Genomic DNA, 144,179 nt, shown 5'->3' with positions numbered 1-144,179 from the left:
AGCAACAACAGGTCCAACTGGTACATAAGATCACCAGCCAACACCAGCTCCAGATGACACAGCACCAGGAGAGGCAACAGCAACTGTTCCGAGAAGTGGCCACCCAACACCAGACCCGACAGGAACACCTGATCCAACAGGTAGCAATGCTGTTACAGCCAGCAGTGCTGTCAAGACTAGTCTTTGTAGGCTGGGGGATGCCTTGGCGGGACTGCCGGTGATACTCACCAAAATGAGGGCTGGTGACAAACCTCAGGCGTTCCTTGTCACCTTTGAATGGGTCGCAACAATGGCCCACTGGCCTCCCGAATGCTGAGCCACTTTACAAGCACCTTAACTGACCAGCCAGGCGCAGACTGCCTACCATAACCTTGACCTTCACAAGGTCTTGGACTACACCCGAGTGAAAGCTAACATATTAGATCAAACAGGTCTCTGTGATGAAGCCTATCGACAGCGGTTCTGCGAAGAATGGTACCCACCTGAAGATCAGCTAGGACCGTGGCCCAGTGCTCATGGGACCATTGTTGGAAGTGGCTAGCCCCTGAGAACTTAACAGGACTACAAATGGCAGAGGTGATGTCCTAGAACAATTCATGCAGATACTGCCAGTCAGTGGAAAAGAATGGGTGCAGTGCCACCACCCCACAACTTTGTCCAAAGCAGCCTTGCTAATGGAAGATTACCAGGCCATTGCCTACTCAGAGCAACCCAAACCCAATGATGGGGCGAAGTTGGAACTTTGATCACAGGCAATTGAGACCACTCAGGGGAGCCGGGCAACACATCCGACCCTGTGATTGGGGGTTTCACGCTGGCTGGATTGGGGGGTGTGCATTTATTATGTTGTTTAACATCAATATGTTAAAATCATAGTAATTCATGTGAGAGATGCCACATCAGGTAACATTAGAAAGGCTGTGATGTGCTAAGTAAGATGATAATGTTTATGTTCATGTGTTATATGTGTAATGGAAGTTATGGATATGTTTGTATCTATATTTCATATTGTACTGTGCTTCTGGGCGACACCCCAGACAGGATGGCTGCAGCACAAGCACCTGCTTAATGGCCCATTAAGGAAACTCACAGGTACAATGGGCCAGGGGAAGAAGCCAGGGATATACCTGATGAGTCACCAGTCACTCATGTGACCCTGGACTCCATCTTATTCCCGTAAATGTCCACAAGCAGCATGGCACCACATCCATTTTGACAGCTGCACCACATCCATTTTGTCTTTGGTCTTCAGTCTCAGCCTACCTCTGGATCAACTCATCTACAACTGAACTGAAGCTGTGAAACAAAGAACTGAGACCCATCCAGGTACTGGATGTATACCAGAGGGACTATACAAGCCTGCAAATTCCACAATTCTATTAGAAACCTGATATATATGGACTTTCAAATCAATTGTATGTGTCTGATTGCTTTAATTATTTAACGTTTATCTTATTATTTGTTTCTTTCCTTTTATAATAAACCTTTAGTTTTATTTACTAAAGGATTGGCTGGCAGTGTGGTATTTTGGGTAAGATCCAGACTTATATTGATCTGGTACTGTGGCTGACCCTTTGGAGTCAGGAGAAACCTTTTTGGTAAAGAGCATAGAGTTTTAAATAACTGGTCTCTTTACTGGACCTAGTGGCTGATTGGGAGCCAGAGACTGAAATGCAGTAAAGGGGGCTGTGTATATTTTTATTTTGGCTTCTTGATAACCAGTGTGGGGAATCAGAAGTACTGTTTGTGACTAGTTGGGAAGTCTGACTTCAGTGTCACACACCAGTGCTGGGAGGATCTGCTCTCCTTTTACAGCCTGCCCTGACCTTGGCATTTTCAGGTGGCTACCCTAGGCATGGATGGGTCACAGGGGCAAAGAAGTTTCCCTGCACACATCAGGTGTTCCCAGACCCATCCCATGGACCAGAGCATCTAAGAGCTGCTGCTCTGAGTGTGGGCAGGAGGGGCACTTTTGAAGAGACTGTCCCTTCATGGACTGTGCCAGTGGGCAAGTGTGGACAGTGGACCACTAGGCACAAAGAAGGGGTCATGCTAAGCTACTGGTACCTGTAGGAGTAGATGGTACCCCGCAGACAGCCCTCATCGATTTGGGCTGCAACCAGATATTGATCTGGGCCAGCCTGATGGGTCCCTCAGATCCCATGGGAGAACCCATATGCAATACATCCATGGAGAGGTACAACTGTACCCCACTGCCACAGTATGGCTGGTAGCTGGGAACTATGAGGAAGAGTGCTGAGTGGGCTTAGCTCCGGCCTTTGCATACCCTGTGGTACTAGGACGGGACTGGCCCTGGTTCCAGGAGATTCTGTGGGATTCCAGCAACCAGCATAGAGAAGAGGAGACACCTGAACCAGTGAAGAGGGAGCTCCTGGGCCATGAACAACCGGATGACCCAGATGAGGGTCCCTCTAACCATGTCAGGAGTCCCTTGCAACTGTGGGTGGGGGTTGTCCCCAAGGAGGATAACGACCAGGAATGGTTAGCGGTGAATGGGGCCTTCCTACAGGAGCAGAGGAAAGACCTGACCCTTAGCCAGGCATGGGAGCAAATCCAGAACGAGGAACTACCAACTGACCCAGGCCCACGATGTTTCCAAGGACCATATTTTGAGGTCCACCAAGACCACTTTTATCGGGTGACCTGGGTGCCCCAGACAAGAGGAGCTCCACCAGCAGTTGGTCTCCCGCCAGTTCCAATGGGGTGTGTTGTGATTAGCCCACTCTGTACACTGGGCTGGACATAGGGGGCATGAGAAGACTTTGCAACAGGTGGTGTGGAGGTTCTTCTGGCCCAGGTATGCCAGGAGGTGTGGGACTTTTGCACCTCCTGCCCCAAATGTCAGCAGCCCAGCATGAAGGGGATACAGAAGGTGCCTCTGATCCCACTCTCATTGGTTGGGGTCCCCTTTGAGAGAATCATCCTAGACTTGGTGGGACCCTTGGAGAAGAACGCATCGGGGTTCCAATACATCCTGGTGGTGGTCGGCTCTGACTCGCTACCTGGAGGCAGTTCCACTATGAACTATCATGGCCCCCACCATAGCTGTAGAGCTCCTCAAGATTTTTGCCAGGATAGGCATACCTGTAGAACTCTTAACCAACCATGAGCAAACTCCCCTAGCTTCTGGAGACAGGGGAGGAAGTAGCCCATGGGACTTGAACGGTGCCACGATAGCGAAGTCTGGCACAAACTGTAGATAGTATCCTGCTAAGCCAAGGAACTGCCTCACCTTCCTTTTTGTCATAGGGGCAGGTTAGTCTCTCAGGGCCTGCACCTTGTCCACCAAGGGACGGAATCATATTTTCCCCATGGTATGCCCTAAGTCACTTCCTTCCACCCGAGGTGGCACTTCATGGGGTTGGCTGTTTTCTTTTTGCTTCAGGGCTCGTAGTAATGTGGTGAGTTGTTGTAGATGGTTTCTCCCAAGTAGAGCTATAAACCACTATGTTGTTGATATGCATGGCCGCATATTGCAAGCGTGGCTGCAATAGCCGATCCATCAATTGCTGAAACATAGCTGGGGCCCCAGATAGCCCAAGGGGCATGCTGATAAAATGATATAAGCCAAATGGTGTAGGGAAGGCTGTCTTCTCCCTGGATGACAGGGTAAGAGGTATTTGCCAATACCCCTTAGTGAGGTGTATTGTTAATAAAAATTTGGCATTACCCAGATGAGCAGTTCATTGATCCCACGGCATTGGGTAGGCATCAAAGTGAGAAATGGCATTGATGCCCCTGTAGTTTCTATAGAACCTCATAGTTCATTGGGCTTTTGAACCAGGATGATGAGGCTTCACCAGTCACTCTGGGACTCTTCCACCAGTCCCAGGGCCCGCATCACCTCGAGTTTGCCCGGATAGGCATACCCAGAGAAATCTTAACCGACCATGAGTCAAATGTCTTGTCTAAACTGATGGTCGAATTCTGTCATCTATTAAACATCTGAGCTCTCAGGACATTGGTCTCTCACCTCAGACTAATGGGTTAGTTGAAAGGTTCAACAGTGACCTGAAAGCTATGCTTCAGAAATTCATGAACGATGATCCCTGATACAAGTTACTGTCCACACTGCTGTTTGTAGAGTGCCAAGTGCCCCAAGCCTCTACTGGGTTCTGTCCTTTTGAGCTCCTTTATGGGAGACAATTTAGGGGGATCCTGGACCTGCTTCATGAAACCCAGGAAGAACAGGAATCTAGGGTCATGGGATCAGTCCCCTACATCCTGCAACTGTGAGAACATCTCCAGAAGCTAGGAAAATCTGAGGCAGGTACAGCATGCTCAAGAGCTCCAATACAATCGGGGGGAAGCTATGGACGTTTGAACCCGGGGACAGGGTTCTACTCCTATTGCCATCCTCCGAGTCAAAACTACTTGCCAAATGGCAGGGGCCATTTGAAATCTTTTGACATGTGGACTATGAAGACCGACTCCCTGGATGACACAAAGATCTTCAAATTTACCATGTAAACCTCTTAAAAGCATGGAAGCTGCTTAAAAGCATGGAAGTTTTCCCCTACACCCCAGAATCCAAATTGGGGCCACTGGCTGGTGGATCCCTGACCCAGTGCCAGTCACAGTGGGGCAGAATGTAAGCCCTGGAACAACAAGCAAGGTTACAACAGTTGGTCCAGGACTTCCCCCTCCATTTTTTCATCTCACCTCGGAAGAACAAACATTACTAACCATCATGTAGACAACATTCTTGGGCAAAAGGTCCACAACCAACATCGTCCACTTCCCAGGAAGATGTGGGAAGTGGCCCAGAAAGAACAGGTTGGCTGAGCTGGAAAATGAAGAAGGGGCACAGCAGGCAATAACAGAAGGTTGGGAGGGAAAGGGAAAAGAGAAGAGTGGCTAGCCCTGCAAGAAAAATGGAAGACAATGGAGATAGCCAGAGTTCAGAGCCCCAGGAGCAGACAGGATGTCTCACAGAAGATTCCAAGAGTGAATAAAAGACAAGAGGACTTGCAGCTAGAAAGAACAGGAGGAAGGCCAGAGAATCATACCAACAGCAGGAAGAGGCAGGTCTATGTGAAAGGGGATTCTCTACTAAGAAGAACAAATAGGCCTGTCCCCAGAGCTGATCGGAGAACAGAAGGGTACGCTGTCTACTGTGGGCTAAGATACAGGAGGTGGACCTGAGGCTGAAGAGGATCCTATGGGAGCAGGAAAGAATCCACTGATTGTCCTTCACATGGAAATGAATGATACTGCTAGATTCTTGCTGGAATGCATAAAAGGTGACTATGCCCAACTGGGGAAGCTGTTTAAAGAAATGAAGGCTCAGGTGATCTTCGGTGGGATTCTACCTGTCCTTAGAGGAGGAGAACAAAGATGAGACAAGATTATGATGATCAACAAATGGCTCAGGCAATGGTGCTATAAGCAGGTCCTTGGGATATTTGAACACTAGAAGGCATTCATGGACAGGGGACTGTTATCATGGGATGGATTCCACTTGAGCAGGGAGGGAAATAGACTTCTGTGATGGAGGATGGCATAAGTGATTTAAAGAGCTTTAAACTAGGAACTCAGCTTAGGGTTGGAAAGGACCTCAGGAGGTCATCTAGTCCAACCCCCTGCTCAAAACGGGACCAACCCCAATTAAATCATCCCAGCCAGGGCCTCCTTAAAAACCTCTAAGGATGGAGATTCCACCACCTCCCCTAGGTAATCCATTCCAGTGCTTCACCACCCTCCTAGTGAAAAAGTTTTTCCTAATATCCAACCTAGACCTCCCTCCCTGCAACTTGAGACCATTGCTCCTTGTTCTGCCATCTGCCACCACTGAGAACAGCTTAGCTCCATCCTCCCTGGAATTCCTTTCCAGGTAGTTAAAGGCTGCTATCAAATCCCCCCTCATTCTTCTCTTCTGTGGTCTAAACAAGCCTAGTTCCCTCATCCTTTCCTCATAAATCATGTGCTCCAGCCCGCTAATCATTTTTGTTGCCCTTCTCTGGACTCTCTACAATTTTCCCACATCCTTTCTGTAGTGGGGGGCCCAAAACTGGGCACAATACTCCAAATATAGGCTCACCAGTGCTGAATAGAAGGGAATAATCACTTCCTTCAATCTGCTGGCAATGCTCCTACTAATGCAGCCCAATATGCCGTTAACCTTCTTGGCTATAAAGTTGCACTGTTGACTCATATCCAGCTTCTTGTCCACTGTCACCCCTAGGTCCTTTTCTGCAGAACTGCTGCCTAGCCTGTTGATCCCCAGTCTGTAGCAGTGCATGGGATTCTTCCATCCTAAGTGCAGGACTCTGTACTTGTCCTTGTTGAATCTCATCCTGTAATCTCCATTCCTGATTCTAATATTGATTGGGAGGCAAATCAAGAAAGAGAGAATACAGCAATGGAAAAAGGAACAGCCAGGGAAAGGAGAATGGACATTCAGAAGAAAGACAGCATCACCATTGTTGGCACTAACAGGTAGGCGATACTGGCAATAGAATGACCAATCAGGTGAGGAATCTGAGTGAAGTCAAGCAGAAACAACTAAGATGTTTGTACACCAATTCAAGGATCCTGGGTAACAAATTGGAGGAACTAGAACTACTGGTGCAGAAAGTGAAACCAGATATTATAGGTGTGACCCTTCCATGCCTAGGGCAGCCACCTGAAAATGCCAAGGTCAAAGCAGGCTGTAAAAGGAGAGCAGATTCTCCCAGTACTGGTGGGTGGCACTGAAGCCAGACTTCCCAAGCCACAAACTGTGCTTCTGATTTACCACACCAGTTATCAAGAAGCCAGTACACAAATACACACAGCCCCCTTTACTGCATTTCAGTCTCTGGCTCCCAATCAGCCACTAGGTCCAGTAAAGAGACCAGTTATTTAAACTCTATGCTCTTTACTAAAAAGGTTCCCTCTGACCCCAAAGGGTCAGCCATAGTACCAGATCAAATAAAAGTTTGGATCTTACCCAAAATACCACGCTGTCGGCCAATCCTTTAGTAACTAAAACTAAAGGTTTATTATAAAAGAAAGAAACAAACCATAAGAGAAGTGTTAAAGGATTAAAGCCATCAGATACATACAAATGATTTGAAAGTCCATCTACATCAGGTTTCTGGAAGAATTGTGGACTTTGCAGGCTTGTATAGTCCCTCTGGCATACATCCAGTAATTGGATGGGTCTCAGTCTTTTGTTGCATAGTCTCAGTTGCAGATGCCTTGATCCACAGGTAGATAGGTGCTGAAAGCTGAACAGGCATGACAACAAAATGGATTCCAGGGTTTGCCTTATATATCCCCTGGTCCTTTCCATGCTGTTTGTGGAATTTCACAGGAACCCAAATGGAGTCTAGAGTCACATGAGCACGTCCTGGTGACTCATAAGGTATATCCCTGGCTTCTCCCCCTGGGCCCCTTGCATCTGTGGATGTCTCAATGGGCCATTAAGCTGGCTATTGTCCTGCCGCCACCCTGTCTAGGGTGTGTCTAAGATAGCACAATTTGAAATACAGATATATCAAATATATCCATAACTTCCATTACACATATAACACATGAACATATGTATTATCATCTTACTTAGCATATCATAGCCTTTCTAACAGCACCTGACATGGCATATCTTACATGGATTATGATTTTGACATACTGATGTCACATAATATAATAAATGCTCCCCCCCAATACAGCCAGCATGACACACCCAGCGCAAGGCTCGTGTAGAAGGGAGTAATCACAGCTCTGAATACACCTCATGGGTCCCCCCTGATCCAGCCAGCATGACAATAGGAATAGCAGAAACCTGATGGAATAGTAGCCATGGTTGGAATAAAGGTATTGAAAGGTATGTGCTGTTCAGGAAAGACAGAAATAAAGATATTGGTGGAGTAGCATTGTATATTAATGACGAGGTAGACAGTAAAGAAACTAGAAGTGATGGAATGGATAAAACAGTGTCTGCTTTGGTTAAAATCACTTTGGGGAAGAAAGCTAACAGATGCCACCCCTGGGCTAGTGTTTGGGGTATGTTACAGTCCCCCAAGATCCAATTTGGACTTGACTAGAGACCTCTTTAATGTTTTTAATGAAATAAATACTATTGGGAATTATGTGATTATAGGAGACTTTAACTTACCAGATGTAGATAGGAGGACAAGTGCTACTAATAATAGTAGGGCCCAGGTTTTCCTGGATGTGATAACTGACAGATTATTCACCAAATAGTCACTGAACCAACAAGAGGTGATGCCATTTTAGATTTGGTGTTGGTGAGTGGTGAGGACCACACAGAAGAACTAATTGTAGGGGACAACCTTGGTTCAAGTGAACATGAGCTAATTCAGTTTAAACTAAATGGCAGGATAAACAAAAATAGATCCAAAACAGGGTCCTCAATTTCAATAGGGCAAACTTTTTTTAAAAAAGGGAACTAGTTAGGGAAGTGGACTGGACTGAACAATTTAAGGATCTGAATGTGAAGGAGGCTTGGAATTACTTCAAGTCAAAGTTGCAGAAAGTATCTGAAGCCTGCATCCCAAACAAGGGGAAAAATTAATAGGGAAGGATTGCAGACCAAGCTAGATGAACAAGTATCTCAAACAGGTTATTAAAAGAAAGCAGAAAGCCTACAAGGAATGGAAAGTGGGATGGATCAGCAAGGAATATTAAAGGAACTGGCACATGAATTGCAAGCCCAATAGCAAGGATTTCTAATCAATCTGTAAACTCAGGGGTCGTACTCTATGACTAGAGAATTGCTAACGTAGGTCCTATTTTTAAGAAAAAGGAAAAAAGTTGTCAGGGAAATTACAGGCCAATTAGTTTGACCTCAATTGTATGCAAGGTTTTGGAACAAATTTTGAAAGAGAAAGTAGTCAATGACATAGAGGTAATGGTAATTGGGATATCATGCCAGACCAACCTGACCTCTTTCTTTGAGAAGATAACTGATTTTTTTAGACAAAGGACATGTAGTACATAATCTACCTGGATTTCAGTAAGGCATTTGATACACTCCCACGTGGGAAATTATTAGTGAAATTAGAGAAGATGGGGGTTAATATGAGAATTGAAAAGTGGATAGGGAACTGGTTAAAGGGGGGGACTACAATGGGTTATACTGAAAGGTGAATTGTCAGGCTGGAGAGAGGCTTCTAGTGGCGTTCCTCTTGGGACCAATCTTATTTAACATTTTTATTAATGACCTTGGCAAAAAAAGTGGGTGTGGGCTAATAATGAGAGGTATTGCCAATATAGAGGAGGACCAGAATACCACACAAGCAGATCTGGATGACCTTGAACACTGGAGTAATAGAAATGGGATGAAATTTAATAGTGCAAAGTGCAAGGATATGCACTTAGGGACTAAAAAGAAGAATTTTTGTTATAAACTGGGGATTCATCAGTTGGAAGTGACAGAAGAGGAGAAAAGACCTGGGAGTATTGCTGGATCACAGGATGACTATGTAGCCCTGAAAAAGGCACAAAAGCTTAATGCAGTCCTAGGTTGCATCAGGCAAGGAGTGACCTGTCCATGCCTAGAGTAGCCCACCTGAAAATGCCAAGGTCAGGGCAGGTTGCAAAGAGAGCAGATTCTCCCAAACTGGTGGCTAACGCTGCAGTTAGATTCCCCAACCAGTCACAAATAGTGATCCTGATTCCCTACACTGGTTATCAAGAAGCCCCAAAAAAGAAATACACAGCCCCCTTTATAGCACTTGCTTGTGGCTCATGGAGAGCTGTCTGGTCTCATGGTGCTGGCTCCTCCTTATTTTCAACTGGTAAATTGCATTAAAAGAAGCTAAAACTACATTCAATCCTTTTCTAATATTACTTTGTCATATCAGTAACTTCTCTTTTACAGGGATGCTATCTGAGTGGAACTGGTGATAAGCCACATGGGCAGGAATGGGCTGAGGCATGATCTATGTAACCGCTATCTTACACTGTGGGCATGCTGTTCATCAGGCGGCACCTCCCAAACCACCTTTGCTGAGGCTGTCAGACACATCACTGAGTACACAAGGCACACATTATTCAAACACCTTTTCTGGAACATATATTTACTTTGCAAATCTACTTGAACACTCATCCACCTCCTTAAACATGGCCAGGCTTGATATGAGACACTCTGTGTGCAAGGGTCTGATTCAGTCTCTGCAGGCCATAAATGACTTACACTGAAGTCAATAGGGAGGGAATCAGGCTGCTGACGTTTAACATTGTCAAAAGTCCAGCTTGTTGTATGCTTTGTCTGAGCCTACTCTAGAAAGTCATAGGCGTGAAAAGACCATTACCGTCAGTGCTTGCAGAGCACAGAGTAGAGAAGTGCTCTGTACACACGAGTACACTTCTCTTTTTCCATGCACCGGGGGCTGGCGGAGGGTCGGGGCAGTGCCCCAGCCTGGGAGAGGGATGCACAGCAGGCGGCAGGTGCGGTGGAGCCAGGCCGGGCGTAGCGCGCCCAACACACACACACAGTACACTGCGCGCGCGCACACACACACACACACACACACACACCGGCCAAGTTTCGCTCCGGGAAAGGAAACCGAAACCGCGTCCTTCGCCGGCGCCTGTCACATGCTCCCCGCTAATAAATGCAGCCGTGCGCCTGCCCTGCGCCCCAGAGCTCTGCAGCCCCGCGCCACGATGCACCTGGCCGAGCTGCGCACCCTGCCCCAGGCGCTGGCGATGCTGCTCCAGGTCCTCAAGGCGCAGCTGAGCGTCCTCTGGCTCGGACTCCCGCCCTTCTGGCGGCTCTGGGGGGCGCTGCTGCCGGGCAGGAGCCCCCCGCCGCTGGAGCAGGGTGCTGGGGTGCCGCCTGGTGCCACGGTCCCCACCAGCGTCAACTATCACTTCACCCGCCAGTGCAACTACCGCTGCGGCTTCTGCTTCCACACGGCCAAGACCTCTTTCGTGCTGCCCCTCGAGGAGGCCAAGAGGGGGCTGGCCATGCTCAAGGAGGCGGGTGAGTCTGCCCCCCTGCCACCCCTGGGACTTGCGGGGTGACTAAGCTCCGCTGCTGGGACCGGAGGGCATCTCCCCCCGGCTGGCTGGGTTGTCCGATTCGAGCAGCAAATACTCTGAAGTGATTGATCGTTATTATTATGATTATTTTACATTTGTTATCCGAATGTTGAATTTAATGGGGTGGAATTGACAAAATCCTGCCCCCCCCCCCCCCCCGCCCCGCTTTGATCAAGAGTTTCCCCAATTCCCTCCCCTCCCACCTTTCTCCACTAGTCCTGATTTAAAGCTGTGGCCAGAGCATAAGAAGCTCCGCAGAGTAGGTTCAGGCTCCCACTCCCTTCTTATTCCGTCGTGTAAATCAGTGTTTCTCAACCTTTTAAGTAGGAAGCACCCCCTAACTTCTGAAAATTTTAATAAGTACCCCAACACTCAGTTTTCCCCTCTGGGAAATACAATCTTTTCCCCCTTTACTGTTGGGCGACTGTATTTCTCTAAAGCAGGAGAGTTCTGATTTCTGCAATGCTGTGTGGCTGTGGCAGATCACAACCCCCCCTGCTGTTTCTCCCCTCCTTCTTCCTCCCCTTCATCCATATAGGAGCAAAGATCAATGCCAGCCAATCACTATGGCCTGATGGCAGGGTCACCTGGTGTTCTCCTAACACAGGTGGGAACTTGTGAGGTATGAGCAGGCACTAGCAGCCCACCAGAGTGGATAGCAGCGCTCCCCATGGCCGTCCCTAGGGGGATGCGGGTCTGGGGCAAATCACACTGTGTGGGCCCCTCTTAACATTTTTATACTGGTAAAATCTGGGGCTGTCATAGTTGTCAATTTCACTGCTCACCTAGAGCAATAAAACTGACAATTAAGCCTGGTGGTAGAGCCCAGCTCCAGGAATGGGCATGCCGCTGGGCTCTCCACCTGGGCACCAGGCTTTGAGCCAAGGAGGGGAGCTGCCACCTGGGCAAGTTGCAGTCGGCTGCCGTCTGGCTGCCAGCCCTGGAGGTGGGCAACTGCCACCTGCTCCGAGCTGGGGCAGAGGAGGCTTCCGTGCAGGCTGGGACCTGGGGATGTAGGCAGGTAGCAGGCAGCTGCTGCCCATCTTCAAACTGGGGCACGGGAGGCTGTCTCTCGGCTCAGAGCCAGGGCACGGGTGGCAGCCACCCACCTACGAACCCAGTTCGCAAGGTGCAGGAGGCTGCCACTGGGCTCCCACCTGGAAGCTGGGACCAGGCAGGACCAGGAGGCTGCCGCCCGGCTTCCCAAAAAGCCAGTGGCTGCTGCCCAAACCTCCAGCTGTCGCCGGGCATCCCAAAAAGCCAGCAGCTGCCGCTTAGCTTCCCAGGACTGCGGACAGCTGTCCCAGCTGGGACTGGGTGGGAAGCAGGCGTCTGCAACCTGGCTGCCCCAGAAATTGGCGGCTGCTACTCACCTCCCTTCACTGGATTTTTCACTGCGTACCTCCAGGGGTACATGTACCACAGGTTGAGAAACTATGATGTAAAGCATTGGAAACATAAGGGGCTTGTTTGGAGCAGTGCCACCATGTGGCATCTTTGTAAAATGTAGCTAAAAGTTCTCCCTGGTGATAAAACAAAACAAAACTCCTTTGCCATTTCAGACCAATTGGTTTAGTTTTGGTTCACCTACACGGAGTTCAAACTGTGCCTGAAAGTTAAAATCTAATCGCTGCCTTAAATGTGAAAAGATTTAAAAAAAAAAACTGCAATAGAGGCTGGTATTATCTAAAAGTGGGGAGGGAAATCTGACTAGAAAAGGTCCAATTTACAAATAAAGGGGATTGATTATTATATTACTAGCCCAAATTTTCAAAACTTGAGTGCCTGAAGTTAGCCTGCTAAGTCCATACTGAGATGTCTAAATAAATGTATTCAAAGGTGGATTTAGGAGTCTATTTTCAGATACCCAGGTCTGAAAATGGCGGACGTATAATTTTAATGATTTGTATATAATCTTCTATACAATAATGTTCATGGTACTTTACATCTTTAATAGAGATGAGGGGTGAAATCGTGGCTCCATTGAGGGTTTCATATTTTTATGAAAATCACTGCAAAACTTTTGCAGAAAAAGGGGTTTCCCCTCTTCATACATTTTGAAAGTTTATTGAACTCAATGGGAGTTTTATCTGGAAGAAGTTAGTAGGAGCTGGCTCTATGGATTGTGGTTCACCATGAGTATGTCTGTGCAAATCATCTGTATTCTTCTGTGCATATGTTGTGAGAGAAAGTTTCCAAAAGTTTCATTTATCCAATCTAAACATTATTTCTCCTTTTTAAAAATAAAACTAGGTATGGAGAAAATAAACTTTTCAGGAGGAGAGCCATTTCTGCATGAGAGAGGAGAATTTGTAGGCAAATTGGTCCAGTTTTGCAAGCAGGAACTAAAACTGCCAAGTGTCAGCATTGTGAGCAATGGCAGCATGATTAGAGAACGATGGTTCAAGTGTTACGGTAAGAAAGAATGATGTATACGTTTAAAAGATACAGGGGTTTCAGGAGCCTTCTCAATTCAACTTCCTAGTTGAATTGTCTATTATTTTAATTTGTGGATATTTTTGTTAATAATACATTTATGGCTAAACCAAAACCAAAGAGTCTTGTGTACTTTTAAATCAGATGCATTTAGATTGACTTTAAATACATTAGTCCAGGGTTTCCCTAGGTCTGTATAAAAGAGGGGTGTGTCACCTCTGAGATGCTATCCAGTCCTCTTGCTACTATGTGGAGTCCTCTTTGATAGGGCTCCTCATGATGGGTTTTAAGGGTGTACTTGGAGATGGAAGGGGGCAGAGCTGGGCACTTGATGACTCTTTTCTAGAGACCTTGAATATTCTTTAATGTTTTGTCTATTTCAGGCAAATATCTAGACATTCTTGCCATTTCCTGTGATAGTTTCAATGAGGAAGTCAATGTTGTAATTGGCCGTGGGCAAGGAAACAAGAACCACGTTGAGAATCTCCAAAAACTGAGAAAGTGGTGCCGAGATTATGCTGTGGCTTTTAAAATAAATTCAGTAGTTAATAGATTTAATGTTGACGAAGATATGAATGAACAGATTAAGGCATTAAATCCTGTCCGCTGGAAGGTAAGCAAGAAATACAGAGCTATGAGTTCTCTTCTCAGGGAAAGGCGAGAAGCAGGAAGGGGGCATGGTGGAGCAGAGCTCTACTATGCCTGGTCTTCCAACTGGGAGAGTTGGAGCTGTGCCTATAATTTATGCAGGCACTTAGTATCAGGAATCTCTAATCAATTCCCAGACAAGCCCCTTCCCTCACTGCATTTGAGTGGTGCTCACACAGTCGTGAATTTTCCCCTTTGTGTTATTTACAGGAAAATATCTTTTCATCATAGAGAAGCCAGGTGATTTTGTAATGGCAACATATAGGGAAAGTCATGTTTTTTTACATTAAAAAATATAAATGTCATATTACTTAGAAAAAAGGAACAAGGCTGAACACACAATGTTAATTATTACTAAGTGTATTTTTCATTTGTTAAATTCTGTCCTTATTAGTTTAAAATCTTGTAAAGCTAGCATGCTTTTAAATGTGCAAAGACTCATAGAAGAGTTTTCTCAGTAGCTAGAGACTGATCCTCCACTCCATTACACTAGTTTCAGAGTATTACAATTCCATTGAAATAAATGTAATTGCACCAGAATAAAACTGGTGTAACATTAAGGTGGGGGGAGGGGGTCAAGCTGTTTGATTTCTAGGAAAAAACCTACGAGTGAAATCTTGGCCCCACTGAAGTCAATGGCAAATGTCCATTGACTAACGGACAGTGGTTCCAGGATTTCACCCTGTTGACGTCTCTCATTTACGCTGGTTTTACACTCCATGGTATGCTGGTGTGACTCTGTTGACTTCACTGAAGAGTCAGTCAGTCGAAACCATTGTGAAAAGAGAGATCCAGGCCCTCTCAGTCATGATGGGGTTTTTGTTTTGTGTTTTCCCATGATAATTGTGACAGATATACAACTTTCATCATATACTTTCTGTCATCCAGGTATTCCAATGCCTGCTTATCGAAGGAGAGAATGCAGGTGAAGATGCACTGAGAGAAGCAGAGAGATTTATTATCAGCGATGAAGAGTTTGAACAATTCCTAGATCGCCATAGAGAGGTCTCATGTTTAGTACCAGAATCTAATCAGAAGGTAAAATGAAACTATTCTTTGATAATTCTTTATTATCAGAAACTAGAAATCAGCATGATAACTAACTCTTTGCCTAGTAATACTTCCTTAGAAGTTAGACAATATAATTCCTTTAGCAGCTGTTTTCTTTTCTATTTGGAGACAATTTTTTTTTTAAATCTACTTCATATGGAGTGTGAACCATGTAACACTGGGATACTTACAGTTATGGAACCCAGTTCTGCCCCCATTGAAATCAGTGGGAATTTTGCAATTGATTTCAGTGGTAGCTTCACTGGGCAATGTCAGTGGCACTAAGGTGGATGGGGGCATTAAAAATAATGGTAGAGTAGAAGTAAAAGGTTAGGTTTTCTAAGTGAAAACCTGTGTGGTGAATTTAAAACAAAACAAAACAAAACAGACAGAATCCAGAGGAATTCAGTGCCAGATCACAACATTTAAGGATGGTCACATTTTAATAGATGACAATAGTTTTTTAAAATTCTGAGCCCAGTTTTTAAATGTGGATGCCTTAATAGGCCACATTCTTCCTTTGGAAGTTCATATCATCATTTAAAGTTCATATCATCATGGGTATTCACTGTACATATCTAAATGCTGATGTGAACATCCAAGTAAGTGATTTGGATATAGTTTAAAAGCGACTGTATCCATTTGAGCACCCATATTTCAATCTGATCCTTAAACCAAACAAAAAATGGTTGCCAAGCAATAACTTGTTCTTTCATAAAAGAGCACCGTGAAGGTGGCTTATCTGCTACTCATTAAGGGCCTCATCCAAATTCATTGAAGTGAGCAGAAAGGCTCCAGCTGATTTCAAAGGGCTTTGGATTAGGCCCTAAGGGAATGGATAATTATTACGCCTATACCTTACTTCTCTCCTTTCACTAAAAACATAGATTTTAGTTTGTCTAATAATTTATAATATTTTTTCTGTGCTTTTACAGATGAAAGACTCGTACCTTATTCTGGATGAATATGTAAGCTTTTGTTTGTTACTTAATGAGTTAATATTTGTCTATCAGTTAACACAGGCTATACTATTATTCATGCTTTAGCAGGCTAAATTACAATTTTTTCAGTTTAATATTTACCCCTATACAGTACTTCCCATGTGTTTCTGAAAGAACAGTGTGCTACATGTGGATTCAAGGAAATTGTATTCATCGTTGAGGATATGACTCTGTCACGGAGATAACACAAGTCATGGATTCCGTGACTTTCTGAATCCTCCATGACTACTTCTGGAGTGGGGATGGAGCAGCTGTCAACCCACGGCTGCCAGAGCGTGGCTGCCCTGAGGCCACCAAACAGCTGATGGGCAGCAGCCAGCTTTGGGGGCCCTGGACAGCTGACTGGCAGCCAGTCCCCCCCTTCCTCCCAAGCCTCCTCTGAACAGCTGAGTGAGGGCCTGCCTCCCCACCCCGGGCCACTGCCGAACAGCTGATCAGTGGCCAGACCCTGGTCCTGCCAGACCCTAGAGCAGTGGCTAGGTTGGGTCAGCCCCCCGTGGCTAGAGCAGCAGTGGGGCTGGAGTAGCTGCAAGCCACAGCAGAGCTCTGTTTGTCCCCTCCTCCCCAAGGGTATTTTTAGTAAAAGCCAGGGACAGGTTGTGGACGTCTGTGAATTTTTGTTTATTACCCGCGATCTGTTCCTGACTTTTACTAAAAATACCTATGATAGAATCTTAACCTTAATCATCATAAACATTTAGAGAAGTCAAACATAGGACCTGAACCTGTAAATGGACCCGAGTGAGCAGCTTGACAGGTGCACAGGGGTCCATGTGCACGTAATCAATTGCAGCATCAGGATCATAGCTTACACATCTATGACGTTTGATTCTCTCTGTGAAGTTCAGAACTAATTAGTACAGGAATGTGTATTCTTTACCCATGTCTAAACTAAGCAGCATACAGTAGAACCTCAGAGTCATGAACTGACCAGTCAACCACACACCTCATTTGGAACCGGAAGTACACAATCAGGCAGCAGCAGAGACAAAAATAAAAAAAGAAGCAAATACAGTACAGTGCTGTGTTAAACATAAACTACTAAAAAAAAGGGAAAGCAGCATTTTTCTTCTGCATAGAAATGTTTCAGTGCTGTATTAAGTCAATGTTCAGTTATAAACTTTTGAAAGAACCATAACATTTTGTTCAGAGTTATGAACAATGCCATTCACGAGGTGTTCATAACTTTGAGGTTCTACTGTATTTTCTAATGCTCTTTGTATCATCTTTTAGGAGAAAAAAAATCTTGATTGACTCGTGCTTAACTTTACACTTGTGAGTAGTTTCATTGGCTTCAGTGGAATTACTCACATGCGTAGTGCTAACCATGTGCATAAGCCTTTGCAGGGTTGGGGCTTAAGTTATTTAATTTTGTAGAAATATTACACTTTTTCACCACTTTCTAATTTTTTTAATCTATGGATTTTCTAGATGCGTTTTCTGAACTGTAGAAATGGACGGAAAGAACCTTCCAAATCTATCCTGGATGTAGGCGTAGAACATGCTATAAAGTTCAGTGGATTTGATGAGAAGATGTTTCTGAAGCGAGGAGGAAAATATGTGTGGAGTAAATCAGATATGAAGCTGGAATGGTGACTCAAAGTATTTTTTCATTGCATATGCACTTTGTAGTATTATAATATTAAGTATTATTATTTTTGACATAAGTATTATGTTTTTTATTTTAATACTTCATTTTAATTAAAACGGTGTATTGTGTATATCTATATAATGTTAATTGCAGAGAAAATAGTACGTGTCACTTTAAATGTTAATGCTTAAAATTAATCTTTTTGAAATTTAGATTGTTTTTATCGGGATATTCAAAGGATTACTAAATAATGATTGAATTTAGATATAAAATGATCTCCCAAATCTAGTCTCTTAAAGTTCTATACCGTCCACTCTTGTAAAATATTCTGTAAAAATATGTCATATAGGAAGTAGTTTTAAAATAATAAATCAGTGTCCCAGAAAAACAAAAACCACAAATGCAACATCATAATATATATTTCTTTAATAACCAGTTTGGTAGATTTCTTACCATGAAACTTGGTCTTCCTAGTTCTTAAGAAATTACAAGTTACAATTCCTGTCTAGATCACAAGGGGGCAAGTGTTTTGAAGACAATGCTGACTTTTTCTTGAGTAAGAACTGTTGATTCAGGCTCTGATTACCATAATATATGGCAGAGGCATAGGCTAAATGAAGTTAAATGGAAACAAGATCCAAATAAAACCTCCAATTTTCACTTTGCAACCATTTATTTGTGAGAGTGGATATTTCCCCCAGTATTTGTAAATGTGATGCAGAGTGCAATTTTCTCTTGTTTACTAGAGAACACTACTTTTTGCATTTTAACAGAAACTGACACTAATCTTACATTTTAAATGATTTTCCCCACATCCGGCTCTCTTGGGGGAGTTCTGTTAGAGTGAGTGGACAGAATTCTGGAATGGCTGCCTTATGTTAAAGAAATACTAGAACCATTCACTTTATATTTTGCTAAGCCCGGAAGTCAAAAACCACAAAGTTCACATACCATGTGTACTTTCATTTAGAAGCCAGCTTGACTTAGTAGCTTAGTAGCTGTACCAATGACATGCAAGCTATAAGTGAAACCAATTAAATTTAATAACAGCCACTTTTGATTTAAAGGGAGAACATCAGCTTGAAATATACGAAACTCAAAAAACACAAGTTAGATGTAATTTCAGTTACTACACTTGTTCCTAAGCCCCCCTGCCATTTGTTATGGTTTTACAGTTATGTTTTCCTACTTTTAAAAATGTTTTTTCTTTCCCTTATTTTTTTGTGTGAAAAACCCTCACATACAGGGGCAACTCACTGGGGACCAATCCTACAGACACTTATGTGTGAGTGACTTCACTCCTTCAGATAATCCCATTGAATTTAGACCTGGATCCTCAAAAGTATTTTGACTCCTAACTTCCTCTGAGAGTTAGGTGCCTAAATATCTTTCAGGATATGGATCTCAATGCTTAAAGTTACTAACATGCATAGGTATTTGCAGCTTCTTGACCAACAGCGTGTGTCAAATGCCAGTTAGGTAAACAATAGAGAAATAAACATTTTTTTTTCTCCAATTCTTTTCAGTAATAGTAATTTTACTTCTTGTTTTAGCAATGATAGGTAAATAATAATAGATAAAGTATTTTCAGAGAGAAATGAAACTTTTACATTGACTTTTTAAAGCTGCAGGTCTAGATGATCACAATTAGGGTGACCAGATGTCCTAATTCTATAGGGACAGTCCCGATATTCAGGGCCTTTTCTTATATGGGCGCCTATTACCCCGCACCTCCTGTCCCGATTTTTCATGCTTGCTATCTGGTCTCTCTAATCACAAGGGTCCCTTCTGGCCTTGGAATCTATGAAAGGGAGAAGTCAGCTTTTAGACAGAAATATATGGTATTACACCCTGCTGAAAAAATCGGGAAATACTTTTAAATAACAATTCCTTCAGTCTGTATTTTTATTGCCATAAAATCATAATGACATATAGCCCTTAAAGAACAAAAGAGCAGCCAGAAAATTCTGCAATAATTTACATTCTCTGTACATGGATTTTTATTTTCAATTTTTTTTCTCAAGGCTGTTAGAAATAATCAAACAGGTTGTCCTGGGGGTGGATTGGGGAGACGGAACCCTTTATTGCCTGCTTATTCCACCTCGACGCCGCGAGTGAGCAACGAGGGGGTTACTTTACAATTCTTTTATCCATAACAGTATATAAATGTATACGTTTTCAGCAACTCCCCATAGACCCTTATTTGGTTACACTGACACCTATAAAATGAATATTAACAACTACGTAATTAATATAATTATACCCGCCCCTGTTTGTTGTTTACAGGATTACCATACAGAGGTCAGACACATCACCTTAAAACCTATACATTTTACACTAACATTCTTTAAAGTAAAGGCATGCCAGAGGGAGAAGGAAGATAATACTTTATTCTACCAAGGCCTTACTCAAAAATGGTGATAGTGCCTCATTCCCAGCACAGATGGCCAGAAAAGGAGGAGAAGAGATGATAGACTCTAACTAAAATTCACAGAAACAAGATTTGCCTTTATTTTGACCCCGTTCCCTGTAATTTAGGCCTGACTACTTGTCCAGCTTTTAACTCTTTACTCTCCTGCAAAGGCATTTTAAATGCTCCAGATAGAATTAAAAAGCTTGAGCCCTACAATCATTAGGCAAAATTTCCCATGACTTCAGTTGGAGTTTTGCCTACATAAAGACTGTGGGACAACACCCAAAGTATACACTTGTGTCCTTAAATATGATTTTTTTCTCCTGGCTAAAATCTTGGATCCAACATATATTCTCTGCAGTCAGACTATGAGCTGAGGGGTAGGAATTCTCTGTGGTTGCTGGTCCAGCCCCAGCTTGAGGGATGACTAGTGTATCCTTGTATCATTAAATCCACCAGTCTACTATTCCCCGAAATGCCTGCTGCATAGCAGCATGCAGGGGCCTTCTCAGGTCTGAGGCACACAAAGCAGTATACAACATTCAGGCTCTTTTAATCTTGCCCCTCTACCATTTGGACAAAAGAAATGCAAGAGTTTTGCTGCGGGAAAAAAAGAGTTAGAGAGAAGAAGCTAAAAAGTGAATAGAAAAGCAACAAAAAAGTCTTGCATTTAGAAACATTTGAAAAAAAATGATAAAGAACCAAAACTTTCAGAGAGTGCTGTGAAGAGAGTTCTGATTCGTGTTCTTACTTTTCACATGGAATTCAGTCCTATGGTCTTTTTTACAATATGTAATAAAAAGACCCAAATGTGGTATTGGTGTATGTGGTATTGCTTCAAAGGAGATGATTAATATTATCTGCACCAAATACATCACGATGAGAATTTGCTTTAGTTTTGAACATACTTCGCAATCAATAGACACTTTTTATACGTTTTACAATTTAAGGTGCTTCTGTTTGAAAAATTCCTTTTTATTTAAAGTTTTAGGGTGTTGACTGTAACAAAATGAAGGTTTTTATCTATAGCTATGAGTTTCAGTATTAATCTAGAATGATGTGTGCTATTTTTACATCTATACAATATATGGATATGCTTCCAATTAGAACAAATAGTATATTTTTAGGCCCTGATCCTACAAAGATTTATACATATGCTTAACTCTAAACATATGACTTTAGGTCTCAATCCTGTGAACACGTGTGCTTAACTTTACTAGCTTGAGTAGTCTCGTGGTAGTAGTTAAACACATGAATAAGTGTTTGCAGGATCAGAGCATTAGTTTACACAGTAATTTGTTAGCACTTTTATTGCTTTCTAAATTAGAAAAAGTGGCAGATAATAAGAACTCATTGCACTTGAAGTCATTGAGAAGTTTTCCTGAGTAAGGAATATAGCGTATGCCATATTTGATGTGCTTAGCTTTCATTATAAAGTGTGACTGTAATATTTTAGTGTGTTGCAGAAATATGATGTTGAATTTATCTGTTAGTAATTATTACTGAAAATTTTAAAAAATGTTTTGTAAAAAGTTTATATTAATATATTGTGCATTGTAATAAAGTGTTTCTACTTTCTTAAATGTACCTATAGTTTATTTTTGTAACATATAATACAGACCCATATAATCTATCCTATTCATAAGGAGTGTATAGCTTTGGTATCTAAGGCCCTAGTCCAGTAAGAATGCCTGAATCTGCCCAGGCAGAGCTCATTGCAGGATCTGGGACTAAATGTAGATTCTTTTCTAACTGCAGTGCATTGGTTATGTGGGACTGGGATGCAAAAGATTTGGGTTCTATTCCCAGTTTTGCCATCTTGGGCAAGTCAGAGCCCCTCTGTACCTCAGTTTCCCCATCTATAAAATGGGGATAATGATACCAACTTCCGCTGTAAGCACTTTGCGATCTACTGACAAAAAGTTCCATATAAGAGCTAGATATTATTATTATATCATTGAGTTGATCACTTCATGTTATGAGCACAATTGTGAGACGTACTGTCAACCTGACAGGCTGTGTGGGAAACACAACTGACTACACATATTTGAAAGGTGCAAAAGGGGTAGATCATCTCTTTGCCTTTACAGATAGATGTGACAAAATCAGGTAGATTGAGAGTGGGAGTATATGTAAGTGACACCTCTACTGTATCACCCACCCATCTTTTGAATATGGTGTAAGCTCCTGCATGGGAGGTTCAAAAGACTGAGGCTTCACAGTTCTTTGGGTAGGCCTGCAGGGCTGGCCTTGCATTTTTTGCCAGGCCTGTAAAATGTTTTGCAGTACTAACATCTTCCCTCTCAGTGACAGGGGCGCAGTCTAGTTCAGCAGTTCTCAACTGGGGGTCCAGGGGCTATGAGCTGGTTTTAGGGGATATGCAAACCCCGGTCCCTGTCACCCCATGGGGCAGAAGCCCTGAACCCATAGACAGAACTGGGGGAAGGCACAGGAGGGACATTGCCCTCCAAACTGCAGTGCCTTGCCCCTGGGACTGCCCACTTCTGGTTAGCTCCATACATGCCCCCGAGTCTCCTCCTCTCCCCCCTCCCATCCTCCCCAGGTCCTGGCCCCTGGCAGGGGGACCATCTCCAGGCCCAGCAGAGCCCTCATGGAGCAGCAACTACAGAGGGAAGGAGGAGGAGGGCCCCCCCACCCCAGAACACAGCCGCTAGCTACCCTCCCCCTGCAACCTGAGCTCCCCCTCCCTGCACACAGCTCCTAGCTACCCCCTGCCTGCACCTTGAACTACACCCCTCCCTGCACACAGCCCTTGCCTGTACCCTGAGCAGTTTTCAAACTTTTTGAGCTGACCCGAGCCTCCCCCCCCCACTTGAGTTATAATTTTTGATTGTCTCCCCCGGGGCCAACCCAGACAGGCTGGCCTGCTGAGGTGAGTCAGGAGGTGGAGATGGCACTCGGTCCCCGGATCCCACCGTGCGGAACTAGCCTGAGTCCCACCAGGCCCTAACACCCCCCCCCTCCAACAGAAATCAAACTATGCCGATGTCCAAGCTTCCTCCCCCCCCCCCCACCTGGTGGCTGAAGCCCAGAGCCCTGAAGTGCCCCTCCCCAGCTGGGCCCTGGAGTTTTTATGGCATGTTGGGGGAGGCAGAGAGGGGCTCAGAAAGAAAAAGGTTGAGAACTCCTGCTCTAGCTGCTGTAATGGGCTGTTCTCTGAGCTCTGATCTTCTGCTCCGGCTGCTATTCCTCTCTTGATGCCTTTTTTCTTTTCTCTTGTGCACCGAGACAGACACTGGCTTTTGTTCCAGGTCTCTTCTACAAACCCGCTCAGCTCCTCAAGAACCTTTTCCTCCTCCTGCTGCTTCTCCAGCAGGAGCGTCTAGTCCTTCTCCTGCACCTGCTCCCCCGCCTCGCCTCCTCCCTGTTCCGCCGCCGAATGAGCCGATGGGCCAGGAGGGGAGAACTGGTGCAGAGCAGAAACCAGGCGACCGGGTGCCCAGGCAAAGGGCAAAGCCGGGCCCCGCTGAATTCGGCCCCTTTTACAACGTGGGAGACAGTGACTGCCCCCGCCCGGCCAGCACGCAGAAGGGAAACACTTTCCCAGCTGCCTCCAAAGCGAAGGATGGCAGGGAGGGAGCAGGGAGGCGCCGGTCGCCTCCCCAAGAGCGAGCCCGGGGCGCTGCAGGGGCCGAGGCTCAGCAGCGGGCAGGGCAGGATTGCAAAGCGGCTGGCTACTCGCAGTTGGAGCCCGGGGCCGGCAGGGGGCACCGACGCGCGCGCGCGGGAATAGAAACCTAGCGGCTGCTTCAAAGGTCGCCCAGAGCCGGTCTGCGCGCGGCGGCGGCTGCTGCTGCAAAACCACCGAAGCTTCATGGCGTCTTTGTGCTCAGATTAGCTGCTCCCCTCCCCCCACCTTCTTCTCCCAGCCCCGAGCCGTGCCGTGCAACCTTGGTGTGCGCTGCTTCCTCCCTCCCGGGGCAGGGGACCGGAGCAATGCCCGCCGCGCGGCCGCCGCCCTGCCCAGGCTGCTGCTAGCCCGCCTGCCTGCCTGGTCCATGCGAGCGGCCGCAGGAGCCGCGCAGGCTGCAGCCGGGCGCGGCGGGCGCCCAATGAGAGAAGGCAGGCGGCTCAGGCACGGCGGCGGCGGTAGCATCTCTTCTTCCCCGCGGAGGCTGCAGCAGCAGCAGACGGGTAAGGGGCGGGCAGCAGCAGTAGCATCCCCCGCCCTGTCGCTGCAAACTTGGGGAGGTGGCGTTGCACGTAGGCCACTGGTCCCGCGCGGACCCAGCCGCGCTCCTGGCGGCTGGCTTACCGGGGCGGGGGGTGGGGGGAGCGTCCCAGCCCTCGACCCACGGTGCAGTTGTAGATCAGGCCACTGGGATCTCGTGGCCCAGCCCCCCTCCCGCTGGTACACGGTGGAGCTGGGTCCGGCCCCTCTTGCTCCACACCCGCGCTGAATGAATTACAGCGAGTCACGGAGCGTTTGCGCGATTTCGTGCGCCGGCTAGCGGCGGTCTCGGGGAAGGAGGGCGGCAGGAGTGTGCGGTTGCATTCATGCATGGGGGGGTGTGACTGTGACTTCATCATTGCAGTCTCCTGGCCCAGCAGCACTAGCACCCACCCTTCTTTTGACTGAGCTGAATTGCTGCTACGGGAGGTCCTTTTTCCTCCCGGCTCCCCCACTGCAGTTCTTGCCCCAGAAGCAGGAGCTGGGCTGCCAACGGTCCTTGCTTTTTCATCTCTCTGCAGCAAGACAGGGAGCTGCTGAGCGCTGCAAAACAGCAGCAAGAAATACCCCTGGCGAATGTAGGTGAGTCGCGCTTATTAGCAGTGCTGTGCGAGACACTGGGGATAATAATAACGGGCGGCGGGGGTGCGAAGAAAACAGCCCTTTCTTTTTGCAATACCGTGTTGGCATGGCCAGCGGCAGGATGGAGATGCCAGCCAGGCACTGCCGTCTCTGTTACTTTCCTATCCTGATTCCACTGGGCTTGTTAGCAGGGAAGAAACAGTCAGACAATCTCTTGGGTTAATCCTTTCAAGTGACCGATTTTCTGCAGGGGAAAAAAGGCACGAGCTGCCAATCCTTGGCCCTGCCTGGTGTTGTGAAGTGTGGTGGGGGAGGGGTGGCTGTCTGGCGTCCTAGGGGCTTTTTTGGTGTGGGGAGGAGGCTGAGTGGTGACCCCTCCTCCGTCCCTCTGACCCCTTTGTGCAATGTCCAGCATTTCAGTTATACAGAGAGGAGGTTGTATTTCACTGCCCCCAGCCTGCTCCACTTGTGTCCAGGGCAGGTGGATTGTGGTAATAGGGACAATTTGCCTCTTTGTGCTGGTGGAGGTGCAGGTTCCGGGCTTAACAACCCCACAATGGGCAGAGATGTCTCAAGCTATGGTGGAAAGAAGAAGTAGAGTTTCTGTGTGGCCACTTCCTCAAAGGCAACAAAACCTGAGCAGGTTCCATGCACCCTCCAGCTCTGGCTCTTTAATCCAAGCACTGACAGCTCCCCTGGCTGTGAACTCTGCTGCTGTTTAGGATCAGCTATTCTTGGATGGTGTGCATGCTTTAAACAAAGCCTTATAAAAGGACTCACAGGAAATCAATCCATCCTGTGTCACCAAGGGTAGTTAGTGATTGCATTAGGGGAAACCTGGTTGTAGGTCAGCCTCATTTCTTCCTTCTCCCATCTGCCTAGTGTGTTGTGTAGTGCCCCTTTTTGTCCCTGGCCGTTCAGCTATGTTTATTTCTGTGCTGGGTGGTACCTAGGGCACAGTTAGTTAACACTGTAGATCACCACAGGGTGTTTCAAATCCACTTATATAAAAGGCTCTATTTAATTCTAAACACCCTCAGTACAAGTATGAGCTCCTGTCACTGGTTTGGGATCTCTTTTCAGAGTAATTTAAAAAAATGTTTCTGTTGATCAGATCTTTCTGTTGTAATACTTACTGTTTATACAACAAGTCTCAAAGAACTATGAAGGTGTTTTGACTTTTCTTTGCCAGAATGGAGGTATTTCAGTTTAAAGAACCTCTGGCAAAGGCTGTTCTATTTTAGAGGCATTACCAAACTATAACAGCTCTTATGAAATATATAATAACTAGGAAACATTGCTACACCTGATATAGCTAACAGAGAATGTTTACAGGGACTGTCGTTAACAAATCCTGATCATACTCCGTACTTATTAACACTCATATATTTTCTGTGAGGTGATGCTTAGAGATGAGCCTAAACCATTTCAGAACAATTCTGTATCCTGAAGAAAAGGGAGCCACCTATTATGGAATAGTGATTGGAACAAGTCTCTTTTGGGGAATGAATAAGCATGAATTTTCCTGAGATACGGACAGCAGTCTCTCTCTCTCTCTCTTTTTTTTTTTTTTTTTAGCCAACATTTTAGAAAAAAATAGTTTGGCTAGTTTTGGGTTATAGTAGTGAAAAAAGCAGTTTCAGAATTTTTGGCCCCAACTGGTACAAAAGTGATACTGTTGTTGCTCTTATCAACATAGGAATAAGAAATAACCAGATCGTAACTGGCTTGATTTTTTGAAACCCATGGAAGCACCTTTGAAAAATCAGGCACTAAATTGCTATATGCAGTACTTGCCTTTGGACCATTGAATTGAGGAGGAATGTGGATGAAGGATGAAAACAGACAGCCATTTGAATTTCTACCACGTTCCTAGATGATCAGTCATTTTCTTTTGTGAAACAAATTGTTTGATCTTTACAGTGATAATTTATGAATGATGGACTTATTTTTGGTTTGTATATATGATGAAATGAATTATTTGTGAGCGTTATGGCCTCATCTTTACTTATGGTGTCTGATCTGGAAGTATTTCCCTCTGACCTTAGTTTTTCTTGAAATCTCTCTTAAATCCTTTTTGTCAAATACTTTGTGATCCTGTGTGTGGAGAATGATATTAAAAAATTGCAAAAATGTCATGTAGAGTAACACTGCCATTGGATTTTTTTTTAATTGACTGACCTGTAAAAGTTCCAGTTATAAACCACCTTTTAAATAGTGTATTTTGAATTTTTAAAAATACCTTTGAAAGAAACTGTTGAAGGGCTTTTTTACAGCAAGGGAAAATCTGATCAACTAACTGACCATGCATTTAGGGCTCTATGGAATTGACAATATATAAAGTAGTGTTAAATACCTAGAATAAGTAAACCAAAAATAAAGGGAGGGAGTTTCTCTTATTGTAAATTTAGGCATTCCTAAATTTATAAGTTGATTATATTCTTGTGCAATCTGTATACCATTCCAGAAGATCAAAACTCCTCCTCACAGACTGAAATATCACGGTATGATGACATATCTTACAACTTGATGTAGCTGGCTAGTAGCAGTGCTTTTGAGATGAGGTTAAAAAAGGGGTCAGATCTTCCTTTCATGGAAAACAACGTGTTTTGCTGCTGATTTTAATGGGAACAACATTAGGCCAAAAGTGATGTCTAGTTCATGCTTTATTCCACTCTGAGTGTCACCAGTGTCCTGGAATAAATTTTTCTTACATGCATATCTTTGTATTCTATTGTGCCAGCAATGTGTCTAATTTGACATATTCACTGAACTAAACTACAGGTGGTGATGGATATATTTATAATAACAAAACATACCATGGGTCTCTCTCTCTCTCTGGATATATAATATACACACACATGTCTGCCAGATTGTACGTTAGTTGTACATGCTGCCACAAATGAGGTGAAGAAACTTTGATTTTAAGCTAATAAAAATGTTTTCTTTGTGTTGGGAGAGTTTGGTGGTAGATTTTCTTTTTTCCACACCTACACTGGTAGTTATTGAGCTAGATTCTTTGTGTTTTGTATTATGTTAAGTACCCATAGATGTTTGGGTATGAGGCACCCTATTAATACTATTCATTATGTCTACTTTTAAGTTTAAAATATACAAAACATAGATTGTAAGGCAGCTATTTGGAAAATGACAAACATCCAGTTGGCTTTTATTACTACTTGTTCTAAAATCTCCTGTTTCAGAATCTGTGGTTGTATGGCATTATGAACTCTTCTCATGAGATTTGACATCCACCCACCCAACTGAACTGTCAGCCTTGTACTGTTGATTTAAGTGTGAGTCTTGGCTGCACAAGACATATAGTGGTAAGAATGGAGCTAATGCCTCTGGCTGTATCCTGAAAAGGCCCACAGATCTTTCTTGGTCTGGGAAAGGCCTTCTCCTGTTTGACTTCTTGATGCTGATGATCCATTGCAAAAACTAACCCTGATCCTACAGATGGCTGTACATTGGCAGACCCTTCCGCCTTTGTGTATCTGATAGCAAGACTGGGACCATAAACTATTAAATTTCTTACCATCATGCATATCAGACTGCAGTATTAATATTATGTGTATGAGTGTGGGTTTTTTTGACTACATTGTTTTCAGTCTCCTTTTATAACTCTCAGTCTGCACAAACCAATTATAACCTAGCACAACACTTACTCTATTTGAGTGATTTAATAGTTCTACTGTATACTTCTTGGCCTACAGGCTATTGTCAATTGTTGTTTTTATAAACAGGCTGTGTCTCTAACCAACTGCGCAGAAGTGAGTCACTGGTGTTCATCTCCCTGTGAGCTGGTGAGAACCTTTCTGAAGAAGGTCAGATTAGATGATCATAATGGTCTCTTTTTTGGCTTTAAAGCTATGATCTTAATATATCTTTTGGGTACATGGTAGCTGCAGTGTGTGCACATTGCATTAGTAATGGGAGTGGTTACCTGCTTCTAGGAGCAATTTACATGAATTCACGTTAGCTATGCCACAACCCTTCAAAGTTCACTGTCTGTGAATGCTGGAGCAGTCAGAGAATGCTTGCAGGAATCAGACTTTCAGCCAGCCCCTTTGCGTGTTTGCAGATAGTGAACTTTATAATCACACCAAAGGTGCCATGTTTTAAAGATCGGCTGGGAAATCGGGAAGGGAAAGCGAGAGGTAGTGAGAGAAATAAAATAACGAGTAGCCATATGGAGAGGAATGCATCTGAGGATCAGGGTGATCCTAGGCTCTAGAGAGACAGCAGCAACACCAATATCCCTTGTATGATATCACTTCCATCTTGTTACATGAGGTCCAGGGTGTGTGGCGGATAGTCACCTACTGGGAGACTTATTCATTGAGCTCTTTAGTTATGCTGTCCTCTGGGCACTACTGCAGAGTTAAATGTGACCATCTCCTATGGTGTCCAATAGAAACTACTGTACTAAACTTACTCACTCCATCGGAAGTTACTGAATAGCTAATTCCTCCTCTCCAGTTTTCTGTGTACCACATAAAGGATCTTTCCTCCAGTAGTCCCCTCCCCAAATGTCGGGGAGAAAAAATGGTGCCTTGTAGTTAGCCTAGAAGATAATCAGATCTGGGGGACTAAGGGGAGGTTTCCCTCCTCCATTCTGAGGGGAGCTCCAGTTTGAGTGCCTCCTCTGACCACAGTGCTCTAGCAGTACTGCACATGGAGGGGAAACAGACTCTTGGACAACTAAATCCCAAACCACTTCAGTCTTTAAAAGTTAAATCAACACCTTGAATTCCTGTGGAATCTTGCTGGCAGGCAGTTCAGCGCCTGAAGCACTGGGGTTTTGTGTTGCCAGCACAAAACTCCATTCAGAAAATTAGCCAATGCATTCAGTAACAGTTCCAGTTCCTGTGGTCTCAAAACGTAACTCCATGTAGAGTGCGCCACAGCCCTTTGATCTTGTGGTGATGGGGACATGGATAAAGGGTAGGAAGGTCTATGTCTCCTACCGTGTGAAGGCTGTCTTCATCTAATCTAGGTGGAGCACAGCTCTCATCCTTCATCCAGGTCATTTGCATGAGTAGGATTAGTTGAGCTAGAGACAAAAACCTGAATATTGTCTGTCTGTCTGAAAACGGCCTACTTTCTCTTCTCCCTAAGCACCTGATGTCTTCATATAGTCATTGAGCAGGAGAAGTATGTGAAGATGAATTGAGCAGGGGAGCACATAGCCCAGCACAAATCCACGGTGGGTACGCCATTAGCTGTCACAGCCCTAGGATGCTCCAACACTCATGATTTCTGCCTTTGCTGTTTATCAGATGCTGTCCTCCGTGCCACGGCTGCTGGTTGCCAATGAGGAGCAGTAAAGACAGTACCGTGTAGGGTTACTGTACGTCTGAGCTTTCCGTACATTCCTCTATTTTTTGATCCTCCATCTTCTGTCCGGATACCAGGCAATGTCTGGGATTTTTGCATAGCAATTACTGCACCTCAGAAAGAGCCCTGATTGACCTGCTTCCCAATCGGTCCCTCCTTTCATCTGCAGCTGATTGGTCTATTCCCCTGTAGTTACAGCTGCTGGATCCTGCCCACCCAGCTCCCAACCCTAAGAAGGGGTTCCTGCAGTGAGGTGCTGACTAACGGCTGGTGCTGAGTCCTGGGCTTACACCAGCCGCCCTGCCACCATGGGAGCGACGCTGTAGGGTTGAAATTGCCTCCCAGAGTAGGGAGCGACACTGCCTCTCACCTCCAGTGAGTACTCCTGCCATTCCTCCCCAAATACCTCTCCCAGTATACACACAGCCCTCCTGCACACCCAACTGTACCCCCCTGCAGTGTCCTCTTTTTGGGAACCTGAAATATGGTAACCCTAGTACCATGGGACGCTCCATCATCCTTGCTACTAATCTTGTAGCCTACTTTTACTGGCCCTGTGTTGGCTCCCTCCCCACTAGATTCTTTGTGCATTTTGTGGATATTGATGGAATCAGCGTCACACTACTGTGAGCAATTCTATCCTGCCCACTAGCTGCTTTCCTAATGGCAATCTGCGTCGTCCTGAGTAGGGAGTTCTGTGGCATCATCCTTTCTGTTCTCAAAAAGTTACCCTGTAAATGTGCCCTCTCCAGATTCAGGTGAGAAATCACTATTATTGGGCAACCTGCACCACAGGTTCTGGGTGCCCCCCTGATTCCAGATGGTCAATATGACCCAATCAAACAGTGCAAAACAGATGTTATTTCTCTATGGCAGTCCCCTCTGGGACTAGCAGAAGTGCCAAGATGTGCTGATGAAGCTATGCTAGTGCTGTTGTTAGGGATATTGTCTTGAGTCTTGCCTGATACCTAAACGTACTTTTTGGTCAACCAGTTTTTCCATTCCCCTCTGGCTACCTCCCAGCACCATAAACATATGACCAGTGAAGACAGTTAACATATATATTTTTTAATGTGCTGCTGCTGCTTAATGCAATGGAGAGCCCCATTGCCAGAGCCCTGCCACAGAGGAAGTTACAGGAGCTGAACAAGGATCGGCTCACACCCTTCACAGCTGCAACAGGTGTGTAAGTTACTTTGCATATGCTGAGAGAGAATTAAACTCTGACCTAGCCAGTAAATCTTAGGGCTTGTCTACACATTTTATATTGCTGTAATTATGACAGTTTAGAAACTAATGCAGTTAACACAATACAATGCCTTAGTGTGAACTCGGTTTTAGAGATGTAGGGATGCATATGTCAGTATAGCTTATTCCAATGAAGTAGTCTGGTTTTTCTAGGCATGATGCCTTCATATGAGGCTTGCATGGCCCCTAAAGGGAAAGGTTTATGTTCTAAAATTCTTTTAATCCTATTTTTCCTGCTACCTCTTCCTGAGAGAGTCAAAGCCCTGGCAGGTTTTTTTTTTTTCTTTTTTTTCCTCCAAGTCTTTCACTAAGAGTTACACTCATCTAGTCAGAGGACTGAAACAATGCCATGTGATTTGAGGCAATCCCAACTATCCAACGCAGCTTGAACTTTTAATCATTATTACTAACATCGAAGTGTTTACATTCAATTCATAGAGTTTAAGAAACAACTTTTATTAAAAAAATTAGAATGATGTGGTAATTTCCTTTTATTTTTCACCTTTTTGTGACTATTTTGAGTGCTGAAAAAGAACCTAACTATTTAACTGTTAACTAAACTCTAATTTGATCACTGTATCATTCTGAGTCAGAGTGATGATCCAGAAACACTTTATAAAATAACAGAGGGGAAGAAAGTGGCTGTTTTTCCATCCAGGTATGTTATAACAGAGGGAGTAGTATTTACCTTCTCCCACCTCTTGCCTTTGCTGATTTGTGGGCTTGCAATATTTCTGAGACCCAGACAGAATTCTCCTTGTAGCTGTCTCGCTTGAAGACTAGTCCCTGAATCTGGGACATGGCTCTGCCTGGATTTCTTTCTGTACTTGTGGGTTCAGTTTGTTGTATTTCCATTTTAAACTCTGTGCTCATTTGCGCAAGCAAGATGGTTGGTTTGTGGCCCTGTCATTTGCACTGCTCACTCTCAAACACTGGTCTCTGTTGAATGCTTTTTTTTTTTTTTTGTTGCTTTCATTATTTTTGTAACATTAATTTGGTTACAAACGAAGGAAGAAGATGCTAACACATTCATGCGATTTCAGTCACGTATGCAGAGCATTCTCGGAAAACTTTTCCAGCTAATTTCTTTTGGGCTTGTTTCAGATGGCTAATGCAGGGCCAAATCCTGTCCTGACTTAACCTGCATAATCCTGACTTAATGGGTGTGGATGAGGAAAGGTATAGCACAAACTTGAGCAGTGTCATACTGTGTGTGCCTTGTTTAATTAAAGAGCAGGCAAGTGATTCATCTTTAATTGTTCTTAATCTTTCCTTGTAAATCACTCTCCAACTTGCTTAGCATTTTTGTTCTTTTTATCTGATTTCCCTAACATTTGTTAGCATCTTCTCTGAAGATGCCCATGAATTGCAGGTGCAATCATTCTTCCATGTTTTAACTCAAAGGATTAGGTTGTGGTTGTACTGGCCATCATTAGGCAGTGACTGGAAGCATTCTGTAGAGACAGTGAGAATGCTTCTGTGGGTACTAAGGCATGGTGGACAAACATAGGAGAGGAAAGGTGGACAAGTGGGTAGGGCGTTAGCCTGGCCCTGGAGACACATGGGTTTGTTTCTGTACTTTGCCACAGATTGCCGGTGTGACCTTGAGCAAATCACTTAGTCTCTCTGTGCCTCATTTTCCCTATCTGTAAATTGGGGATAATACTACTTCCCTAGAGCATCAGGCTGTTGTGAGGATAAATGGATGAAAGGCTGTAAGGCACTGAGATATTACACTAATGAAGCCATGTGCCAGCTACTTCTTTTCCCTTAAGAGTGTGTCATGTGTTTCCCCGTTCAATCAGTGGTTTGGAAGGGTCATGACTAGTGTTTCATCCATCCATGCTTCTTTTGCTGTCTAGTACCAGTGACAGTGCTGTAGATCCATATATTTTGCACTTGGGTAGAGCAAGTTTCTGGGTGCTCCCACACTGGTGCACAAGGGAGGTGGGCATGGCTGTCTTTCTTTTGTACCTCCGAGAGCCGCCAAAATTGGCCTAAATCATTTTGCTATCCTCACTCCTCATTATCTAGCTGCCATTCAAAATATTAGATATAGCACCTGATATCCATCTTTTCTTTCCTTTTTATGGACCTGATTCTCCACTGCTATGCACCTTGTGCACCTCATTCAAACCTGTGTAAAGTGGGAGTAAGATTCTACCAACCCAGAGCATGCAACACCCACTTGCACTGGTTTAAATGGCTGATAATCCTCCATCCCAAATTTCAGTCAAATTCTTTAATCCCTTAATCATCATTTAGGATAAAACTTCTAGTTCCTCTTGCTTGTTACGTGCTCTCCTTGCATCTCTGAAAAGATGCTTTAGCACAATAATAACCCACTTCTGAATCTTCAGCTTTTGCTTCAGGATGACATTCTATTTAAAACAAACCTGCTGGAAGACGAGTTTCATAGGGATCAGCAATGCAGTGTAACTGGAGTGCACATTAAATGTTTAGCTTAAATCAAGTTATGACAAATCCTTTAGACATTCAAGTCCAAAGAATGTGATCTTCTTCTTAGCAATTGTCAGTTAGTGCTAAATATTTTCATTGTTTCCATTAACTCCTCAAACAGCTGACGTTCAAATATTTGAATGAAGCTTAACACTTCTGGTTGGTGTTCCCTGTCTTTTGATTTAGGCTAGGTACTATTACACTTTATTTTATTGCCTGATATTTCTTAGTATAGTTGTTAATAATGGATTCTCCAGGGTGGCGGCTCTTGTCACCCAGAAAGTATTGCTTTTGCTTAGTCTCTTTGCAGGCTGCCACAGTGCTGGTCTCCAAGCCAACACGGAGCTGCTTTCTTTGCCTTTGTCCTGCCTGGTCATTGTTGTGTTGAATTCCCCCATCCAAAACCAACAGTTCCTGTCAGTCAGTCAGAGGAAGTGGCAAACCATTGTGTCAGGAACAGTGCAATCAGCAGGCATTAATAATAGCAGTGCCCCATTTCCCTGACAGGCAAAGCTGCCACTGGTTGCATTTTGAGAGGGCAGAGGCAAAGAGGTAGGAGGGTCATTCATGATCTCTGCTTTTCTCTATTTCTCTGACTTTCCTTTTATTTCCTCCTTTGAGTTCCCATGTTGAGCTGATCCACTTTTTTGGCTGAGCAGGGCTGGACGTCTCTGTATGGATTCGGTTGATTCCACTCCTGCCATGTTAAAGAGGAGTGAGAAAGTTGTATGTTGTGCTTCCACTGTCAGAATGATGGTGACATTTTAAAATTCATTAATGAGATGGTGGAGTGGACTTGTGGAAGAAAAGGAGTAAGTAGAGCATATGCATCTGTAGTTATCGCTGATAAAATCAGCTATGGCTAACATTTAAGTCCAGATACTCTTCTGAATGTTAGGGAATTGTTTCATTTGTTCATATATGATATGCCTGTTTGGTAGCAGTAACATGGGACACATTCAGCCATCATAGCCTTATTAACATTTGACAAATGTTAGCGTATGTTTTAGCTGAGTTCGATATGAACAGAGCTCTTGGTGACTGAGTAAATTCTTGCTTTTTGTCTGACAAACATGCATTTATCTTTATGGTCAAAACAGCTTTAGGGAGGTACTTTTAGAAGAAATACCTGTTCAGTACATATTTGTCAAGTCACTTGCAGACCCAAGCTTCAGAGGAAGGATGGTCCAGTGGTTAAGAGACTATCCTAGAATTTGGGAGATGCAGATTCAATTCACTGTTTTGCCATAAACTTGCTGTGGGAGCTTGGGCAACTTATTTAGTCTCTCTTTGGCTCAGTTTCCATCTGCTAAAATGGGGATAATAGGGAAGTGCTATCTTGTAGGGGATTGTGAGTATAAATTCATTAAAGTTGATGAGATGCTCAGATACTGTAGTGATGGAGATCATATAAGTACCTTAGATACATCTTATTTAATGATTTCTGATAGAGAGTATCCTTTAGGTTCTGATTTTTGTGGTCCCCTCACTGGCTTTGTAGCATAACTAGCAAACACTAATCCCAGTGCTTTGCTGACAATCTACAAACAAAGGACATATCTGTAAAAACCATACAGTCCTGAACTGGTCCAGGAACAATGGGTCTGTATTTTCTACTGCCTTATGTCTTGTGTAGTCGTCTTCACCAATGCAAAGTGCATGTAGACCACTAGCAAATTGGAATAGTCTATTCCCTCACGCTAGTGGTAGCTTTACACCAACTTTGCACAAGTGTGGATGACCATACATCAAGACCTGGCCTTATGGGCCCATATGAATTATCCATTCTTTTCTCTCCCTCTTTCACCTTCTCTCCCCAACTGTTCCAGTGCTTGTATGGTAGAAAATTGGAGCTTGCCTTTCAGTTTCCCCTGTTGAAATATACCTCAACTCTTATTCCCCATTAGTGGGTGAGCCCTTTTTTGAACTTAATGTTTTGTTTACCAAAAGTATGTTTGTGATTGTTAAGAGCTAGGCTTTGCTTGTTTCCTGCTAAAAATAGTAAAGGGTATAAATGAGTTAAGAACATACAGTGGCTTTTTATTTGATGTATTTATACATTAAGATGGAACTCTCCTTGAATACCAAGATCAGGATGCCCAATGTACATATATATAAGTAGTTGTGGAAGAGACCATCACAATAACTATATCTGCTGCTGTAGCACCAATGAATATATAAGGATTTTAAGCAAAAATTGAGGCCTATCCATTTAATCATGGAGAAGGTTGCAGTCATTTCATTGTAATATGCCTGCCGTGCTGGGGACTCTATAGGGATCAGAAAATGTTTCCTGCGTTGTCTGAGAATTCTTCCAAATGTAGTGTTCCCATATGCGTCCCCTGACAACAGTAATCTCTCCCTTTTTCCCCTTTATTGTGTTTTCATTCATCGGCCCTGGACATTGAAACAAGGAGAGAAGGACAGTTTGAAAATGAAGGGTATCATACATTATTTAATTAGGTTATTTCAATAAGGCACTTTATCTGCCATTCTTGAGGATTGGTAATGTTGGCTAATACCTGCTATTTTCTTTGCTTCGTTACAAATTCCTCAGCAATCAAAGAAATAATGTGAAATAGTGTGTTTTTCCCCTAACACAATGTGTTTTGGCAGATGTCTTCTATTCTGCGAATGTACCACATAAGCAAAGCACGTAAATGGAAAAGGAATGGCTGCAAGGCAATCTGTCTGAATATGAACAAGAATACTAGGCATTCGATGCATGTTAAAAACTCACATGCTTTATTATCTAAGATGCAAGGACTTTACACACGTGTTAATGGCATTCCCTAAAAGAGGCATATGATGGGATGAGAGAGAGAGACCTTTTCATCTGGGGTTGTCCAATGCTCCGCACAATGGGTGACTCAATGTTAATTGGGGCCTTTGGCTGCTAGTATAGTATGGAACTATAACAGACTACGCAGAGCAGAGTCAAAAGTGATTTAAAATTACCCCATTTGTAAGTGTTGGATATGACTATGGGGTGGAGGGGCAGGATACCTCACAACCCCAATTACTTCCCTCCACTTTTCTGTCTTCTTTTGCCCTCCCCTGTCCTCTCCTCTCTTTGACTATATAGAACTGGAAGATGTGCTTTTCAGAGCTCACTAATGTCATTTCTTAATTGGCTAATAAAAGAGTTCATTGTTTTGGTAATTGGAAGTATTCTCCTTTTATGTTTCCCATAGCCTGCTCCAGGCTAGGCACTCTGCCATCCAGTTGCTCCTTGTCCAAATAGCCTAGGGGAATGAGGTACAAGGATCAGCAACAGTGCTTAGTATCTGTGGTGTGTCTTCATTCTTAGCTGGCTACCATGCTAGTTTAAACTTTAAATATATCCCCACCCTCCTAAAACACCCAAATCATCATTAATTTAGCGTTAAGGTTGTTAAACTGCATATTCTACTAAATCCAACCATACAAACCAAAGAAATGAGCAGCTAGGGCCTGGTCTACACTGGCGACTTAGGGCAACTTAAAGTCACTTAAATCGGCTTACTTACACCCGTGTCCACACTGGCACCACTGTTAATTCAAATTAAGGTGTCTCTAAAATCGACTTAATAAGACCCCCTCTGCAAGTGCCTAATTTGAATTTATTAAATCGATTTAGTGTCAGTGTAGACACAACGGAACTTAAATCGAATTAATTGACCTCCGGAATGTATCCCACAATGCCCCGTTTTGACCACTCTGGACAGTCGCGCTCTGCTGCTCAGTGGTCACACTAGCAGGAAAAGTCCCCTCCCCTCAAACCCTGGGAAGATTTGAATTTTCATTTCCTGTGCTGCCAGTGTGGAGAGAGCTTCGTCACTGTTCTCCACATGGCTACTGCAAAGCCCAAGTGCACTCCAGCATGGAGTCGACCAGAGGTCTTAGATCTCATCGGGCTGTGGGGCGAGGAGTCCGTTATGGCTCAGCTCAGAGCCAGCAAAAGGAATCTGGACATTTATGAGAAGATATCCCAGGGCATGCTGGAGAAAGGACACAAGAGGGATGCTTAGTAGTGCCGTGTGAAGATCAAGGAGCTGCGCCAGTCATATCAGAAAGCCAAGGAAGCTAACAGCCGCTCTGGCTCCTTGCCCAAAAAATGCCGGTTCTATGATGAGGTGCACGCAATTCTCGATGGCGATCCCATCATGGTGCTGCCCCGCAGCATCTATACCACCGCTAGGTCACAGTCCATGATCAATGATGAGGACTCCGTGGATGAGGAAGAAGCTGAGGAGAGCAGAGTGCAGGAGAGTGGGGTGTCCGTTCTCTCAGAAAGTCAGGACTTATTCCTGACCCCCGAGCAGTCTAGCAGCACACAGGACAGCACAAATGATCCAGGGGAAGGCACATCTGGTGAGTTTTTCTTCTTAGCATTTCTGTCCTTTTACATTGGGTAGGGGGGAGGCACGAAGGGGATCTCAGGCATTTCATTGACTGTACTGGGGGGTTCCCCAGGGATCAGTTTTTTTATGTAATGAGAAATGCTACGTTTATCATCAGTTGATATCTCATAGAAACTTTCATGTATGTAATCTGTTATCCTTCGCAAAACTTCAGGGGAGGGCTGCCTTGTTCCTCTCTCCACGGTAGGATACTTCGCTGCAATCAAGGGAGCCTGCATCATGGCGGAACACTGCTGGTACCCTGCTGTGTCCAGCAAATCTGTGTTTTAAGCAGGGCCTGCCCCCCACCCCCCACTATCCGCAGTTCCTCTCTGTCAGGTTTAAAACACAAGCAGAGTTTGTGCCCCTGGCCACCACACCACATTGTCCTCAGATCTTCTCTGCAATGGCACAGCGAGCAGACCGTTCTGGGACGTCAGGAATGGAATGAGCCTCTGTGTTTGCCCTGTGCACTGCATGGAGACGATTGTCTATATTGTAGCAGGGGATCGTTTTCTACATTGTATCATGGGAATCATTTGCTACATTTTTTTCAGGGGATCTTTGTCTACATTGTATCACAGGATCATTATTTAAATTGTTACATTTGTATCATTTTCTTCACTATGCTGACTGGCTAGCTGGTTATTTTTCTTTCATTCTGTAAACACCTCGGCACTGGACCGATCCTTAAGAAATGCTGCGGAAAGACTGGAGGGGGAAAAAAAAAAAAAAAAAGAAAAGCAGAGATGACATATTTGGCGAGCTCGTGAATGCCTAAGCTGCCGCAGAGACAGAGCAAAGAGCGTGGAGGCTGACCTTGTCCCAGTATATGGACATGGACAGGGAGAATCGCCGAGAAATGATGGAGCATGATCACAGCACCGCGCAGGAAATGCTGCGAATTATGCGGGACCAGGCAGACATGCTCCAGCAGCTTGTGGAGCTTCAGGAGGAGCGGAGGCAGGACAGAGTCCCGCTGCAGACCCTCCATAATGCTCCTCCCCGGTGGAGGTGAGCAGAAAGCAGCGGCAGACGTGCTGACAGCTGGCCAGCAAGCTACCAACCTACCCCTTGAGATAGTGAATGAACACTCGCCCCCTCTTCCCCCGTTACTTGAATGTTAAGAAATAAAGTTTTGCATCATTTCAACACGTTTCTTTATTAAATCATATCTTGTTTAGGAGGGATTTGGAGGGCACAGATATCAATGGGAGATGGGGGAGGGGGTTCAGTAAAGGCAAACAACATACAGGAACAGAAATCAGCCCTGCATCTCATTGCAGAACCTGGTTTTCAAAGCTTCCCTAATGCAAAGCGCTCCACGGTTAGCTCTCAGCATAGTGCTGGCATGTGGCTGCTCATAATTGGCGGCCAGACTTTCTGCCTCCACAGCCCAACCCTGGGGGAACCTATCACCCTTCGATTCACACACATTATGAAGAACACAGCACGCAGATATCACAGAAGGGAGGTACTTCTCACTCACGTCCAGTGAGGAGACTTCTCCATCTACCCTTTAAATGCCCAAAGGCACATTCTACAACCATTCTGCAACTGCTTAACCTCTTATTAAAACACTCCTTGTCACTGTCAAGGTGCCCGGTGTACGGCTTCATTAGCCAAGGGAGCAAGGGGTAAGCAGGATTCCCCAGGATCACTATTGGCATTTCCACACCCCCGATGTGAATTTTTTTGTCAGGGAAGAAAGTTCCCGCCTGCATCTTAGAGAACAGCCCCAAGTTATGAAGTACACAAGTGTCATGCACCTTCCCAGACCACCCCACATAGATATCAGTGAAACGACCCCTGTGATCCACAAGCCTCTGCAGGCGCTAAGATAGGGATGTGCGTCCCATCAATGCCCCCCCCCCGCAGTTTGGGAAGCCCATCGTGGCAAACCCTTCCACTATGTCCTGCACATTTCCCAAAGTCATTAGCCTTCATAGCAGAAGTCTATTTATGGCACTGCACACTTGGTGCATGACTATGCCCACTGTAGATTTACCGACTCCGAATTGATTCCCAACTGAGCAGTAACAGTCGGGGGTTGCCAACTTCCAGAGAGTGATGGCGACTCTTTTTTCCACTGTCATAGCTTGTCTCAAGCGAGTATTCACGCGCTTCAGGGACGGTGCCAGCTCCAAGCACAGTTCAAGGAAAGTTGCCTTTCGCATGCGAAAGTTTTGCAGCCACTGATCATCATCCTACAGCCGCATAATGATGCGGTCCCACCAGTCTGTTCTTGTTTCCCTGCACCAGAACCGGCACTCCATGGACTGCAGATGACTCATTACAGCCTGCAGCAATCGGGAATTGTTTTGCTTGATGTCTTGTAGCAGGGCAGCTTTGGTGGCATCGGTGTAGTATCTGCTTTGCCTTCGTGATCTATTTCTAAAGCACTCCATGATAAGCCGTGATGTATTTGTCACGCTCACAATTATAGTGCAGAGTTGAGCTGGCTCCATGTCTCTGCAGCAGTGGCAATCACGGGGAGTAAAAAAATGGCATGAAAATACTTTTCCTGTTTGTTTGGGGGGGGAAAGGATGGGGGAAGCAGTGTTGCATCCTGGGACGATGACACTCGTCCCAACAGCCACCGTGGCTAGTTGCACTGTGGGATAGCTACCCACGTTGCACTGTTTTGCAATTCGAATTAAGGCTGGTCAGTATAAACTCAAGAGACCAGCACAAACAGCGTAGTGTGTACATGCTGCTGTGATTTCTAAAAATCGGCTGCTGAAAGTCAAATTAAAGAAAGTCGACTTCCCACGGCAGTGTAGACATAGCCCTAGTCTTTCCGTACTCCATCTACACTTAACCCATCCTTCCATTTCTCAACCTCCTCCTACCATCCACAGCTCTCACATCCCCATTGTTATCTTGAGGAACCCGTAATTTGGACCATGTTTATTGGTTATATGTTCAAGTGTTTTGATGGTTAACTTAGTGTTGAAGTGATTCTTATAAATGATAGTTATGCATGTAGTTAGTAGAGGTGTGTGTAAATGATGTGAGATTTGGTGCCAGATTGCAAAGGGTGGCTGAGAGAGACTTTTTTCTGTGAGGTGGAGATTACAGAATCTGAAATCAGCCTGTATTTTGCTCTTGTACAGAATCTTCCACTTGAGGGTCTTGGAGCATTTTGTAAATATAATTGATTTAATCGTTCTGATGCCCATTGGAGATAGGTAGTTACCCATTTTTACCAATGAGGAAACCAAGGCACAGATGTTAAGGCCAGAATGTCAATGTTGGTATTTCACTTGAGACATGTAGGGTCTAATTATTAGAAGTGCTGAGCACCCACAACTCCAAGTAAAATAAGCAGAAGCTTCATGTGCTCAACACCTTTTGAAAATCAGGCCTCAGGTATGTCTATTTGGGCACCAAAAATTCACTGAGGCCTAAGTATGTTGCTGGCTGGCACACGGGAAGTCTGTAGCAGAATAGTGAATAAAACCTACATTATTCAACTCCCACTCCTGTCGTAAGTCCACTGTCCTCTGCTGATGAATGCAACCTCTGTGCTGAAGGCAGTTATTCAGTAAAAAACTGGGGGATAGGGAGCACCCAGTGTTCAGAATGCATTAGTTCTGCAGTTGCATCGAGGGGCTGACCAATTAAATACTGCAGCTGTGGGGGGGAGGGGAGTACATTTCAAAGTGAGACCCTGTTCCAGCTGCCTCTTGCTTGATCACATGGCACAATGGCACTCTGCAAGTGATTGAGCCAAATTTCTTATCTGCTTTGTTTTTGTTTTTCTCAACAGTCACAATTTGGATACTAAAACACCTTGTAAGGTGACTGCACGTGGGAAGCTTCTTTTCCATCCGATAATATCTTTGTCACCTATCCAAAACTCTCACCATAAACAAATGGCGCAAAAAGGCCAATTTAGGGCAATAAGGCACCACAGACATGGAAAAATAAATGTTCACTACTTAGTTTCAAGATAGTTTGGGCCTAAATCCCACAATCCCTAAATAGGCAAAACTCCCACTGACATCAACAAAGTTGTGCATGCTCGTCTTCCATACCAAACTGCTTCACCACTCCCACCATCTGGCTTATTCACTGCCTGCTTCTGGTTTGGCTATAGTCATGGATCCTCTAACAATGCCACTGCTAAAAACTCTTCTGCATAGATGGTCTCTGGCTGAACAGAAGCTGCCCAGATACCTCCCCAGCAACCCAGCCAGCATTCTGTGTGTGTTAAGCTCCCACAGGTGTTGAAGCTCTTTCAGTTCTTTCTGTTTAAGGACTATAGGAGTGTGGTCCCAAAATATTTAAAATGAGAACATGAAGATTCTTCTTTTCAATTTCCCCCCCTCTCTACGTTTTACATACTGTTAATTTCCCGATCTTCAACCTCTCATTTTCCCTTACTAATGACTATTAGAAATAGGCTGTATCAATAACAATGTATAATTATAAATTAGGTCGATAGCCTTTTAAACACATGTTTAGAGTGCTAAATGGAGAGCTGCTATTAGCTGCATTTCTAAAGGGTGGAAGAGAGACTTGCTGTGAAATTGCTCATTCAATTTGCATTGTGTTGGACATTCTGGTACCACTTGATAGTTTCCTTTAAATATTCATTAAATTATTCTAATGTTTTGCCTTGAAGCATTTAATTACCAAACCATCTGAGAAAATCAGTTTTCCATTTAGTGTTGGGCTCTTAACATACCTGAAATGGGCATTCTGCATGTTCCGTGATAGGAATCCTTGCAAAGCAGCTGATGTTTGCTCAACTCTGCTGCTCTCAGGGAGAGGAAAGACAAAATCAGAAGCCTATTCAAAAACCTTCTGGAATAGGAAAATGTCAAGTGCTGATTTCATTATTTTAAGGATGGTTCTCAAACATTTATTCTTTGCAAGGGAAAAACAAAGACAGGAAAGTCACTGTTCATTCCAACTTCTTAGCATTAGGTGTGTCACAGACCAAGGGGAAAAATCATTTGCCACTAAGTGCTTAATTGTCTGTCCTTTGCTATTATGCATAGTAGAGGGAAACCAGTTCTAAATGCGACCAGCCCTTTCCAGGAATCTAAAAGAAAAGCATTTTTCTTCTGTCTGCACCCATGAGAATGTGGGGAGTACTAACAGTTGTTACATTCAAGGAAAAGCTGCTATTTATACCTCCTGACATATCAGGTTGTGTCAGTAGTGTATTTCTCTACTCCCAATATGCACAAGCTCAGGTACACCTATTTTGAGATAGTAATGTGAATGGATCCATTAAAATATCTCTGAGCTTTTCTGTCCTTTGTGAAATCATGTTTTAACTGCTTTAAAGATTAAAAAAACCAACAACAACATAAAGAGCCTCCCACTTCAGATCTGATAAAAAGCATCTTATTGACATGAATCAGCCAGTGAATAACCATGCAGCTGTTGTACTTGCTCTCAGGGTAAATATTATTCAGGTAATGTTCAGAGATATTGAGCAAGGACTTAGGGAGGCAGAGGGTGGGTGGAATTTTCTTGTCAGCAAAAGCAGCTCCCATCAAGTCAACTGGAGTCTTACCTTTGATTTGGATGGGAGCAGAGGTTTGACTGTCCCACCCTAAGTTTATGTATGATACCTCATCAATGTCACACTCTTCCTTGTGTCCACGTATGTGGGCTTTGTAAAACATGCTTCTGAGCACTGCTTAGGTATCCGAAGGACAGTCAAACCGTATACAGGCCCTGCCCCTAATGTTTTTGTTTATTTTTGTTTTTGTTTTAAAAAGACTTAATAGTTAACTACTTTTCCATTGTGTATTTCCCTACAGAGGAGTGGGAGGAGGAGGGTCCCAGCTAGATGAGCATGTTGTGGTTGCAACGCCGTCATCTTTAGAATGTGTTCCAAAAGTTAATCCATGGCTTTATGATTTAATACTTTTTAAAATGTCATCTTGTTTCATAAACTCTGTCATTAAATTAAGGAAACCCAACATTTTCTTGTATCTTAATATAAATTTACTTCAAGGTCAGATTTTTGAGAGTCACCACCAAGGGATGATTTTTTTATGGTTGCAGTTTGCATGTGAAACCTGTTTTCTCAAACGGAATGCAAGTATTCACTGTAAAGTAACCAATCCAATGATGTCTCTTTAAAAATAAGGCTGCTGGATGAGTCTGTAAATGATAAATAGCTTGTATCTGAAGTGAAACTAGAACTGCTGGCAACTGCCTTGCACTGAATTCGCTCTCTTACCTCCAACCTGCCCTCCCATTTTATTCAATAAAATACTCAGGATACAGATCAACTTTGCTCAGTACTGAGCAGTTATTCAGTTGCCATGTGATGGCTGTTGCAGTCATGCTGATAAATGAGTGGAAAGTTTGTTTCAATTCATTGTAGCTTTTGTACACAAAGTGTCTTTGTATTCTATGTGGAGATGCTATTTTGGATCCTCTAGACTAGTATCCTATAAATCACAGTCACCGGTACTAGTGCCAATAAGAGAGATTTTTCTCTTTGGATTTATAAGCAGATTGCAGCCCAAAAAGTATGTTCTGTGACGGCATGTGCCCTTTCCACACAGATACTAATACATCCTGCGCTTAAAAGTGAAGACCTGGAAAAAGGGTTAATGGTATGAATTGTAGATTATTTTGCTGAGAGCAGCAGTGCCACAACGTCATAAATTAAAGGCTCTTTGACCACAGAGAACTGCTTGTTCTAGTTTTATCCTAGCAATATAAATAAAGTTTGACCCTTATTTTCCAGCCTTTTATACTCTCTGTTGATCCAAATTCCTAGACTGGTTGGCTCTTTCTCATAGGATCCCCGTGACTGACAAAGGGGAGATTGTTGTGCTAGGAGCTTGCATTATCTGTCTTGACAACATTTGGCCTGTGCACAGACAGACTCGGTTTCTAATGCAACCATTCTTACATTAGAATCTTATGCCAATAGGAGCTAGAAGAACATTTTTAGAGATGGGTTTTACCGACTGTTTGGAAAGGCTGGTGTGTTAAACTCCTTTATAAAAATAAAAAATATATAGCCCAAGTTACACTGGAGAAGAAAAGTGGCAGTCTGTTTTTAATTAAGGTGCTTTAAAATTAAAGGGTCTGGTTCATTTACTAAAATGAGCAGAAGATGACAACAAAATGTGTATTCCGGTTAACTTCATACTGGAGTCCAAAGCACATGAGGAAAGATTTGTTTTGATGTTGTCATTTGGCTAGCTGCAAAGTACAGTTGCATGTTGGTGCCTAAAGTGAGTCTTTTAGCTTATGTTTTTTATATCTTCAAAAGAACCTGCCTGATTTTGTATGTGCTGCTCAGTTTAAAAATGTTACACAATAAATGCATACTCAGTTCTATGTAGTACAAAAACTATACTCCAAATAAGAAATTGGAAAAGTTACAAAAGTTCATTTCCTTTTAATGGTAAACACACATCTGTACATATTATGAAGCTATTTTTTGTTTGTGTACACAACTGTCATGTATATCATCGACTAAAAGCTACAGGTTGAACGTGGTCATCTCACTACATCCTAGAAGGCAGTAAAAATCTCAGTATAAGTAATGAAATGTACCATTTATCAATGTTTGTAGTTTGTAAAAGATAACCTTATAATTGAGACTAGAACTAAAAATGCTATATTATATTCAGCCTAATACACACCTGTAGGCAGAAAATAGATAAAATTTCTGAATTCTTCATCCCCCAGCCTTGCAATTAATGCTTTAGGCTCCTTTCCATTTTGCAGTCTGGGCCCTCTCTGCGCTCACGTATCTTCTGGCAATTATATTTGGAAAGGCTTATGCTTATAGATGTCTTTTTACTCTAATAGTTAAAGAGTGGAAGCTTTTTGGTAATTCTAGTGGCTCAGAATGCATACTTCTCCTTCCCCTTTTAACTTCTGCTCTCGACTTCGCTCCACAGAGTGAAATCATGTTCTGTTTTGCTGTATCTAAGCAAGATAATCTTGCACAACCCAAATGTTGTAAGTTTCTTCATTTTGTGGAGTTTGTGGGTATTACATAGCAAGTTGAGTGTTTAAGTGAGGAAACTGTTCTTCTGGATAAATTTTAAAAATATTGTTTGGTTGCAGAGCTCTTTGAAAGGTTTTCATCATTTTTTTTTCTTTTTGATCAAAACATTGTTTCTGAGCAATGAAAATTTTCATTTTGAAAAGTTTCTTCTTGCCTTTTCCATTTTTCTTTTAGTTTTCAAATGAGGAAAAAAGAGAGAGGAGAATTTTACAAAAATGAGGGGGAGAAAAAATAAAAAAATGAAATGAAAGTTTTGAATTTGAAACAAAATGAAAAATTTCATTTTTGTTTTCAATATTTGTGTTAATTAATGGAGAAATTTCATGCAAAACAAACAAAAAAAAAATCATTAGTTTATGACATTTCCCATGAAAGTTCAAATGTCACTAGCCAATTTAAACTTAATTCTCCTCACTGGTCATCCAGCGACATTTGCCACAGCAACAGCGGGGTTTTTCTCTCTCTGTTGTAAATCCACCTTTTCTAGAGGTAGTAGCTAGGTCGACAGAAGAATTCTTCCATCGTGTGTTTTTTTTTTTTTTAACTTTAGGATACCTAAAGTTCATGAGCTACCCTGAGGAAAAAGCTTAGCGAAGACCAGACATTTTAGTTTAACCATGAGGTAAACTCACTGAGGTCAGTCCCAGCTGAGGGTATAGGGCTCACCTTGGTGAGTTTATCTCTAGAGCTTTGCAAATCTGTGGATATCCGCTTTATATTCATGGATATCCGCATCCGCGAATACGGATACCCATGGACCATTTTTTGTGGCTCGGGTGGTCACAGAGGTCATAGATTGACTTTCCGGGACCTCTGGAACTTCTGGGGCAGGGCAGGAGCAGCTGCCATCCCTGGGAGCCACCAGAACAACTAATCAGCTGTTAGGATGTAGGCGGGGAGCAGGGCAGATGCAGGTACAGCTAAAAGAGGGAGGATGGATTGTGGGTCGTATAGAAAATTATTCTCGTGGATGCAGATCTGATGCATATTTGTGTCTGTGCAGGGCTCTATTTATCTCCTGGTATAACTGAAATGCCTTGTCTCCACTGTGTTCTTATCTTGGGATAGCCCTGAGCTTTTTTTTTTTTTTTTTATTTATTTTTTTTATTTTTTAAAAGAATCCTTTTAGCAGTGAAGACAAGACCTCAGATATTTATCTCTGTGGGTGTGTCTACACTGTGATTAAACCCCCTGGCTAGCCCAGGACAGCTGACTCAGGCTTATGGGGAGGGGGATAAACTAAGGGGCTGTTTCATTGCAGTGTAGATGCTTGGGCTGGAGCCCAGGTTCTTGGCCCCTGCAAAGTGGGAGCTTGGACTGCAGCCCTAACCCAGGTGTCTACACTGCAATTAAACAACCTCTTAGCCCGAGTCAGCTGGCATGGGCCAGCCATGGATGCTAATTGCAGTGTAGACACACCTGTGCACCATTGTCAGGATGAGTTTGCAAATCGTTGCTTGATACTAAATCTTTTCCTACTTCCTGCCTAGTTTCTTCATTATCACTATGCTTGTTTGTACCACTGAGATTCTTCTGAAGGGCTACTGAGATCTAGGATATTTTGGTGGGGGTCTATATTAAAAATATTCAGAGTACTTGGATGATCAGAGGTTTATCTTGAGAGATGTGCATACCGGATTGTAATGTAGCATGCACAGTTTAGACCTTTAATATGAAAAGCACTAAAGAATCATTGGATGGAAAGAAGATACATGTTGGCATCTAATTTTTCTACCTGGCTGCCTGCAACAAACAAGCATTTCACTCTATCAATATGACATTTAGATGTTGACGGAGCTCACTGATATCTCATACAGCATGTTCCTTATATGTCTTCATCATGAACAGTTCTTTGGGGCAGGTGCTTCAGCGGTAACATCAGAGAGGCAGCTTTGTCCTTCCTTCAAGTAAGAAAACCCTCATGTCAGTTAACTAAAAGGAAAGAATCCCTCCTGTGATGCTCTGATGATGGCCTCATACAGCAAATTGTGACACTTCACTGCACTTGTTTTATTTGCAATTAATTATTCACTTATTCTAATAACTGTACTATGATGACACCATATTCTACATGGAGATTGTTCAGCTTTGCATCTTGATTGTGCTTTACACGATGGAGAACAAACTTTAGAGAAAAAACTAACCTACACATACTGCCAGATGATATTCTTGAATTTGGCAAGATGCTTCCATGCTATTGCAGCATCTTGGGCATACAAGTGGGCTAATGGCAGAACCCGTAGGATGTTGAAAGACTGGTTCACTCTTTCTTTAAGGGTTGATCCTGTCCCATCGAAACATGTATATGTGAAACACTGGTCAAAGCTGCTCATGTGAAATGTTGTCAGAACATGGTATCACTAAAATTTTTGCTCATTCAGATGGTATAGGTTTTGAACAAGCTCACAGATTATCAGAGGGTAGATGAGAGGTGGGGTTTGGGGGGAGGGTTAAGAATGCACAAAGTGTTTTTGGAGGAGTATGCCTGAACATAGCTCTCTCTATACAACATCCTACATTCAGGGACGGATGGAGACATACAGCACAGAGCTAGTTAATCTCTCTCTTTTTGTCCACAAAAAGTGAGTCTATAACTGAGGATAAAACCATCAACTATGAATGAAAGCTTGGGGAGTCAGTTGAATTACTGTGTATATACTGCAGCTGTCTTGAGTTGATATTAGAGTGTAGACAAGAGATGTAACCATTAAAGCTCCTTAAATAGCTGCAATGATGCACTTTGCTGTAGTAAAGGGAATCAAAACCTCCACTACTGTGGTTTGGCTTTGGTTCAGATACTGCCACAAAGATCACTTCTTTTAAGAGAGCCTTCATGGTAGCTGGGATCTCTTTGCTGAGACAGTGTAGCATAATGGTGATTATTGATAAATTGTACAGTGGTGATGGTTTAGTTCCATTAACACACACACATTTGCTGTTTGATTTTTCCTTTTTTTAATTAAAAATTACTTAAATCTTGAATAATGAAGCCAAGCCATTATGCAGAGTACAGAAAAGTTTTTTTCTTTTTCTTGCCTCTGTTCTGATTTGGAAACTTTGATAATTGATGGGCAATTGAGATTTTGAAGACATATAAGTATAGCCTGCCTACACAAGTCCAGTGGTTTATTTATGGTCTCTAAAAGGAAGGAAGAACTATATTGCAGGGGTGTTAGAACTCATTCTGTGGTGAGGGCCAAAGTACCTTTTTAAAATTTATGATCCGGGGGTCAGAACTACAAAATTAGAGCTGTGCGCTACCCTCAGTTCACAGCAGCTCTCCCTTAGATAATAAAGGGAATTTATACAAAGATTGATCGTAGGATATGGCCTTTATACAGTAGCTAAGCTTTTATGTAGAAAAATTATCCTAGGTCCCTTTAGAACCAGCACTCTGTCTCACTTTTGCTTACTTGGCTTTTTACACAGTTGTGCAAACAGTTGTGGAATTGCACTACTTAGATACTCAGTAAGTAGTGTATCTAAATTATTTACAATTCTAGCTCTGAAAGTATCCCTACTTTGCTAAAAGAGTTAACACCCCTTTGAGATGAATCAGGGCAGATTATATCTCTGGGGTTTCGTTTCAGCCCGTTTGCAGACAAAGGAAGGAAACACAGCATCGGTTTACTGTCATTCAGATTAAGTTTTTCTCACAATAATCAATTTGTTTGTTTTTTAATGAATGTTTGTATTATGCAGAGTCAAAATGTTTCATTCAGGCAGGGTGAATATCTGATTTGGGGAGGGTGTCATGTATGAAACTAGGTGTCTGAATAGCATGGTCCGGGGTTTGCGATAGGACATTTTTATTCTGTTATGTGGGGACTCTGAAGAGTTAATGGGAGAGGTGTTGTATAATCCCGTTTCTTCACCTGCGTCCCTGTGTGTGAGGTGGAAAGAGGGAGCATAGGGCACAGTAATAACTGCTGGCACAAGTCTCTCCATTGGAGGAGCCGAAATGGGAGCAGCCAGGTGCTGAAATGAGGGCAGTGTGAGTAATGGGTATAAGAGGTGCCAGGGAAGTTATCATATACCTGAGGTGTGCCTTTTGGTGTGTACAGAGAAGGGTTAGATGTTCCCACATGCTTATCAATCCCTCCATTGGGCAGTTTCCTTATATGCTTCTTCATCAAGATGTATTTATATAACAAGTGAAGTTCTTGACCTCATGTGCATGGAGAATCTGTACACATTCTGCTCTCTGAGAGAGAACCATATTTATGGTGATGCAAACTAGCTTATTTTAGCAGGTCTTATGAAACTCCCTCTTCCCCTTCTAACCCTTCGACTGCCGCCAAATTTGGCGGCAAGTGTAGACATAGTCTGAGTTTACTAGGGTGCCAGTCAGAGACTATGGAATAACTCCCTAGAAACTATGAAACATCAGAAACCTAATCAACTTCTGCTACAATGGCAAGGCATGTATCTTGACCTTGTGGTCTCTAATGTAAATAAAGAGCAGCGTGCATGTTTTTTAAAAAAAGCCCTCCAAAACATAACCCTATCAAAACAAAACATTCCACTGCACACACAGTTCTCCTGAGGAGAGGATGAGAGAACAAACCACATGTGACAGATGTATGGCCAGGTTGTTTAATGCACTACTGGAAGATGCTCAAGTACCATTGCTGTTGTTTATGCAAGGTATTACCATAACTCTAACTTTATTTACTAACTTCCTTTATTAAATTCAGAGGCTGAATGGTATTTATACAGTTACTCTAAATATGCCTAAAGAGCATAAATAATAAGCAATTTACCACATCCAAACAATAACAAAACATTTATAAGCATTCAATCAAGATATTGAGACCCATATTGGTCAGCTCTGCCTTGGTCAGGCAGGTATTAGCAATGAACCCTTTAGGAGTTCACTTTTTTATACCCTTTAACAAACAAGTGGTGTCCTTGCCAATTATCGGACCTTAGCTAAGGCCAGATGAAGACGTTTCTTAGTCAGTTATTTACTGCACTTTGGTGCCCAATTAGCCATGTTTTATTTCTATTGCTTCAGCCCAAACCTTAAATAAGAGAACACTGGTATTTCGAAGGATCACTACAAGTTTAACACAACAATTCTTCTTTCTTATGCTTTTCGGTCACATACTTTGGGCCGATTGCACATACTGATATCTCAGCTGAATTTAAAACCATAGTTTACACAAATGTAATATGGCCTATATTCCTATGGTGATGAGTATGGTATAACAGCCAATATAGAATAGAACAGATCCTCCTCCCTCTTTAATTAATGAACACTGAGTTCTCCCCACCCTTAATAAATTCTGGACCACCCCCCACACACATGTATTCTAGACTCCTCCCACATCCAGTAAGTCAATCTCTGCAGCACGTCATTTCAGGGCTTTAATGCTCTTTCCTCTACCCTTTCCACTGCCACTGTCTGAGGCACTTGGAGGCCTTTGTCATGTTGGCTCCTCCTCCTCCTTCCTAATGGGAAGCTCAGCTCTTTGCTCCCACTCTGCTCCTCCCTTCCTGTTAAAGTAGCAGAGGCATTTGCACTAGGGATGGAAAGTACCAAATGGTTAACCAGTAAGTATTAGTCTTGCCAATTACAACTTGCATTAACCATTTAACCGTTCGCTGCATGGGGGGAGCTATGCACGTGAGGGGTGAGTGAGGACAGGGTATTACAGGGAGGGACGAGAGGGGAGACTGGGACACACATTCACGCATGTGCAGGGGAGAACTCTGCCGGCTTAGGTATTTGGTGCCAGCGGCGGCGCCAGCTTGAGCAACAGAGAGCTGGGTGGCAGCGACTGAGGTGCTCCTGGGTGAAGGGTCTGGGGGGTCGGGCAGGCCAGCAGTGCGGCAAGGGGTGGATGGGCTCAGAGGATGGGTAGGGAACGGAGCTGCCTTATTGCCCCCTAGAGGGGCTAGAAGGTGGCAGAGCCCTAGCTCTGCAGGCCCTGCTCTGGGGCGATCGGAAGGGCCAGGACCCCACATGGTGGTGGGGCCAATGCGCGGAGGGACGGCAAGATGCTCCCCATCCAGCCCCTGGGCTCCCCCTGCAACCTCCCAAGTTAAACATTTAACTGATATAATTTTAATTGTTTTTAAAAGGTTTTGTTAAATGATATTTTACATCCATAATTTGCACCTCTCTGTCTTTTGGATTTCCCCATGCCCTCTAGGGAAGAAGTCAGTGGCTACTCAGTGCATTCACTCAGACACATTTTTTTTTCTCACTCAGTGCGAGCAGATGACTGGGGATGTATAAAGTATTTCTGGTTTCCCTTTGTGGGGAGAACAAAGAAGAAATTGGGGCACCTTTTTGCAGTGAGATGTTTTCTCTCCAGTGCTTTTGTTTCACTAATAAAATAGCAATCTAGGAAAATCTCAAGGGTTCTTTTTAGTGAGAATTTTCCACATGTGTAAATACTAAAATCAGACATGATTTCTACCAAAGTACTTGGAAGGTTCGGGCTCCTATCTTCCTTCTGTCTGACCACCTATTTCCTCCTCCTGGTTGGGACAGACAAATTGAGTTCTGGGATCAATTCAGAAGTATACGATTCATTGTATATACCCTCTTTATAGACCTTAATAGCAGTATTTGAAATGCAGTTCCTATTAATAGTCTCCTAGATTGCTAGGTGGAATAAAATCAACCAGGAGACAGCAGTCAGATTGAGTGTGTTGCTAGAAATGACCAAAAACAACCCACAAATGCTAATTTAAGTAGCAGAATGTAATTCAGGTTGTTTAATTTACGATCTCTATAGAGAAAGTGCACTTGAAAACCAGGTCCTAATTTTAACTTTCAGATGGTAAGTCAGACCAGAATGGCTACTATTTCAGTGCCGTGTTTTATATTAAGAAAACAGTGGTCATTAAAGTAAATAGGAGAGCAATAATTAGAGTTTACCAAAAGAGTTTCATTTCTCGGTACAGTGCATATTCTTTAAATAGGAGTCCCTGTCCCTAGAGCTGATTTTGTTTTACCACATGACTTGGATCAGGCTCCAGAGGACGGCCCCATCTGGGATCTTCCCAAAAGTTGAAGAGAGAGCAGGGCTCTGTGGTTTAGGTTTTGGTTTGATTTAGGAAATCATGAGTTCAATTTGGAAAGATTCCTATTTATCTAAAATATTCAGCAAACAGTCTCTTGCACATATACAATATTTTAAACACTAATTTTTGAATAGGGACCTCGAATAATAACTTTCTCCAGTGAAGATTTTGTTGAACTACTTTTTATTATTATTTTTGAAATAATGCTGAGTGGTTGGCATGTTCACTCCTATTTATGTCCTACAAAAATAAATAAAATCAAGGACTCAAAATTGTTCCAATAAGTACTATTTCAGAGATGTTCCCTTTCAACTAATTCTAGAGTAAAAGATTGTCTGCTAGAATTAACCAAATAATGATCAAGATTGAAGCATTCTCTGTGGTAGAGAACTCAGTTTGCAGTGATGTTGTTAAATAAGTTTTACTGTTTTTATAATTGTATTTGTATTCAGCAGTGCAAAGAGGCCGGGGACTCATTGTGCTAGGTGCTGTACAAACATAACAGAAAGACAGTCCCTGTCCAGAAGAGCTTACAATCTAAATCCAAGACCAGAGGCAATAGGTGGATATGAGAAAAATTTGGGGGGATGGTGTTGGGGGTGCATGGGAGAGAAGAAGGGAATATTGACCGTCATGAGCAGTGGAATAATAAACAGCCACAGTATATTAGCTTCCTAATTGTCAAATGTTCATTGGGCATTGTAACATAGTGGGTTTTAAGAACAGGTATAAAGGAGGATAATGTAGTGGCCCTGTGGGTCTTCATGAAGAGCTTCTTCCATGCATCTGGGGCAGTATGGGAGTACGTACAATGGTGTTTGTCAGTGCTTTAAATTTGGTTCATTAAATTTTTTTGTAGCAAATCAAATGGCTAAATCTGGCATTGACAGTTTCCTGATTTCGAATGAAAAGTCCCTTTAAACCTGATGTTGATCATCTAAAGAAGTCTGGTAGGTTCTTACCATTGTGAACTATCCTCTTTGGAAAAGTACTTTGCTTAAAGAAATCCTCTCAAATATGGTGGACACAAATCTTAAACTCTCCTAAAAATATATTTTCTCCTAATTCTGGAATAAGTCTCATCAGACCTGCAATTATCTGCAACACAGATGAACTTTTAGCCTCCTGGCTGGGAAACTGCTAAAGACGAGTCATGAGTAAGCACATGCACATCATCTCTCTGCTCTGCCTGCTCCAAATCTATAAGTAGTAGAGCACTGATACCTGCTGAGGGTTCAGTTTCTAAACCCTGTCTACTTAAAATTGCTGAGCAGGCAGGTAGGATGTATGGATTTAGCCAAGCTCATTTGTTGCGTGTAGGACCACACACCAAATCAAGGCTACCTGCGCTAATAAGCATTGTGTAGCATGATTATCATGCCAGGACTTTGAAAGCTTGCTTTTTAAGTGGCATGTTCTCAGTACTTTGATACAATGGTATCAGCTGCAGCTGATTCGTGTGTTTGAAACAGCCCTCACTTCAGAATGAATTATGTATGTGTGGCAGTGGGGAGGCTATGTCTATAGTGCACACATTGGCGGTGGTGTGGAGGGTACGTGTAGTTGTATGCCTCAATGAAAAGCAGGCTGTGTCCACATGCAGTATGTAGCTACACACTACATGAAAGGCTCTGGCAGGGCAGGGGGTGTGCCGTGGGGAAAGGGTCCAGCGGGGGGAGCCAGCAAGAGCTGCCAAAACCTTTCCCCACTTCATCCCTCCCGTCAGAGCCTTTCCCTGTAGCGGAGAAATACCCTGGCAGTGGGGCACTACACTTAAAAATAGCAGTGTGGAGGCACTGGTTGGGCATGTAGACAGCCATGTAGGATACATACCCTAGGGGTTCAGGTTGTCTTTACTTGTCTAAGCAGTATATCATCATCTACACTGCTATTTATACCCGTGTTAAGGGTGTGTGCAGTGTTTGTGCTCTCCATGCCAGCGTAAAGGGTGTGCAGTGCAGACGTTCTGTGTGTGTGTGTGTGTGTGTGTGTGTGTGTGTGTGTGTGTGTAATTGATCGTCTTCTATGGACCTCTAGTCTCTTTCTGCTAACCTGTGACATGTTGTAGGAGAGTGTGCAATGCAAGATAATACACTTTCAAATTGCTGAAAGCTTGTCAGTTTAAGCATCTTTTTATAACTTATTCTGTACGGTTTTGATATTTTATTAATAGATGTTTTAATATTTTTATTTTGTTTGAATAACTCAAAAGTCAAATATTCCAAAATAAAAATAACAAAACAAGGAAAATAACCACCTTCGTCTCCAGCGCTTAATTTATAATGAAAGAGGTGTAATGAACTGCCAAGCCTGAAGGTGCCAGGGCAAAAATGTAAGCATTGTTTATCTCCAAAAAGGAACAAACTTATCTGTCCCTGGCTCTCCCTACCAAAAAGAAAGAGAGGCAAGACCAACCCATATAAATGCACAACAGCCAATAGTGGATGCAGTTGTGATTTTTGTCAGGGAGGCAAAACAAGGTGTATTTTAACCATAAGGATATCTGTTTTTATTATGCTTAATAATTCGGTAGGGAAAACAAAATTAAATGGAAACACCAAGGGCCACACCAAACTCCCACAGATTTTAATATAATTGGGATCCTAATTGCAAAGCAGTGTAATGAAGATTCCCATATAACTAGGTTTCAGTGTGGTGAATGTGTGCAAAATAATCTTTTCATAAAGTGTCTTTCCTCTCCCTTGCTGGTGTTTATAAGGATCTGTTGAGCAGTGAAGACTAGAAAGACAAAAGAGCAATACCACCAAATGTGCTTGGACTCATTCTTTTCCCTCCCCTCGCTTTGCTCTCAATGCACATACCCATGTTTGATTGTTGCCTCTTCAGTTTCAGTCTTGCTCCCACTGCTGTATTTAGATATCTCTTGCATGGTGTCACAATTCAGGGCTACTGCCCTTGTATTTCCCCTTAGTGGTCCCGTAGGGGCACCCACTCTCAGGCTTCTGGCTATTGCCTTTCTTGGGTGGAGATCTCGCTTCCTTGTGACCAGTGTATTTCCAGACTGAACCATTCCGTGCCATCACTGTGTTAGTCCCAGTAAAAGACAGTCTGCCTAAGCAGGCGTACTTCGCATCTCTCCTGAGAGTCGATGCGCAATGTTATTTCCCCAGTTATAAATTAACACACTGTTCCTTCTGAGCAAGCATATTATACTCATATGGTAAAAGCACTATGGAGAAGACATATTAAAAATAATAAAAGAACTTACATGCAAGCCAATAAATTTATCAGAGATCACCCAACCCTCATCTCCACAAGGGCTTTGGTTGTGTCAATCCTTCCAATCCTCCCCTAAGGATTGGGGCCCTCTGTAAACTGGAGATCCTATCCGCTTACTTGATCAAGAAGAAGGCCCTGAGCCTGTTTAAAAGCAGGTTATTTATCCCCAAATGCTTTCCTTGGCTACGTCTACACCACAGCACTTACAGCGGGCTCAGCAGCTGCACTGATTCAACTGCGCTGCTGTAGTGCTTGCGCTGGAGATGCTCTAAGCTAATGGGAGAGAGTTCTCTGGTTGGCTTAATTGCTTTATCTCCCATGAGAGGCGGTAGCTATGGTAGTGGGAGAAGCGCTGTCTACATTGGTGCTTAGGTTGATATAATTTGTCGCTCAGGGGTGTGGATCATTCACACCCCGGAGCGACGTAAATTATACCAAAGTAAATTGTAGTGTAGACAAGGTCTTTGTCTGTTGATTCCTAGAGAATCCAGACTGGGTCTTTGAACTGCCCTCCTGAAACAGGAGATTAGCAGACAAAAGGTGTCCCTCCCCCCACCCCCAGCAAAGCTTCAAAGGCCCTGTCCCTAGGTGGAGATTTGCAATGCCCTCCTCCTAAGTACTTCCTAGGAATTTCACTTCACACACATTGTCCCAAAAAATCAGTCACGTCTGCTATATTGTTCAACATAGCTTTTTGAAAATCACATTATCTCTCAGAGATTGTATTAACCCTCCTGGAGTTGTAGCTGTGTTGAATGATTTCATTGGTGAACGGAGCAGATGGGGCAGGTTAGTTAGAGGTGTGTTTGTGAGTTGATGAGATGGGGATTGCTTTGAGAAGCATCACAACCGGGATTGTGCTATGAGGAGAACAGGGTGTGTGCCCACCCCACATGTGTAAGGAAAGCAAAGGAAAGGGGGCCATGTGTTCCCTGCGGAGCTAGTCTACATCATTTTAAAGTTGTTAAAGCTGTTAAGTTAATAATTGCAAAGTTGTATAGATTGTCCTAAGGCACTTGGGGTGGGGGGCAGGTCTTGTTACGGGAACTGTCAGTAGCGAGGTGGGATATGAGAGTAGTCTGTGAGTTTATTGATGGATAAAGGAAAGTATACATTTAGATGGTATCCTGGACGTATATAGAGTGTGAAGTGGCTGTTAAATTTCACAAGGGTGGTATTCTGTCAGGAGAATAGGCTTAGTGTTGGATTGTAGGGCAGGTGCAGGCTGCTCCTTTCCTGCACAGTGAGAAGGCAGAGTGCAAGTGTGTGTGTTCTGGATGTTTTGGGTCATTGCTCAAAGAGGGCAGAGCTAAATGTTCATGGGTGTATCTTATCTTGTACAAATGTCCTGGTTTTCTGTATTTGAGTTTTGCTGAGCTTGGCATTCTGTAATGCCTCAAGCTGTTCCAGGGAAATCTTAACTGTATGTTAACAAAGCTTTTTGCCATTTAATTTCCTAGGTTGTTTTTTCCCTTGACAGACAGAAAACACATTGGTGGGAGTTAGTTGTTGATGTCATGCAGGCCAAGTGTATATCCTGACTCTAAACCCTTCTCCCTCCCACTGCTCAGCCCCACCAACCAGCCCTGGTCCTTCCAGTCTAGCCAGCATCCACCAAACTATTTTGTCCAGACTTTCCCTTGTCCCAGGTGTGGGGGGGAGGCATCTACATGGCTGTGTACCCAGGTTTCCAGCTGGACCTGGCCTTGGAATCCAACTGTTCTCTTATGCATGATGAGAGAATCCAAAGGCTTTTTCCAGAACCACCACAATTTTCTGAAAAGAAGGTGTATTCTGTGCTCTGCTTGGCCAGTTTGCACCCCACCCCTGCATAGTCTCTGTAGATGCAACGTACAGCTCTACACATCCATCTACAGTATAGGGGGCTCAGCAAGGTGTTATGATCAAAGGGATGGAATGTAAGCCATATGAGCAGAGGCTGAAGGAACTGTGTATGTTTAGTTTAGAACCTGCACCCTACGAGACCCACCAAATTTCAAAGCAATCTGGGTACCCGTGTGGATTTTAGAGCACTTAGAAGAACCAAATTTTAAAGGGAAAGCTGGTTTTAACCTCAGCTATAGCAGAGGGGCAGAGCAGTTTGACTACAATATATCCATAATCTGTGTCAGGCTGTTTTGTCACATGGTGACAGCCTTTTAGTAAGACAACTGTTTAAGGTCATTGTCCTCTCTGCCAGTAATAATGTGTAATTTCAGTTGCCCAAGTATAGACTGGTTGAATGTCACATGGTTTAGAGGGAAAGTTTCTTGATAATCTACCAAAAGCAATTTCTCCTTGGAACATGTAATTCTGAATCATGCGAAAGGAGAGTTGGAAACAAACTCCAATCTGTTCAGGAGGCCCATGTGACTGAGCCATTAACAGTGCTATGACAGAATTCAAATCCACACTGCTGGGCTAACAAAAGGAGAACAAAATTCTCAGGGCCATTCCCGAAAGGAAGATTCCTCCCAGCAAAGTCTTCTGGCAGGACACTCTGATCTTCCCCTTATGGTCAAGGCAGAACATGGCCTGCGACACGTAATTGACTGATTCACCCAGCCACTTGGAATGCCAGAGCTGTGCAAGTCTTTGAAGGTGAGACTGAGAAATTGGAACATGATGCAGAAAAGGCAAAAGATGACTAATGGAGCAAGAGGAATTGGAGGATGACATGATCAGTGGAAGGAATTTTAGCAGCAGTACTTTGTGCAGGTAAGATGTTAAGAAGGAAGAGGAAGGATCGACTTTAGAGATGGTATATAGAAAAATAAGTGACAGGATATGGCTGTTGGGTGGGGGAGGAGAGAGTGAGTTCCGTGTTTGGTTTCTCTTTGAGTTGGCAAGCTTGAGTGGCTGGAAGAACAATGAAGTTATCGTAGATAATGGAGATGAGAGGCAGGAGGGGTGGTTTGGCCTGTTAAATATGAGGTGACACCAGGGATTATCTAGCAAGATATGTGGAAGAGACATTTGGAGAGGGGAAAATGAGCAGCGGGTGTGGGGATGAGGGGGTAAATTTGGGAATCGTCAGCCTAAAGAGAGTAACTGAAACTGAAGGAGCAGCTGATGTTGCTGACCGTGCTAGCTGTCTCACAGGGAGCATGCCTTGGCAGAACCTGGATGGGATTTCCTCACTGCCACATACGGAGAGATTATGATCTTGTTGATCTCTGATGTGATGACTTGTACAGTTAATTCAAGCCTAAACTTGATTGGCTTTATTTGTCACCCTATTGCATGAAAAAATAACTGGAGCCCCCAGGTAGCAACAGTCTCATGCTGAAGCCAAATGATTGTGGCACAAAGATTTTAGAAGCTCTTGTACTGTGGCTGTGCAGGACGAAAGGAAGAGGTTCTTTGCTTCTATCCTAGCCCTTGCAAGTTTTCAGCAGACAGATGTTGTCTGTGTAGTAGAAAGTTTGATTGATCTTGAGTGCCTTCTCTGGGTGGGTGATTAGATCACTTCTCACTGAGAGGAAATTTCTTACTCTTCTTTGCAGAGAAAATCTCTTTGATTCAAACCTGGTTATCTGGGTCCCTGGTAGCAGAGCATGCTCTTGAGGGGATAAAGATCTCTATTTATGTTCAGGCCAGTGTCATTGGCTGAGCTTCTGGATGTGGTGGGAGAATTTGTGCCCCGCAACTTGTGATTGGGCTCCATGCCATCTCTGGCTGCTGAAGTCTAACGGCATTTCTGGGCTTTTTGCTGCTGGGCGGCATGCTGATTGGTCTGATGGAAACGTGTGTATCGCCTTCACTTCTGAAGTCAGTTATTACTGCTGACACTCTGTCCAACTTTTGACTTGTATTTAGTCTTCCATTTTGGGTCCAGATTTTAGAAGAGGTTGGGGTGAGACGGGATCTTTCTTACAGTGCAGCAGTGGCCAGAAGAAGTGTAATTGGGCTCTGTGATCGTTCTTGCAGAGACTACACTGATGTGGTTGGTCAATGTTACCTAGTTCTTAGATTTGTTATGATTTTGTAATGCTCACTAAAGCTGGCTAGAGAACAACACATAATACATTTCATGAAAGTTCCTTTCCTTTTTCTGTGTTTTGATGAAATTTTCTGACAAGCCCTTTGGCATTTAGTCACTTTGCTTTTTACTCTCCTTCTAATAAACATTTCTTTCCTTAACATACCCTCAGCCTGTTAGTGGGGTGAACCTAGTGGGACCATTTTCCGAAACAAGGAAAATTACATCTCCGGTGATAGAACTGGGGCAAAAGACTGGAGCACTGAGTCAAAGATAGTGGTTCAGAAAGATGCTCTTTTTTGTAAAGTGCTGCAAGGATTTTAGCTGCAATTAGCAAGGGAAATGGGGAATGTACCCACAGAAGTGGCAGGAATAGGAGACCACAGGTTACAGCCAAACTAACAAGACTTCTGCTTGCTGTGGTTAATGTTTTCTGCTGCAGAAGTATCCATTTTAAGGGGAAATTGAAGAAAACGAAGTATATGAAGCTGTTTAGGTTGTCAGCTACAGGATTAATATCTCAGTGCAACTGAGATGTGGCTTTGTTGTTAGTACTCAAGTAACAGAAAATGAGGAATTTTTTAAAACGTACTTTGCATCTTTCATCTGAGGCTCTTGAAGTGCTTTACAAACATAAGGCCTGGTCTTCACTAGAGAGCACACACAAAACAGAGGTGGTGTACACACTGCAATCAAGCCCCTGCCGACGCAATGCCCTGATTTTTCGACAAAATAAAATCACCTCAATGAGAGATATAGGGCTTTTGTCGGCTTAGTTAGGGCGACTCAGTATCAATGGAGACATTGCGTCCCCTTATATCAGCTGTGGGGCTGTCATCCTTGTCAATTTTTTTTTTTTACCTAATTTTTAAGTGTAGCTAAGGTCTAAGTTTCACCATACCCCTGGGAAGTAGGTAAGTATTTTGATTCCATTTCACACATGAGGAAAGTGAGAAAGAAAGGTTTAAATGACTTTCCCAAGGTGACCGAGGAAATCAGAGCCAAGACTAGATCCCAGGACTCCAAACCCTCTACTTTGCTCATTTTGTATTTCTTGAATAAATATTTGTCACATGTCTTAAATACGTTGCCTAGCTTCAAACCTCCTGAGTGTTTCTCTTCTTGCCAACTGAGAGAAAACACAGAATTCACATTTATTGCTGTTTGGGCATTGTATATGCACAGCAGTTACTTTCCTAAGAGTCTGCAATTGACAAGAAGAAAGTCCTTTTCATACCTTACAATTTGAAACTGTTGCTGGGTAGGTTATTGCTGTTATGCGGGAATGCTGCTCCTTGTAAATCCAGGGTGCAGGAGGAAATCAGGGGAAGCAGAAAAGAGGGGAGAAAACATAAGCTAGGAATGAGGGGAGAGGGATAGAGAAGCAGACTTTCAACTGGACATGCTTAGTAGAAAATTCCTGAATCAAAAATGCCAATGAAAACTGGAGCCCTCATATTTGAAAGAGCACGGGGGACTTGTCCATGTCCCCATCCCTGTGACTGCCACCACCACAAGCACACACAAAAAACAGGATATGTAATGCCCTCTACATCAGTAAGTCTTCTCCCAGAGTATTGATTTTCATGCAAATTTGAGTCCTTTACTATGTGTCTTTTATTAAATTTAGATTGTAAATGCCTCAGGCCAGAACTAGCTTTTTATTATGTCATTGAACAGTGTCTAGTCCAGTGGGGTTCAGATCTATGATTTGGGAAACTTAAGGTGCTCTCTCAGTATAAATAATATCTGTTGGCTATTTCTGTTCACTTGGAACTTTGGTTTTTTAAGTACAACTTGAGCTTTCTTTGTAAACCCATGAGTTATATCTGTGTGGTACATTTTCATCACGACTTTGAATGTGAATCATGTTTTCAAGGCTGGTGATTATAAACTGCAGAAAACCTTTATAAATATGAAAGCTTGGTAATTGCCTTTTGTGTGATAGAAACAAAATCCTAACACACTCAGCTGGGAAAATAAGTTCTGATTGCTGTTTTTGAATTGTCTTTTTTGAATATCCAAAAAAGTGAAGACAACAAGATGTTTCTCTTTTACTTGGAAGAATGTCTCCAGATTGTTGCTGATGCTCTCTTGAGCATCTGTTGAGATGTTTATTCAAACCTAAACTCCCTTCAGGAAAGATTACATCATTCTGCTTTGATTTATATTCCGCTCTCAGCAGAGTTCAGTTTCATGTTGCTAATAGTTAGACCAAGTCTCCTTGTTGCCATAGTCCTTATACAGGCTCCATTCATTTTTAATTTCTGATCCTGATCTGAAAGGTTTATTGCTGCAGGTTGCTATCCTATGGTGGAGCCATTTGTTTATAGATTATTGGTTAGTTAGTTTTAGCATTATTGAATTTTAAAATCTAATTGGCCAGAGCTGCTATTTCATATGCATCAACAGATCTTGAAAAGCTTCTGAGGCGCTGTGATGGTTCTTGGGGCACTCAGGACTGAGAGTGATCTTGTTTACCCCACTTCCTTCAGCCAGAAGGAATCTTGCTTGTGGTAGCTGCGTGTCAGCTCCCTGACTTTGCCAGCTCTTCAGCCACTCAAGTGCTCTCATCTGCTTACACCATCTCTTCTTTCCCCTTGCAGGTTAACTATAGGTGCACCACAGTCCTCTTGAATTGTTACCTTGTGATATCCAGCCCCTGACATTGGCTACTTGCCGAAATTGCAGATTTTCTGTCCCGTAAGGGACAGTGTACCTGAGTTTATCAGTTTCACATTAAACTGCTGCTCCTTAAACCACACAGCACTCGTGGGCACATATTATAAAACAAAAGTAGGTTTATTTAAGAAAGAATAATGATTTACCTAGAAGTGAGAGAAAGTGGTGGAAACATCTGGTTACAGCACAATACAAAATCATAAAATATGAACCTGGGTCTACGCTTACCATTAGTTACCTTTCCTATCTAATAAAGTAGGCTATCCTCACCCTACCCCCACCAAATTTCAGTCCATTGAAGAGCTGGATGGTTTCACAACAAACAGGATCCAAACATGCATGAAAGTACCTCCCCCTCCACACCTTCCATGAGTGGCATTCCTTTGTGAATGGATTCAAAGCCTTTTTCTACTCTCTGTTATACTGAAAACCATCTTTTATTTCTATTTATGGGCAAGGTGAACCCCTGCCTTGTTGTAGAATTTCTTTTCTACCTTAAATGGGTTTGATTGTTTGTCCTTGTCTCTGACAATTTTCCATTTACTGTGTTAGGATGTGGCCAGTGTAAACAATAGAGCCTTGCCTTATCTTGCTGGTTGAGTAGGTGTAGGGCCATTCCCTCTTGAATTAAATCCCTCTGGTTGAATGGGTCATCAACCAGACGTATTACCCCTAGTGATTAATTTCTACTAAGTCCATGAAGCATACTTTCAGTATAAATACATTACTCCATAAATATTACCTGTACGTACTTCTCACAGTGATTATAACTTGCCAGGTTGTGAACTTTCTGTAGATGTTACTATTCATGAATACATTTCCTGTAAGATGTGTTTGAGGTAGTGAGTTTGTCAGGTCTGAGGTGAGAGCTCTTTGCAATGAAACGGGACCGTTAGGCCTTCTCACTAGTACGTGATACAGACACCCCTTGGCAAGCTATCTGTTTATCTTAAAAAAAAGAAGAAAAAAAAAAACCCTCTGCATCTGACGAAGTGAGTTGATCTCATGAAAGCTAATGCCTAGAAAAATTAAATTTGTTAGTCTTTAAAGTGCCACAGAACTCTCATTGTTTTTGCTGTATACAGACTAACACGGCTACCCCTCTGGAACTGTTTATCTTAAGGTTTTTTTTGCCACCCAGTATTTTATACTGTGACCCAATAATCACAATAGTGAAGTCCCTATTGGACTTCTTGGGTTCTTTGGCCCGACTCCTTTTTGAGGTGAAAAGCTCTGCTTCAGGGGTTGCTTGGAGAAGAGTGTGGAGGACATTTGGGTAGAGGGGATGTCAGTGTCTGAGAGTGTAATTCTTGTTCTGGTGAAATAGCCTTTTTGTAAAAGAAGGTTTTGTGGTATTTCCTAAAGTCTGTCAGAATAACATTAACTTCAAAAATGTCTCCAGAAAAAAAATTGGACAAATGATGTGTGAGATTTAAGCGCTCAAACTAGACTTTAGCTTCTTGAACATTTTATTAATGATATTAAAGAAAACATAAAATGATCACTGATAAAGTTTGCAGATTATCCAAAAATTGGGGGAGTGGTAAATAACAAAGAGGGCAGATCCGTAGATTCAGAGCAGTCTGGATTGCAAGTTTGGTGCAAGCAAACTATTCATTTTAATTTGGCTAAATGAAAACGTATGCATCTTAGAAGAAAAAATGTTGGCCATACTTACAGGATGGGGGACGCTATCCACCACCACTCCGAAAGCTTTTTCAGTCGTTTCGTAGGATAATCAGCTGAACATTAACTCCCAGTGTGATGCTGTGGCCAAAAGAGAGAATGTGATACATAAATAGGGGAATTTTGAGAAGAAGCAGAGAGATTATTTTACCTCTGTATTTGGCCCTGTTGTGACTGCTGCTGGAATTCTCTGTCCAGTGCTCATGTCCACAATTCAAGAAGGATATTGATAAATTGGAAAGGGTTCAGAGAATCTCAGTGGGAATGATTTAAAGAATTTTAAAAACTTGCCTTATCGTGATAGACTCCAGGAGTTCAATCTATTTATCTTAACAAAGACAAAGGTTCAAAGGTGACTTGATTACAGTCTATAAGTATCTACATGGGGAACACACACGTAATAATGGGCTCTTCCTTCTAGCAAAGATATGACATGATCCAATTGTTGGAAGTTGAAGCTAAACAAATTCTGATTGGAAATAAGGTGTAAGTTGTTAACGGTGAAAATATTTAACCATTGGAACAATTTACCAAGGATTGTGGTGGATTCTGCATCACTGACAATTTTTAAATCAAGATTGCATGTTTTTCTAAAAAATATGCTCTGGGAATTACTTTGGGGAAGTTCTATTTCCTGTGTTACACAGGAGGTCAGGCTAGATGTTAACTATGGTCCCTTCTGGCCTTGGAATCTAGGAATCTAAGTAGGTAATGGTGGAAGAATCAGGCTTTCACTTTCTGAGAGCAGTTTACGTGCACTTTAGGTACTCAAAATAGGAAAAATGGCTAGTCACCTTGGGCAAGTGTGACACAGGCTACGTCTACACAGGGATAAAAAAACCTGTGGTTAGCGTGGGTCAGCTAACTTGGACTTGTGAGGCTCAGGTTCAAGGGCTGAAAAAACTGTAGTGTAGATGGTCGTGCTGGAGCCAAGCTCTGGGATCATCAAGGGTGGACTCCAAGGGCTCCAACCGGAGCCTGAGTGTCTACACAGCAATGTTTGCAGCTTAAGCTGCAGCTGTGCTGAGGGTCTTTTATCCCTGTGTAGACAGAAGGTCCTTGACAAAAGGTCCCTGGTTCTTTATAAACAACTCATCTCGCATCTGACAAATTTACTACACCAAACACGTCTTGCAGGGTGTTTGTCCATGAGGGGTAATACGTAGGATATCTACAGAAAGCTCATAACTTATCAAGATTCATAATCATTGCGCAATATATGGGTAATACTTAATGAATAATGTAACTATATTTAAAGTATGTTTTATGCTATTGATGTAAAAGTTAGTCACCAGGGGATATATAATATGTTTCGGTGATGGCCCATTCATGCAGGAAGGAGTGCTCACCCCTCCCCGTTTCGCCGGTGATGTAATTCAAGTCTCAACTGTCTAGCCTTGCTCCATCCCAAGACTATCAGTGGAAAACCATGCAAAAAACTGAAACCACTTGGAGGTGAAAAAGGAACATTGCATTAGACAGAGGTTTACCCTGTCTATGAATAAAGACAAAAGGTTGTTTCACTGTAACGGAGGAGGGGGAAAGACCATTGGGGAGCAGGGATGTGTCTTGGAAAAATTGGATCCTGTTTCCTGTGAAGCTAGCCAGCTCGGCAACAGATTGAACTTTGGGGAGAAAACCTATTTTATTAGCTAGGAAAGGTAACTATTAATAAATGTAGAACCAAGTTGGTGTTTTATGGATTGTTTTGTATCTTAACCATTTGTTTTCACCACTCTGTTTTTTGTTTCTTTTAGTTCTGTGCTTTCCTAAATAAGCCTACTTTTGTTTTATTATAACAGCTCCTAAATCCTGTGTGTTATATGGGCGTGGTGGGGGGGTTAAAATAAAACTAGTAAACTGGGGTACGCTGTTCTTTTGCAAGCAGAGGGCCTGGGATTAGCCAGTGTTGGGCACTGGATATCACAGGGGAATGATTCAAAGGGACTCGGGGACAGGAGTGCACCTGTTGTTAATCTGCAAGGCAAAGACAAGGCTGGCATGTCCCAGAGGAGAGCGTTTAGTTGCTGACGGCTGGTGGGGTTAGGGAGCTGACAGCTAGTTACCACAAGCAAGACTCCTGCATGCTGGAGGTAGTGTGTAACAAGGTGACTCTCAATCCTGGGTGCCCATCACAGCAAGTCATTTGCAAAGGTACTTAGATGTCTGCTGAAGCAGGTAGGTGTCAGCAGAAACCCCACTAACCTGAACAGGTTAAATCCCATTGAAATCAAACCTGGCCATCTGTGCCTCAGTTCCCCAGTGGTAGAATGGGAATAATAATGCTTCCTACCTTGCATGGGTCTTGTGGTGATAAAGATTCTGAGAAGCCTACTACTACTGTGATGGGGTAGGGAGGGCAGGGAAGTTTCTAGGATAGCTACAATTCCTGATCACACGTCTGCTTTATAGCCCTACAGTCCACAGCAGATGGATGTGAAGATGGTATCATTTTTTTCATTTTTATTTAGAGTTTTTAAATTACCGAGTCAGAAGTCTCCTGGCAAATTTATATAATTGAAATAAATAATTAAAAAAAAAAACCATTTACAGATTAGCTCTGTGTTTTGAAGAGTTTTCCCAGATGTCAGCATCCCAATCTATTTAAAATCACTGGAAAAGCCTGGTGAAACAGATGAGCAGAGCATTAAATTCAGGCTATGGTGGACCAAAGAGGGAAGTAAAAGTCAGAGTCCAGGGGCCCTCACTGATAACACCCTACCACCACCCTTCCTGTTGTAAACCAGGGCCCTGCTAACTTAAACACTTTGGTTGGCAGTTACTGGCATAGAATCGTGAGGAATGAAGGAGGTTCAAAACCATGTAGGCATTTGTAAGTCAAAACCATTAACTGAAAACATCACCCAGAAGTCAGCTGGCAGTAAGTGCAGATCACACAGCACAGGAATAATGTCCGACATACAGAAGATCCCATGTTTATAAACAGGCATCTTTTTTCTGCAACTAGAAGTAATATCTGGAACAATTTAAGGTGTAGCCCCTTGCAGACTGCATTACAGTAATCTGATTTAGAGAGAAGAATAGCAATGAAAAGAGACATCAGTGATGATAATCACACTTTAGGGGCCTCATTCAAACCCTATTTAAATCAGTGCGGTTATTTCCATTGACTTCAATGGGAGTTGGATCCGATCCTGTGTTAATAAGTAGTGTCAAGCACAGTCATGGGATAGTATGATGACCCATTAATGGCAATGGTCTTAGCCCTACCTGTGACTAATTAGCTGCCTCCCAGGTAATTGGTCTATGGCCAGGGTTCAGGCTGGCAGGTCATCTGGTCCTTACACCAAAGTCCAACAAGCTGCTCAGTTGTGAGAGGTCCTGTAGGAGACTCTGGGTAAGGATAAAGTAGTTTGAAAATGGCCAGGCAGCAGAACTCGATTTATCTGTTTGATTTGTGTTGGACTATTTTGATAAATAAAGCCATGCCTATAAAAAGGGCCTGAAATTCTGCTGCTATTGGGAATTTTATTTGTAGCACTGGCTGGTGAGTTGGCCCACCGGTATAAATGCACCTGTAGTTCAATATAATCCAAAATACCCCCCTGCAGTCATATTTTTTTTCCAGTTAGTCTTATGGAAAGTTACACAGCAGGTGTACCTTAGAAATTCTTGTTGCGTTAATTATTTGAGATTTACACAGGTGGGCATCTGCTTCCTTCCTCCCTCACACCATACCCCTGACTTTTAGAGATCTTGAAACATTATGGTTTATTTTATCGGTGAATTAATATTGCTATTTGTTCTCACATAGCAAGTAGAAAGAGACAAGGAGTGATACAGAAACACATTTTATCTTCATTATGATGCTTTGGAATAGAAATAATAAAAGTAAATATTAGGTTGGATGAGAGGGTGTTTTTCTCCCATCTGAATGTAAATACATTGGTGTTTAAATAGTCATGCTCCATTAACAGAATTCTGAAGATTCAGTGAGTCACTCTTGGGACTGATTTCATTTCCAGGTAGAGATGTGCAGAGCATGGTTAGTAATTTATAAAATCAGATAGCTATGAGGCAGCTTGCTGATTACATGTAAGAGGATAGCTCTGAATAGCTTATGGATCACTCAGTAATGTGAATACATCACTTCTCATGATGATCCTTTTTCCCAGCATTCAGTGTGAGACTGTTTGAAAAGAAGAAATCATAGAATTATAGAAGATTAGGGTTGGAAGGGACCTAGTCCAACCCCCTGCCCAAATTAGGACCAACCCCAACTAAATCAGTTGAAATATTATGCTGTCATGTCTTACAAATTCACTGCCCAAAGGTGTGGACCAAATTTTGATCAGATATGTGAATGAAACTGCCATCAACTGCAGTAGAAATCTGGAGGTGAATATTAACGCCAAGTTCTACACTTGTTTTCAACTCTCCTTATGGGGATTTAATTATGCAAACTACCATTAATACTTGAGGAGCTCTGATGCACCACATACTGAGCTGACAATTCAGAGTACATCTATAATAGTGTGAATTCACAATGGGCTAAAATCTGTTCAGTAGGTGGCGCATACTATGCTGGATAAAAATGCTTTACTCCTATGTATTTGAAATATACTTACAAGGTCATTTCCTAGGTATCCCGACTCAATCAGCAATTCTTTAGACACTCAGCAACAGATGACCAACTGCTTACACTTTTCTTGCCCTGACTGTAAACAACATTCTTTGAGGTTGGCCAAGATGACCTCCCGGGGTCCCTTCCAACTCTAATATTCTATAATTCTGTGTCGCTAACAGACATAGGAACACACTTTGAAATCTTAAATAGTCTGTAGCTAGGATCCTCTGGCGGAGAATCATTCTGAATGAATGATTGAATAAATCTTGACAGAACATGCTTCTATTGTTTTTGGTAGCTGGATTGTCTTATTACGTGTAGGCATATTTTGATGTGGAGATTTATTATTTATATTATGGTACTTCCCCAAAATATGTCAGGCAAGTACAAAGAAGGCCACAGCCTGTACCCTGAAGAGCTTAATACCCTGTACTTCCCAACAGAGACAAAAAACAATGTGGGATTTGGAAAACATTTTTTCACTAACAAGTAGGCAGATATTTTTTTACCAATGGGTGCCAGAATAAGAATATGATAATAAGAAGTTGGCAGAGATTCAAGTCACAGGGGTAATTATTTTGGAAGTTTTGGATTAAGAATGTAGAAGACTGAGAGAAAGATGTAAAGACTATAAACGTACATATATAATAGTATTTAACCAGTGAGAAGTCAAGTATGAAATGCTGTAATATATTGAGAAAATGAAATTAATACTCAGTAAAAAAATGACATTAAACAATAGAGATTCTTGAAATGATTACAGGAGCAACTATTGGTTTTTACATCATTGCATTATAAATGCACTTGATGTTTATCATCCTCTGTTGTGTGTCCTGTTGTCTCAAACTGGAAGGCTGGTGTGTCAAAGGTGCTCTAAGCAAGCCTATAGAGCCACCCTTAGTCTGCCATCTGATCCTTGTGTCAAATTCTGCTTACTTACATGTTTAGAGTCCCACTGAGTTCAAGAGGCCATCAGTTAAATAACAATTGTACTAGGTAACCAATTTCTGCTGCTCCCTGGGGTGCTTGCTTTTGAGACTGGTTTCACTGTGTCACAGAGGAATTGGTGAGGGAGAAGAGATGTCTCCAAATGAGATGGCAATATAAAGTAAGGCTATTCAATCCAGTTGTAGCTGCAGGAGAGAAGCTGTCACAGCAGTAGGGGTAAAACTGTGTGGAAGGTAGATTGCCCCATGCCTGCACCCTAGAGACTAACCTCAGATTTGCATAACATAGATTTTTTTCATGGATTGGTATATTTGTTTGAGGTTTTAGTTTCAATTTTAGTTTCAATGTGGGCTGGAAATCTCACAAAAACCTGTAGTATTTTGGTTTTCCTGAGCCATGCAAGTTCATCCCTAACTCACGTACATCTTTCTCCCATTGCCTGCTGTCTCATACTTTGTCTGTTACCATAAGCAACACATGCCAGTGCACAAGAGCCTAAATTTGCCTAGCGAAGTTCATTCATAAGTGATTCCAGTACAATCATTTTTAGTGTGCTAGCTGGGCGGGGAGACTGACTCCCATCTACAGTGTAGACAGAGCCTACATTTCCCTAGCCAACAGAGGGCTAACATAAAAAAGTTCAGCTCTCTTCAGTCAGTTTGTAAACCTTGGGGGAATCATATCTGCAGTGAAGTGAATATCAATAGACTTGGACTTTAATTGTAAATATTTCTATGAATGCTATATTTAGGTTGTTTAGTGTGCTAGCTGGGCCATTTTTGGAGAGGTCAGTGCTTCCCTGAGGGAAGGCAAGGTAGTGGAATATCTTGGAAAAAATAATCATAGATTCATACAACTGGAAGGGACCTTGTGAGGTCATCTACTCCAGTCCCTTGCACTTATGGAAGTACCAACTTTATCTAGACCATTCCTGAAAGGTGTTTGTCTAACCTGCTCTTAAAAATCTCCAATGACAGAGATTCCCTAACCTCCCTATGCAATTTATACCAGTGCTTAACTACCCTGACAGTTAGGAACTTTTTCCTAATGTCCAACCTAAACTGCCCTTGCTGCAATAAAAGCCATTGCTTCTTGTCCTGTCCTCAGAGGTTAAGGAGAACAATTTTTCTCCCTCCTCCTGGTAATAACCTTTTATGTATTTGGAAACTGTTATCATCTCCCCTTCAGTCCTCTCTTCTCCAGACTAAACAAACCCAATTTTTTCAATCTTTCCTCTAGATCTTTAATCATTTTTGTTGCTGTTCTCTGGACCGTCTCCAATTTGTCCACATCCTTCCTGAAATGTGGCGCCCAGAACTGGACACACAATACTCCATTTGAGGCCTAATCAGTGCAGATGTAAAATGTAGAAGCTTGCTAAAGAAACCGTTTTCTAATGTAGATCTCGCCAGGTCTGTCAGCCTATTATGGATCTCTCACTTTTTGGAATGTTAACCAACTTCTTTGATAAGGTGAAACACTCTCAGTGGTATCTGGAGTCCTCAGGCCTTAGAACTAAGGCACTTTTGTTGAGTCTGTTTTATTTCATCTTGGTGATAAGGTCACTGTGAGCATGTTTAGGTAGTATCTGGGTAGTAATAGGCAACTGTTCATCTGACCTAAGGTCTGTGTCATGTGGGGTTCCACAAGGTCATATTTTGTCACCCTCATTTGTTCAACATGCATTCAGGGAATTAGTGAGGAAGTGTGGGTGTCTGTGTGGTCAGTATCCAGATGACACCTAATTTTACTTTCCAGTCTCATCCACGTGAGTGCAAAGTGACCATACCCAGTATCTAATGGAGATTGGAGCATGGATATGAACTAGCCAATTCTGATTATGTACTCTTTCAAAAGTAATCACTCTTTAAAATTAAACCAGTGAAGTGGTCAGCCTACTGCTGGTATTAGGAACAATATTGATTATTGCTGTGCAGTGCAACTTTAGGAGTGGGCATAATGAATATTGAGCAGTTCATGAAGGTGATTCCTACCAGGGTAGAGGTTCTTTCCCTATCTGTTCTTCAGGTATCCCTGTGCCTCAACCTCTGCTACAGAGGAGGATGTGTGGCTGCTCTGTTGTGATGATGACCAGATGCTCTTAATGGAAGCAACATCCAGTTGCAAATGGTTTCTTTGCCTGTCTCTTTGCATCATATTCGGCTCTAATAATGCAGAGCAGAGGCAGCACACGTAACGCAAGAGCAGAGAGGGGAGAATAGAACCTTGGTTTTTTTTATAAAATAATAATAATAATAATAATAATTAATAATCAATCCCTTCAGAGAGGACTGGAAATAAGACCGATGGTCTACCTCAGCCAGGAGAACAGGTGACCGTAACTTGGTGCCTTTCGAAGCATGAATTGAAGAAGAAAAATGAGGGTGTCCAGGGCAGTACTATGTGGAAAAACTAATGCTCGTGTACATTAGATAGCCCTTACTTTGTTAATTTTTAAACCATTGAAGTGTCCCATTATGGACCAGTGCCTGTAACAGTATGGCATAAGCAGCACATCGTAGCTATACACAAAAGCTTTGTGGAATTTGCAAGTGTTACTACTAAAAAATCCTGTGACTTAACAATGGTTGAACTGAAATATTGTTTGTTTGGCTCAGATCATTTCTGCCAAGAGCAAAATCTTTTCCAAAGTAAGTGTATTAATGCTTTGTGCAACTTTTCAGTGCTGGAGAGTGACAGTTCTTTAGCCAGAAAATAGACTTTCATTGCTTTATCTATCTCGTGCTGTCTCACCCCTGTACCTTAACACTGACATGGAGGATCTCCTTCAAGGACAAAGACCATAGACTAAATAACCCTCTTTCTCCTGAGATAGGTTTCAGAGGTGCCAGATAACCAAAAAAATCCACAAATAATTGCTTTGAACTGCCTGCTGAGAACTGGGTAGAGCCCATACATTCATTTCATACACACCACCAGAGCTAACTGCTTCAGATTTTTGGTCACCGCCCAAATGGATCAGAATTAAACGAATGACCGACAAGTGAACTTTTATGACTGAGTTATAAACTCATGTAACTAATTGAAATTCTGGCACACAGTTGCACTGTGGTGCTGTGCATGTTTGCTCATGTATGGCTTGATCTGAATCACCTTGAAAGTCATGGAAAGATTCCCAGGGCCAGATTTACAATTTAGGTATGTAGGCACCTAAAGATTTAGTAAAACAAGTTGGGTGCCTGACTCCCACTGACTTCAATAGGGCTTAGGCACCTACCTTTCTCATTGCTTTTGTAAATCCCATTAGGCACCTACCTTTGTAAATCTGGCCCCCCAGTGATTTCAGTGTGTTTTGTATTGGGCCCTTATATGGGATGGAGGATTAAATGTGGATGAAAGGAAGAATCTGGTATGGAAGAAAGATGAGGCAGAATTGCGGTGGTTGGAGTTTAGTGTGTAACTTCCAGCAAAGAATAATGTGCAACTAATGGGATGTTTTCTTGCCTGCCATCCCTGTGATCACTTCACTTATATGTTACATCCCTTTCCCTCACTTCATTTATCTTTAATCTTTCTAGATCCTGTGTTCTCCCAGGTGTGGGACCTGTATCTTTGAGATGCACATAATACAGTATGTTGTACAGTACCACAGTCCATATAATAATAATTATTTACTGTCTTAATTTCTTAACAGTTCGTAGACAGCGGTGAATATTGACAATAAGGCCTTGCACTCCCAAGGAGTGTAATAAGGCTTGTGACGGAAGTGTTTAATTTTTTCATTTTTTCCCCCCCCAGACTGCTCTGCAATGACTACTGCAAGATACAGGCCTACCTGGGACTTGGTACTTGATCCTTTGATGTCCTGTAAACTCTGTCTTGGGGAATATCCTGTGGAGCAGATGACAACAATAGCACAATGCCAATGTATCTTCTGTACTCTGGTTGGTTTGCTTTTTTATTATATGTGTACATATCTAATATAGTCTTTTATATTGCAAGGTCAGGATCGGGCTTTTTTTTTTTTTTTTTTTTTTTTGTAGCCTTTAGTAGAGTACAATTCACCCCAAAGTGTTGGAACTACAGAAGGCCCCAAAAGCACTGGAAGTGCAGTAGTGCTTTGGCACCCCTACACTCTGGGTAGACACACAGGTATTGTCCAATGTCCACTCTGTGAAAATCCCCATTGCCAGTGTGGAGGGTCAGTAGAGCTTAGAGGTTGGCCAGTGACAGGAGAGGAATTATTTGTTACACCTACAGTCACACACAGGTTCAGTGGTTACAGATACTTGTGTAATAGGTGTGTCAGGATCATATATCCTATTGTAGCCAAGGAACTGGAATTCAGTCTGTGAAAAGGCTACAGAGCTACGCCAGGCCCTGTTTGATTGGGGGTGGGTAGGAAGTTATGATTTCTCTCATCCTGTTTGTTCAGGCTTTGTGCGAGGATGCGTGTGACTTTTACTCTTTACATATAAAAGATGAAAAATCAAGGAGTTACAGGTTATCTGTCAAACATGTTTGTTTTGTTTTTCTTAAGTTATATGTGCCGTTGTTAGATCCTTTGAACTGAGAATTAAGATCTTTGCAGCACTTTTTAAACTAGAACTCACAATTTTATGCCCCACTTCAAAAAAAAAAAAAAAAAAAAAAAAAAGGGGGGGGGGGAAGGGGGAGGCCATTGTGATAAGCAAGCAATATTTCACTGTGGATGTTTACCTCCTTGACCACCTTACTCGTACAATATAAACCATCCTCTTTCCTGTTGCCTGCTTGCCTTAGTGCGTATGTTCTCTGGCTCAGAGGCAAGGCACTCTTTTGTGATTGGACAATGCCTAGCACTTTTACAGTTGCTTATATCAACGGATAATGAATAACCAAAGTTTTGTAACAGCACTCCATCAGCACTACCTTATTGCATGTGTGTGTGCCTTGGATAAGAGAGGGGAAAGAACACAATGAAAGTTAAGTATAGGATATTCTATGTTTGTAGTTGTCATGAGCATTTCAATGTGTTACTTAGCAAGCACCATCATCAAAATGCTGTGCAGAAATCAACTCAGTAATCCTCTCAGAGCTGCTGTGAAGCAGGTGAATAGACATCCCTATTTTATAGATAGAGAAATTGAAGCAGAAGGGCTAAGAGGCAGAAGGGGGAAGGGAAAAAAACTTGGAGGTGTCTGTTGTTTAACAGCAGTGTTTCAAACAAAGAAATCAGAGCACCCTATAAACAGCTACATTGATTTTTAGACATAGAACATGTAAAAACAACATACCATCAAAACACCCTGTTCATTAAGTCACCACTTACTATTTATTGTTACATCCTTTCGATGCCAGTGTTGGCTCAAGAGGTGGAAACTAGCCTCTTCTTTTCTGTGTGCTTTATGTTGTTATGATCAGCTGTTTCTGCTGTCTCTACTAAGGGTTCTTCTTAAGGTTTCCTTTAGGTGCCCATGTTTCTTCACACCAATTGCTTTCCAGTTGATGACTTCGTGTGTGTGTGTGTGTGTGTGTGTGTGTGTGTGTGTGTGTGTGTGTGTGTGTGTGTGTGTGTGTGTGTGTGTGTGTGTGTGTGTGTTGCATGCGCAGTACGTGCCCAAAACATTTCCAGCACTTTCTTCTGATTCTAGTGGAGACGAGCTGCTGGTTGGTGATTCTTGGCTTTCTTGGTTGGTGATGAGGTCTTTCTATTCATTGGCCAGAGTCTTTCATAGGTACATAGGCTTCCAGTTTTCTGTCTACCATTTTAGTAACTCCTGCAGTTGTATCCTAGCACTGAGATTAACTTGACTTTACATTTTTCAGTTTTGTTTTGGTGCTGTGAATCTTTTATCTCCATATGTTGTTAAGTTTAGTGAATGCTGTGGATGCATTTTCTATCCTTGATGTCACTTCCTTCTTGAAGTCCTTCTTAATGTCACAGTTCGCTGATTGTGAATTGGGGCAAAAACGTAGGAGAGACCTGGGATAAATACCATGTTCATCCAATTAAAAAAAATAAGAATTGGTTCATTATGCATTTGTGTAGGAAGAGATTAGTCAAGCATGCAAGTCTGTTAAATAATTGGTTTCATGCAAAACCACTCTCTGTGGCCCATAGGATAATTTTTATATTTACAGCTAGGTTTTGCACACCTATATTGCATATTTTAGTTTCATAACTTTCAAATGATAGCCCAGAGGAGAACTGCCACACCAGGTATGTTTCCCTGACATGTTCCCTAATGTTGTTCACCTCTCCCATTTTTCCTGGTAGAAGACCGTTGTTGTTTTCTATTTCTGGATAATCATTACAGCGATAAATGGAAATGGTGATAAATTGGGCCCTACGAACAGGTTAAGTAAATTTAACATGGAGACATTAACTTAGTGTATCCAATTCAGTCAGGTACATTAATCAGTTTTTAAAATATTTGTTTATCTTCAATAGTCTGCTCAACACTGTGCATTATACAAAGAACTAAACAGTCTCTCTCTCTTGGTACTTATATGGTCCTCATTACAGTAGTGTTTGAATGTGTGAAACATGAATGTGTTTATCCTTGCAATTCCCCTGTGATATAGGGAAATATTATTATCCCCCTTTTATTGATGGGGAATTGAGACAGCCAGATTAAGTTACTTCCCTAGAATTAGACAGGAAGTTTGTGGCAGAGCTGGGAATTCAACTCAGAATTCATGAATGCCTTAAACACAAGGCCTCAGTCCCTACCCTGAAGCTCTTATAGTTTAACAAATTACATTGGAGACCGCAATTGATTTTACTAAGGGTCAAATCCTAAACCTATTGAAATCAATGGGAAAGCTAAACCATAGTATAACTCCACCAGAGTCAGGGAAAATACACCAGCAAAATGTTTAACTCAGTATGTGTTTAAACTCTTGATAGACCAATGCATGCAATGTTTTTGACCAATGGAAAGGTGGCCACTACAGAATAAGAAAAAAATATTTTAGCACATTGGTTAAAAAAATGTGGATGGTACCTTTTTGTGATAATTTTTCTCTGTTTTAGTTCTAGAGTCATTTTCTAAACCTCTGTGTATAGAGAAAGGGCAGGAGTATTTTACTCACAAAGCAGTCTTTCAGTGCAGCACCATCTGTATGTAGGTAGAATTTAGATCAATGTGCAGATTTACATAGGCAGAAATATTATAGTGTTGAGGAATCTTCACTCCCTTTATGACCCCAGAAGTTCTTGTGTCAGAATCTCATGAGAAATTATCTCCTCCCAACATTTACACAATAGCACAGCATTGCTATTTGGAAAGATAGAATGTGGGTACTGTTTCTTTTTGCTTACAGGCTGACTTGCCAATGGGTTAAATGGAGCAGATTGCCACTCCTCTGCTGATAATGCATAAAATCACTACAATTTCCCATCATATTATATTTAGCCAGTTGTGACTGTTCGTACAATACTTCATTGTGGGTTTTATCAGTATGATTGTTAATGCACATACGATAGCTATGAGCTCCCTCTACATTTTGTATACACAGTGAAGTCCATTGGGAACATTTCAGCTGCCATGTAGTGCAGTGTGCTACAGTAATAAAAATCTAGGGAACAAGGGAAGAAAAAAAACTACCTGCTGTTAATATCCCTTTGAGTGGTGGTCACAAGGAAAGCAATTAGCTTTGTCCTCCTGGAAGCTAAACTGTGTCTAAGCTATTATCATTTTTAAAGCTAAATTGCATTTATGTTAGCATCCATATTCAAACTTCAGATGTTTAAAATCATTGTAATGTCTTTTCTTTTTAATTAATCACCTTCACCAGTGAAAGATAGTACTGTATGAACTCTCTGCTGTTCACTAAGTCTTCATTGCAGTGTACTGTCCTATTTTTGGGGAAGGGGTAGAGGGATCAATTAACATATATGGAAAAATAAATCCATACATTTTCCTTTTAAAACTAGCACAAAACACTGTTCTTATGAGAGCCATAATTCTCCTTTGTTTGGGATCAAAGCAGATCAGGGGCATCACATTTTTGCTCTAAGAATGTTCACATGCAAAAACTTTGTTTGGTTTGATTGTGGGGCCAAAACCATTCACTCATTATTTAGTTCTTTGTCAGGTTTTGGCTTTATTGAGTAACAGAATGGGTTGACTAGTGCATTCTAAACCTCTGGACTAAAAGCTTGGTCCTATAGAAGTAAGAGGCAAAACTCCCATTGACTTCAGTAGGGCCAGGATTTCATCCCTAACGTAGCCAAAGCCAGCTGTAATTTTAGAACCTACCAAACTGATAAAGCTAACGTCCATGGGGAGCCTCGGTTTCAACTGAACCAGCTTAGCACATGCTAAAATATGACTGCCTTGTCTGTGCTCAGGATTTTGAATGTGCTAGTTAACCTGTTCTGAATAACACCTTTCATACTCCTCAAGATAAACCCTCAGGCAAAGTTCCCATTGGTTCTCCCGTTGTGTAAAACTCTTCTGTTCTTATACTGTGCTCATCCCCATGGTATATGAGTGCCTTCTAGAGGAGCCTTTTGTGACACGACTAACATCTGTGACTTCTGTTCCTTCCTTCCTTCCTTCCTCTCCCCAGGCAGCAAATGTGAAGGGAACGTTTTAAAATGAAATCCATTATTTATATACTGTGCTATCTTTTTATAGCAGCAAGGGCGAGGTCAAAGAAGCGCTCTTTGCATTTGCAACAACAGAAAGTGGTGAGGTTTGAAGTGGTCCTTAGATCCTGCAGGAGTTTGTTTCACAGCCTTGGACAACTTCCCAGAAAGTTCTGTCTTCTGCACAGAGGAGCTTCACCCTTGTGGACAGCTCCTTTGACCCTGAGGAATGCAGATGTCGACCACAACCCTCATCCTGCAGATCTGAGTAATCTTTTAGGAATCTTGGATTCTCTCTTTCTGTGTTGATTTCTCAGTCAAATAGATAGAACTGTATGAAACTGTCTTTCACTCTGCCCTACATGTGGATAGCCTGCACTAACTATTACTAGGCCGCTTTCATCAAGACTACAATCTTCCTCCTTTTGGCTGTCTTAGTACCACCATCTGCCTGAGCAATTCAGGTCATTGCTTTATTTTGTTGTTGTTGTGGCTTAAAGATACTTACCTTGTAATGGTAAGGTCTTCCCTTTCTTCCTGTTCCTGCTTTCTTGATCTTCTGATAGCTGGCATTGGTCACTTTCCTCTTTTTTCCTCTGCCATCACGATTAGCATGGAGCACTCAGAACTGCTAGGGTCTCGAGCTAGGAGACAGGCAAGAGAGAGACTTAATTATCTTGTTTTCCCTCATCCTAAATCTACAGCTCTTCCTCTTCCTCCTCCTGTGGGGATGCAGGCTGAACAAAGAACAATGGGGTTGTGACCAGGTAAGGTTGGCTTCTTTCCCAGTTAGGCATTGGTTTATCTCTGGTTGCTGGGGGCAACCTGCCTTCGGGAGATGTCTCCCTGCTGTGAGACAGCACTGTTCTAAGGCAGGGCTGTCCACCCCCTTCACTGAGATGAGTTACCCTGATCATTTTAAAGTGTGAGATTTTTAAAGAGATTTTTTTCTTGTGAATGTTAACAAGAATTAGGAACATTCTTGACAGGCATGTTGTTTTCCCATTCCCACCAGCTCTTGGCAAAGTACCAGAACTTGCTGTTCACACTCATTGGGCCGTTTTTTGTTTTTTTTTACAAATATTTTGTTTGTCTTAATTTAGGATTGTTCTTCACCATGTCAATCTGATGCTTCAAGACCCCTTCACTAAAGAAAAATACAAACACTCTTTAAAAGCAATATGAATATAAAAGGCGTGTAGCACTGTTTGTACAGTGTCCAGCATGATCGGCTTCTGATCTGTGACGGGGGCTCTGAGTTGCTACCACAATAAAAATAATAACAACAAAATAGCTTAGTCCTAGAGGAATGAACTTGGGGTTGGAAACGGGGACTCTTGACTTGCTCTCAGGCCTTGGTCTAGTCAGTTCATCTCGCTCTGCTGTCACATTGCAAAATGAGGTTCATGCTTACCGTCATCATTTGAATGTCATGAAAACTAGTGGGTTATTATCTGGATACAGTTTGAATATGTAAAGGGAAGGCGAGACATTTACTGCAGGTGTATAATTCTCCAACAAAAAGAGCATTCATCCTATTCTATATAAGAACTCTTCTTCAAACTGCATTATAAGGGAAAATGTATTTTGTTTGCATAACGAGGGTTTTAGAATTCCTTCCTGCATGTAGGGCTGTTGAAAACAGAGTAAAACATTTAGTTTAAAGATTAAATGTCATTTACTTGAATCAAGAAAACTATTGAACTATTATATATGTTTTCTTCAACAAAAGCCCCAGATCCTTTTATTTACTATCGTTTTGGAAAGATTGCAGTTTTTTCTTCCCTTTTTTAGAATAGAAGTGCTGAAAAAGTAAATATAAGAGCAGCTGATGAATTGCTACAGTGGCCTTGGATTCTGGCTTGGAAATACTGTTGGTGGTGATTCACAGTACTGAGCGGTGGTGTTAATGAGATTGTGGCTGTCTTATGTCATAATTCTGGCTGAACACAATTTTCAGAAGAAGGCTAAAGCGTGATTCATGGGGACCTGGAATCAGATTGACCAAGTCTCCCAATAAGCCAAGGAGACTCCGTACTCCTGATTTAATAATGCTATCTCCCATATAAAATCTACACTACCCAGTACCATATGTGTCATCCACACATGCATCAGTCTTTCTCACGGACTTGTATATATGTGTGACACACAAGATTGTGTGTCATGTAGTTGACTTGTGCTCAGCTTTGGCTTTTGCCAGTGGGAGTGTGGGGCTTGGTGGTCAGTGGCAGCATGGGAGGATTTGTGGGGAAATGTGGGGTTGCAGTGGTGCCTGAGAGCCCGGGCAGCGCAACGTGGGTGGACTGGGGCTTGTCAATATGTCAGGGAGGGGTCATTCCCCATTCTCCCCGAAGTCTTGGTAGTAGCAGGAAGGAGGGGAAGGGGGATTCAGGGAGGGGGAATTCATCCTTGGACTCTATGGAGCAGGAGAGTTAGGGATCAGTGGTGTGGGGGGGTGGGGGGGTCATGCCCCATTCTCCCCAGGCCTTTGGATGCAGCAGAAGAGAGATTGGGAAGGGGGGGTGGGCCTCATGCTCTTCTGTTCTACTTCAAAAACCCTGTTGAGAGACAACATCTTGTTTCCCCTCTCTGGGTGTAATTGCGGCCCTGCCTCCCCAAATGCTGAGCTTATTATAGCCGTGGGGTGGGCGGAGGGAACTCTGCTCACCTGGCTTTGTGCTTTATGGAGTACAAGGCACTGGGCCGTCAGGGCGGCAACTGAGTGGGGTATTAGTGTGGGGGGCAAGGAGCTATCGCTGGAGATTTTAGTGGAACTGGCAGTAGAGTCGTTGGAGGGGGCAGAGGGATTAGCAATGGGGTTTAGGGGACAGTATTGGCAGGAAATGGGGGTTGGGAGGAGGAGAGATGCTTCCTGAAATCAATTTGAAAATGTAGGTGAGTATGTCTGAGACTTGCATTTGGAAATGGGTCTTGACACAGCTGTAAACTGGCCCGCTGCTGTCACTTTCTCACTGCTATTTGTTGCCAGTGCATGACCATTAAGAATAGGCACCATGATTCATACATAGTACATTCCCTCCAATCACACCGCAAGGTGACCAGAAAGAAATGCATCACACGTCTCTCTGCTATTGAATATTGTCTTTGTGCAGATGGACAAGGTGCCGAAATACCAAGGCCCAAAATGCTGGTGGAACCTGCACAGATATGCATGCATGCACCCTTGACTGTCTGTGTGGACAAGCCATCTGTAATGACCTTATGGAGAACATTGAAAAGCCTCTATTTAGAACTAATTCTGAGTATTGCCATATTCTCTATTTTCCATTATTATGGTCCGGACATTAGTCCCAGTGTGCAGATGCCCATGGAAATATGCTCTTTGTGCTCATAATCTGAGAAAACAAGTGATGGGTGAAAATCAAACATGTAGAATTTTTGTATACATAGATTCACATGCAATTTCTGTCCTGATAATTATAAGTACATAGAATGCCAAATATCCCCATCTGCTCCTACAGCCATTATTAACGGGCTGATTTCTTACAAGCATTACAACAGAGGTGAATCCTGAGTGTGTTAATCTTACATATTGATTAGCTAGACATTCCAAGGGCAATATTTCCCTTCCTCTTCTTATTTCAAACATTTGACTGGAAATAGGGTCTTGTTTTTGAGCTCAATTAGTTCTTGCTTCTTGGTCCCAAACTAGGATGCTAATGATTTACACAGTGAACAATTATAACGTCTCAAAGAATTTTATCTTCAGCTCTACTACATGTCGAATGCTGTAGAAGCCAACAAGGCTTCCCTTTAGAGGAAACTCTCTCTGCACAGCCACATCCTTGATGGAGTAAGAAGGATTGTACACACGACTTTGACATCCATATTTTTAGGGCCAAATCCTGCCTCCTCCTCCTGCTCAAACTGATGCAGAAGTCCCTTAATGCAGTAGAGTGGCAGTTGTGCTGCCCAGGTATAGTAGGTTGCAGCAAGGCACAGCAGAGAGGAAAACTATCCCCTGGAGAGCGCACAGTACTTTTCCTGGGGCTGTTTGCTGCATCGGTGGGGAAGGGAGCAGACACGTGATCTGTGAGGTCTGGGACTACTTAGATCTACTGATTTAAAAATACCTGAATAATGGAGGAACTGGGGCAGCACTCACTAGTACAGTCCATGGAGTATATTGGCAGCTCTGCCCCTTCACTGGGTGTTTTTATTTATTTTATTTGTTTAAATTTGTGAATCTGTGCAGCTGGAGACCTGGTGGCCACTTTACTTCTCTTGGTTCCACTAGTTGAGAGGCAGTGTTAAGTTGTGGCCAAGACTACATACAAATCCTGCTGGCTAAAGCCACCCAGTTGATTCATTGAATCCATGTGGCCACATCTACTCCCTGGCTAGTGCCACCCACTTTTCAGACCATCTTGGTCTTTCAAGCTGGAATTGTGGGCACCTTCATCGACTGAGGCCTCTTCTCTAGTCAGGCCTCTCAGTCCTGGGGGTCCTACAGTGCTGGTTTATGCCAGTCAGCATAATTGGTCAACTCATTTGAGTATTATGGCTTCATTGCCATCCAGGAGGGAGGTTGCCTTGCTGACATGAAACATCGAATCAGCTAGGCTGTGAGTGTTCTGCGTGCTCTTTGAAAGCCTCTGTGGTATCAATGCCACATAACAACTCAGACTAAAATGTGTACCTATCAAGCAAAAGTAGCTTCTATCCTTTTGTATTGCTCTGAAACCTGGGCTACCACAAAGATGCAAATGTGCCAGCTGAATGTTTTCGACGTGCATCAGCAATGACGTGTTGAAGGCAGATGTTGGTTTCATAACATTACAAACGAGGATGTCAGATTCTAGACCAACCAGCCTCCAGTGTCTTCCCAAGTGACTCAGAGTTGGCTCAGGTGTCTCGGCCCTCTGCTCTGTATGCTGCAGTCCATACCAGACCTCCAGCTTTGTGTGTTCGATCCAACAAAAGATGGATGGAGAAAACCTCACAGATGTCCTCGTGCATGCTACAGGATGTTGTGGCTTCTGACCTTCAGCCATAGAGCAGACTGCCGTGTTGGCAGGAGACAGGGCTCCCTAGAAACAGGTGATCCAAAGTTTTTACTCTACGCTCCATGAGCAGGAAAATGAATGTATGAAGTCAGCATAGCCCAGGGCTGAATCTAATCAATTGGCTGTAATAGTAGCTGTAGGTCAATTGCCCTTGGGCAATATTTTCAAAAGAGGCTAGTGATTTTGAATGTCTCAATTTATGGCTGCTCAAATATAAGACCCCCTTAAAGTCTCAGCACCTTCAGAAAATGAGGCACTTTGAAAGTCTCAAAACTGGACAGCCCAGAATTGAGGCAATTTATGGCTGCTCAAATATAAGACCCCCTTAAAGAGGCTTGCTTTTTCAGAAGGTGGGTACTCAGCACCTTCAGAAAATGAGGCCCTTTTAAAGTCTCAAAACTGGACAGCCCAGAATTGAGGCACTCTGCATCACCAGTCACTTTTGAAAATCCTGGCCTGGTGCTTTATAGTCTATGCTGATACCATCACCATAATCCTTTTGGTATCCCTTGCCTATTGTGCTCTTACTTGCAATTTGCATAGGAGATCAGGGTTTGGGGAACAGCCTTTGCTGTTTCACTGTCCAGAGCATCAGTGAACACATCCATTGCTTGTAACATAGTAGATGTGGGGTTTTTTTGTTTTGTGTTTTTCATTTGTCTAATCAACAAGGTGGTTGATTTAAGGCGTAACAGCATTCCTTGCCAGATAATAGTTTTAAGGTGCTATAGTCAAAACTTGGTTCTCAGTTTTTTTTCTAATGCATACTGACCGGGAACGGAGGTGGCAGGGCGGGGGTATTCAGCTGCATGATTGGTGCAGACTGGCATTGTTGTAGTGGAAACTTGTTTTTGAGTGCATATTCTTGTTTCAAAGAAGAACTGGTCTACATGATCATTTTAAAAGAGGAATAACTGGTATAAAAATCTGTCTCATGCACATCCATCACCATGGTATTGAGGTGATCTGTGGGAAAGGATGCAGTAATACATTACTTGACTTATTAGTAGACATATGGTCAATCACTGCTATTTTAAGGAGGAATCCCTTCCAGAGTCGCATCAGTTGCCTCGTACAAATCTCTCCATGATTAAATGTGCATAGATGTTGTGTAGTAAATTGCTTGTCAGCCAAGTAGGATTAGTGTGGTACTAAGAAGAAATGTAACCAGATTTGTAGATGTGCTGCAGAGCATCTTGCACACTGGAGAAGCAGTGATGGGGGAAGGGTGTATACTGGAGCTTCTCAAGTTTATTAAGCACCTTCTCCTCAAGTGATTACAGAACAACAATCATGATGGTAGCATTGCTGCTGCCCTTTTACACAAGAGAGCCAGTTCCTAGGATGGGAAAGAAGCTTCAAAACAGCAAACAAAGCTGCCTTTTTGCATTTTCCTTGCATGCTTTAAGAATACATTGCATATCGCGTTCCATCTTTTCTGTATGATCAAAAGCCAGAGACAGAGGTTGCCTGGCTTGCTAGGGCTATGGGTAAAACTGTCTACCAGTTTAACCACTTCATCTGCTAATCTTGCTGCAAAATTGACATTGTCAGTCTGATGTAGTGATTAATGTTTCATAGGACATCTAACTGTGCAGCAGCAAGTGCATAAATACAGCATTGCAAATTATTTTGCTCTTCTTTTACATCTGAGGATATGCAACAAAAATACACAGAAGGATAGTTCAGTGAAGCAGAAAGGTGATCTTTCATAGCAAAGACGCACAACTTTGTAAAATGTAGCTATTGCATAAATAAAAGGTAACATTGTACATGTTACATTTCCATTTCTCATCTTTCTGTGTCTAACCCCATCACAGTGGTGTTTGAGCAGCTGTCTAGTATCCTTTCACCAGAAGAGCTAAACGTGGCTCAGAATGTAGATGGGGAGCTACAGCAAACCAAATGTAAACTGCTCTGAGAGCCTTGTGACATCTCCAATTTTATTCTTTTACAGCATTTATTGCCAGAAGGGACCATTATGGTCATCTAGTTTGACCTCCTTCATAACATAGATCATAAAATGTCAACCAGCAATTCTTGCATCTAGCCCAACAAATCAAATTAGAGCATATATCTTTTTAGAAAGACACCCAGTCTTGATTTAAAGACTCCAGATAATAGAGAATTTACATCCCTTGGCAATCTGTTCCAGTTAATCTCCTTTACTTAAAACGTTCCTCAGTTTCTTATTTGAACTTTCCTTCTTGTTTCAACTTTGGTTCTTACCTTGTCCGTGTTAGCATAGGTTCACTAATTGCTACTTCACATAGACCTTGATTCAGGAAAGCAGTTACAGAGATGCTTAACTTTAAGACTGTGTGTGATGGCATTCATTCACAGCAGGTGGTGCCTCCTTGTGGCGCTGTGGGGATCAGCTCTCACCTGGTCCGGTGTCCTCTTCCGTCAGTTACTTAAGCTGTGACCATCTCTTTCTTCATGACTCGGGTTGGTCCCTCTTTGTGACTCGGCCCTTCAGCCAGGTCACTATATAGTCCTCCCCTTCTGGGGTAACCAAGTCTTTCTGGACCAAGTCTTCCTGCCCAGCTGGGCTTCTTGTTCAGTTAGGCCTGGCCTTTCCTCCAGGTGCAGCCAGGTACTCTAACTGGCCACTCAGGCCCACACTAATCCCTTCAGGGGCTATGTGGAGTTACGCACCCCATCACCCCATAAAACTGCCGCCCACCCCCCCATTCTGCAAAGCCCCTCAGTTTATTCCCAAAATCAGGGCAGGCCATCTGGGTGTGCCAGCAGATGCTAGATGAGATGCTAGCGATGAGAGCAGTTCCCCCCAGTAGCTTAAAAAAAGGAGGAGAAGGCTCCCTCTGCATCCTGCAGCAATGTGTATAGAGCTTCTTGCTGGGCTAAGGGAGCTTCTTCAAGAAACAATGTTCCTGACAATAGACTGGCTCCTCTTAAAGCAAGAAATCAAAGGACAGCAACACTCCAACAAAATCCATTATACTCCAAATTCCTGGACCACTGCATGAAACAAGAATTCTTCCAGACAGCAGACTGGAGAAAAGGTCAAGGGTGGTGTGTAAGGAGATTTGCGGGACAAGGAAAGGAGAAAACTGGTTGTGGGATTGATGATGATGATGATTTTGGTCACCTCGATTTTTGAGGATGTTGTCGACAATCATAGTTTGTACTAATCTGCATGACTCCACAGCCCAATTTAGGAGGAACAGCATTCACAGAACTGGCCACAGAGTCATTTGCCTACTTGTATTGATTGCCTACTTGTTTCTGTGCCTGGCACTGTGCTTCCTGTTTGTCCACATAATTTTTCTCAGTCATGGACACCCACCCTTATGGTGTGATGCCATGCAGTGTGATCAGTCGCAGTTGCTCTAAGAAATGTGTGTTTTGCACAGATTTTGTTTGAGTGTCTTTGAAGCATTTCATCTGCCCTCTGCAATAATGATTGCTGGAATTTAATTCAGAATATAGGACTTGTGTTGATAAATCTCAGGCATTCAAATTATATGGCCAGTCCATCTGAACTGGGAACTGATCATATGAGCCTTCATGCCGACCAAACCAGCTCTCACCAGGACATCAGTGTTGGAAACCTGGTTCTGCCATTTGATGCCCAGTAATCACTGTAGGTGTTGCAAATGAAAACCATCAAGCTTTTTGATGTGTTATTGATAACAGATCCATGTTTCGCACCTGTAGAGCAATGTCTACAGCAGTATAGACTTTGATTTTTTTTTGTCTGTAGACAGATTCCATGTTGCCTCCAGATTCAGTGATAGAGGTGACCTTATCTGCACTGGCTTTCTTAATTTGTGCATCCTCTTCGTAGTCTATTGTCACTTCATAATTCAACATCCAACCAAGATAAATAAACTATTTGGCAGCTTGGAACATGATACAGTCTGGGCTAATGGAGGGTCTTGGTAAGGTTGTTGAAGAGCTGGCTGGTACATAACCTTAGTTTTCGTTTGCCTGATGGTCAGGCCAAAGTTAGTTGGTATACACAGCTGTCTGTGAGAGCTTGTAGAGCTGCTTCACTGTGCCACCATCAAGGCACAATTATCAGCATAGAGTAGTGTCTGGATCAACATTTCTATCACCTTGGTGTTTGTGTATAGACAAAAAAAAATAGAAGAGCTTCCCAGTGTAGAGGTCTATAAAGATGCCATTTGAAGCACCATAAAGGGCTTTCTTCAGCATCACAGCAAAAAATAGACCAAAAAGGCTAGGAGCAAGAACACATTCCTGCTTCACCTGTTTGTGATTGGAAATGGAGCTGTTAGATCACCATCAATGCTATTCTTCCATGCCTTTGTGGAATTGCCAAACAACGTTAATACATTTGTCTGGACATCCAGATTTAGTAAGCAGTTTCCAAATGGCAGTGCAGTGCAGTGGACCATATTGGATGCCTTGCTTAGATCGAGAAAGACAATGTACAAAGGTTGTTGATGTTTGCGGTATTTTTCCTGTAATTGTTGAATGGTGAAAAACATGTCAACAGTGCTCCACTGAGCACAGCGGCAGCATTGTGACTCAGATAGAACTTCTGCTGATGATTTGGGTCAGGAGTTGGTTCAAGAGGATCCGTGCAAGAATCTTGCAGGCAATGGAAAGCAAAGAAACACCATGGTAGTTATCACAGTCACTCTTTGAGCCTTTACACTTCTAAATGGTGACAATATTGGAATCTTTCAGTTGTTGTGGTGTAATTTCTTAAAGCCAGACGTGAGAAAAGTTCAAAAAGCTTGTGAATGAGAAGATTTCCTCTATGTTTGAAAACCTCAGTTGGAATGGCATTGGGACTTAGGGATTTAATTTTTGTCATTACTTAAACAGCCTTCAGTGCCTTGTCTCATGGGTGGATCAGCAAATTTGTGTGGGGAGGTGGAAAGGGGGGACAGAAAGGTGTGGAAAATGATGTGGGAGGGGCAAGGAAAATGTACATGTGCAGGGGAATGTGGAGATCAGGGATTGTGGGAAACATGACAGTACGCTCTGGCTGCTTTACACTCGCTTGTTGCAAACTAAGAAACAAAGGATCTTGAGTTATGAAAAACTTCACTGAGCAGCACTTCCATCCCCTCAGATACTGCTCAACTGAGACTAAAGAATTAATATTTGTAAATCATAGTTGCCAAGTTTAAAACAGCTGCATGACATTTTGTTTAAATAGTTTGCTTATTTACAAGTTCTAGGTATTGTTAATTTAGTGGAAATTGTGTAGCAGACCAGTGTCAGGTGGCAAGGAAAACAAAGATGCTGCTTAACATATTGATATTCACAAGAGCCTGCATATTAGCCAGCAGAGGCCTTTGTCACTTTCTCTCATCTATTGCAGCCACTAGGCAGCTAATGTTAATTCCCTTCCCCTCCTAGGAGATTTGTTACACAACACTGGTTATTATACAGGTCATTTTCAGTGACTGCACTCAAATAGCATTTTTGCTGAGTTAAAAATTGCTTTAATTTTTAATGGAAAGGATGGGAAGAGGGTTTTTTTCAAAGAAGATCAAGCAACTGATATTGGGGAAATGTACAGTAATCAGTAATTTATCGTCTTTCCATAGAGTGAATTAGTCATTTTAAATTTATTTTCCATAATGTATAACTAACTCTGAATATATTTTATTGGCCATGGGCCAATCATTCCAATCTTACAAAAGATATTACAGGAAGGAAATTCTTCAATCATATTACTGGGATGGTTTAAAAGGGGGATAGCATCAAGATAGTTGCTGAGCCCTGGATTGTGAACTGGGCACATAATCTGTTTTGTATTTCATTCCCTATTGGGACATAGTGTGCTGATGAAATGGGGAGTATCTAGCAGTGCTGCCAGTTTGGGTTTTCTAACATGTGGTGAAACCTCTTGCGTTCACTTCCACTCAGTGAGGGGAGGAGAGATCCACCCAAGAAGAAAGGAGCACACTCTGCTTCTTCTGTCCTGCCCCAGGAGTCTCTGAGGGAAAGGAAATTTTGAGCAGCCAAAAAGAGCCTAGCCTGAAATACTACCCCTATGGGACAGGACCTGGGACAGATTCTGCCTGACACTTTAATGGCTTCAAGGCAGCAACTGGGTTCCTCAGAGGATGTAGCAGGAGAAGCACATTTTGGCTTGGCTGGTATTGAGATGTGAATTTCAAGGATACGTTAATGGATGGAGAAGGCCCTGAGTATTGGACATGGCAGAGATGAGCTACTCCCTTCCCTAGAAGATGTTAGAAAAGGGAAATGTATGTTTGACTGGCTTCGGCAAAGCTCCCAACAGGGTGGGGAAGAGAAATTGCCAAATTAATCATTAATGATGGTAAAGTGCATTGAGCTTGAAAAGTGCTCTTTTAAGTGCTAAGTGTTGGCATTAAATATGTATGCAGTTTCATCTGAATACATGCTCACCATTTACAGATGGGGGGAGGGGAAGAGCCAATAATACTGTAGTACCATGGTAGGGTTGATACCCCTGTCGCTGGTGGTGCTATGATCCGCAGCCCAGGGCTCTGGTCTCACAGGTCTCAGCCGTCTGTCATAAATGCCAGCCATGCCCTCACCGGCCCCCGCTCCAGCAGGGCAGGAGACTGCAGTTTAGAAACATTCCAGGAGCAAAGCATTTCCTGAAGTGAATCCCTGCCTTCCACGCCTTTGTGCTGACAAAAGAAGTGGGCCTTAATGTACTGTCTGCAAAGATGCAGAGCTACTGTTGCTGTGGAAACAATAACTTTTAAAGGTATCTGCTATTCAGCATCTTTCTTTTTTCCTCCACGAAACTGAGATATTGTCTCTTCTGAAATAAAAAAACCCCTCAGAATGGGTAATCTGACAAAAGAATTTTGTTGGGATATAAAGGGCTGTATTGTCACCAATGGAGCAACAAACTCACTATGGTAGTTGAAATGATGATCCTGGGAGAAAGTGAGGATTTTGCCACAGTCAAGATGCAAGAGGGGAAAGCTAAAATACCAGTGTGAGATTAAGAACAAATCCTCACAAAGGAGCCATGCAGGCAGTCTTAAATAATGCACCATGTGCAGAGGGAAGAGATTAAAGGAGCAGAATATAAATATGGATCTCTGCAGTTACTGGATACATTATATACATTAAGATGGGAGGAATTGTTCATCACTCATTATTTCAGTTGGAAACTAATTGAGAGTTCTTTACAGTTTTATTACTTACTTACTTACTAACTTGTGATTCTGCCCTGTAGAGCAGAGAGGAAGATTTGGGCTGGTTTTGGATTTCTAAGCACAACATAAGTCTACATGGCCCACTTTATTTCTGGCCTTGGGTTGGTTGCGTTAGCTGATTACCACAGGGTTCTCAGATACTTTACCATTGCATTGAAAATACTCAGTGATTTGAGGTAAAGTAAATAAGTAAAAGTGAGATATCATTATATGTTGATGCTTAGGATGTGTTTGTCACTTGGGGTGTGGCAGGAGTAATGTGCTATTTGTAATTTTAGTATTTTTTTCCTCATTGCCTAGAACTGGAAGGGGATGATTTAGTAGTTTGAACTTCACCTAGGCTCTCTAGAATCAGTGGTTTATATTCCAGTAGGGTTGACTTGGCCCTTCCCTGTTCCAAGGCAGATTGTGGGAAGGGAAGGCAGAATCCAAAGAAGAGTTGTGTGAAGGAAAGAGGAAGTTCAGTTTGCCCAGCAGCATCTTGGGGCTTACTGGTATGGTGGTAGCTCTCTCCTCCACATGGGACAGCGTGAGGGTGAGGTTGGGAGGGGTTTGGATCTGGATCAAGCCTTTAATTCAAAAGTTGGCCACAGCTAGGTTTCAAAAAATTCCACCACTGGTCTGTGGCATTGATATCACAAATCAAGATGGTGGCAACTAGTAAGACAGGAATTGAGGAGAGAGCCAGGGCAAAATGGCAGCTGCGGGGAAATAAGACAGTGGCTAAGGCCGCTCCCCCTCCTCCCCCCCCCCCCCAAAAAAAAAGCCCAGTACATCACATGGTATTTGCTTAATCTGATCCCTATATGGATCCTTTCATAAGCAAAGATGTTTGTCTTTAGCCCGAAACACCTCTTTCCCCCTTTCATGTTGTGTGTTTTGCTATATGCCACCCTTTTAAAGACCATATTTTCAGTTATGCTGTCTCTAAAGCTCAGTGGGATGCTTTGGGATGAAGTGCTATATATAATGAGCATTATTGTTATTTTATTTATTATGAAGGAAATTCCTGTGGAAATAGCCATTCCTTTTTGAGTCCTCATTTGTGCATTTTTCCTTCACATTCAGACTAAAATATATCCTCACCAAGAAGTTCAGTTGGTTATTTTCTGTGGAATGGAAAACAAGCCACATGCCCTTTCCCATTCTGCTGTGCTTGACAGATGACTGTTAATAGGTTAATGACTGTTTACTAAGCTGTGTTGTGGTTTCCAGTGATGTAAAACTGAGGGATTTATGAAGACTGGTTAATCTAATTTTATCTTTCTATTTTCTTAATGTTCCATTTTATATGCCTCTTATTTATTATTTAGCTCTTATTTACTGTGCAATTTTAATTGAGACAGAACTATCTAATGAATAGAGCATGGAAATGGATTTCAAGAGATATAGTTTCTGCCACTTATTTAGATTAGTGTATAACTTTGGAAAGTCTCTGAATGTGTTTGCTTATTCCCCCAGTTATAAAAGGGATATAATATTTACCCAGCTCTGCAAAGTGAATTTAAATCTTCAAATGAGCAAGTCAAAGCATTAATGACATGCAGAATAATTTATATTTGGCACACTAGTTACACCCTCCTCTTTTACAGTGCCTGAAACAGTATGTGGAACTTTTGATCAAAGAAGGTCTAGAAACAGCAATTAGTTGCCCTGATGCTTCCTGCCCAAAGCGAGGTCATCTACAAGAAAACGAGGTATGTTTTTACAGCACATTGGTTCTTTCTGTATATTCATATATATTGCTCAGTATATTACAGCTATTGTTTTTTACCAGCATGTGTTTTAATGATTTTGATTGGTTGAATGATTGAATACATTTGTTTAAAATGTCTTGGATTATTGCTGTCTCTAATATGTAATTGCTCCTTTTTTTCATTTTAACAGATTGAGCATATGGTTGCATCAGAAATCATGCAAAGGTACAAGAAGCTGCAGTTCGAACGAGGTACAGTATGAAACATCAGCCTTTACTCCAGAACAATGGCCGGCTTCCAAATCTATGGGATAGTGTTACTCCAGACTGATCCCAGTATCACAGAAATCAGAATCTGGTCCCATGTGTGTTTATAACATAGTGTTGGAGCCTTCTATGATTTGTGAGCAGAAGAAAGCTCAAATTGTTTCTTGCTTCATCACATCTTATTATTGCCTGCATGTTGCCATTTACTTCATGATGGAAACTGAGTTGCAGACTGAAAACTGCTACATATCGTATTAATTTGTTACTAAAAGGGAGAATTCTCTAGGCCGCATGCACACGTATGCTTATAGAGCACTTGTGGTAGGATGGTTGTACTTAGGACTTTGTGTAGAAATGCAGGGCTCCTGTGTAGAGCTTACCTAGTCTCAGGTGCTGTAATCCTGCACAAAAGTTTATTATTGTTTGCAATGTTGTAGCCATGTTGACTCTTGGATGGCAGTGAGACAAATTGGGTGAGATAATATCTTTTTTGGACCCAATTCTGTTGGTGAAAGGGAGAAGCTTTCAAGCTACACAGAGCTCTTCAGGTCTGGGCTAATTATTGGTGAGGCATAGTAACAGATGCCTTTTGTTAATTCTAATGAGAATAAAAGAGCGGTTTGCATGGCGCTCTGCGAGGCAAAGGGAACTTTAGTCCAGGTGGAATATCTCGAGAACAGCTAATATTAAGGGAGAGAACTTAGCATGGGGCTATGGACAAGAAAATGAAATTCAACAAAGATAAATTTGAGGTGCTACACTTAGGGAATTAAAACCAAATGCACAAATTCAGGATAGGGGATCACTGGCAACACTGGATGTTTGTTTTCAGTGCATCCAACATTATATGCCTAGACTTCAGCAAAGCTTTTGACACAGTCCCACATGACATTCTGGTAAGTAAGCTACAGAAATGCGGGCTTCACAGAACTACCATTAAGTGGATACATAATTGGTTAAACAACCACAAACGAAGAGTAACTATTAATGGAATGATGTCACATTGGAAGGAGTTGGGCTCCACAGGAATCTGTTCTGGGTCCAGTGTTGTTTAACATCTTTATTTATGACTTGGATGTAGGTATAGAGAGCATAATGATCAAGTCTGCAGATGACACAATGCTGAGGGAGAGGGGGTGGTTGCCAATACTTTGGAGGATAGAACTAAAATTCAGAGGGACCTTGATCAATTGGAGAACTGGGCTATAGATAACAAAATGAAATTCAACAAAAATAAATGTAAGGTGCTTCACTTAGGGGGAAAAAAATCCAAATGCACAAATACAGAATGAGGGATCACTGGCTTGGCAGCAGCACTGCTGAGAAGGATCTGGGAGTTGCGGTGTCATGGGTGGCGGGTATAAATAGGCCAGGGGAGGCTAAGCCATAGTGGGCCCACCTTTTCCCCTCCCTGCTGGGAGTAGGCTTCCATAGGAAGTTTTTGCTTATTTATTATGTGCCATGCAGAATCCCAGTTGACCGAGGAGGTGGTATCTGCTATTCAGCTTCCTGGGTACCTTGGACTCTCCAGGGAGATTACTGATGAACCTGGGAAGCTGAGTAGCAAATACCACCTCCTCAGCCACTTGGGGACCTGCATGGCGCATAATAAATAAGCTTGGCGGAGAGGTGGAGGGCACGAGTGGTGGGGGCCTTGGGAGAGGGAATGTGTGGAGGACATGAGGGAGGGTTGAGTGAGGACGACAAGTGGCTGTGGGGGATCGAGCGGGATGGAAGAGGAGAAAGGAGAAGATGATGCATGCGGGGAGAGGGCTGAGTGGGGAAGAGGAAGGGACCTGGGGTGGAGCAGGGGCAGGGCCTGGGCCAGAACGGGAGTGGAGTGTGGGCAGGACCATAGGCAGAAGAGGCGGGACAGGGAGTTAGCCTCCTGAGGGGAAGCTTCACCCGTTACCCATTTGTAGTGAGTCACAACCTCAACATGAGTCAACAGTGCGATGCGGTTGCAAAAAAAGCAAATGCAATGTTGGGTGGCATTAACAAAGGCCTAACATGCAATTCACAGGGCATGATAGCACTGCTCTTTTTGGTGCTGGTTAGGCCTCAGCTGCAGTACTGTGTCCAGTTTGATCACCACTCTATAGCAAGGATGTAGAGAAACTGGAAAGGATCCAGAGGCGAGCGACAAAGACAATCAGAGGGATGGAATGTAAGCCATATGAGCAAAAGCTGAAGGATCTGGGTATGTTTAGTTTGGAAAAGAGGAGATTAAGGGGGGACATGATAGCGGTCTTCAAATATTTGAAAGGCTGCCATAAAAAAGATGGAGAAAAATTATTCTCTTTTGCCACAGAGGGTGGGACAAGAGGCCATGGGTTCAAACTACAGCACAGCAGATTTAGATTAAGTCTCAAAAAAACTTTCTAACTGTGCGAACAGTAGGACAATGGAACCGACTGCCTAGGGAAGTTGTGGACTCTCTCTCACTGGAGGTGTTCATAAAGAGGCTGGATAGCCACCTGTCTTGGAGGGTTTAGCCAGAGCAAGTCCTGCATCTTGGCAGGGGGTTAGACTAGATGGCCCTTGTGGTCCCTAGGGTTGTATGATTCTGTGAACAATGTAAAAGCAGTTAATTCAGTCCCTTTCCAGAAGTGGAGTGTTAGGGAGGTAGGCCCACATTTTCAAAAGTGGTCTCTAATTTTAGATACCTCTGATGTTGAATGCATCTGCAGATCAGGCCATAAGTGTGCCAGGCTGGGCAAACAAAATGGAGGCTGTTTTTGAAAACAGCTGGTCTGCCAAGCAGTCTGAGCATGTGGGCATCCCTAAGCTGTACGTGATTGAAGGAAATCCTGTAGTGGTCACTGATTCTGGTTATATTATGCTCTTTTGCAGAAGTGCTTTTGGATCCATGTCGGACTTGGTGTCCATCTTCTGCCTGCCAGGCAGTTTGCCAGCTTCAAGAATCAGGGCCTCAGAATCCGCAGCTGGTCCAGTGCAAAGCTTGTGACATTGAGTTCTGCTCCTCTTGTAAATCCAATTGGCATCCAGGACAAGGCTGTCAAGAGAATATGCCAATCACCTTCCTCCCAGGCGAAACGAGGTACAGTACTGTAACCTACCAAGTGGCAGCAGCATGGATCTACTTGACGCTTAACAAAAGGAGTGTAACCTTCCCTCCAATCAAGGGGCCATTTTCCCATTGGTTTTTTAAGTGATTGTCCTCAGCTGCCGTTCCAAATCTTTTCTTTTAAGACACTGTGCTTGACAAAGATGGACAATGGCCTGGCTGTCTCACCAGCACCATCAGGGAGTAGGTGGAGCCAGGTAAAGCAGCAGAGAGGGATGATCCAGGCTGCTGGCTCTGCTTGCCCAGCCATCAGTACCATCTGTTTTCCAATTATGCCAACAACACATTCAGCCACATTCAGGTGCCCTCCCCCATCGCTGCTGCTGCTATTTCAGGGGCTTGAGGGTTGATTAATCCTGGTTGGCTATTTTGGGAGGCCTCTGCCGTGGCACCCTGACTGCTGCTCTTCCAGGAGTGTGGGTGATCAGGCAAATTCACTCAGGTTGTAACACTGCCAGAGAAGGACCAGCATTTGCTCGTATATGCCGCTTCAAACTGGATTCTCCAGAGATCAACAGACGATGAAAGGACTTTGGGATAAATAGCCTGAGTTTAAGCTGACTCAGGGCCATCTTTCTGATCCAGCAAATGGACAGAACCTTCTGTCCGGGGGGGGAAGGGAGTGTCAATCCTCCCTGGGAGGACTTGGAAGGACTTTGGCCTACTGAGGCCCCCAAAACTGAGGGGTGACCTCTGTAAGCTTTTAGCATGTATATAAGAACTTTATTGTTTTTATATGTTTTCTCTATAACGCGTTCACCTTCAGAATAAATGTGTTTGTTTATAAAGGCTGTGTAGTAACTTATACCTGGGGCAGTTACTCTCTTCATAGTCTTTGGAGAGAAAGCAAAGCACAGATGCTGGCTTGTTTAGGCAGTCTGGCTTGCTGGGGATATCACACTGTAGGTAGGGAACTGTATAGCCTGAAGAAACCTCAAGCAGGAGGGAGAGAGACAGGTGTCTACCTAAGAAAAGTGACAGCTGAGGAGCTGGGAGCTTCAAGTAGATGCCCTCAGTGGATAATGGAGTGGAACAGAATCATAGGGTTAGAAGGAATGACAAAGATCATCTAGTCTAACCTCCTGCCAAGTTGCAGGATTTGTTGTGTCTAAACCATCCAAGACAGATGGCTATCCAGCCTCCTTTTGAAAATCTCCAGTGAAAAAGCTTCCACGACCTCCTGCGGCAGTAAGTTCCTTTGTCCTACCGTTCTTACAGTTAGGAAATTTTTCCTGAGATTTAATCTAAATCTGCTATGCTGTAGTTTGAACCCATTGCCTTTTGTTCTGCCCTCTGTGGCAAAAGAGAACAACTTTTCTCCATCTTTTTATGGTAGCTTTTCAAGTACCCCAAGACCACTATCATATCCCCCCTTAAACTCCTCTTTTCCAAACTAAACATACCCAGTTCCTTCAGCCTTTGCTCATGTGGCTAGCATTCCATCCCTTTGAGCATCTTTGTTGCTTGCCTCAGGATCCTATCCAGTTTCTCTACATCCTTTCTATACATTGGTGACACAGTACTCCAGCCGAGGCCTAACCAGCACTGAGTAGAGCAGTACTGTCACTTACTGTGACTTGCATACTATGCCTCTGTTATGCTCATACTAGGCTCATACAGGTTCAGTTGCCCTGAACTGCAACAGAGGAGGCCAGCCTTGGACGAACAGGGTATCCAGGAAAACCCAGTGGACTTTGGCTTGGAGGAGAGAGTCCTAGGAGGGGAGGCTCCTGGAGGTGGGAGATACTCAGTCTCTCGCTGACCCCTTGACCTCATCCAGGGAGTCCCTACTTCTGTGGACCATAACCTGGGTCAGCTGGGCATTTGCAGTCTCCCTGTTCTTCACATTGAGATCCTTTCTCCTTCTCTATAAGAAAGAACAGGAGGAGAAAGGCAGGTGGACAAGGCATGTAAAAATCTGATTCCAGGCTGGTTTCCACATGCCCGGCTAAGAGCATTGAACACACTGATGTTGCCAGGTTACAGAAAACAATTGGTAGATAAGAGAAATGTGTGTGTGTCTGGTAAGCACATTGCTGTTTTATAGGCACATAAAAATTCATTGTTGTACTAGATTTACTTTCCAGGTATTGAAAAACAGAACAAAAATCTGATCACAAAACTAAAATGCAAACCCAGATTTTTAAAATTGGTATGTTGTTTTTACTTCAAACATGCATGGGTACACACTTTATAAAATTCTGCAAATGTCTCCCACAGTTCTATGTATAAAATGGAAGATGATGATGCTCCAATCAAACGCTGTCCAAAGTGCAAAGTTTATATCGAGCGAGATGAGGGTTGTGCCCAGATGATGTGTAAAAACTGCAAACATGCCTTTTGCTGGTACTGTCTAGAATCTCTTGATGTGAGTATACACTGCGCACTTCGGTGGATATTGTAAGCTTAGAAGTTCATTACAGTGACTTGAGGATATCCATAGGACAGTCTTATTAGCTGCTCTTTCACATTCTGTGATTCTTCTGATCTTTTTGTAACACTACTGCTAGCGCCTATTTCTCTGCTAAAAAGCGTTGGCAAGAGCAGAGCTGTACCTTAGCTGGTTACTTGATGGTACGTGTACACTTTATCTTACTTGAGTAACCCCCACCTGAGTAGCTGTTGTGCTGTTAAGAAGTTGGTGTAATGTGAAATTTGATGAAAATTATTCTTCCTTTGCCATCTCCATGTGGCATCTACAGAGTTTGTTTCTCAATTTGTGTTTAATACTCTACCATATACATACAAATCAGACAGCACCTTCTTGAACAATTTATAATCTAAAGAGTGTTTGCAGATAAATATATTTGTACTTCTTTCAGTTCTGCATGGCAGTGTATGGTAACCCAATAGTACAGGAACTCTAAATACAGAATCCCATGAACAGTGTCAGCATTCATTTTAGTGCTGAACTTCAGTAGTGGGAGTTGTTTCTTGAAGTTGATTTGCTTTGGTTTTTACATCTGCTCTTCTGGACAAAGTAAGAGAGAAAGCTGATGAGTGTTCTGAGAGCATTAGGAATTTGATTTAACTCTTAAGCTGTTTCCTGTCCTGAGCTTAAACTTTTTAAGCCCACCAATATCTTATTGGGCCCAAGCACTGGAGTATATACAATATGCTACATCTGTTTCCACACATTAGCCAAGGAAACGATTTATTGCAAAGTGTAGTTAACAATGGCAAAGGAAATATTTCATGTCCCAAAAATGTACTCTAACTATTCCAAATCCTGCAATAGTCATGGTTGAGTGCATTACAGATAAATTTTAAATTATGGGCATTCCTATACTTAGTTAAAAAGCAGAGATCCCCAGTGCCTGCGTTGGTTGCTGTACTGAAGTGTGACCAGTCCAGATATGGAAGCAGATGCTTCTTTCTCTGTAGAACTGTGTAGATATCTGCTTTGGTTTGCATTCCCAGCTGCAAAATAAGTGCAGCTTGGGAGGCTGGCGATCCAAGAAGCAGCTTTCCTCTGCTCGTGTTCTATACATATCATAGCCAATATTTTCAAAATCTGTGGCCTAAACCCCTCTTTAGGCATTTAAATAAGCAAACTGGTTTTCAGGAGTGATGAGCACTAACTACTCTGTTGACTCCAGTTGTGGGTACACAACACCTGTGAAAACCAGGCTACTTATTAAGGTGCTTGACTTTAGGCAGTTGGGTTTGAAAATGTTTTTATCCACATGACTTCACTTTTCCTTTGAGTTCATTCCCTGGTTAGAAGATAGGACATTTTACTTCCTGAGAACTGAAGGGACAAAGGTTTTTTAGCTGCAAATTGAGACCCAATAGCTTTGCTAGACAGAGAAATCCCCATAGTCTGAGATCAAAGAGGGGGAAAAGCAAGTGAGAGTACCATATTGATTTGATGTGCATGGGAACCTAAACGATATGGAAGTAATAGATACCAGTTCTTCATTTGTAGTTTGTTGCTATTGTCATCTTGCTGAAAGGTTCCTATAGTGCTTTACTCTGATCTGCACTGGCCCTCTGCTCCAGACATAGCACAACTCACTCTCTTATATCTCCAACACATGCTTTATTTGTATTATGTTCCACCTATGAAATCATTTCCATAGAAACCCTATGGGGAGCAATTCCAGGAAGGATTGTTCAGTACCGGCCCGTCCAATAATACAAATCCAGTTTTCCACTCTGAAACTTTTCTCTTCATATTCAGTGCTTTGGAGGCATCTTCAAACTTGCTTCCCTCTGTAATATTTTGTTGTTTTGCTGCCAGTATCTGCTCCATCTTGAATGAAGAAAGACCCTCTATTAATTACAAACGTTTCTGTTTCATAGGATGATTTCCTCCTTATACATTATGACAAAGGACCTTGTCGAAACAAGTTAGGTCACTCCAGGGCATCTGTTATCTGGCACAGAACACAGGTGGGTAAAGAGCTTTTTAAAACTTTGTACAGGTTCACAGTAAAATGCTTTCTCTCTTTCTCTCTCTCTTGCAGTTGCGTCTACATAGATAGATAGATTCACATGCTTGATTTGACTGCCTAAGCATCTTAACCGTTCAGTAGCTAAGGGAAAGCCATTCTGGTGCAAGGACAGACATTAACAAGGAATAACACAAAGTCAGACTCCATCCTGGATTTTGACTCCTAATTGACATGTCTGGTTTAAATGGGACAGGACAGTAGATTGATTCCCTCCTCTGGTGTCTGTCAAGCTATAAAGAACCAATCATGAGCAAAGGGTTTTTTTTACTCTGTCCCCCTCCTTCACCTGCTTCAGATTTCAGTCTCTGCCGGTTTCACAGTGAAGAAAGCAACAAGCGTATCTTGCTGAGGTGCCATCTGTTTTTTTACATCAGCTTCAAGAAATGTGGAGGATGCAGCATGTGACTTGGGGGCCTGCAGAGAAAAAGTGGAGACAGTTCCTTGACTGTAAGGAGCCATTCCACAGTTGTCATGCTGGTTCTTGGTGTGAGCAGTGGGACTAGACCTTGGAACATCTGTGTTTCTAGCCCTGTGCTAATGCACTAGGGTGCTCAGATGTTGTGAGGGCACCATCCTCTCTCTTCTTAGTGTGAATGCTTGAGCGACAGTAGCTTTTGCGATTTTTATAAACAGTCAAAGCAGAAAACACTTGACATAAAATTGCATTAAAAGGACTTGTAAAATTGCCCCAAATTTGCTGAAGTTTAGTGAACTCTAAAACAGGCAGATATTGAAAGAAAAGGACTCTCGTTAAAAATATTTGCCCATGTCTATTTCTTCCATTGTAACAATTGCTACACTGCACTATGGCATAATTAGTTACAGGACTGATGTTGCTGGCATTGCTAATTAGAAAAACAGGTGTCAAGAAATGTATCATGAGCACCTGTTAATTGAATAACATACAAAAGCTGTTACACTCCATCTGAACTTTTGGGGACTTTTGATATTCTTCATTTTGCTCAGTGCTATTTAATTAGAGTCAAACTTAGGCCTTAGGATGCACATAGGTGTAAGTTTGAGAAGCTGTGGCTTGAACTCCCCCAAAACACAGAGTTCACACTGCTTACCAGTATGTTCTCCAGAGCCAACCAGAGAAGTTATGCTGAGGTATGATACGTATGCTTAGCATGAGCAGTTGATGCAGACAGCTTTGAAGTCGGGGAGGAGAGGAGGGTGCACATATCATGCACCATGAGAGAGAGAGATTGGTGGTTTTGAAGATTTGGTATCTAATCCTGCAAGCACTATCCTGAGAATAGCCATTGAAGCCACGTTAGTAAGCACTACGATTGCTAGTATTTGCAAGATGGGGGCCCTTACGTTAAACCTTCTTGGAGAGTATTAACCAAGAGGAGCATAACATCAAAGTGAAAGGCATGCTGCTGTAATGCAAAGTGCTGTGCTTCAAGTGCAAAAATCACTTCTAGACATTACACATGCTAGGAAATAGCCTACTGTTCACAGTAGCAGAGTCCACCACGTGGAAAGTGTATCACTGATGCTCACCAGACAATCTATTGACCTGTTCTTAAAAATTCTGGATAAATTCATTGACTGGGCTATCTGGGCTGAAAGGAAAATGTAAACTGTTTGATTGTAAATAGCACTGCTTGCCAGTCTATTATATTGTTAATTTTTATCTTGGCTCTGCTCAGCTAGTGGTGCCCCATAATGCTCACTGAAAAGATTGCATGTAGCTAATTGTGTATGTGCTATCTGCAAAGATCAGTATGGGTCCCAAATGCAGCTCAGTAGCATTTAAAGGAAGCTCAGGGAAGAGTCTACGTTTCACTTTCACCTTTAGGTGTCAGTGGGTGCCCCTAGAGACTTTAAACCCAGATGCATCAGATTAGCTGCCTATCTGACACAGGGATATGTGGTGAAAGGTGCTTATAACACAATATTTTAAAGTAATTGTCTTCAGCAAAAAAAATTAAAATATTAGGACAAATAAATTTGAGATTCATGTCCCCGGTGAGCCACAGCCAAGCTTTTTATTTAAAAATAAAAATCCTTCTCTAATAATAAAGCAATGTGCACGTCACTCTTCATACTTAATTTTGTTCAGCAGCGCCATCTGCTGAACAGAGTGTTGATTTTCAACGCTGGAATAAAAAATAAATGGATAAATGAAATTGCTGAAAGAAATCCATAGTGTTCAGGAAGAAAAATTGTCCCTGTTAGAGAAGGAATCAATAAGCCTATAAATTTAGGTTTAGAATATATTTTCTATACTATGGGAAATGAAATATTTGCCAGTTAATCAGAGTTTTTCATATCTGACAAATGCAGTACTATTGTTATGGTTTGTATTATGGTAGTGCCTAGAGAGTCCCAGCATTCACATTTCAATTGTTTGAGCGGATGATTTTTCTCAGGTATTCTGTGAATAATTCTGGGTGGGTTTGTTCAATAATTTGCAAGAAGGTTGTTGCAAGCATACCTTGCGAAATCCAGTCTCTCATTTACTTAGGGCAAGTAGGAAGCTTTCTCAGGCAATTACCATGAACTTAATAAAAATTATAACCTTCCAAATATGAAATGAGTGGAAACCAGTGCACCGTTGCCTCCCTTAAGTGTGCAGTGCTTCTGCTGCTCAGAGTAGAGACCTGCAACCAAACCCGAATGCGATGGGACCCAACTACGAGTGTTGGATTCAGGTTAGGTGGGCTAAAAAACTACCCAGCCTCTCAGACTTAGGTTAGGTCACCTCTGATTAACTTCTCCTGCCTGTAGGGTCAGTGCTGTGGCAGCATCATGCCCCCATTCCTGGTGGCCACTGCCAACTTGCTGCAATGTGTACACTGCGGGATGAGTGTGCCACTGAGACATGGTGCCTCTCACTCTGCAGAGCACACGGTTTAGCAGGGAGCAGTAGCTGGTAGGAACGAGGCTCACAGCAGACACACTGATCCCCTGGGCAAGAGGCAGCAGCAGCAGTGACTCAGGTTTGGGGGGAAGTGTTGGGGTTGGATTGGAAAATGACTTGACCCTCTTGCGCTTAGGTCAGGCAGACTGGTTCCCAGGTCAGGCTTAAAAATTAGGCCCGAGCCCTGTAGCTAAGAACTTTCCTTGGCTGTAGCAGAGACAGGTTGGTTTTCACTACAGCAGTTGGGAAGGTTGTGGGCAGTAGTGAAACTGATGAGAAACAGGTCAGTTTCACTCTGTTGCTGCTTGAGAAAGCTCTGAGCAGCAGCAGGCACAAGAGTTATTCATTGAGAAGGGCTCAGAAAAGGAGGCTGTGGGAGGAATAGAGTAACCCGCCACCTTGCAGCAGCCAGGAAGCTGAGGGAGAAGTAGACTATGGAGAGATGATCGTATCATTCTAGTAGTAATCAGGAATGTCAAGGATTGGAAGAAAGAACAGAAACAGAGAATATTCCTCCTCCCTTTCAGCAATCAGAGGGGAGAAATGGAGGATCAAATTTATTACATACCTGCTAGCTGAATGCTGATGCAAAATTTGGTGTCTCGGGGCAAAATTCCAGAGACTGCTCCTTGATAGGAAAGGGGAAGGTGTTGGTTTTCCTATCAGCTGTGTGGATGATTGTATTGGGTTATTTCAGTGACAGAGTAAAGATAAAGGAACTCAAACTCTAGATGTGTTGGAACAGGTAGCACTTAGCAACCTCAGCTGTATAAAGATTTTAATCTTCTTTCAAGCTAAATTTAAATGCATGGTTACTGCTTGCAAACAACATGTGACTGCATTAAAATGTCAGTCAACATTTCATATAACCACTTGTGTAGTGATAGGTACAATGAAATATCTAAGAGGGCTTCGTGCTGAATTTTAAATTGTTTGAGACCAAATATTTACTCTCTAAAAGGAAAAAAGTGTCCCTTCTTGAATACCTGTAAGAATCTGTCAGTGTAACTTGATAATATATAAACCTGTTTGTGCTCAACAACAGAATTCCTCAAGCACCCCAGGTATTATTAGAGGCTTAAAATTCACATTCTATCAAAAAAGAAATGGGGGGGAAGTTAAAACTATCCAATTGCACTGAAAAAGAGTGGCTAGGTGTAGGATATATAGCAAAGGCAATCCTTGTCTTTTTTTTTCCAGTTCAAATTAACATCTGCTTAATTTAGGCCTGGTCTATACTGTTGGCAAATTTCGCCGGCAGTCAATGGGGAGTTACGCAAACTACACACAGTAGCTTGCGTAACTCCTGTTGACTTCGTAACTTCCATTTAGTGCCACGTCAATGCAGCATTATGCTTTTTTTTGCAGGTGGTTTTAATAGATAGACTTCTGGATCGATTGAGCGGGTCTTCACTTCCACTCAATCAATCTGGACAGATCGATCTGACGGTGGGGAATTTGCCGCCGTCAGTATAGACATACCCCTAGTGTGCGCATGTGCACACTATTGAAATTCGTAGATGGCATGTTGTGAATTCTGACTGACTGGAAAGGACCATTGCAATCTAGTAACTGTTTTTCTCAAGATTAGAGCCTGCTACCGTACTGAAAACTAATAATCATATTGCTAACTGTAGTTATATATTTTATTAAACACCAAAATCTTCTGTGATGTCCAACTGTAGTCTTGCCATTGACCTCAGTGGGGCCAAGATTTCTCCCCTAGTGCATTGACTTTGTGTAAGAGCAGAATTTGAACCCTGCTGTGCCAATTGCAATACTGACGCATGTCATTTTCCATTGTTTTTCAGGTGGTTGGAATCTTTGCGGGATTTGGGCTACTGCTGTTAGTGGCCTCACCTTTCCTTTTACTTGCGACCCCATTTGTCCTTTGCTGCAAGTGCAAATGTAATAAAGGAGATGATGACCCTCTACCTACCTAGATCAAAAGAAGATGGGACTCATCACAACATATATTTTTCTCCTTTTGCACTTACATTGTTGTTGTAGCCTTACTTGCCAATTCTGTTTTTCAGTGACACAGCGCCATGATTCCAGGAACTGCTGTTAGTACAGTTGCTTAGACCAAGAACCAATAGGCAAGTAAGGTAGTGGAAGTCAAGTCAGCTGTTTAGAGGATGTTGTGGAACAAGATAAGTATCTGAAATTAAGAGATGAAGATACTGTAGATAAAACAAATGATGTCATGTTGCCCTTAGAGGCTATATTGCTGGACTCTAGGAACTGTGCTATGTTACATCAGCAAAACAACCTAAGTATAAATCAAATCTAATTTTTTCAAATATATATTTTCATCAAAATGAGGTGTCTTATTCATATTCCTATTTAAGTCACCTATCATTTAAATGTGGCTTTAATATATCTGATTATCACAACTATGTTTTTATTAATATTGCTATGGCAAAAATTCTTTTTCGTACTTATTTTTCCAAGGATAATGAAAATCAATAAGGTGCATATAGGCCATCATATGCCTTTCTTGAATTTTGGGGAGGGTACAGCTGGAATTGCTGCCTTCCAGGAATTTTAGGAAGTCTTACATGCTATTTGTTTGATCAAAAACTACATTTTTTAAAATAAATATATAAAAGCTGTAAGGTTGAGTGGTGACACAAATCTGCTACCTAATCAAGGTTCTTTTTAAAAAGTATAGTTGGTATTGATTAGCACTGAATCACTAGTCTTTTTTGGATTTGTTAATTTTTGCTGTTATTAAGAGATCTGCTATACTTTCAGGGCTACATCACTTCTAATCCAGGTATTAATCTTTTATTCATATATTAAAAAATCCTGGTTAAACCAAATGTGGAAATATCTGTGCTACTGAATATTTGGAAGTACAAGATAGCTTGCTTCTGTCTTAAAGGCAGGTATTGAAAAAAAAATTACAGGATTTATATTGCTTATCAGCAGATTCTCGGCTCAGTAATGATTCCTTTCTTTACAATATGAAAAGTACTAAACATCCTTATAGTTAGTAATAAAAATTACTGGGGTATTTGTGAAAGTTCTGTTTAACATGTTAAGTATTTATTCCATTTTCGAGAGTTTATATCATATCATTTATGATGTTAATAATCATACTGTGAGAAAACAAAACAAGTTTCTCCTTAAGGATTAGTTTGTTTTGTTCCAACATTACATTATGTTGCACCATTTTTATTTTTATTTTCTTTCTTTTTTTTCTTTTTGGTAATTTACAATGTTGTGAGTTTCCAGGGTAGTAAAATGTCCAAATTAACATATCGTAATCTGTAATATTGAAAACTGGAAGAGACCCCTTCATAAATGCAGGCTTCAAAAACAGCAGAAGAATTTGACAAAAATGTTATGTTATGGACCTGATCATAGAATGTGGTGTACATGGGCAAATCTGTGTCCAGGCAGAGCCCATTGAAGCAGAACTCTGCAGAGCATGCAAGTGGAAGTTAAACTGTGTTTTGAGAACCTAAAGATATAATGGAGTAGGAAACAATGCAATGATGTGTATATGTGGAAGTCAGTGGGGCTCACCACCTAAGACATAGCAGGCTGCCTGACAGGAAAAAAAACCTGTTTGTTTGATTTTATTTATGTTTAGTTTTAGTCTGCATATCTATTATTTGAAAAGAAATGTTATAGGGTAAATTTTTTTAAAAACCCACTGATGATTAGTGAGACTTAGACTCCTAAGTGCATAAGTCACTTTTGAAACTGGGAGATAGGTTCCTAAATCACTTAGGTGCTTTTGAAGATTTTCCCCTATGTTCAGCCTCAACATTCTTGATTTTAAAAAAATTAGTATGTATCCAAATTCAAATTGGCTAAATTAGAAATGTCTTTTTATCTTAAGATGTTCAACCTTTTTAAGATGACAGTCTGGTTAGAAGCCAACGTGTTTGTTGTATGTTACATCATTAGATTTGCATGACAGTGTATAAGTCTTATAATTCTATAAGAACTTTGAAATCCTGTGATTTATTTTTTTGGGCGGTTTTTTTGCTTAGGTATTCAGAAATAACATGGGAGGGCTGGATGACCCACAAGAACTTGTTAATGGGATAGGCACACTTTAACTAGTCACCACTGGTTTCAGTGGCTAATTATGAGGTTGCAGTCTCAGTCCAGCTCCTACAGGATTTGTGTCCTTATCACAAAAGATTGACTGAATTAGGAAAGCATTTTTGATGTGTAAGATTAATAGGTATGTACCATTGGATGAATAACTAGTTTTTCCAGATATGAGACGTGGGAAAGCTTGAAATATGACCCTTATTCTTCAATCTGATCTGCACAGGATAGATCCACATGCAGCATCAGAGACATAATTGTTCAGGGGGCAAAACTGACCAGGGATTTCCTGGATTATCAATTCCGTATTCCACTTATGTGAGCACTAAGCAACACACAATTTTCTTTTAAATCACAAATGGTTCTAATTGGCATTTCCAGCAGAGATGGGTTTACAGGAGCCTATCGATGTAGTATCTGAGGTATTGTGGTATAAATATTAATCTCTATTCTTTCTTTCTTAGAAATAATCTTTTCAGGTCAGGGTTGAAGCACTGTGGCAGAGCAATCAATGTTGTGAATTTTGTGATGCCCACGATAGTGCACTTCACTCCCCACCATTGTCACCGACAGCTTTGTAGAGCATTACATTTACATCAGAATTAAAGAAGAAAAAAAATCCCCCACTGCATGACAGATGTAAAGGTTTTTAAAAGGTTACATTTCAACTGATGATCACCATTAACATGGACACAAATACCTCTGTTTATCTGATCATATCCAACATATAGGACTGTGTCTGATCTCAGCATGCTTAGGTTCACTACAGTAAATTTTCAAACTGTCAACTGATATAGCCCTTGATGTTCAGGTAATAATGTGTGTATATTCATAAAAATATGCTGTAATCACTTTCAGGCATGCTGAGTATCATAACCCTACATATTAATGTTAAATTTTACCACTACAGTTTTTTTTCCTGAGAGTGGATATCTTCGGTAATCACTGATTTACAAATTCTGTTGATGCTATGGCATTTACTACCCTGAATTCAGATTGTAAATGAAACATGTATTGTTTTAAACTCTGATATTACTGTCCCATACTAACGGGTTTAAATATGCTCATGTCCTTGTTGCATTTCTGAGGAAAATGTTTATAACAGATTTCAGACAATCTGTTATAATCCTTCATCTGAAAACTGAGATTCACTGCATGGTTTCTATTGCATTTCATATCTAGCCTATTGTTTACTTCATTTGCATTGCCTTGAATGCTGTTTTTAACTTAAGTTTATCAGAGTGCATAGTCTATATGTTCTATTGGGAAGGTGTAGTTTCTCGTAGTTAGAGCAGAAGACTGAGAGTGGAATCAGAACTCGAGGGTGGTTGATTTTTTGGGTTTTTTTCCCCCTCCAGCTCTACCGCTGACTTGGGGCTCAGGCCTGTTCCTACTGAAATGAGTAGCAAAATTTCCACTGATTGCAGTGAGTGCAGGATTGGGCACCAACGGTGATCTTGGACAAGTCACTTATCCTTCCTTTGTCTCAGTTTACCCATCTGTAAAATAGGTGGAACAGTGCTCACCTACCTCACAGGGTTATTGTGAGGCTTAATAATTTTTAAAGCTTTTTGAGATCCTCTGACAGAGGATGCTATATAAGTATTTAGCAGTGTTATTTTATATTAATATTTCAGTTGTTTCTAACTACATTCACCTCTCATAGTGTAGAGTGCAAAGTTCTATTTTTTTTTCACATACCAGGCATCATTATCTTTCCTAGAATATTTATCTTAAAATCATGATGGATCACAATCAAGAACTGAATGGCCCAGTTCTTAGCATAGAATTGACGACCTGATGTGCAGAAAATATTTAAAATTAAGATGCCTAAAATATTCTGTGTGATGTGGAAAGGGAGAGGGGAACAATATTCATAGATCAGAAGAGGATATTGCACTTTATGATTTTAAAATTTTGTGGGTAGGTAAAGAAAAAGTGGGGTTTTGTGTATTTCATAGGTTCTCCCTTTACTATTATGGATATACTTGTATTTAATAAAAAGCATTCTTCATCCTGATACTGCATAAAGCTTCATGCCAGTTTGCTTTTTGAAACCAAACTCCATATGTTTCCTATATATAGTCTAAAATCCTTATGAAAATGGACAGAATATGGAAGTTGTCACGCACAGTGACATAAAAGATATCAAGAAAAGCCTGCATCAGTGCTTCTTTGCTAATGCACTTACATTAAGTAAAGCATGCTGTTTTGTTAAAGCCCTGTGGTCTTCATTATTGCTTTGATTTGTGTATCTCTCTTACAGAATTCCAGGAACATTAGGTACAGGTACGTGCTACATAACTGAACCTTTCTTGCTCATTTTACCGTGGATGTATTTTAATCTTGTATAGAGATAAGCATGAAGGAGTCATGCATATGTATAAATGATGATGCGTTTGACCAGTGTAAAAAATAAGTTCTGTTCATGTATTTGAAATGTAAGTACTTTTTGTGCCACTAACACTGTGATGTATAAAAGAGCTGTTGAATGCCTTTTAATGTTGTGTTTTGTACTTTGAACCATATTGAAAGTTTAATTTGTAATTTCAATAGATATTTTAAAAGAATGTGTCTGCTGTGATTCTTCAGAGTAGTGGTTTGTAATTATTAATACACTTAAAAGAAAATTGAAACTTACAATAGTTATTTATAGATATAATCTGCTCCTTCAATCAGAACAAAGAAGAGTGAAAGCACTCGCGATGAGTCCAAAACAGTGATCATTTAAGTCAGTTGGAGTAGAACCACAGTTAGTAGTTCTGCAGTTTCACATTTGAATTCCTTCAGAACTCTTGGGTGAATATCATCTTGTCCTGGTGACTTATTGCTATTTAATTTTTCAATTTGTTTCACCTGTACAAGGATGTTAAGTTTAATTAAATATGGTCACTCTTATTGAACTATATTCAGCTCTTGGACAGATCCTGTGTGCCACTTACGACTAAATGAAGAATTGCCTTTCCCCTTGTGGGCACCAGGACTAGCTACTCCAAGAAGCTATTATTATTGGTGTCTAGAAACTTTATCTCAGCATCCCATCCTGAGGTGACATGTTCCCAGTCAATACGGGGATAGTTGAAATCCCTCATTACTATTGTGTTTTCTGTTTTTGTAGCCTCTCATCTCCCTGTGCATTTCTCAGTCATTACCACCATACTGGTCAGGTGGTCGGTAGAGTATTCCTGCTACTTTACTCTTATTATTCAAGATGGAATTTCTCTCCATATGTATTCTATTGTATTGTTTGATTAATTTAAGATTTTTACTATTTGACTATGCTTTCTTTCACATATAGTGCCACTCCTACACCAGCACGACCTACTCTGTCATTCCGGTATATATTGTATCCTGGTATTACTGTGTCCCATTGATTGTTTGTTACACTGAGTTTCTGTGATGCCTGTTTTGATATCAATATCCTCATTTAATACCAGACACTCTAGTTCACCCATCTTAGCATTTAGACTTCTGGCATTTGTATACAAACTCTTAAAAATTTGTCATGCCCCAAAAGAGACCACACTATAAACTTCAGTCAAGCAGGCACATAGTAAGCAAGTGCACAATGACAAACAGACTACAAACTCTCACCCCAAGGGTTACAAGTTGCTTCTCCTTCAGCTGGAGAACTCACTTGCTAAACTCCCCTGTTTGCTGATCCTGTTTACCGGCTCAACAACTAGCTAGATTACACCTTTTAAAACCCAAGTCCTGTCTCATGCTGTGTCTAAATACCAGAGGTTTTACATACCTCTTTATAAGAGCATGTATTTACTCCAGTGTCCCTGACCAAAATTTCCCTGCATTAACACGTATTTTTCCTATGTTGCTGGTCAGAAGTTTGGAGATATACAATTCTCCTCTCTTGCACCTCATAGAGTCTTTCTCATTGCTGTCTCCTATCTATGGAAGATACAGTGCCTGAATTTATTAAATAATGATGGGTGCTATTACAGCGGTGTGCTAGGGAACTGCATGATTGTGTGTGCAAGTGGCCAGTTATGCATCTAATGAGCCACTTGCACAGGCAGTTACCTGATTTTATTAAGACAGGCACACAACTCTTGTACACTTTAAAAATCAAGTCCACAGGATGACTGCCCACTTAATTATAGCTTTAATCCTGCCTCCATGGAAGAATGTGGCAACTTTTCTTCATACACAATGAATCGGTTTAGATGTTTCAGTCAAGCATTTGGGTAAAATGTTCTGTAAATGCCATAGGAGTTCCTAAAATTATTATTCAGAGTGTATTTCTAACACAGTGCAGGAACAATCTTTAATCTCGGGTAATTCCACCTTCTGTTCCAGCAGTATATGGTTTATAATCAGGATTTGTTTTGCTAAGTAATTCCCCTTAGAGAAGAGGTTAAGTTTTCAAAGAGGTATTCAGCTTGCAATCAGATGTGTAGTTCAATTGCTCAGCATCCTTGGCATTTCCGCAATTGCTATGCAGATTTCAATTTACTCTGTTTTAGAAGGATTTCCTGAGCTGTGTCTCGAAGTGTGTGATCATTCTCCTGTATCGTATCTCAGCAGTCAAGGAATTCACTGCATCACGGAGACAGCATGCAAAGTTTTTAATACAAACCTCAGTCAAAATGTGTAGTCTGTCACATTTGAGGTACATCTTAAAATGGCAGCCAGAGACAATTTATACACACAATATATCCAGAGGTAGTGCAGACTTCCACAATGCTAACTTGAAACGTTTAGGGACAAGAGAGTAGTTCAGTTCTCCAAGCTCATTGTGTTCTTGGCATCCTTCAGTCTCAAAAGAAAAGTAAATTACATTAATATTTTTATGATGATTTTATGGCAGTTGGAATGAGACCAACAAATTCATTTTACACAGGCAATAAAACAGCATCAGCTGGTAGAAATTTTTGGTCACTTCTGACCTGGACTTGATTTAAAATAGATGTGGGATGTAGAGCTGTATTTTGATACCAGTCCCTTTAGCCATCCAGTGGCCACTTTTGGAAGACCTTAAAATCATGATTCTCACTTGGATCTAATACAAAGTGTGCCTTCTGAAAGACGCTGCTTTTGGAGCACTCAAATATTACTGTAGAATTTGATAAAACAAACTACAGCCAGGTTACTCTGCTACTGTATGTTGTTTCCAGATTAGTTCCATCTGCGCACGCGCGTGCATGTATGTTTGTGTGTGATTTTTATGAGTACATATGCCACACACAGAATATTTTTGATGAAGCAAATCAAACAAACTCTATTGTTAGCTACAATTCATTTCATATTTGAAAAGAAACTCTTTTTTTAATAGTCTATTCTAGAAAACAGATGAGAGGATGTATTCCAGGCTTTTATTTGCTGCTCACACAAGAGGAACAATATAAAACTTCTGCTAATTAGTTTTTTTGTTTTTTTTTCTGGTGTCCTCAAATGTGATGTTTTTCAATGCCAAAATAAAGTTCACACTTAAATCAACACAGAAGTACTAAAATGGAAAATTGTTTCGGGAGAGTGGAGAACCCCAGCATACACAGTTAGGCTGCTCAGTCTTTGTGCTGGTTTCCAGGATCTGAGTGAATATATCTAGGTATAACCGGTATTCTTAGGGTATGTTTACACTACGATGGCACAGATACAGTGCTGCAGCTGTGCTACTGTAGTATAAACTCTTCCTACCTCAATGGAACACATTTTTCTGTTGATTGTAGGTAATTCACATTTCCAAGAGCAGTTGCTGGGTCAGTGGAATAACTCTTCTCCCAATTTAACTGGGTCTGCATTGGGAGTTAGACTGACCTAACTACAACACACAGTATGAGGAATTTTTCACAACTCTGAATGATGTAACTATGTTGACCTAAGTATTACCACAGATCTTCATTTTCATGCACAACACATTTTCTCTCTCTCACACACACTTTCACCACGTGTGTATATTCTAGCCTGTGTACCACACTTAAGTTGGCAGGAAGGGATAGCCCTCTTCCCCAGTTATAATTCTTTAGCACAGCTAATCCAATGATGCAATGTTAATTGTATGCAACGAAGGTACTGAGACCAGTGTTAACGATATTTTTTTGAAATGCTCGGATATTATTTGGAAGAGGTACTGATTTAATTCCAGTTGTAACCTCTTTTTTACTCCTTTAGTGTTGGTAACTTCATTCTTGTTCACACTCCTTCCAATTGAAAATTCTGAGAAAACGTGACTCAGTATAAGTAAGGATTTTGTAGACTTGAGCGCTCAGGGCATGTCCAGAGTCTGTTGAAATCAATTAGCCTTTCTAGTGACTTCAGTTAGCTTTGAACGCGGCCTGAGGTGAGCAATAAATGACTACATGTTTTTCTTTGTACACCCACAGATCCCCTGTAAGAGAGAAATGTTTCCTTGACAGGATTTTCTCAAAAATAATTTGCTTCAACCCTCAGGGCCTATTCTATGTGACAGAGTAGAACAGACTGACTTACAAAATGACACAGAAGTAAAAAAGCATGATAAATGAGAGAGCATAGTCCATTCTATCTAGAAAACTGTGCAAACCTAAATTTGTCAAACTAGTCTAAATTAAACTGTGTGGAATTCCAAAGATAAACCCTACTCCATTTTATCCTTGAAACGGATTAAAAACAGAGAGATGACTTTTTTTTCTTCTGTTCCTTGAGCTGATATTTTGGGGTTTTTGTAGGTGGTAGAAATGCTTGTGCTGCATAAAAAGTCCAATGTTCCATTACACTTCAAGAATGACCCTGTCATTTTGTGGGATTACCCACACAAGAAATACAAAAGGCTTTGCAAAATTCAGCTTAAAACTGTCATGACAGAACGCCATAATTCAGCATTTTTTTAAAAATGCTTCACTAATTGTTAGTGTGTTCATTTTAAAGTGCAGTAGAACTGTGCATAGCTATAGTGCCAAGTGAATAATACTTAAATTAGAAAATCCTAACCCTAATATTTTTATACACATTTAAAGCTCAAATCTATAATTTGACTTTTGGTTGAAGTTTTCATTTTAATTGGTTCGGTTATGAGCCAGCAGGGTGCACTTTGTGAACACAATATTAAACCATCTAAAATGGTTTCCTTTGTCAATATTTATTGCAAATAAAAATTAATAAATCTGACTGACAGCTCATACTCTTAAAGCAGAGATGCTAGCCTTTATTTGAATAAGGAATGGCACAGAGTTAATTGCAATGATGTAATAGCTAAAAATAACAAACTAATGATGGATATAGCCAGCTTGTACTGTGGCCATTCTATCTCCCTGTATATTAAAATGTTCTTTGGTTGTTCTGGTTGTGAAAAATGCATCGTCCTTTTTAGAAACTGAAATGACAAATTGCTACATACTTTCAGGAAACTGAAGTAGGTATACAGAAGTTTGGTGTCCACAAACAGTAGAAGAAAGATGCAGATAAAAAGCGGTCTTTTCTACTTGATGGCCTACTCAAAGAGCACTGAACTAGTGCCAAAACTGAAAAAGCAGTTTGTCCAAACCAGTTTATGCATTGGCAAGTGCCATTTAGTTGTGTCTATATTGATGAACTGACAGATCTCATAACTCACAACAAAGAAATTATTCTCTTCTGCCTTCCCACCCACCACTGTCTCCAGGTTCAGTAGCTATGCTGTTCAGTACAGATGTTCAGCAAAGACAATGCAACTGTTCAAATAATAATTTTAGCTCTCCATTTAGCAGTCACAACAAGAAATTTGTCTGAGAAGTCAAGCTACTGTGGGTGCCTGCTGTGAACCCTTCTGCTTTGTTTTTACTAGATCTATTTATACATCTTCCAGTGCTGGTGTCTCTACTCCCTAAAAAAGTCTATCTGAACAAGACAGATAGAAAAATAAACAAAAGAAAATGTTAGTTTATTACACATTTTCAGAATGTGGGGGGAAAAAAGTATCAAAATCTTGGCAATATCAGTATCAAGTTATAACTTTTCTTAAATGTGCATTAACCATTGTAGTTACTGGTCTATCCATGTACATGTCACCTGGGGACTGGCAAATGTCCATGGTCCCAGTGGTGGTGGGGAAGCTTCTGGATCTTATTAGGTGTAGCCATTTTGGGACCCCTTTGGCCAAGAACCCCTTCTTCCTTAGCATGATCCTCTTTGACAGATCTCTCAAGTATTCCATGTTTCATGGGACATTGTGCTTTTAGGAATTCTGGGTGGTGCAGGATGTTGCACCATCCTACCAATGCACTGCTTTCATATATACCATCACTGGCTGTCCAACTGATGACTGCCTTTCCCACTGCCTGCACAACCAGCTGTGCCAAAGTGATAAGAGGATGGCACACAGAAGGCCTGTGCCTACTCACACTCGATTAACCTCTGCAGACTGTTGGTGCCAGTTTTGACTCTTCCTCTTTCTTCCCCACTCTTCCCTGTCTGTGTCCTCTCTGCTGTTGCACTGAGGTCAAGGTATACTACTCCCTGCCACCAGTTCCCAACATCTCCCTAAGGGTAGGAGTGTGCAAGGCAGAATAGGGAGGCCTTGTCAGGAAGTAAGCTGTGAGTGGGTTAACCCACTGAGACCAGCTATGCAAAGCTGGCCTAGGCCAGTGGCTCTCAAACAAATTTTTGCTGTGGCCACAAAAATTCCTGGTAGCTGCAGTTGTGACAGTGAAAATATTATACTAGTGACCGTCTAGTCACTTAGTTATTTAGAAGTGCCATGTACATAATATAATACACCTTTTCAATGTAAAGAATAATATGTACTATTAACAATACCACAAAAGTTACATAGTTATTACTAAGTATATCAATTAAAAAAAAGTTTTGTTATAACAAAATGTCTTATTCCGAGGTCTTGAATTAGTCATTTCACTGTATCACTGCTAAGGGCCATATCCTGAAACAATTGACTGTCTTGTTGAATAGAAAGCATAAAGGTTTGACGAATGCACCATCTGCAAATGGTTCTGCAGTGCTATCATGCAATAACTTGCCTTAAGTGTTGTCAGACGTAATTTGTCCTTTCAGGAAAGGAAGTCCTTCAGTTTCTTTAGCTGTTGAACTATTTCACTTCTGGTTTTATGCAAGAGCTTTTTTATAGAGAAAATTGTCACCAGGGTTTTTCTCTACTTGTGATTCATGAGTTTTATAATGACACTGCATGGCATGCTATTTCATCTCATGAAATTCTGTTTTACATATAGCACAAATTGCGATGGTTTTGGATGAATTAGTTCCAACACAACTCAATACTTTTTCTTCCCACTCACTACTAAATAGCCTCTTTTCATTGCATAAGTCATGGCTCCCCTTTATAGAAAGCGATACCAACAATCCAGAGTTACCTGCACTACTCATAGTGGGTACACTATAAGCCAGTCACTTCTGTGCTCCCTCTTTAGCAAAATGCTTGTATATCTATAGTAGAACATGAAAAATTTGAAGTTGCTGTGTGGTGGGGGCTGTGCCTGCCCGTGCTAGCGGGTGCCTACTAACTGGAACGCTTCTGCTGGCCACACACTCAGGCTGTTCCATGGGCCTGTCCCTGCCCCTGTGCTCCAGCTCTGACTGGCCATATCCCTGCAGTAACAGCTGCAGCTGCAGCCTGTACTCTCTCCCTGTTGGGCCCCTACAGTCACTGCAGCATGAGCACTGTCCTCCACCTGCATTCCCTGGCTGACACTGCCAATCTGAGAGATGTGTTTGGGACTCAGCCCCCCCCGGCTGCAGCACCAAGCTTCTGCCTGGCTCCTCCCTCTGCAAGATGATTAGCCCTGAGCCAGCCAGGTGGCTGTTGGTGAGTGACAGTCCCCTCCTCTAATGGGAGGCAAGCAGGGAAATGGAACCTTGGCCAATTAGGGCCCTGCCAGTGCTCCCTTGTCAATCAAGACAAAAGGGATGGGGAGAGAGGGTTGGTTCCCTCCCACAGCCAGAGGCTGCAGCCCTGCTGCACTATAATGAAAAACACAGTCGGGGCCCAGCTTGGGCTTGAGCTGCTGCTGCTGCTGCTGCTGCAGAGAGCAGAGCCAGTGGCCATGGCAAGGAGATTGGGGAACAGTTGCTGGGACCCCAAAAGTCATGGTGGCTGCACCTGAAGTCCCTGGTGGCTGCACTTGAGAATCACTGGTCTAGACACAGAGGCTTCTGGGTAGGGTGACCAGATAGCAAGTGTGAAAAATCAGGCCAGGTGTGGAGGGTAGTAGGTGACTATATAAGAAAAAGCCCCAAATATCGGGACTGTCCCTATAAAATCGGGACATCTGGTCACCCTACTTCTGGCCCATTAATGGCCAAAGTTCATCCTAAGAAAGACAACCAAGAAAGTGGTTGTGTAACAATGCCAGTGACATCATCACCTGGGCAAACATCCTGGATCCTTCCCAGTCTGACTCCAGGCCAGTGAATGGAACTGAAGCAGTTGTGGTTGCACTGTGGGTAGCCTTTTCATGGTAAAGGGTAGAGATGGAACAATGATTCTGATGCTAGGCTATCTATTGGTCATCTTGGCTGCTCACCCACATAGGGCTGCTAACCAGCCTCCCTGTCCTGGCAGGAGTCAATGGAGTCTTGTGAAGATTCCTTCATTCAGTCCTTTCTAATTGTTCCCAAAACATCCAGAAGGTGGTGCTGCTCCCCCACACCAATGGCTATAACAGCAGAATCCCTTAGTGGTCAGTCACAGCATTAGTCTCTCTGTACGTCAACGTACAACCTCAGGGGGATATACTGAGTTGGCATTGGCAATGATGCCAACAATATGAGAAAGACATGCAGCTGTATTCATCCTTTTTATCCAGTGCAGACACTTCTGTCTCACAGGAATAAAATTGGGGGGGAAAGGGGGAGAGAGAGAGGAGAGAGCATGGACAAAAGAAAACCAATTTGGTTTAAATTAAATTCAGGAAAGACTGAAGAACTGGTAATAATAATTCCCATCTCTTTTTCTTAATGGATCTCCAAGTGCTTTACAAACAGAGGTAAGAATCATTCCTCCACCAGTGGCTAGGAAGAAACCTGTTGATTCCATTTGGGTAAAGATCTGGCCATATTGGTTTATACATTTGTCACCTTTGATTGTTCCTGTTGATGGCAGATTGGCCATACTGCAACTTTCTGTACTTCACCTCACACGAAGAAACTCACAAAGAAGTTGTAGCTAGTCCACAAGGCATAGGCCTATCCTATAAGTGTAGCAAGCTGAGAACTAACTGCCCCTCTCCCAGCATTCATTGTATTTTTAAACCCTGGAAAGCTCTTATGTCCTGCAGTGATAGCCATGAGAAGCAGCGAACGGCATCCCTAGTCAATGGAATTGATGCCGCTATAGCCTAGATTTGACCAGCAGCCATCTCTCATGAGCATTAGGTTGAATCAGGTGAGTTGCTACTAATGCCCCAGTTTAACTTGACATTGTTATAGGCATTTCATGCCAAAACTCTTTAGAAATTGGGTGCAGAGAATACTATGGAACTGCAGAAGGTTTGGGGATAAAGATGCAGTCAACTGATGTGTAGCACATTGCACAGAAGTTCTAGGGGAGGGGAAACAGCGACATGGGAGCAAACCCCTCTTCTTTACAGAAAGTATCATGGTCTCTTTAAAATCCATAAACAGCTGCCAGAATTTGAAGGCCTGACTCTCAATTGCCCCTAAGATCCCATTATGATGCTTATAAAAGAACTGTAAAGCAGGCTGCTGTCCTCACTGAGAAACACTCCCTTCCTGGTATTCTCCCGAGGATGTATTGTAAAGCCATTGCAGTCCCCAGCACAGGGGGTGTACAAGGGCCTGTCTAGAGGGCACTGTGTTCTTGCTAGTCTCATCTTTGCAGTGGCCATTGAGGCAGATTGCAGCAGAGTAGACATCAGAACAGTTTATAAAAGTGGGAGTGTTTTACCGAATCTCATTTTACGGCAGCAGAAAAAGACATAGAAAGATTAAATAAGCAATGTTTCCTAATTAATTTGTTTGACCAGCAAAATTTTCTGAACATATGCCTGCACCCAGGCTAGCTGCTAAATTGATCATCTCTTGGGGAAATAAAAAAGATGGGTGTTTTTGTGGTTTATTTGATTAAAATTGAGTTTTTTCTTGTCATTTTAAACAAACTAAAACAAATTTTTGAGTGACACACAATCCCTTTCTGATTTCTTTTCATGCATGGCGTCATGGCAACAGGAAGAATTCAAAACTAATCATAATCCAGACAAGATGGTCTCTACTTATATTAGATGTTGGTTTTATCCTTGCCTTGTGATTTTATTTGTGCCAAAACAAGATCAATGGAATACTTTGCTGCTAAGGATTTTGTTTTCCAGTGGGTAAGTCTTGCGGTCACTAATTTGAGCATGCAGCAAGCTGTCAATGGAAATTATGATTTAGAAATAGTAAGTTTAAAAAAAAAGACACAAGGCAAAACAAGATTAAAAAGGAAAAGCAAGAAAAAGCAGGATATGCTTAAGAGAAACTATTCCTGTTAAACTTTAGTAAACTCTGTAGATGAAATCAAAATACATGATCTTTAGCTGGAACAGCACAATTGACTGATATTAACAGTTTACCTAAGAGATTATTTTTATCTGTATATGTAGTAATCCAGAGGTACAAGGACACGATTCAGTTTAGAAATATTTGGTACTTTCTTTTGATTAGGTGATGTGTTAGCCTTAAAAACACATTGATGTTGTGCAATGAAAAATTAAATCAAAACTCAAATTTCTGGACCATAACAGGAGTTTCACTCGCTCATTCAACAAGAGGTTATTATGTTTCTCTTCTTTGATGTTGCTCCACAAAATACCAATTTGCTTTCAGAATTTATTCATGTTCTCTTCATCAATTCAATGCTTAAGATTCACATATTGTGTGTATATATATATATATATATAGTTAGGTGTGGGCTCCATGCAAAATCTCAGTGGTTTTCATTTTTAAAAGTAATTTCAAACCCTTTTTATGGAGAAGATAGCATTCTGTTATTCTCTAGAGCTAGGTCTGAACATCTGTCACACTGATTTGCCCTACCAGTGAGGAATTATTTGTGGTTCCCCTTACCTGAGATCCTGTGAGCTTGCTATGACTGCCTTTAGGGCTTGTAAAGATTGCAGACCATGCAGCTCATTCCCAATTTCTTAAGGTCTGCTCTGAATAACATAGCCCTATTGCCAATTGCAACTCTTCAGAACTCATGCCCACAAAAATCATGAGTATGGCATAAAAATCATGGGATTTAAAACAAATACATTTTGTTTTTTTGCTTACCTAGTTTTGAGTCATTGGGATTAATATTTTAGTGCTTTTCCCCACAACAATGAGAGCTAGAAACGTATTATTTTATTAAATGGAAGCTGAGTTTCATATCATCAGCTGACTCCCAGAGCTTGGGCTTTTAAGAAAATCACCAAATATCACAAGGCTTGTATTGCACACATGCAATCCATGGAACAAGATTTATTTACTAACATGTGATAGTGAAAAATTTCTAAATCAAATTAAATCTGAGAATATCATTATTTGCTCAAAGACATTTAATGATCTGAAAAGCTGCAAATTATGAAATAGATTATTCACTGTCGTTTATTTGCTCAGCTCAAATATTGGACCAAAGCTGCTATCCCTGAAGTTACTCCATTAAAAACAATCATTTTAAATTTATGCAAACAAGAATGCAAGCAACAGTGTTGCTGAGAACAACCATAGGAACCGTGTGTGTGTAAAATGTACATACATATATAGTTATATACCATAATGAGAGAGGGGTTTTTTATTATCCTCACATCACACTTCAGATGTCTGGTGGGCATGGGCTTGTGATTATAGATAACAGAGGATGATTATGGATGTTGAAAACCACTAAAATACTTTGAAAACCTTTTCATGAATGTACACTAGTTTAAAAAAATAATATACCTGTTTTAATTATAGCTCTTTTAGAATATTTTAATGTGGTGCTTCAGGTTGCCACAGTCCTGGTAGTTTTCACCTTGCTCATCTGTTTGAAACAGGGATGCTGTAAATCTATTTGGGGTTGTGGTGGAGATTTTTTGTTTGTTTTGTTCATCTCTTAAAATTATAGAGACCCTTTCAAGGATTGCATTTGCCAGTACCATAGCAATCTGTCAGAGGTAGTGTGGGTATGTTTCTGGTACAGGCAAACAATGAATACTCAAATTTACTTACAATGACCTCCCATGGAATTTTCATGAAATCCCTGAGATAGCCAACGTAACCTCAGGTTGACTAAAGGCAGTATAGACCATATGACAGGGCTTCAGATTGGGAGTTGAAGATTTTGGTTCTGTTCCAGTTCTGCTGACTCAGCAGGTAAGCCACATAACCGCTCAATGTCTCTAGCTGTAAAATGGGATATGGATACTTATCCAACTTTGCAAAGAGCTTTGAGATCTATGGATAAAAATGCTATATGAATGCTAAATCTTATTGTTCAGTGGGGCTAGCATTTCACCTAATAAGTCTATGGGAGTTTTCAACTGGGGCAAGGTTTCACACATTAGGTACAATAAGCAAACCAGGGGAAGTTTCTATGTATCTGAATGCATTACAAGAAGTACCGTGTTAGAAAGCTAACTTAAAAATTATTTCAGCTAAACACTGTTTTGCTGCCAATCAAGTTATCTAATTTATAAGTTATTTCCTGTTCAGACTAGGAACAGATACCTGTGGGCTGGAAATATTTTTTTTCAAATGCATATTTTAAATGATTTCCCAATATAGAGACTCCTGTAAAGAAGACAGAATCTATGAACTCTTGATGTATTGCCTCTATGGGTGTATTGTTTTTTAGAGATGACACAAAACTGGAAACTGAGCTCTAAATCTCTTTAACTTTCAGGTGTGTTCAGATCTGAATGCTTCAGAAGGATCCTCCTTTTTGCAAATCCTGGGGTGGCACCCTCAAAAATGTTGGTGTATATATACTGCGGTTGAGAAATAGGCCTTAGGAGGGACTAAGCTGTCCATGGAACACTTTGGTAACCAACTAAGATTCACAAGGTGACTAAAATTAACAACTGACCTTTACCTCGATGAGGCCAAGAAACAATAAAGAATGAATGTAACAACTGTACAGCCAACTCTGAAGCTTGGGAGAGAGAAAAAAAAAAAAAAAGCCTTTGAAAAGATTAGTCAGGACAACAGACTTGGAAGAAAATTCCAGAGCTGGGTACTGTGTGTGGGCCAAGCAGTGCCCAGAACATTCTGTATTTGGCTATGAATGCTGGAGCACATACAGAAAAGGAGCAAAGTACATAACAATCAACACCATATCATGGGCATGGGGTGCCAAATTAGCTTAGAAGTTAATACATTTTAGCAAAGCAATTTAAGTAGCATCTAGGAAACACAATTCCTACTCCACCCTAATGTCACGTGCTAATGGCCACCTTGATCCTGTCTCCTTAACTTCTGCTAGGCCAGCAGTTGTGTTGGTTAAGATGAACAGAGGATTTTTCACTCCTGGTTTTTTTTAAAAGGCGTAAACATATATATATATATATATATATATATATATATATAGAACATGATGTGAATTGGTCTGTTGCAGAATATCATGGAGCTAATACTCCCATGCTCAAGCACATCCAAAAAACAAATCCCTGCCCCATCAAGTTTTAAGTTCCATGAGCCTTTGCATAATACCTAGTGGGATAGTGATGTCCCACAGTGCTTATCTAGCTAGTAAGCAAGTGGCTATCTTGCTTCTTACTGAGTGTCCCAAAGTCAGTAAGGGACCACCAGATCGTGTAGTCTGACTTCCTGTATATCACAGGCCAACAACACCAACCAGCACCGCACACTAATCCCAATAATTTAAATTAGATCGAAGTATTACAACCCACGGGAGATTAGACAACTATGTGTCACAGGGAAAGAATAAAAGGGACCAAGATGCACCAATGTTCAAGGCCCCTGCAATGGGAAAGAAATTAAGTGAGATATATGCAGATAATTCTGGCAAGTGACCTGGATCCAGATGCTGCAGAGGAAGGGGAAAACCCCCTAAAACCAGCTTAATCTGACCTGGGGGGAAATTCCTTCCTGAGCCCACATGATGATCAGTTAGACCCTGAGCATTCTGAGCAAGAACTAGTCAGCCAGGTACCTGAGAGACAAAATGCTCAGTGTCACCTCAGAGCCCTGGCTCATGCTATCCTGTGTCTAATCTCCAACTGTGGCCATCTCTGATGCTTCAGAGGAAGGAGATTCTAGAAAAACAGACTACATTGGCAGGGAGGAGGGACAGGAATCCCTTTCTTGAAACTAATTACGTTCTTTGCCTTCCCAACTCCTAGTGGGAAGTTGTTCCATACCCTCAGCTCTCTGATCGTTAGTAACCGTCTTCTAATTTCCAGCCTGAATTTGTTCATGGCCAGATTATACCCATTTACTCCTGTGACAACATTGTCTTTTAGCTTAAATTGTTCTTCACCATCCCTGATGTTTACTCCCTGATGTATTTATAAAGAGCAATAATATCCCCTCTCAGATTCTTTTTCTTAGACTAAAAAAGCCAAGCTCTTCCAGCCTCCTCTCATCAGATAGGCCCTCCATTCCCCTGATCTTCCTAGTATCTCTTCCCTGCATCTGTTCCAGTTAAAATTAATCTTTCTTGAACATGGATGACCAGAATTGTACACAGTATTCCAAATGTGATCTTACCAGTTCCTTGTACAATGGCATTAATACTTTTCTACCACTACTAGAAATGTTTCACCTGACACATCCTAGGATAGCATTTGCCTTTTTCACAGTAGCATCACACTGATGGCTCATAATCGTTCTGTGATTGACCCATGCACTCAGGTCTCTCGCCTCCTCTGTCACTTCCAATGGATGAGCCCCCAGCTTGTAGCTGAAATTTGGATTAGACTCTACATGCATGATCTTGCATTTTGTACTATTTAATTTTATCCCATTTCTGTCACTCAAGTCCACAACATCCTGTATAATATTCCAATCTTCCTCTGTATTGCTGATGCCTCCCAACTTTGTATCATCAGCAAATTTCATTAATATACTCCTCCTTTTTGTGGCAAAATCATTAATAAAAATATTGAATAAGATTGGCTCCAAGACTGATCCTTGAAAAACTCCACTAGCTATTTCCCTCCAGTCTGATAATTAACGTTTCAGCACAACCCATTGCCTTCTCTCGATTAGCCAGCTCCTAATCCTCTTTATAATTTTTGTACTGATCCCCATCTTCTCTAATTTAATAATTTCCCATGTTGTGCTGTGTCAGATGCATTACTGAAGTCCAAGTAAATTGGAACACCTGCACTTCCCTCGTCTAAAAAACTCAGTTATTTTTCTCAGAAAAGGAAATCTGGTTTGTCTGGCACGATGTACCTTTGGTAAACCCACGTTGCGCTAAATCCACTTTTCTTTTTACTGCCATGAATTTAATTATTCTTTCCTTCACAATTTGTTCTAAAGCCTTGCATACCACTGAGGTCAGACTAACAAGTCTGTAATTGCCTGGATCACTTGTTTTCCTGTTCTGAAATATAAGTATTATGTTAGCTATTCTCCTATCAGATGGTACAACCCCTACATAGATACATTTACTAAAAATCCTTGCCACTGGACTAGCGCTCTCATGAGGCAGTTCTTTCAGTATTCTGGGATGAAAATTGTCCAGTTCCCCCCAATTCCACGAGGTTTCTGTAATACCTATAATATCTGGTTTGATCTCCTTTACCTGTTCCTCATTTTATTGTCCAGATTCTTTTCAGTCTTGTATAACATTTGCTGGAACTAAGGGTGTGGGGGGTGTGGTCGCAACCCCTGACTTGTGTTTTCCATTATATACAGGGTTTACAGTTTGGCTCAATGGCTCTCAGCACCCCCACTATAAAAACTGTTTGAGCACCTCTGGGCTTCTCCCAGTTTTCTAGTCAGATTAGGGCTAGTCCTCTCAGTAACTGTAGCACCTACTTGATTACTATTGCAATCAATATTTGTACTTTCTTTCTTCTTGCTGTCCATACCCTTATGTTGTGGTGTTCCATTATCCCTTACTATCTCTTAGTGTAGCTTATTTTCCTCCTCCTGTGTATTGAAGCCAGGTGTGGTGGTTTCACGATCCTCTCTCAACCTTCTCCTTTCATCACTTAGTTTAAAGCCCTTCTTATCAACTGTGAAAGCCTCTATCCCAGAATGTTAATAGCCCAGGTACTCAAGTTGAGTCCATCAGTTAAGAAGACATGTTTTTCTATGAATGCCTCCCAATGGTTAATCATCCCAAAACCTTCCTCATAGCACCAATCCTTGAGCCATCTGTTGCTCTTCATTATCTTGTCATGCCTTCACCCTCCTTCTCTAGGTACCAGAAGTATTCCGCTGAAGGTCACCTGAGCTTCCAATTATTTAAGCATATTACTCAGCTGAGTGTAGTCATTCTTCATCCATTCCAGCGGGAATCTAGCAGTGTCATTTGTCCCAACTTGCAGCACAAGCAGTGGATTTTTTCCCCACTCTCTTCAAGATCCTTTTCAGCCTCACATCCACATTTGATATCCTTTCTCCTGGGAGACAATACACTCTTCTCTTCTCTAGATCTAGTTTGGTGATAGACCTGTTCATTCTTCTGACTGTGGAGTCCTTGATCACATAGACCTGTCTCTTCCTGCCTTTGGTATGAATCTGTCTTATGTTCTCTCTCACAGGCTCCTGTACATCTTCCTCATTTTCCCTATGCTCTGGTCCCTGGCTATCTCTATCATCTCTTCCTCTCTTCTTCAGGGACTGGTTTCCCTTCTTCTCTTCCTTACCAACTCATCTTCTGTCTGTTTCTTCTTCTTGTTGCCAGATTCAGCTTGATTTTACCATCACTAGCTGGTCTTTTCCTCTGTCCTGTTCTCATGTTCTTCCAGGGATAGCATTCCTTTTCTGCCAGTCCCCCCTCCAGATCACTTTTTTTAGTAGGTGTCCCCCAATTTTGAGTTGCCCGTATCATCTTTTCTCTCCTCTCCTGCATTATACCTTCAAATCCCCATCTGAATTCCATCATTGCCTCCAGCTGCATCTTTCTTCTTTGGATCTCCTCTGCATGAGTCGTATTAGGCATGCATTTCATGTGTAAGTAGCTTCCATCAGATAGCCACTCATGGATGCTGCTGCTTGTACATGCTGCTGCTTCTGCATCCAACCATCTTCTCTGTCTCCTCTCTTCCTCAGGTCACTTCAAGTGCTGCCTCAGTAGCTATCATCATCTTCTCACCCTAGTCCTGATTTCTAGAAAAAAAGAGAGGGGAAAAAACTAAAAAAATAGAGATCCCAAACTCCCACAGAAACTCCGTTGTTAGTTGCTAGCTTTTGCTAGCATCGTGTGGTGTAGCAGCACTAGAGTACAGAGCAGAATACAAGACTACAACTCCCATTAGTTCTGAGACCTCGATAAACAAGATGTTTTGTTTCCCTGAAATGTGTTTCAGGCTGCGTATTTCTGAAATGAACATGTGCTTTTTATGGATTGGTGGAGATACCCAATCCATGCATTGTTTTGAATATTGCCTTGATGGACTGTCCTGCAGCAGGTCATCAGGATGATAATCTTATCTATTATTAGCCTTGCTCTCAAAGGGACTTGTGCTCCTAAATTGTCACTTACACATTTTGAAAAATCCTGTTGATAGTGTTTAGGTTCCTGATAGTGGATAGAATGAGCATGAGACCAATAATGTTCATGGTGTCAGCTGGAAAAAACAAGGCTACTTATAAACAATAATTCCTAATAAGTTCATTTCAGGGGGAGGAAAGAAGTAGTGGCAAAATAGGATGAGTATGAACAGTGTCATGTAAACAGAAAACTTCCTTAAGACACAGAGTGTAATAACAAATAGCATTATAAAGTGTTAGGAGGGAGAGGTCCAGCAGAGAGCTCCAGGGCATGATTAATTCATTAATGATCTGGAAAGGGAGCTAAACACCATGTTAATCAAATTGACAGATGATATACCTAATTAGGAAGTGTTGCAAATACAGAGGAGGACACAAAAAACACAAAACTGCTCTCCGTGCAAATCAGACAAATGTAATATATTTGCAGTAAAAAGTTAACCTTATTAAATGTTAAGGATTTTTTTTTTTTTTTTTTTCATGTCTTTACTAACTCGAATATTTTTTTTCCTTGGGTCCTGCCTCCTGCCCTTGTGCCCCACCCCAGTGGGTTTATTGGAACCTATGGGCCCCTTATGGTGATCATCACTACAGGGTTCCATTTTGTTAAGAGGACATGCCAAAAGCAACATCTGCCATCTTCCGACCCTTCAGGAGGAACCTGCAGAAGAACAAGATTCAGCAGAGGAAGAACAGACACAACCTCCCCACAAATCTTCCTTCTTGCCAGACAAAGCTGTTATGTCTCCCCCACCATCTTAGGCTGATGATTTTAAGGCCTTTCAAGACCTTAACAACAGACAGCAGAGACCTTGCAAATTCTGTTCGAGGAAATACAGGTATCCCAGCATTCCTTGTTGGACATCCTCCATACATTACCTCAGGCAAACTCACCTTGCCCATCAATGATTCTCTGCAGGCCCCAGCCTGTATGGTATGGCAAAACTCCAGCCACCATGCTGCCTATGTGTAAATTTGCTGGAAAAAAAAAACTATATTCCACCCAGAGACTGAGTATTATTTCTCCCACCCTACACCTAATTCCCTGGTAGATGGGGCCATCAATGAATGAAACAGGCAACATTGATCTTGTTTGACACCACCAGACAAGCAGCTGAAACAGCTGGATCTTCTGGGCCGCAAGAGCTACTCCTCAGCCTCTTTGTAGTTCAGAGTAGCTAATTATCAAGCCCTGATGGTAAAATATGATTTTACAAACTATTCAAAGTCTTCATTTTTTATTGAACATCTGCCACAGGACCAGAGGGAACAATTTCAAACTCTCATTAACAGAAAGCCAGACAATTGTCAGTGTGTGTCTCCAGGCCTCCCTCAATGCCTCCAATAAAGTTGCACATTCCATGGTGATGGCAGTGTCATGTGCTGAGCTTCTTGGCTGTATGCTTCTGGCCTCCCCCGGGAGGTACAAAATGCAGTCAAGGACATTCTTTTTGAAGAGCCTAAATTGTTCAGTGATGCTACAGACAGGTTCCTTTATTCACTTGAAGTTTCCCAGGTGGCACTATAATCTCTGATCATCTATATACCTATGTCAAAGAGAAACTACAATAGATCACAGATGACTCAACACTCTCACCCTGTCCACTGCCAGCCCACAAGACTGGCTGAACCTCCCAAAAAGAAGACCAGAAAGGGCCATCCTCTACAGCAGTGATCCTCAAACGTTTTACATCATGCCCTCCCATACCCTTGTCTGTGCCTGCCCCCCCCCCACCCCCGGATCCAGGAGCAGAGCCAGGAGCGGGGCCATGTGCTGGGCTAGGAGCTGAGGCTGGGGCCGGAGTAGAACAGGGAGCAGAGTGGGGCTGAGTGGTGCTTCCTCCCTTCCTCCCATGTGGGCTGTCCTGGGCCCCTCCACGACCCTCGAAAGTTCCTCAAGGGCACGTCCCACAGTTTGGGGACCTCTGCTCTACAGTGACTTCCCAGTCAGCTACCTCTTCAAAATGATCATTTTGACCCATTGGTTGAGGGTCACAAACTATCTTCCGCTCCAGATCCTATGCTGCACCGGTCCCCTGTCCACCCTTATGGGGACCATCTCTTCCATTTTCTACCTTAATGGGAGCTCATCACCTCAGACACACGGATCCTGGCGGTGTTTTCTACGGGTTATACCATTCGGTTCAGCTCCTTCCCGCCCCTCCTCCCCATTTCCCTTGATGGACACTTCTCACCAGGGTCTCTTGAGGCAGGAGGGTACAATCCCTCCTAACTCTGGGGCAATTGAAACTGTTCCACTGGACTTCATTGGAAAGGTTTCTATTCCCAGTACTCCCTGCTCCCAAAGAAAAATGGGATGTGAAGACCTATTCTGGATCTCAAGATTTTGAACACCTTTGTCTGCACTCAGTTTTCAGAATAGGAACCCCATCAGTTATGATTCCCTCCCTAGATCTGGAAGATTGGTTTGTACCCCTTGACTTTCAGGACATTTATTTTCATATAGCCATGCACACTTTCCATGGGCATTTCTTACATTTTTTGGTGGGCAGGGACCAATACCATTATCATGTCCTACCCTTATGCCTCTCCACCACCTCAAGCATCTTTACCAAAGTCCTTTAAGATGTCCCAGCCCAGCTTTGTCAGATAGGACTAATTATCTTTCCCTACCTTGATGATTGGCTTCTGAAAGATCACTCATTTTTGTGGTACAGACAGTAACCAGCACGGCACTATCTCTGTTCCATTCCCTAGGCCGAAGCCTCAATGCAGAAAAGTCTACACTCATACCCACTAAATGTGTAAACTTCATTAGGGGCATTCTAGATTCCTCCATCACTAGTGCATACTTACCCAGGAACAGGATTGCCATAATGTCCAATCTCATTCAACAGTAAGACAAAGCCTTCAAACCACAGCAAGGGCTTGCTTGCAACTCTGGGCCATATGGCAGTTTGTAAGTTTGTGACACCCTTAGCAAGGTTATACTCCTGGTGTCTGCAAGCGTGGCTGAGAACCATCTACCCCAACAAGTACAGTCTATCCAAGTGGATGTCCATACCTCAGAGGGTACTTGATTTTCTCAAGTGGTGGAAGGAGCCACAAAAGCCATTCCTATGCATAGCAATTTCACTGCCTCCTACAGACCCATGATAGGTTGGGGTGCACACTTCCAACATTTTACAGCTCTAAGCAAATATAGGCAATCCTCCATATCAATTTGTTATTCTTGCCAGCACTTCCTACTTCACAGCAGGGGCCATCTGATCAGAATAATGCTGGGCAACAGAGTAGCAATGTATTATATCAATTGACAAGGAGTAAGTTCTAAGTCCTTATGCACCAAATCCATAAGACTGTGGGACTGGTGCAGATCACATCACATACACATCTACTGTCCTCATAGATAAACTACTGGGAACACAGTGCAAATTCCCTCAGCAGGCATTTCTGCCACAACCACGAGTGAGAGCTGAACAACGAAGTAATATATAAGAACATAACATAAGAACAGACATCCTGGATCAGACCAATGGTCCATATAGCCCCGTATTCTGTCTTCCAACAATGGCCAATGTCAGGTGCTTCAGAGGGAATGAATAGAACATGTAATCATCAAGTGATACATCCCGTCAGCCATTCCCAGTCTCTGGCAAACAGCATTCCGAAAGATGTGTCTTACCTGGGGTCATTCGAAGGTAGATCTCTTTGCAACACCATTCAAAATGAAGCAAAGACAATAATGGGAAGGCCTGGCTGCAACGTGATGGGACATGCCCCAATCATTCCTTAGCATCACATATAGCTATATGCTTATCCTCTGATGCTTTTACTGCTCAAAGTCCTAATCAAATTGAAACAGGAGAAAATACTAGCCATCCTCATAGCACCAGTGTGGCTGAGAAAGATGTGGTTCCCAGAACTGGTGTTCATGTCTTGACAACTGCCTCTCCATCTTCCCCTGACAGGGCACCTCTGTGCTCGGGAATCGGGATTCATAATCTAGCCCAACTTCATAGTGCTTCACCTCAAGGCCTGGCGAGTAGATGGCACAGAACAAGACTGCTTCCCAGAGGTACAAACCGTACTGCTTACTAGTAGAAAATCCATCACAAGGAAAACTTACCTGCAGATGTGAAAACACTTCCAGGCCTTGTGCAGCCACCACTCAGTACCTTTTCTTGAGTCCTGTATGATACGCATTCTCGATACATGCTAAACTTAAAAAACATGGGATTATTGCTGCGCTTAATCAATGTTCATCTACCTGCCATCATAGCCTTTCCCCCTCCATTGAGGGGTTTTCAATCTTCACTCATCTGACTGCTACAATGTTTATTGAAGGCCTGTTCAACTTTTTCCTCTTGTCAAGGAGCCTACTCCACCATGGGACCCCAATGCACTGAGAAAAACCCTGTTTGAACCTATAGGGAATTGTTCTCTCTTTCATTTGTCCCTCAAGACCTCACTCATCATAGCCATCACCTTGGCCTGGAGGGTAGGGAGTTAGGACCACTGATGGCTAACCTGCCATACATGGTGTTCTATTGAAACAGGATGACACACCCTTGCTTCCTACCTAAAGTTTCTTCAGAATTGTACATTAATCAGGAAATTCACCTATTGGTGTTTTATCCCAAGCCTCATGCTGAGAGAAGAAGCAAGCCTCCATACATGGATTGAGGGAAGGGCCCTCACCTTTTACCTCAATAGGACTAAGTCCTTAAGGACTTCTCCTAGGCTTTTCATCTTGATCTCAGTCTAAATGGGTTTTAGGATACATCTTTACCTGTTATGGCACTTTAGGGACTTGTCCCCTTCCTTGGGTGATTGCCCATTCTATCCAAGGCTCAGTCTACCTCTGTAGCCTTACTGAAAAACCTTCCTGTTTCAGACGTCTGCAGATTAGCCACTGGTCTTTGGTGCACACATTTTCCTAGCATTACCCTATCATGCCTGCTTCCAGAGCTGATGCAGCTTTCAGTGACGTGCTTCTATGGTCTGTACTGAATCTACCTCCACGGCACCTTCTTCTGTAATTAAGGGGCTGCTTATGTTTTCCTGCAGTGGAGCACCCATAAGGACTCCACGTGAAGAAGGAGAGCTTACTTACCTTGTACCGTAACTGGAGTTCTTTGAGATGGCATCTCCCTATGGGTGCATTCATTCCCCTCTGCCTCAGTCTTCGCACTAGACTTTCATGGTTGAGAAGGAACAGGAGGTCTGTCTTCCTCCACCCTACAATACGCCCTCAAATCTAGTGTGCAGAAGTGGACCCATGGATGCTGCTGAAGAAAATCTCTGGTCAAGAGTGCACAGGTGTGGACATATCTTGGGGTAGAGCACCCAGAGGGAGACTCATCTTGAAGAACTCCAGTTACTGTACAGGAGAAATAACGTCTGCATCGTTTCTTTCTAGGATGATTCAGTGTTAAGTATCAATGTGTTTTTCATCATCAATCCAGAGTGCCTCCCGGAGAGCAGTAAGGTGTCATTACAGAGCACCAGTTTGAGGTGATTCATTTTGTATTATTCAAGAACACCGCCCTGGGCACAGACTTTCTATCTTTTCTTCCTCTGTCGAACTAGCAAACAGCTAAATAAATAAGAGAAGCTACTGGAGATGACAAAAGCAAAGGATTTAGCAGCACGATAATGGAAAAAGTTATGGGGATAATCCTATGGCATGATACAGAATCCCAGAATATCACAGACCTAAGTCTGAGCAGGTTCTGGAAGAGGCATTCCACCTAAGATTGGGGAGTGGGAAGGGTGGGACATGAGTATAAAATATCCCAAACGAAACACTCATGCAAGGGGCCACTGTCTCTTCACCCACCTCTTACCCATTCTTTATTCTTTCTCCACCTCCTGTTCTACTGACAAAGGGTTAAACTAGTTCCTTTTGCACTTAGCCCTGAGTGAGGGCTGATGAGTAGCCACACGGCCCCAGGAGGAGCCTTGCCCCAAGAAGTCACATTTCCACCTGTGCGTCTATTTCCTATGTGGGGGAAGGGCGGCCATTTGGTTGCAGCCCTCGCAAGGGTGCAGTTTACTTCCTCCCAAGCTCTGCCAGGAGGCAAGATTTTCCCCTCCATTCTCATCTAGGGGGGAGCATCTGGAGTGCACAGGGCCGGGACCCAAGATGTGTGTAGCCCTAAAGTGGTAGCACCAGGGGTCTTTGTCCCTTGCCCAGGTAGGTTGTGGCTAGTCACAAACAATTGGGCTTTGAATTTTTGGAAGGCGAAGACTGAGAACAGAGTTGCAGTCTTGCCAGCCATTTGAAAATCCCGAGTCAGGCCTCAAAATCCATTAAGGTGTTTTTTTAAGAAAATAATACATTTGGGGTTACTTTTATTTCTGAGCATTTAAGGTGTACTTGCTTTGTGTTTTCTAGCTTTTTCTCTGCAAACATGAAGGCTAGAAACTCATTAAAAACTCACGTTTTTTAAAATGAAAGCTGAGATTCTCATGCACATTTTTGATTTAAGCAACTCAGACTTTAAGATGGACACCAAATATTGTGAGAGTTGGCAACACTGAGGTCTCACTCTCACTCACACACATACACACACTCACACACACAAGCGCACATACGCGAGAGGGCATTGAAACACAACGTGAGGTTGATTTAGAATAAGAGAAACGGAGAGCAATGGCTCTAGCATTTCTGTATGTTCTTGTTTTCCATTAGCTGTGGTCCACAAACTGTGGGGCATGTCCCCCAAGGGGGGTACAGAAGAAAATTTGGGAGGTGTGGGGCGGTGCCTGGCCAAGCTCCCACAGGGAGTGGGAGGGAGCCCCAGCTACAGCTCCTCTCTGCCCCCAGCTGCATATCTGGCCCCCGTCACAGTTCCACTCCACCCCTTGCTCCACACCTCTGCCCTCATTCCCTCCCCATCCTCAGGCCAGATCTGCCTCTAGCTCCAGCTCCTCTCCCATCCCTGGTTCTGCCCCCAGCTCCACCATCAGCTCAAGCTCCTCTGCTGAGCCAATTGTGCAGTAATGGGGGGGAGTGACAGGAAAAGCTTGGGCTCCATTGCATTAGTCAGTGAGCTGTGCTCTCTGTACAGCAGATAGGGATAACCCCACCAAAACCATGCAGAGCCATCTCTGCTGCTCGTCTATTCATCATGGTTCATAGTCAGCAGGTATTCATTTACTATTTTTTCCATTTAAGGGCTCAGATTTTGATATTTCCAACTCAAACCCAAATGTCCAAATACACATTTTAGGACCTTAGCAGTTTAAATCAATACCATTTTATGTAAATATTCCCTCTCCCCTTCCCCCAAGCTTCCATGTCTCCACGTTAGGGTCTGATTTCCAATGTAAGCACAAAGCACTGATATAAAAAGCCATATGTCTTCACTTGGAATATTTATAAGTGGTTTATAGTACCCTTTGTTCTATTGTAGCTGGCTGATCTTTGTTATTTTGAGAGCAATTAATCATTTTAAATGTAAAATGATGTATTAAGTTCAAGTATCATGATGACTGATGTGTGCTTTGATGGCTTTTTATTCTAAAATGTGCAGAATAATAATTCTTTATAATATGTCTCTCCATAAGAATTGCTTATTGTATTTATCTAGTCCTGAAGATTTCTGTAGGCCAAGATGTTATTTTATGATTGTACAGGGAGCTAAAAACCTGGTTCAGACTAAATACTCATACTGTTAGCATTAACATATTTTTGGCAAGCTCTAACTCTCTCAAATATTTTTGGCTAAATCCAAGGTCCATGCGTGCATGTCAGTGTCAGCTTTTGTCTAAAAGCATAATCTTCTCAATCCAAAATGCTTCTAGAGTGATGTTAGTTCTAGAGCTGAGAAACCTAAGAAAAACCACCTTTCTTTCTTTCTTTCTTAATCCTTTCCCCCGCAAGTTTTGAGCCCCTGGGGAGCTGTATGAAAACCTTTTTCTCTTTGATTGCTGTAACATTTTAGTGGCTTTGCAAAATGCTGACTGCCACATAAAGAATTCAGTGGTGTGTGTGACATTCAGGGAAAGATTCATTTGGAAAAAGCAACTTTTCAGAACCTGTTAGAGCCTGTCTTGCCCTCAGGGTGTGTTCAGCCAATGAGAGTTTGAATGCTTCTAACTTCTGTTTCATTGGTGGAGTGGGTCATGTAATATTCTGCTGGACAGCTGGGGATATGCTGACTTTGTGAAAAGGTGAGGAGTTTTCTTTCTCTCCCCTGTTTTTACTGTTCACTTAATACCCTGGTGCTATTCATAGATTCCTGGGCCAACGGGGACTATTGTGATCATCTAGTCTGACCTCCTGTATAGCACAGGCCATAGAACTTCACCAAAATAAATTCCTAGAGAAGATGAAAAACCCAATCTTGATATGCAAATTATCCATGATGAATCCACCACAGCCTGTGGTAAATTATTCCAATGAATGGTTAATTATTCTTACTCTTGAAAATGTACACCTTACATCCAGTCTGATTTTATTTTAGCTTCAACTTGCAGCCATTGGATCATGTTATACTTCTGCTAGACTGAGGAGCCAACGTTCTTCTTCGAGTGCTCGCTCATGTTGATTCCAAGTAGGTGTGTGCGCACCGTGTGTATGGTCATGGGAAGGTTTTCCCCCCAGCGGTACCCGTCAGGTTGGTGCAGGCGCCCCCTGGAGTGGCGCCATCATGGTGTTGTATATAGGTTCCTGCCAACTTACCGTCTCCTCAGTTCCTTCTTACTGCCCGTGACGGTTGTTGGAGCTTAATTTGTCTTGTGTCTGCAAGCATTTTCCCCGTGTGGACTAGCAGTCCCTGTAAAATAGTTTAAAATAGTTAGAATTAGTCAGTGTCTTAACTATAAACACTTAACTATAAAACTGTTTTAACTAAGTGTTAGTTAAGGGAGTTCTCTTCCCCCCTTAGTTGTATTCCCCTTGCTGGGGTACCGGGACATTCCTAGGACCCAAGGCTTCAAGCCCTGAGGATCCTGCCACAAGCTTATCCCCAAAGGCAATCCGCATGACTCTTGCTTGAAGTGCTTGGGGGAGTTGCACCAAACTGATCGCTGCAGGATCTGCAAGAGTTTCTGCCTCAGGAGCAGGAAAGAGAGAAGTGCTTGTCTCGAGCCGATCTTCATGGACGCAGCTCTTTGGTCACAACCTCCGGACCTGGTGCCTGGTACATCAGTGCACAGTGCTCCGGCATCCATTAGAGACCTAGCAGCACTGAAGAAGAGCTTGGTGCCAAGGGAATCCCAGCACCAATCACCAGTCCAGAGACCACTGCGGCACCATTTCCATTCACCGGCCCTGCAAGAAGCAGAGGGCTGATAGAAGATGCTTGCCCACAGTGTGAGCTACTGGAAAGGATGCTACTGGGTCATGCCCTCAGACACACCAGGCGTAGGAACTTCCGGGGCCGTCTACTTCAACTCACCAAGGGGCACCTGTGAGTTCGGCACACATGGACTCTCCAGCGAGTGAAAGTGAGGTGGAAGAACTGGAACTCCCTTCCTCACTGGATAGGTTTGAGGTGGCAAGGGACCTGATTGCCATGACAGCTCAACAGTCTCCGACCTCAGTAGAAAGAGCGCCAGACCTAAGACTTCTGGCACCACACGTCGCAGTACCATCTAGAGGCAAGCTGGCAATGATGCGGCACCAGTCATCCTTGCCACAGCACCAGTCTCCTGTGCATCACTGATGGTCACCCTCACCCTGGAGTCGATCTCCTTCGCCTAGGCATTGCTTGCTCTCACCCCGGCACTGGTCTCCTGTACATCAGCACCGCTCGGCCTCACTCCGGCACCAGTCACCCGAGCACCAATCACCTGTGTCTCAGCACCACTCTACGGCTCCCCTGTGGTCTCCATGGGCAGAATCACGATCATCGGACTTGGAGGCAGAGTCCTCCTTCTCCAAGTGGAGTAGGCGCAGGTCAGGAAGGCTCCACCCCGCAGAGGAGAAGGGGCAGGCCCCCCCATGGGGTCATGGCCTATGCAGTGGCAGAGGCCCCAGCAATGGCCCTTCTGGACCCTGTGAACATACCATCAAGCCCAAGGGTCGCAGCCTAGAGGCCCCTACTTGTTCGCCTCAGAGACCCAGGCAACCTACGCCCTGAAGCATAGAGCCCCACCACGTGGCACCGAGGTCAGGAGTCGCAGGGAGATAGAGCTGTTGGCAGCAGCCAGTGGGGCATGGTACCGAGGAAGACCCCAGCACCAGGGAGTGTCCCGAAGCAGGCAAGGGGGTTCCGGACAGGGAGGACCGTGCTGGTCAGAACATCCAGGAGGCTGATATCATACCAAGTGCCTCATCTTCTTCCTCTCCAGCTGAAGCAGTGGCAGGATCAAAAGCTACCCATATTCCTGTGGACAGTAGAGCTCACCAAGAGCTCCTGAGATGAGTGGCCCAGAACTTAGGGCTGCAAGCAGAGGAGGTCAGAGAGTCAGTGGATGCAATGGTGGATATTCTGACACCAGAGGGTTCTTCAAGGGATAGCCTTGCCTCTGATCAAGACGATCCAGACCACAACGAAAACCTTGTGGTAAACTCCTGCCTCGATTCCCCCTCATTGCCAGGGGGATAGAGAGGAAATATTTTGCCCCATCCAAAGGATACAAGGACCTGTTTACTCATCTGCAGCCGGGGTCACTGATAGTGTCTGTAGTGAACAAAAAGGAGAGACAAGGCCAGCAGGGCCCAATGCCCAAATCAAAGGATCCCAAAAGACTGGACTTATTCAGGAGGAAAGTCTATTCCACTGGCAGGCTCCAGCTGCATATCGCCAACCAACAGGCGATTCTCAGCAGGTACAACTTCAATTTGTGGGAGGCGATGATGAAGTTTAAAGACCTGCTCTCGTCCGACTCCAAGACCGAGTTTGCGGCCATGGTGGGAGGCAAGGCAATAGCCAGTACATCACTCCAGGCCATGGTAGATGCAGCTGATTCAGCTACAAGGTCTATGGCTTCGGGCCTGGCTATGAGATGAAGTTCCTGTCTGCAGGTGTCGGGCCTTCCTCCAGAAGTATGGTCTACCATAAAGGACTTGCCCTTTGAGGGAGGGAGCCTGTTTTCAGAGCAAAGGGATTCTAAGCTCCATCGTCTTAAAGACCCGACGGCAACCTTAAAATCCTTGGGCTCACATGCCTTCCACTCAAAGGAAGTATTTTAAGCCCCAGTCTGGCTGGCCAGAGGTTCTACACATATCAACCCAAGCAGGACTTTTCAAGAAAAAGGTTAGAAATAACAGGCGTAGAACACTACAGCCATCTATCATTGATTTTTCATGTGATGTCCTGCAATGAAGTGTTGTTAGTACCAAGTTGAACTACTACTAATAGATCCTTGCCCGTCAACTTCAGAAGCCTATCCGATCTTAGAGTGATGTCTCATGTCAAGACTTCAGGAATGCAGCATACTGTCCCATTTTCAGTCTGTCCCTTGCATAATGTTTTTTCCATTCTTCTGAGTATTGAATCCCGAACAAGACTCATCTCTATTGTTTGAATGGTACCATGCACCGTGAAATCCCATGAAACAGAGGTTACTCATCCTGTACAGTAACTGTAGCTCTTCAGGATGTGTATCCCTTTGTCCTGGAGTATTTGCTACAGCTTAAGAATCAGGACTGTCCCTTAGTTCCATCAAGGTTCATCTGGCATCCCTAACAGCACCCAATACTGAAAATAATACTGGCATACTACAAATTGAAGGAATCTCTTGTGAGATGGGTGTATCACTATATGGAAGTACATGTCATGGAGTTAAGGGCTGAAAACAAATCTCCTGAATCTAGAGAAGGAATTACAACTGCCAGGGTCACCATCTTGAACTTTTGGGATCTCACAATTTGTTTAGGAGTCTCAAATTTAAGATTGGTATTCACCTGCTGTTCATTTTTGTACAAGGAAATAGTTTGAATAGAAACTCTTTCCCCTGTGCTGAGCAGATACTGGTTCTATTGCTCCTAAGCAAAGGAGGGTGTTTATTTCCTGCCTTAGCTGGAGCTCATGAGAGGAGTGCCTGAAGAGGGATGGGGAAGGGGAACAAGGAGGAGGGAAGGAGGTAAAGTGGATAGTGTAGCCCAAAGATATTACTTCCAGCACCAATTTGTCTGAGGTGATATGTTCCACTGCATGCCGGAAATGGAAGAGTTAATTTCTAAATGCGGGAAGGCGGGTAAAACAAAAAAGCTGGAAGGCTAATGAGAGAGGAGACTATGAAACCTTGACTGTCCTGCCAAAGTGGCGGTTTGATGATGACACCTGTTGCAAAGCTACATCAGTGGGGTGAGAGGGTTTCTTTCTCTGGAATCTGTGCCTCTTACTGGGAGGTTCCCTGGGTCTCTGGAATCCAGAGAATTGCATAGAGTAAGATCTTGGGCTGTTTACGATCTGCTAATCTTCCATTTGTTTGTAAGAGTGCAGATGTCTAATGTGTATAAGGTGGCCCTAGCATCCTTAAGGGTATGTAAGGATGCTTCCGTGTTCTTTGTAAACAATTTCAGTCCATCAAACGGGAGTTGCTCTACCATATTCTGGACTTCTCTGGGGAAGCCAGACAATTATAGCCAGGAAGCCCTACATATCACCACTGCCATAGAAATGGAATGGGCCATGGTGTTCGCAGCATCACGATCTGTCTGCAACTGCATTGTTTTTGCCCGTAACTGTCCCTCAGTAATAGTGGCCTGGAATTGTTCTCTTTGATATGGAGGAAGGTGTTCAATAACAGATGAAAACTTTGTGAAGTTCGTGAAGTTGTACTTGGCTGTCAGCATTTGGTAATTTGCAATGAGGAAATGCAGTGTAGCCGATGATTAGGCCTTCCTCCCCAGGAGGTCCAGGCAATTTTGGTCTCTGTCATAAGAGGTAGATTTATAACAGTGTTGTTTGCCCCCACTTGTTCACTGCGTCAACAATCAGAGAATTTGGAAGGGAGTGAGAGAAGAGGAATTCAGAGTCCTTGATGGGGACATAATATTTTTTGGTCAGCCCACTTACAAGCAGGTGTCACTGTAGAGCAACTCTAGATGGTATCACAGGGTCCAACAGCTTGAGAGTCTCCCACACACTTTAATAAGATCCTGGAACTGCTGGAAATCATCAGCCATCAATGGAAGAGGAGGCATCAGGGCCTCATCTGATGAAGAGAATGAGATGGTGGTTTAAGCCATGGCTTTTTTGTCCACCCTGGTTTCCTGTTCCTCAAACATTTTCTCCTGTGGCTGGGGAGGAGAAGCTTGGTGGGTCTCTCTATCATCTTTTTGGGACAGGGTCTGCCTAGAGAATTGCCAACGATAAGCTGCCCAGCAATTGAGGTCCATATGGGGGAGGAGGTGGCATCCAGGGTTGCTCCCACCAGGAGTGATGAGGTCTTGGAACATCTTCCCTACCCCTTTGGGAGGGGGAATTAGTGTAAGGGTACACAGAAAACTCTGTACTGAAATGGAAGAAACAGAGGAAAGGTCATCATCATCAAGCTCATCTTCTTCTAAGCGAGAAAAGGGAGGTGACTGTACCAGGCAAGTAGAACGATATGGAAACTGAGAGGCTCTTGGTTCTGAAAGGTGCTCTGTACCTGCTAGCAATGGAGACTCTGGTTCAGCAGTCACCGCTATGTCTCTCTGGTATCTAAAATCCTGAAAGGCGTAGTGGTACCGAATAATGTTGTGGTACCGAGTGGGGTAGTGGCATTAAGCAGGATTGCAGTACTGAGTGTTTGTCCTTGCCCCATGGTACCGGAGGCTTAGGGTGCTTCATAGAAGGCACCAAAAACATTGGCGGCTTACATGCTACCACAACACTTAGTAAGGACACTGACAGTAGAGTCAGGATCAACAGTATCAATCTTCTATGCTTGGTGCCATCTCCAACCGGCAGTTCCACAGTCTTACCACAGTTGTATTTACCCTTAGCAGTATGGTGTTTTCTTGCCTCTTCTGTACCAGAGGAGCATTTTGCCTCCATGGTACTGAGCCTCGAGGAAGAGTTCTCTGAGGTCATAGATCTAGCTGGAGACCGAGGTCTTTTTGAGGGAGAATTCCTTGGAGAGGAATTAGAGCTCTTCTTAGAAGATATAAAGTAAGAATCCAAGGGTTTTTCCTTTCTAGGAGAATGTGGAGCCAAGGTGGAATGGGTGCTAGAAATTCCCGGAAATTGATGTCCAGGAGGTTCCTGACCTGGTTCCGAAGCAAAATGAAGCGAACACTCCATTATAAGGAGTTGAAGTTTGACTTCCGGTTTCTTCTGAGCCCCAGATTTCAGAGCTACATAGAAGTTGCCTGTCTGTGGTGCATACAACTTGACCAGGCAGCAAACGCAGTTGGAGTGTCCGTCATTGACTGGGATGGCCTCTTTGCACTAGAGGCAGTGATTAAACCCTAGAGAACTAGGCATGCCCCTAAAAGGTAAGAGGATTTCCTGGGAGGGAATAGAACAAGTGTCTATAACCAATCTTTAAAAAAAAATTAAAACCAATACTGAACTAATGCTAACCAACTAGCTAACTTAACTAAATAGAAAATTTTTTGTAAGTGCCAGGATAGGTGAGCAGTGGACATGATAGGGTGGAGACACTTGAGAAGGAATTGAGGGGATGGTTCACTTGCGTGGCCTGATATAGCCTCAGTGTGGGGCATGAGGATACCAATGGTTCATGATCAGGTCGAATGGACACGACTAATAAAAATCTCCAATCGAGGGCATGTGTGACACATGCGCACCAAGAGTGGAGCATCCATAGGGATACTTGAAGAAAAAGTGTAAGTCAGTGATTTGAATGTGCTCTCTCTTGCCATCTATTGATGAACTGGGAGAAAAGACCTCAGGAGCTGACTGTATTTGCATAGACACACAGTAGGTGATCAGCAGATATATCTGCTTTGCCAAAGTAACAATTTTGGTTGTTGTGAGCCAAAAATCACAAGTTTTGGATCCAGGTGTAATGAAATGTTGTTATCCTTATTGTATGACTAAAAGGCAGAACTATACTTAACCTAACTGAGGGGGGTCACCCTAACTTTAACTAAGCATGGGATAATGATGCCAAATTCAAGTAAAGGCAGAGGAGGTCAGTTCAAGTGCTCCTACCTGTGGGTATGGAATCTATTCAAAGGTTCCAAGATACCAGCTAACACTCCTCCAGTGTTTAAAGATAGAGCTGATTAGATTTAATGGAGAGCCATTGTTTCTTCTGAGTGATCACTAGAGCTGAAATCACTGATAAGCAGGTCTAGGGGGCTGAGCTTTTGACCGTGTGTGGGGACAGTGCTGAGGTGAAAGACAATGAAGAGGAACAGCAGAGCAGGGAGGTTCCTCACTACCCAATGAAAACACTATAGCTGAAATCACTAAGAACTGGGCTAAGTGGTGGAAACAGAATATGGTATTTCAGCCAAGGCAGTGGCAAGCAGAGGCAGCAGTGATAGTGAGGAGCTGTGACAGCGATAGATGCATCACTTGACAGCCATCCCCTGGTGTGGGAGGCAAATCCACCTGAATGCACTCCTGGATTCTGGGACTTTGCTGACCTTGGATAAAAAACTATGAGTGGGGTGCAGCAGAGGGAAAGGAAGAGTGGCATGTTAAAGGGACTTTCACACTACCAGGTGTGAAATTGAGACCAGGGACTACTGCCCAAGATACTATTGGGCGAGTGTTTACTTATTGTTTGAATACTTTTGAATTGTTGTTGTGTTTTTCTCGAATTCATGCCGTGTTCCCCCTCTTTTATAAAAGTTTTCTTTTGTTATTCATAGACTCAATGCTTGCAAGTGAGGAAGAATTGCCTCTTAAAGGTGCCTGGGGTACTGATTAGTTTTCTCATATTTCTGGGTGAGGGCATAAGATGGTTCTGTTTTGAAGTGTGCAGAGGAACACCTAGATATAGAATCTAGCCCTTGTCACTGCAAACACCACCTGGTGGAAGGGTTACAGATGTTCTTGGCAGCTGCAAGTGTTGAACACTTTAGAAAATCAACTCTTAGCTCTGAAGTTATGGACCTAACGAATGAGCCAGTCAAAATCAGTGGACACTTAAAAATAGAGAGAGACGAGGTGGGTGAGGTAACTTATTTTATTGGATCAAGTTCTGTTGGTGAAAGAGACAAACTTTTGAGCTTACAGAAACTCTTCGTCAGGTCTTCTTCAAACCTGAAGCTTGTCTCCCTCACCAACAGAACTTGGTCCAATAAAGATATTACCTCACCACCTTCCCTCTCTCATATCCTGGGACCAACGTGGGACCACCACGGCTACAACTCTGCAAGCAACTTGAAAATATATGTCTAACTGACTCAACTAAAGCTACAGATTCCCATGCTATTGTACACAACCTGCTAGCTGGTGTCATCTCTTTCACTGCTGAGCTGTTTCCCAAGCTTGTGGCCAGAAGCTGCATTGGCTGTCTTGCAGAGAACTGGCTGGGTGGGAGCTTGCATTGGCCCTAGCGCCATCAGTGTCTGTCTTCACAGCACTTTGCCCAAATGTTTTTAGGAAAAATCCTAGCGAGACACTTTCGAACATAGCCATTGCTTTACTTTGTCACATTCATCTTCACAAGCAAAAGGGCTAGAAACTCCCTGTTTTAAAAATATGGAAGATGAGATTGTCCTCTGCATTTCTCACAATCAAGGAGGTAGGAGTGGAAGTGTAGCCATGTGTTTTGCAAGCCCCACTAGGCCAACTCTGTTAGAAGTGCTGTGGGACAGTATAGTCACCTTGAAGGGGCAGATCCTATTTGTCAGAGACAGGGAGCAGCTGTCTAGCCCTCCACCACCAGTGAGATGGCATCTGTGGTACAGGGTCTTTGAGGTGAGGGAGTAAAAAGGGCCTAAGAGGAGAAATCCCTGGGATCCAAGAGGGCTCAACAAAGTGTTATGAAGGAGGGAGTAAAGTAAGTTTAAGAAACAATTAGAAAAAGACTGAGATAAGGAAA

The 144,179-nt window shown here is 42.5% G+C and overlaps 2 protein-coding genes across 3 annotated transcripts; both read left to right on the top strand.

Annotated features, from left to right (window-relative positions):
• Nucleotides 1-10,635: 10,635 nt before the first annotated feature.
• Nucleotides 10,636-18,136, top strand: RSAD2 (radical S-adenosyl methionine domain containing 2). The gene is made up of 6 exons (XM_067544880.1): nt 10,636-10,954; nt 13,267-13,428; nt 13,833-14,062; nt 14,986-15,135; nt 16,083-16,115; nt 17,580-18,136. The coding sequence occupies exons 1-6, from the start codon at nt 10,636-10,638 to the stop codon at nt 17,742-17,744; spliced, it is 1,059 nt and encodes a 352-aa protein (XP_067400981.1). The 3' UTR covers nt 17,745-18,136.
• Nucleotides 18,137-24,870: 6,734 nt separating this feature from the next.
• RNF144A (ring finger protein 144A) lies at nt 24,871-110,281 on the top strand. Of its 2 annotated transcripts, none has more exons than XM_067544809.1 (8): nt 24,871-24,926; nt 74,285-74,430; nt 92,853-92,957; nt 93,148-93,208; nt 96,077-96,284; nt 98,532-98,679; nt 100,617-100,706; nt 105,452-110,281. In XM_067544809.1, the coding sequence occupies exons 2-8, from the start codon at nt 74,296-74,298 to the stop codon at nt 105,581-105,583; spliced, it is 879 nt and encodes a 292-aa protein (XP_067400910.1). In that variant the 5' UTR covers nt 24,871-24,926; nt 74,285-74,295; the 3' UTR covers nt 105,584-110,281. The 2 variants fall into 2 exon arrangements, with proteins under 2 accessions (XP_067400910.1, XP_067400911.1); XM_067544810.1 differs by having other exon boundaries at nt 24,897-24,922.
• The last annotated feature ends 33,898 nt before the right edge of the window (nt 110,282-144,179 follow it).

The sequence above is a fragment of the Emydura macquarii genome, unplaced genomic scaffold (assembly GCF_026122565.2).
Source record: "Emydura macquarii macquarii isolate MOO-44397 ecotype Brisbane River unplaced genomic scaffold, CSIRO-AGI_Emac_v2 contig_1027, whole genome shotgun sequence".
Classification (NCBI taxonomy): Eukaryota; Metazoa; Chordata; order Testudines; family Chelidae; genus Emydura; species Emydura macquarii.
Note: the sequence above shows the minus strand (reverse complement) of the source record. Positions and strands in the feature narration are given on the sequence as shown.

Excerpts from the sequence above, each read along its gene's own strand:
- RNF144A (XM_067544809.1), top strand. The coding sequence starts at position 74,296 with ATGACTACTGCAAGATACAGGCCTACCTGGGACTTGGTACTTGATCCT. Across the intron at positions 74,431-92,852 it reads AATGTATCTTCTGTACTCTG|TGCCTGAAACAGTATGTGGA; the intron begins GTTGGTTTGCTT and ends CCTCTTTTACAG. Across the intron at positions 92,958-93,147 it reads GTCATCTACAAGAAAACGAG|ATTGAGCATATGGTTGCATC; the intron begins GTATGTTTTTAC and ends TCATTTTAACAG.
- RSAD2 (XM_067544880.1), top strand. The coding sequence starts at position 10,636 with ATGCACCTGGCCGAGCTGCGCACCCTGCCCCAGGCGCTGGCGATGCTG. Across the intron at positions 10,955-13,266 it reads GGCCATGCTCAAGGAGGCGG|GTATGGAGAAAATAAACTTT; the intron begins GTGAGTCTGCCC and ends AAATAAAACTAG. Across the intron at positions 16,116-17,579 it reads ACCTTATTCTGGATGAATAT|ATGCGTTTTCTGAACTGTAG; the intron begins GTAAGCTTTTGT and ends TGGATTTTCTAG.